This window comes from Eublepharis macularius, chromosome 8 (genome assembly GCF_028583425.1).
Source record: "Eublepharis macularius isolate TG4126 chromosome 8, MPM_Emac_v1.0, whole genome shotgun sequence".
Lineage (NCBI taxonomy): Eukaryota > Metazoa > Chordata > Lepidosauria > Squamata > Eublepharidae > Eublepharis > Eublepharis macularius.
Window position 1 is genome coordinate 76,062,173 of NC_072797.1, and position 144,179 is coordinate 76,206,351.

General features: G+C 45.1%; 1 protein-coding gene across 5 annotated transcripts; it reads left to right on the plus strand.

Annotated features, from left to right (window-relative positions):
- Window positions 1–5,669: 5,669 nt before the first annotated feature.
- Window positions 5,670–58,871, plus strand: LOC129334217 (zinc finger protein 474). 5 transcript variants are annotated; one of them, XM_054986144.1, is made up of 6 exons: window positions 5,670–5,755; window positions 29,248–29,292; window positions 30,209–31,117; window positions 43,405–43,585; window positions 44,201–44,243; window positions 56,547–56,628. In XM_054986144.1, the coding sequence occupies exons 3-5, from the start codon at window positions 30,458–30,460 to the stop codon at window positions 44,221–44,223; spliced, it is 864 nt and encodes a 287-aa protein (XP_054842119.1). In that variant the 5' UTR covers window positions 5,670–5,755; window positions 29,248–29,292; window positions 30,209–30,457; the 3' UTR covers window positions 44,224–44,243; window positions 56,547–56,628. The 5 variants fall into 5 exon arrangements, with proteins under 5 accessions (XP_054842119.1, XP_054842120.1, XP_054842116.1 ...); XM_054986145.1 differs by having other exon boundaries at window positions 44,208–44,243; XM_054986141.1 differs by lacking the exon at window positions 44,201–44,243 and having other exon boundaries at window positions 56,547–58,871.
- Window positions 58,872–144,179: the final 85,308 nt, after the last annotated feature.

The following is a 144,179-nucleotide window of genomic DNA, read 5'->3' on the forward strand; positions in this document are numbered from 1 at the left end:
TGGCTGGGTCTCTTTGGCCACTGGGCCAGAGCATAGCAGGCGCCCATCAATGGCTTCAACTATGGTGGGTGCCTCCTTGGACCGAAGAGGAATTTTGTGCTGGGCTGCAAAGTGAGCATCCATGAAACAGCAGGAGGCTCCTGAATCTATCATGGCGTACACAAACAGCCACCAGTCGTCAGGTAAGCAAAGCTTCACTGGTACCAGGGAAGGTTCAGGATGGTCGTCGGAGGCATTGGCCACCCCAACCAGTTGTTTTACAGGAGGCTGCTCCCACCCTGTAGCTGAGATTTTCTTCTTTGCAGGGCACCTGTTGGCATAGTGGCCCGCCTCACCGCAGTACCAACAGAGGTGGTGGGCTTGGCGTCGCTCCTTTTCCTCTGGAGGCAAGTGGGTATGAGGCCCACCTAACTGCGTAGGCTGATCTCTGTCTTCAGGTGAGGCTCTGGGCGGAGGCCGATGGCTCAATGCATGGGCTGTTTTCCTGCTTTCCAGTCGCCCCTCGATTCGTAGGCATAGGAGAATGAGCGCCTGCAGTTCCACTGGCCGTTCCGATCGGGCCACTTCATCGAGAACTTCATCAGACAGCCCTTCCAGGTACTGGTCCACTAGGGCTGCCTCGTTCCACTCCAGGTCCTGAGCCAGTAGCTGGAATTCTGTGGTATATTGAGCCACAGTCCCGTTCCCCTGGGTGAGGGCGCGGATTTTCTGGTTTGCTTTGATGGCTTTCAGAGGGTTTGCAAAGGCAGCGGTAATGTGAGCCATGAAGTTTGGAAAGTCCCCCAGCAGAGGGGATTTGGCCAATAACAAGGGTGTGGCCCATTTTGCTGCCTGCCCCTTTAACAGGCTGAGGATGAAGCAAACTTTGATTTTATCCGTGGCCCGGAGCTCAATGTATAGCTGGCACTGGGCAAGAAATGCTGGGAAATCTTCCACATTGCCCTCAAAACTGTCAGGAGGCTTCACTGGGCATTTTGCAGGCAGAGGTGCAGCAGGGGCAACAAGAAGAGTAGCAATCTGCTGCTGCAAAGTCACCAGTGCTTGGGTTAATTGCAGCACCTGGTCCTGCAGCATTGCCAGGCTTCCCGAGGTGGGCATTGCTGCGTCCATGCCGGGAAGTGAGGTGGAAGCAATCTGTCACGGGCTGGGCCAGCCCAAGCAGGGTGGTTCAAGTCCAAACCTTAATGCCAGAGTCTGAGGGGAGTTCCAAGAGCAAAAGCCAGGTCAAACCGGTAGGCAGAGCACGAGATAATGCCAGGAGTGAGTCCAAAGTCCAAGAGCAAGGTCAGGTACAATCCAAGGTCATTTACCGGTAGTGTCAGGTCCAAAAGCAGGCATGGGCAAGGCACACAGAGTGGTTGCAGGCAGTAGACACGTTGCTTCCATGCCCGGCAGGTCCTCCAGACTGGCTCTTATAGCCAGGCGTGGTTTTCAGCCAGCTGCTGGGGCTCCATCCTGATGCTACTCATCGTCACTCTCCAGCAGCTGGCGTTGGCTCAAGAGGCGAGCACTGCGCCGTCTCTCCTGCAGTTCCAGTCTCTGGCGCTGCCTGCGGCGTTCCTTGGGCATGGGTGAACCTGGGGGGGTGGAGGCTCTTGGCTGCGCTGCACCTGTAGAAGTCCCTGGCTGAGCTTCCCCTGTGGTGTTGGAGCTAGAGGGTGCTGGTGTCTCAGCTGCTGGCTGCAAGCTCTGATCAGCCAGCAGCTGTTGCTCCTGATTGCTGGCTTCTGCTGAATCAGGGCTAGGGCTGGCTACACAGGGCTCCTCTCCTCCAGAGGAGACCTCACTCTCAGACTGGGCCATGACAACTGCTCTGCCCTATCACCAGGAAAAGTTAAATAGCACAGAAGCCAGAGAGTTTAAGAACTGCCTTTCTAGTGTGTTTTATTTCACTGGATGTTAGCCTCCTGTCAGGTAAATAACAAATGCTGTTTACATTTGCTTCTTTTATTCTGTGGATATCCTCTTGCCCTCACCCCTGTTTAATCTGTTGTAACCTTGTTTGATCACATATACTATGGAAGAGTCCTAGGGTTGCCAGTCTTCAGGTGGTAGCTGGAGATCTCCCAGAAATACAGCTGATCTCCAGGCAACAGAGACCAGTTCCCCTGGAGAAAATGGCTGCTCTGAAGGGGGAAATCTATGGCATTATGCCCCACTGAGGCTTCCCCAAACCCCACCCTCTCCAGGCTTTATTCCCCCAAATCTCTAAGAATTTCCTATCCTGGACCTGGCAACCCTAAAGAGTCCATGGGTAAACAAAAACAGAATTTTATTTTCCTGTGGGGGAAAAGAAATGTTTTGACATTCATGAATAAACTGTAGACAATTGTAGCTGTAGGGGAGATTTAACTTGAAGAAACTGTCATTATAGGACAAGTTATTACAGAGATTGAGAAAGAACCAGGTAGAAACTACCAGTTTACCATATCAAGGGCAAAGCATACAACATTCTCACAGGTTTTCCACTCTATTTTTAGATTTCAGGAGCTTTTACCACACAGACCTCAATCTGCCTCTTAGCTTCCCTTTACTCAGGAACGCTAAGTTTGAGAATTTACAAACATACCACCACATTAGACCCAGTCTGATTCTTCCTGAAGTCAATGAGATGGGTTACTTCTAACCTGCCTATCAAAATGTCTAGCGCCTTTCTAGAGAGAATGACAGTTGAACACTCCTTTACCAATTCCCCCCTCCTCCCCCAGGGCCAGTAGGCCCTGCTTGGTTATTTCTGGCTTTTCCACTTCACCAACAGGGAGAAAAGTAGGGTTGCCAGCCTCCAAGTGGTAGCTGGACATCTCCCAGAATTACAACAGGCAACAGAGACCAGTTCCCCTGGAGAAAATGGCTGCTCTGAGGGATGAACTCTATGGCATCATACCCCACTGAGGTCCCTTCGCTTCCCAAACCCCACCCTCTCCAGACTCCACCCCCCAAATCTCCAGGAATTTACCAACCTGGACCTGGCAATGCTAGTGAAAAGGGAATTGGCTGAAGGGGGGGGGGAAGGTTATTCTTAGCCTTGCCCATCACAGAAGAGGAGGTAGCAGTTGGAAGAGAAGAAACAGCAGCAGCATGTCTCCTTAAAAGAAGTACCCACAGCCCTCCATCCTCTCATTTCTCCCAGTCTTCCTTCCTCCCTTTTGCCAGCCATGCCAAGCAGTAGCACCTCTCTGTCACCTCAAGAGGAGTTGCTCCTTATAGGGCTCCCAACTGTCCACTGGGGAAGGAGTTCTCCCAACAATGGGATCATCTTCCTGATGGAAAAATCATATCCCCAGAAGGAAAATGGTAGCCACATCGGGAAATTCACAACACATGTGCAACAGTTGGAGTGTAGATGTTCTTGAACAAGAGGAAGGATGGACAGCTAGTGTGTCAGCCTTAACAGCCTGTTGTGCATGCCTGCTCTGTCTACTTTAGGGAGGCAGTAGCAGCAAGACTAGCCACTACTCTCTTCAGCTGGCCTGCCAAGAGAGGATGGCTCATCCTGCACTGGCTGCATGTGGCTCCCACTGGAGACAGCTCAGCCTCGAGTTGACAGGTACAGATTGAGAAATTCCAGGAGATTTTGGGGGTGGAGCCTGGAGAAGGTGGGGTTTGAAGAGGGGAGGGGCCTTAGTGGAGTATGATGCCATAGAGTTCACCCTTCAGAGCAGCCATTTTCTTCAGGGGAACTGGTCTCTGTTGCCTGGAGATCAGTTGTAATTCCAGGAGAACTGGCAATGTCTCTGGCTCAGACCTTCAAGACTACAACCAAAACAAAAGGAAGGCAAGAACCATAGAGTTAGACAGATAGATAGGCTAGTATCAGTCTCCTTCCTGGCTACTCTACTATCATGCATTTTCTTTGATTGGTAGTACGTAGTCCAAGGGAACTTCCTTCCTTCCTTCCTCTATCTTCTTCTCCCTTTCCCCTGCATGCACCAAGAGAAGCAGCGTGGTATCTCCTCCTGGGACAAATGAAGCAGATTGCCTGTTATCAATCTGAAGCCATCCTAGTTAGCTAGTCACTTTTTCTCGTCACTATACTTAAGTTAATGTACTTCTCTAATTAAATAGGCCACTAGTGGTTCTTTAACTCGAAGGAGAGGCTCTCTGTTTGCAATTTATAAGATAGTGTGACAAATATTAGTTTAGACCACGCTGCTACACTGAAGCTCACTCTGTCAATAAAGAAAGGAAGGGCTGTCTGACTGGTCCAGTCATCCTTAACTAAACCTAACAATCTCCAGCTACCACCTGGATGCCCCAGATACCTTTCATGATGGAAACCTGAAGCAGCAGAACACAGCAGAGCAGTGTGGGTCCCTGTGCCTTCTATCACCTTCTCTGGGGCACTGAGCAGGGACAAGAAGGGCCTACACCTGTATGCTTCCTGAAATGCTACAATGGAAGAAAGTCAGAATGTAAAAGGAGGCAATGAATAAATTCTGCGGTACAGCTCCACACCCTTCCAAACACCACGAAGGGAAGCTTAATCCCCCTCTCTCTGCATGGTAAGGTCCTGATCGGAACTAGGAATATACGAGCATGTTGATCAGCTTATCCTTATTAACAGACACCCATATATTAATACAGTATAAGAACATGAGGAATGTATCTCTAGGTTAGATCAAAGTTCATATACACCACTGTTCTTTTTCATGTACTGGAATCTTACAAAGCTAGTCATGAAGATACAGGCCTTCTCCTGTTTTTTGTTTTCAGCATCTGTTATTCAGAGGTATACCACTTCTGTCAGCACAGTTTTTAATTTGCTGTTGTGAACACCAGCCACGCACAGATTTGTGATTTATCTAATTTCATTTTTTTTTAAATGTAAAATCATGGTCATTGCCACATTTTGTGACAGTGGATTTCACGAATTTAGTTAATAAGAGAAAGAAGTTAAATATACATTTATACACAGAGCAAGAATACAATGTATACTACATGGAAGTAAGTTCCAGTAGGAACTGCCTTTCCATTGAATATTCTCACTTTTCTCGTTGTATTCCACAGGGTTACAGTAGCAATATGGTAAGCTGAAATTTACACAACAATAACGGCAATGGCACTCATTTACCACTCTTCTAGACAGATTAGCTCCCCACTCAGAGAGCTAAACAAGTCAGTGTTATTATTATCCCCATGGTATAGCTGGGGCTGAGAGAAGGTCACCTACTGAGCTCATGGCAGTAGCGCGAGTCAAATCAACAAAGTTCTGATTTGCAATCCAACCGCTTAACCAGAGCTGCAATAGAAGCTACAAGCCTTTAACAAATGTGGGCAAGTAGAAATACAGGTAGTTCTGACCCTTTTTACTAAATCATTATGTATGTTGTATAAATTCTGTTTACAATTCCTACTTTCCCTCTGTATTCAACATAGTCCAATTTAATGACTGCAAGCAGTAGGAACAAGAGGCTGGAGTGATTCTGGTTATACCTCAATGATTGGTTTTGTAAAATTTCCATAATAATATCTAATAGTTAGTCCTACACATGACACTTCCTCTCACCCTGTTTCTAAACAATGTTCTTGGCCAATCAACTTCATGGGAGTTCTGTGAATTCACTTTTGTTGATATGTTGCTAAGCAACATGGCAGAGCTAAAAGAAAGGAGCAGCCATCTCCATAGCAACACAAGATGCCAACCGACAAGATTAACTAAGAAAAGCGATAGTAACACCTAATACTTTGCTTCTGCTAATTCCTCAGTATACACAGAGGAATCATTATGCAGAGGTTTAAGTACCGAGATTTCAAGGTAAGACCCAACAATAGAAAGTGAAGAATGAAGTGTTACTGTTATTAAGTGGCAAATTTAATAATAATTTTAAAAACTCTAGTTTGATAGGACTGAAATACTGATCCAAATTAATCATGTTAATAATAGAAAAAAATAGTACATTTGTAGTATATAACTTGTCTGTTTATCCCACACTGAAACGTCTCTCATACAATTTGCTGGATCTAATTTGTGAAGTAATGGAATAGAACTGTTTGTGAGAAATAATATCTAAGTTGCATTACCACATCAGAGAGAGAGAGAGATGAGGAAAACACTGACTGCTTGTATCTTATTGTCCTGATTCTACAGTGTTTGTGCAACATTATATAACATGCTCAGTAGCCAAGGTTACCAGCTTCTAGTGTTAGGTCAAAAACGGACCTCTTGATTTTTAAAAATTAATTTTGTTCCTATTATGTGATACAAAATATAGAACTGTTGCTTGAACATGAAGTAGCATGTAAAAGTGGCCTCTTAAATGATAGGAAAATTACAATAAAACCACAATATAATGGCCTGGAAATATATGAACACAGAAACAAGTATGATACTCTCATTGCCCATAATTGGCAGAAGAATTAAAAATGACACTTCCTAGAAAGTAAACTCTGGTTCTTTTGGCTACAGCTGTAATATACTGATGAGTAGAAGTTTAATATTGTTAGAAATACCAGTGTACTCAGACAGCACAAGCTAAATTTCACATATTATTCATTTCACTTTATGTTGGATTCAACATCTGAAATAATTACTGAGGAAGCTGCTCAAATGATTATTTACAATGTGCAGTCTGATCATTCTTTTTTACAGTAGGCACTACCCAGATTTTTTATATTTTTAATCAGAAGTGGTATGGTTGGGGGTTGTAACCTGATGAAATTTCTTTTGACAGTACAGATTCTGAGTATGTGCACAATCTTGCTTTGCATCTTCATGAAACTTTCAGTGGAAGGAAATGTTAATATTATTGCCCTGTATATTTTCTCCCTAAGATCACAGACTTTAATAAGGTCTGAAGATAGGGAACAAGAAATAGTAAGCAATTAAATGAAAACAATCCCTACCCAGATGAAAATGAGGTGAAATAAATGTATGGAATAAATATGTGGAAACAGCCAGCTGTGAAATTTTAAGGACTTAGAGGGATGACTCAGATTGGATCCAATAGGGCCAGGGCTGCAGCCAAAAAGTGTAGCAGATAGGGAATTTTCCTTGTTCTTGAAGCCCAGATTCTCTATCTATACCATTTCAGACTACTAGGTAGCTCCTTTAGGTGTTTATTTTGCCCTGCTTGTTGAAAAACATCCTCTGTTAAATCTGCTGCTCACAAGTTTTCTCCTCTGCCCACCCCAATTGTTTAATTATTATTACCCATCTTATTAACTAAAACAGTTTGTTCTACTTTGCCGGGGTTCTCACTCCCAAACCAGAGTGGTGGCAGCCAATATAAGGCCCTTGCACGCTCCAAGGCTGAAGAGGACAGAAGGGAAAGGGGTGTGTTTGTGGGGCTAGAGGGCTCCCGGAAGGGGACACCTTTATTGGGCAGGCGCACATAAGGCTCCATGCCCCATGATACTACCAGAGGGCAGGTTGCATGTTTGCTTGTTCTTCGTGTTGAGTCATTTCCCGTTGTTGACTTTGTGTGCCTAGCAACACTCAAACATGCAATAAATAACTGCAGAATGTGACAAGTCTCCACAAAGAAAGGACTTTGCCACATATGTCAGATGGCTTGCAAACTGACATCAAAATAGGTGGAAAATAGATTATGTTGATGGAGAACAATAACAGGGCTAAATAAAGATGGGTAGCCATGTTAGTCTGTCTGTAGCAGTAGAAAAGAGCAAGAGTCCAGTAGCACCTATAAGAGTAACAAAATTTGTGGTAGAGTATGAGCTTTCATGAGCCGCAGGCAGGGTCTAAATGAGTTGGTCTCAGAGATTATTTGAAGTGGCTCATACCTATTATAGTCTATACACAAACTACAACCAGCACTTCAAGCCTGCCTTGATACACAGTGGTTCTGATACTATTATGGAGATGCCTTACCAACAGATGTTCTATATGTATTAAGTGGTGCAGGATTATATGGCTCCTAAAGGGCAGTGTAAGGGGATCCTCCAATTTCCCAACAGAGGGTGATCCCCTATCCAAGATACTAGATCTCAATTAAACCAAGGCAGCAAATATTGGCAAAAGCAAGGAAAATATATTAGAAACTCAAATAAACTGATGCACTTCAGACAAGATCTGACAAAATGCGTATCTTACAAAGTGATCCCCCTTTCTTATACTTTCTTGCAAACAAAGTCGTCAGAAAATTGTTTACGAAAGCAGGCTAGTTTACAGAAGACAAAGAAGCTTAAGTCAGTAATTTCTAAAAAGCTGGCAGGTCATGTAAACTAAAGGGATGAAATTTAGCACCCATCTAGCACCTCTTGTTATCTTTAAGAGGGATACATCCATGATTTGACAAGGAAATGCTGGCACATCAACCAAGCATTTTGGTTCACACTCATGGAACTCATCTGTAAGACTGTAAAATGAATAAACATAATCTCCTGAGTCTACCTATTCTACAAAAGAACCATTTATAATCATCCAAATTTTGTCCCTTCTAACCCCCTGTTGACATACTCTGTATCCTACTTCTGGGGCATTTTCATTACATACCCAACATCAAATCCCAGTTCAATTTTTAACCCAGAGATAACTGTACCATCTGTTGGTTGCCAATGCCAAGTAACATTTGTTCCCTTTGGACCAGAAGAATATGAATTCAAGTGATGGTTTCAGTAATAAAGGGGTTAGGGAACATGGGCAAGAACAGTATCCATTGATGTGGGTATTGCATTGCATACCGAACAGGGGATAGGAGATTTTGTGATAATGCTGCTGCATGACTCAAAACCAAGTAAACATTAGAATGGACATTTTCCTGTTATTTCCCCCAAAATTAAAATTACATGTCCCCCATTAAATGACTGGGGAAACATCTTGGACAGCTACACCCCAGGACAAAAGGGGCAGTTTAAGCTGGCCGTTGTGGAAAGAGTCATACCAGCTGTGAGTATAAAAGTCAGCAATACCAGGTGCCACAAAAGCCAAATCTCTGTGTGCGTTGTATCTTAATAACCAAGAGAATGGGCTGATTTTTTTTAAAAAGTAGTATAAACCTCTGCTGAATCCAACAGGAACCTGGTGATCCAGTTAAAAACCCAAACATGTAGTTGGCTCTCATGGAAGGATGTGAGAATTATCATGATTGGGCAAACAGTTAAAGAGCTTCCCCTAATGTTTGATTCTATTGCCTGGAACAGCTGCCTCTCTCCACCATACCCGACCCCCTCATTGCCAGGCAACCCTGAGAAATAGGAGAAAAACACCTGGGAGCCTTAAAATGGCAGCCCTGGATCTTCTCAAATATTTTCTGGATTTTTCAGGAATTGATATATGGTATTCTGGAATCCCAAGTATGGTTTCAGCTGACTGGAATATACATGAAAAATAGAGATAAAATATATTTGGGGGACTGGAAATATCTGTGTTCACATCCCTAGTGAGAGCGTAAGTAGTACACTGGTTGCTATATCCTTATCCAATCTTGCTTCCTCTCTTATCCAATAACCTTCTAGCCCATTGAAGGTAACTTCCTTCTGTTCTTTGCAAATTGATCCTCCTAGAGACATGAACCTGGAGCTTTGCTATGCATTCTTATTTCTGCACTGCTATTCATACTTCTGCCACTTCACAAGTTATTCTTACTGTTTCTTTCTCTGGCTGGGAAACAAGCCTGCTGCCGAGGGCTCGAGTACATCTCAGGCACCTTGCAGTGGTGCACTTTGTTTGCTAGCTAGAGACCAGTAGCAGCAACCAGGCAGATGAACAAGTTAAGGGGGGGGGGTCAAGTCTGACATTTATAGTCCAGCATGTGATTTGTTGGTGCATTAGAGAAAGATATTAGCTATAAAGATATTAGAACAGGCCTTTCAGCTCATTCATAGTGCAATGAGCTTTCTTTTTGCATTGTGTACATAACCTTTGTATAGCCTTACAAAGCCCATTTGGGCATTATTAAAGGATGTTGGACTATTTTCAGTTTTCATATCCAAATAGGGCCTTACAGATCTCACCAGTGGAGATTATCAAAAGGTCATCACCATAATCCTGAGATTATCTGCAATTTGTGGTTTTTAGGAGGACCTGTTCTGTGAGATGCAGTAGCAGAAGCAATTACAAGAATACAACTAATTTGTTCTTTTGCATCCTGCTGTTTTTGTAACATCCAAATAAACTGAGCAATAGGGTCCTGTTTTATCATCCATTGCCTTCTGTTGGCCTAGGGTTGCCAGCTCCAAGTTGGGAAATTCCTGGAGATCTAAGGGGAGAAACCTGGAGAAAGTGGGGTTTGGAGAGGGAAAGGACCTTGGCATGGCATAATTCCATAGAGTCCACCCCCCAAAGTAGCCATTTTCTCCAGGTGAACTGATCTCTGTGGCCTGGAGACCAGTTGGAATTCCAGGAGATCTCCAGCCATTACCTGGAGGCTGGCAACCCTATGTTGGCCCCACTGTATCATTTATTAACTGTATTCATAAAACTACCAAGAAGATCATTCCCCCCCCCCCCAGTTAGGATGAAGAGGCAGTCACAAGTGTTGGGAATTAAAAGTCCGCTTTATTAAATTACCACAACATATTTGTCAACACAGCAAGGGTCTAACTATTGGTACAGGTCAGGCCCTGGGGTCACTCCTGAACCCCACCCCAACCTGTTTGGGTGATCCACCAACAGCCCCAGGGGAGAGCCATTCATGGTATGGCTGTGACCCAGCTGGCTTGGAGAAGTGGTTCACCCCCTTGAAGCTCCCCCTGGCCGTACAGCTGCAGGGGGGACTGACTTGTCCAGGGGTTCCCCACAAGAGCATCTGACTTCACAGCTGGGCTGTACAGCTGTCTGGAGTCTGAGGCTCAGCCCCCAGACTTACCAGGAAGAGGGGGTGGGAGACAGTTGGGGGATAACTACCCAGCCACCCCAACGGACACCCTGGGCCAGCACAGACCAACAATAGAAGGGGGGAAAGAGGCACCCCAGCCACAGGAGGGTGGAGCAGAGGATCAGAAGGAGCAGGTGGAAGCTAGCTAGCCCCACCCTCCAGTGGGAAGCTAAGAACCCTGACAGGGGAAGTAAGGACAGCCAGGAGGGGACCAGGGCAGAGGGAGAAGGCACAAGAGATAGGGACAGCCAGCCATCAGCCAGCCAGACAGCAACCTTACCGTCAAGGCAGCAAAAGCAGCACAAAGCCACGCCCCAACCTGCAAACAGGGATGAAGGGAATAATAGGGGCCGCTGAGGCTGCTGGAAGATCCAAACAGAGGAGGCTTAGCAGCCAGCCAAGAGAGCACAGCTGAAGCTGCCCAGGGGCCTGAAGCTCGGAGCATAGGAGGCTTGGCAGCCAGCCAAGAGAGCACGGCTGTAGCTGCCTAGGGGCCTGAAACTCGGATCAGAGAAGGCTTGGCAGCCAGCCAAGAGAGCACAGCTGTAGTTGCCCAGAGCAGCCAAACTAGCTACCCCAGGTGCAGCTGCTTGAGGCAGTCAAGGTCAATGCTAGAGGGCAAAAGAGGGCTGTGGCTGGCAGCTGGGGCCAGGAATGAGGGAAAGGATATAAGGAAAGTCTACCCACAGTGCGTGGTGGGCTGTTGTGTAGGAGTGTGGTGGAGTGGAGGAGGGAGAGAGAGATAGTGAGAGAGCAGTAGAGAGGAGGTGGAGGAAAGAAGGTGAAGAGGAGCAGGAGGAGTAAGACCAACAGCTGGATGGGGACAGCTGTCTGACACAAAGCTTTCTAGCGGCTTACTGGCTAGCAGGTTAGATGCAGCAGAGACCACACCAAGTAAGGTGAACTATATACAGATTTATTTACAGAGATATATATACACAGTCCAATAGCCTTTACAACTCAGAGTGGCAAAGTGCTTCGCCAGACTCTGATACCTATGCAGGCACACAATACACAGTACACATAGTACATTTATATAACTTACATCCAATCAGCATTTACCTTTGCACTCAGCACATCTGGCTGATGCAACCTTGCAACCTTGGATGATCATATGACTTAGCTGTCATTTAGATTAGAATGATCTGACAATGTCTGAATCTTGCCAGAGTTATTTTCACACTCTGACACACCTCCCAAGACTTCAGCATGTCAGACATAGTTCTCCCCTGAGTTTCACATATCTTTCAGTAGGTAAACACTTTGTGAAAACATCAGCTACATTTTGTTCTGAGTTACAGTGCTCAATGTTTACATTCCCTTTTTGCACTGCTTCCCGTACGTTCTGATACCTTATATTGATATGCTTGCTACGAGTACGTACACCTTGGTCTCCTGCTAATTGCTGTGCTGCCGTATTGTCACACATGATTGTTACAGGTTGTGTACATTTTACAGACATATCCTTTAATAACTGATGAAACCATTCAAGCTGTATAACAGTCACTTAAAGCGGAGTATTTGGCCTCGCACGAGCTTGTGGACACGTGTTTGTTTAATGGTTTTCCAGTGTATCAATGCTCCAAACACATATATTGCAAACCCTGAGGTTGACTTAGAATCAGCATGATCACCCCAGCTTGCATCACTGTATGCAAACAGTGCCTCATTTGTGTTTGCCCTCAGAACTAGTTTGTAATCCATGGTACCTTTTAAATACCTCAGTACTCTCTTGGCAGCTTCCCAATCCCTTTTGTATGGATTGGCATTTTTCTGACAAAGCCAGTTTACTGCAACATATCAGGACGAGTCCATTCTGCCACATACAACAATGATCCTACCAGTGATTGATACAATGCTTTATGCATAAACACTTCATTATCTGGTTCCTTGCAGAAACTGGTTGTCATTGGGGTTTCTACACAGTTTGCATCAGACATATTGTACTTTATTAACATCTGTTCTATTTTGTCTCTCTGACACAATTCATACCATCCATTCTCATTTCTGGACACTTGTACACCCAGATAGTGTTGAATAGGTCCTAAATGTTTCATCCTAAACAGACCTTGGATAGTATTCATGAACCAATCCAATTCAGACTTTGAATAGTAAAAGAAACAAGATGTCATCTACATAAATTAGCAGTTTGCACACTTTCCCTTGTAGATTAACCTCATACAGACATGGATCAGCTATGCTTTGCTTGAATCCATGCTGCTTCAATGCATTTGTTACACATACACTCCATGCATGAGCACTTTGTTTTAACCCATATAAGGCTTTCTTTAGTTTCAATACTTGTTGTGGCTTGCCACACAGAAACCCAGGTATTTGAATCATATATAATTCCTCACTTATGTCTGCATGTAGATATGCAGTTTGGAAATCAAAGTGATCAATTCTCATACCTTTTCTAGCTGCCACTGTCAGTGCTGCTTTAATGGTTTCTGTTCTCACAGTAGGTGCAAAACACTCATTGTAATCTTGCCCTTCAACTTGAGCATAACCTCTCGCCACCAACCTTGCCTTATATTGTTTGTTTCCATCAGGCTTATTTTTTACAGTAAATATCCATCTGCAACCAAGAGCCTTTTTGCCTTCTGGCAGCTCTGTAATAGTAAATACCTTGTTACTTATCAGAGACTCATATTCCGCCTCCATAGCTTCCAACCAGCTCTTTTTCTCTCCTGCATTTAGAGATAATACCTCTTCATAACTTTCTGGTATTCTGACCATATTTGCAGAAGGAGAATACCTCTGAGGCGGTACACCCTTATTAATTCTTGAAGATACCCTGGGTGCTGGTACTGGAGTTTGCCTAGGTGCTGGTATTGGACTTTGCCTACTATCAGAGGTAGCTTGTGCCGGAGCTTGCACTTCCTGTTTAACCTCCACACTTCTTTCTGCATCTGCAGACAGTGGCACCAATACTGATTGAGGCAAATCATTTGCATGTACCTTTTGCCATCTTAACCCCTCACAATCTGATCTGGCCCCTCCTTTTCTTCTTTTTACCAGAGGTATATTGACCCAAGCCTTAGTTCCAAATACTCTGAGATGGTTTAGACTTGGATCCCTACCATACAGCACCCTGTAAGGAACCTCATCGATTGCTTGAGTCCAGATCCTATTTATGATATAGCATGCTGCCCTTGCAGCTTCTGCCCAAAACGACATAGGTAACCCAGCATCTGTCAACATGGAATGCATCATTACCTGGAGCATCCCTGCTCTTCTCTCTGCTATTCCATTTTCAGTGGGTGTAGCAACATTAGCAATCCTATGCTTAATGCCATGTTTACTAAACCATTGTGCTAGCTGTTTAGACATGTATTCTCCACCCATATCAGTTTGAAATGCTTTCCCACCCTTTTAGCCCACATTTTAATCGTTTGGTACACTTCAGACTTTTGCTTTAAAGGGTAGCACCACATAAATCTACCTGCATCATCAACTAGCAGTAGGAGATACCTCCATTTTGAATGGCTATTTGGGAAAGGTCCAACTACGTCAGAGTGAATTAAACCCAGGGGTGTTTCAGTGACTCTTTGACTCCTTTTGGCGACAGGGACTGCTTTTGATTTGCATTGTTTACAAACATCACAATCTAAGTACACTTGACAATCAGACAGCTTCTCATTTTGTAACAACACAAGTGTTTTTTGTATTGTTCCAAAGCTGGCATGCCCCAAACGCCTATGCAATAAATGGATGCATTTCTCATGTAACCCCTTATTCACCACTGAATGTGCCCTTCCTGTGTTAGCTTTCAACACATATAAGCCATTTTTTAACTCCCCTTTTGCAAGTTGCCTACCATCCCTTAGGATATTACACCCTTTATTTTGGAATTGTACCTTAAAACCTGCTTCATCTAGCACACAAATACTCAGCAGATTATTGTCTAGTGTGGGAACACATAGCACATTATCAAATACATAGTTTAGTGCTGGGAACATCACACTCCCTTGGCAGGTCACTTCAGCACAACGCCCGTCTGCCATACTCACAGATTTTAAAGCTGAAGACCTTGGCTCCTGCAATAAACTTTTGTTATTGACAAATATCTGACTTGCGCCCGAATCCAGAACCCAGATAGACTGCACTGAAAGTTCAGGTTCAGGTCCAGTAGCAACTACCATTGTAGCTGTCTGCTTCTGTGTTGAGCTGAACGTCTTCTTTCCACGACACTTTCTCCTGGCTGGGCAGTATCTGGCAATATGTCCCAAGGATCCACAATTGAAGCAATGCCTCTGCACCTGCAATGCTGAAGAGCTCTGTGACGATGAATAACCTTCTCCAGCCGCAGCATTTCCACTGGCCTTGGCACTAATCCCAGGCTTGGCTCCATGCCTGGACCTGGCTCCGTTCCCGGACTTGGGTTCGCTCCTGGAGTTGGCTTCGCTCCTGGAGTTAACTCCTTCTGTTTCACGTTGCACAGCTCTAGCCTCATAATCAAAAAACCTCCCAGTAATATAATTTAGATCCAATCTTGTTGCTTCCACAGATTCCAGTGCAGCAATTAAAGGATCGAAAGAGCAAGTAAGAGAGCTCAGAATTAGGTAGACCTTGTCTTCCTCTGAGATATCCTTCCCACGCTGAGCCAATAACTGAAAATAGGTGGTCAGTGTGTTTAAATGTTCTCTTACTGACTGGTTTGGCTGCATTACGGCTCTATACAATTGTCTCATAAGCAAAATAAGTGACCCAACAGAGCTTGGCACAAACACGGCCTTCAGTGCATCCCACACTGCTTTCGCTGCCTGTGCCTCGAGCACATGAAGGAGCTGTGAATCTCCAACACTCAGAACTATCAGGGCCAATGCTTTTTGATCTTTCACCCTTTCCTCAGCTGTCGGAGCTTGAGGGGGTGTATCAACACAGTCCCACAGTGACTCACATATCAGCAGATGTCGCATCCTGCACGACCAAACAGGATAGTTGGTGTCAGACAACTTTTCCACCAGCAAAGACATTCCTGCTTGAGCTTGAGCCATGACTGCATTGTTATCCTCCACCGGCTGCACACTCGCCTCCTGCTCTGCCTCCCCCTCCGTATCCTCGAGGTAAGAGAGAGCTGGACTGCTGCCGGCACCGGACTGTATCTTCTCTGTATCTGTGTCACTCTCACCGGTCTCACTGGCTGAACTTCACAGCTGCTGGCTCCCAACTCCTCCAAACTCCACCGGAGCCTCCAGAGCTCAGCACACATGGCTGTAATCCACCAGTCTTCACGCCTGCAATTCCGCCAACTGCCAGTCTGGGCCCATAACCCTGACGCAAAGCTTTCTAGCGGCTTACTGGCTAGCAGGTTAGATGCAGCAGAGACCACACCAAGTAAGGTGAACTATATACAGATTTATTTACAGAGATATATATACACAGTCCAATAGCCTTTACAACTCAGAGTGGCAAAGTGCTTTGCCAGATTCTGATACCTATGCAGGCACACAATACACAGTACACATAGTACATTTATATAACTTACATCTAATCAGCATTTACCTTTGCACACAGCACATCTGGCTGATGCAACCTTGCAATCTTGGATGATCATATGACTTAGCTGTCATTTAGATTAGAATGATCTGACAATGTCTGAATCTTGCCAGAGTTATTTTCACACTCTGACACTGTCATGGAAGGCAGCCAGGACAATGTCAGGTTGAAGAGACCTGCGAGTGGACTGAGAGGGTGTGAGGGTGAGATATACCCCCCTCGTTCCACAGAGCGGGATCCCGCATATTCCCTGAAGGTCCTTTAAGGCAGAAGTCAGGCAGGCTGGCATCCCACTGGGTGGCACCTATGACAGAACCTGACACAGCAGCCAGCTGCTCCTACAACCCCAATTCCCTACCAATGGGGATATGCCAGGGGTGGTCACTGGCCTGCTCATTCTTCCCAACTCCTAACCTGCCACTGCCAAGGCCACGTCTCTGCTTAGGCCTTCGTGCCCCACAGGAGGCGTAAAGCCACCCAAACCCTTGCTGCACCTCCTCCAAATAGTTGTTCCACCACCCCCTCAGTAGAGGCAGCAAATGCGGCACATTTGCAGGTGGGAGCCCTTACTATCCCCATCCAAGCTCCAACATACCACAGACGGGGTGTCTTGAACCAAAGCACTCAGGGCCCAAGCTTCATGCCACACCCATGGGGAAGCCATGGGACCAAAATAACCAACTTCCTGTGCACCAGCAGGGAACACGTGCACCCATGCACCCAGGCATGGGCCCAAAACAAACAACTCCAAGCCCTCACCACCCGGTGGGGAAGCAGGATTCTAGTGGTACCCAGGCCAAGCTGGGCCCCCCAAAACAGCTCAAAATTCATGCGCCAGATGGTGAAACCCTGGAACATACGAAAACTCAGGTCCTGTCACAGCGAGGAAGCCCTGGGCCCTGGACCTGCAAATAACACACCAACATTCCACAACATATCAAGCAATGCATCTCAGCCCTCAGTCATGACTGAATCTGTAGAAAAAACACCCGTTAACATTTGTAACTGGCAACAACTATAAAGACCTGCTCAACTTACTGTGGCGAGTGCCACCATGCCTGCCTGCTGTTAAGAAGAACCAGCACCTTCTGGCCCATGTCTCTTGCCCTGGCTAGGTCACTTGCATGCCGTGAATGTATGGGGACCTGCACACACTGGGCATGCATGGCAGAACTTGCAGGGCTAACTGGTAGGCAAAATCCCAGCATAGCTTACAGGCTGCTGCAACCTGATCCTCAGGGGGGCGAGAGCCCATTGGCATGGTGGACCATTGCACCTGATGTCCACTGTCAGAGAGATCTCCAGCGTTGGACCTAACCGTTTGACCTCCAGCCAAAGCTGCTGGTGGACTTGATCCCAAGGCAAGGAAAGGTTAAGAGCGGCACACATATGGAACTCTTTGTCGTATTGCAGCCAAGCTGCACCGATGAAGTCCAAATACCCCCTGTAAATGATGTCCATATACTGGAATAGGGGAGCCGCACGCCATGACAGAGCCCGGGCTATAACCCCGGCATATATTAGAAAGCCTAGCACCCAATTCTCCCAGGCCCTATCCACCTTGTGCCATTTTAACTGCTCCTTGTCATGCTCTTCAAGATCCTCCTTGTCTTTCTTTTCCAATTCTCTAAAAAGGAATGTGAAAATGTCTACATACTCCCCTTTGAGAATCTTTTCCCTTGTCCCGGGCGTCAAATGGTCCCCGAGGGGCATGGCAGTATCTCCAAAAGGCAACACCCTAAAATGTACCAACCCATAGGAATAATAATAATAACATTCGATTTATATACCGCCCTTCAGGACAACTTAATGCCCACTCAGAGCGGTTTACAAAGTGTTATTAGGAAGACCATGGGGACCCATAATATGATCCCCAAGGAGCTACAACACCCATTCTCCCTTGTGATTGAGGCAGCATGGACAACCAGCCGGCTGCCCCAGGCAGCTGTCCAATAAAGGATGGCTGCCCCCACTGTGGCTATATGCCACTGGCACCCACAACCTGTGATGTGCTAGCCTGGGTGTATGGTGTGCCAAGTGTGCCAGGGGGCATGAAGGCAGCGGCCTGACCCCAGGGCCCCCAGGGCCATGCACACCCCTGCTGGAGCAATGACTTACCCTCCACTTCCGGTGGCTGCATGGCTATCTCCACCTGCCCAGCATCCTTTGACCAGCTGATGTCATCCACAGTTACAGCCACATCCTTGTGGGGCAGAGCCCCTACCTCAGATCCAACAGATACCATTGGGTCAGGTGCTGCTAAGGGGCCTCCCAGGCCAGATGAACCCTCCAGGGTGGAAATACGAGACAATATGTCATTCATTAAGGCAGTGGTAGAGGCTGCCCTTACTGGCCTCTTGTGTTTTGCCTCGGGGTTAACACTGGAAACACCCCGGGCCCGCTCTAAAGCTGAAATTTTTGAAAGCAGTTCCTGCCGGCTGGGAACCTGGTCCTCATGGTCAGAAGATGACAAAGCCTCAGGGGCCACCAGGGGGCAGGTTGCTTACCCTTAGAGGATCCAGTGCCTTTTTAGGAGGCATTCTAGCCCCTACCGCCCGAATCCTGTTGCCTGGAGAACTGCATCTTTTAACCACTAAACCAAACTGGCTGGTGTGATCAAAACTGCCCCAGGGAACTTCAATGCAAGCTCTGTAATGACACCAGCCTGAATAGGGCACAAACAACTCAAGATGGCTGCCAATCCCAGCCCCAAAATGGCCACTGAGGAAAACAAAATGGCCACCAACTACCTCCACCCCAGTATACAACACAACCCCAGTCCCACAATGTACCCCCAACTGGTGGCCCAATATAACACAATGCTAAGGGATGAGGGGGAAACAGGTGCCAAGCTGGGGACACCCCAAAACGACCTTGCCTAGTGCCTAAATATGCTTGGGCAAATTGCCATGCAGGGGCAAGGCCAATTGAGGCCAGCAGAGCTGCAATGGCCTGGGGAGGGGGAATCACCACACAATGACGCTGGGAGGCAGCTGCGCACACCCCACTTAAGGCCCCAATAGGACACCTAGGACACTACAGCCCTACTAAAAGGGCAGGCGGGGCAAGCCGTGCTGCACAATGAAGAGGGAAGGAGGCAGAGAGGCCAGGCTAAGGACAATAGCCTGGGGAAACAGCCACAAAACGCAGCTGCAGGGGCCCAGCAGGAGGGCTCCAAAGCCACCAACCCACCCAAACAAGCAGCGGAACATGGAAAGGCTGAATGCTTCCAACCCACAGCCCCCGAGCGTGGGGGGGCGCTGACAAGGGAGTAGAAATGCTCCCTGGAGAGCCGGTACCACCCGCCTGCCCTGGGGAGCCGGTGGCAACCAAGCACGCCGGCTTAGAGCGCTGCAGATGCGCGCACCCAGCCCTTTCGTCGCCACAAGCCTGGGATCCACAGCAACGTCCAACAGGCTCCGTCCAGGCCCGCTCCTCTTCTACGCCTCAGCCTCTGCTCACAAATGTGGGGGCCAGGGGGAAGCTCCTTGTGCCAGCGAAGAAACACAGCACGTCTTTACTCCAGCTGAGCACGAGGCACACTGAGGTGCCAAGGGGCGAAGCAGTAGGCAAAACCCCACGTAACTTCGCCCCTAGCATGCGTCCCCTGTGTAAAGGGAGATTGTCGTCGCTGCCTCCTCCTCTTCCAGAGGGGCAAAACACAGCCCCCAGCCATAGCAGCTCTTGCCACTGGCCAGGAGTGCCATATTTTCTGTAAACAAATGCTTGGTATTTCAGTCTTCTCTCAGTAATCTTTGGGGATTAAATAAGATCACAGACACTTTGGTAAGGCTTTAAGGCTCCTTTAAGGTATGCAGTACATCTTTTCTCTGAAAGAGATGAACGTAAAATATAAAATTACACTGGGCTAGTTGGGTAATATTTTCCAGTTGGAAGTTATTGCCAAAATTAAGGTTTTACAGCGTGGGATAGCTGGTCAGCTGGAGGTTTTAGAGTCATTTTGTTGAGTCTCTAGATAAGCACAAGAAACAAACAGTTTACAATAATGAAGTGAAGACAAGCAAAAACAGTGGTATTAATCCAGCAGTTTTTGTTCTGGCAAAATTTCTTTTAACTCCATAATAATTTTATCATCATACAATTTAAATCTAAAGGAATTGCTTTGTACATTAATATATAATTAGATTTCTAAAATAATAGTACTGAAAGCAAATATATTTTTTCAGAGCACTTCCCATGTAGCATTCTCAATAAAGAAAAATTTGAAAGAATTTCAGCTGTATAGTCTAATTCCCTAGTCAGCACAGAAATGTTCCTTGCAGCATCCAGGGTTACAAGATAGATTTTTTTTAGAATATTTGCATGTGGGAATCGCAAGAGATATGAGAAGAGAGATCAAACCCAGGATGAATCAAACAACCAAGGAAAAACAGTCTCCTACAGGAAAAGTGTTTTTGCCATATATCAAAGGAATTACTGATCAGATGGGAAAGCTTATGGAAAAGCATAACCTTCAAGCAGTATTCAGACCCACCCGAAAAATACAACAGATGCTACGATCAGCAAAAGACAGTAGAGACCCCCTCACCTCTGCAGGAGTATACCGTATACCCTGCAGCTGTGGACAAGTTTACATCGGGACCACAAAGCGTAGCATCCAGACAAGAATAAAAGAACATGAAAGACACTGCAGACTTGGACAACCTGAAAAATCAGCAGTGGCTGAACATAGCCTAACTCAAACAGGGCACAGAATCTTATTCCAGGACACCAAAATACTGGACAACACTTCCAACTACTTTGTCAGACTACACAGGGAAGCCATCGAAATTCACAAGCATAAGCAAAACTTCAACAGGAAAGACGAAACCTTAAGAATGAACAGAGCATGGTTTCCAGTTCTGAAAAACACCAGGCTAACAAAACACTCCACACCCGACAATAGCCCTGCAGAGAAGATTAGCACATCAAGTACCAATCCATATGCAAAAGAACCTCCTCAGGATACAGTGAAGCCTCCCGCCATTAGCATTCCACACCCTGGGAAACTCTTACAGGATGACTCAGCTCAACCCCACCCCTCCTGAGTAGATAAAAATGACCTGCCAACATCTTTTTCCACACTGTGACACTGAGAGATCTCTGTCTTTTGGTGCTACACCTCTGAAGATGCCAGCCACAGCTGCTGGCGAAATGTCAGGAACTACAATGCCAAGACCACGGCAATACAGCCCGGAAAACCCACAACAACCATAGAGAGATACAGTGTTTAAGAGAAGGAGCTGACAAATTGATGGAGGAAATAGAGGCCTCAAGGGTATGTACATTAGCTTCATTTACAAAGACAACCGTGACACAAAGAAAATTAAAACCTCCCTGAAGAGTGGTCATCTTATAGATCACAAAATCCATAAATTTTGGATTGGTGACATCTTTTTTTTTTTAAAGTAGCACTGGACTGATGCTTAAAGAATATACCTCTCTTAAAAATTTGTGATGATAAACATATTGTAGGATTAGAAAAAAGTAATGTGGTTTGGTTCACATCAGGTCTCTTCTTTATAGAGAAGAAAAAAACATAAATTTGGACTAGTCAGTCTCTGATTGTGATCTATTACATATAAAGCAGCACCATCTGGCATCATCTGAATTAGCTTCTGTATTCCTATAAATTGTACTATTTGAATCCAGATAGTCCATTACATCTAGACTTGCTTCCATTACAAGTGTGTGGTTTATGAATTAAGGCCATCAGTTAAGATAACTCGTGGATCAAGTATCGACTCAAGGGAGAGCAATGACTCCTTTTTGGCTTCCGCTCACTTTTATCCTGACCTTTCAAAAGGAAACTACACTTCTATAGAGAAATGTTAATTTAGTTTTTAAAGCCAAGTATAAATTTATGGATGTGAACTTGCAGGCCATTTCCAGCTTGGCAGATAAGAAATAGACCAAATGGTGTAATCTACTAAAAAAAAGTGTAAATCCAGCAGAGAATTTGGAAGGCCAATAATAGGCTACATTGTTAGCTGGTTCTTTCTAGTTTATTTTCTTGAATGATTAATTACTAGTAAAAATCTTGACTGAATTCAAAAGGCTTTGCCCTAGAGTCTGCTTTTCTGCTTGATATTTCTGTAAAGGGTAACAGCGTGAGCATTCTTGATATATATAATTGAACGGAAAACAGAGTTGTGGATTCATACGGACACTTCCTGATTATCCTTCCCATGACTCTGTAGAGACTTATCTCTGTTCTCTCACCATGATGTGACAATGTTACATGTTGTTACGATCTTTACTTTCCTTGGGGTAGATGTTTCTTTTAATCTTTCCCCTTACACCCTCTGGGTAGTTGGCTGCCACCAGGAATATATTATTCCAAGATATTTAAATTTTCCCTTTTGGTAACGTTCCTAAACGTCAGGCTCCTTCGTGGTTCTATGTGGCCCTGAGGATAGGAATGGGATATAACAATGACAGCTACTCTGGGATATAACAAAACAAAATAAATGTTTATTTTTCAAGAACCATATTGGTTTCATAAACGTAGTTCTTGGTTCTTAAAGTTACTTCCTATAAACTCATTCACACAGATCTCTTCTAAGGCTTCACACACAGTTAGCCTTTTTCTCTAACTCAATATTTGTCTCACAGAAATGCTTAAAACTCCTCAGGCAGCACACAGCTAGCCTGCTTTCCTCTGACTCCTATTCACAGAAATATTAAACCTGCTCAGGCAGCACACAGCTGGCCTCTCTTTCCCTGACTGAGTGTCCTTTCACAAACATGCTCAGTTCAGGTTCCACACAGGTTATATTTCTCTCATGAATATTTCAATATACTCAGGCAGCACACAGCTAGCCTGCTTTCTTCTGACTGAAACCTTTCTCTCTCTCTCCCAGTCTAAACTGCATTCACTCCGCCCACAATCTCAGTCAACCAATCATATCGCTCACTCATTCCTCTCTTTCACCCCCACTCTTCACCTAGCTCAAACCAAGCATTTAAAGACACATGCACCCATTTCTTGAAGTCATTACACATGTGTTCACAGTTTTCTGTGAATCACTAAAAAGTCTGTGGATGTATTGCCATTTGCATTATAAGAAAGACCAACACTGAACTATATCAGTCATTTTTTAAAAATTTCATCTTTATCATGAACGCCATAATTGGGAGATTTTTGTAAAGTAGTGGATAAGAGACTGAGTTACAAGTCAGAAAGGTCATGGTATGAATCTCATGCCTGCCATGAGTGCACTAGGTAGATCTTGGTAAGCCATCTTTCTCCATTCCCCCCTTCCTACCTGCAAATGGAGATAAAAATATTTATCTGCTTTACAAGGGACTACAACTAGATTATGTCTGTGAAACACTGTACATTTGAGAGTGCTATACAGTTTATTACTACTACAGATGTTGCATGTGGCAAAAAGAATGGTCCATCATTAATGCCTCAAGCATGTTATTTGTTTCTTAACAATTCTGCTAATGGCAATCATAACAGGATCTACTTACACCACATATTTTAGGCCTACAATCAGCAAGCAAGTCATGGAATCCTTGAGATTAGAGATGGGCACGGACCGGCATTTGCCTACGGACCGCCGGTTCAGGGTTCGTGGGCTTCCACGGACCACGGTCCATGAACTTTTAATGGACCAGGCCCGGTTCGAGAACCGGTTCGAGTCAGAAAAGGCCTTGGTTTTCCCACAGATTTTCACTTCAGGCAACTTTCCCCACCAAAGGTTCTCATGTAATGCTCCTCAATTATCACTTTTCCAAAGAGACAAACAACAACTTCCCCTCCCCTATTCTGACTGACCCTTACCCACCCTTGGGGGAAGGAGAGAGACTTGTGCTCCTGTCCAGGAGAGGTGGCTGCCCACAAAGCCCACCTACATGGGGCTGCATCAACAAGAGATGCCCTCCCCGGGGGCAGGGAGACCAACTCTCCATGATGGGAAATGAATGGATGTACTTGAGTGAAAGCCAACTCCGCAACAGGATCATGTAGCAATTCAAAGGCCCCTTGCTGGAATGGAAGGCACGGCAGGGATGGAAAGGATGTCTTGCACACCTTGAGGGAAGGAAAATTATGCTACCCTGTTCAGAGGGAGCCTCTTTGGGCAGTGGACGAGTTCCACCTTAGTGACGTGGTGTGTCAGCTTGCTGAACGTGATGCAGTCCATCAAGGAAGCTCATCATGTGCCTTAGACTGTTTTGTCAGCATACAAATCATATCAAGAAAAAGAGGAGGTACTTAGAAGGTGCCAGGGACAGGGCTTGTCATTGGGAGGAGGATAATATATGTTTGTAAAGCTCAGTCATCATGTGCCTTACACTGTTTCGTCAATATACAAATACAAATCCACTATTTAGGGAGTTAAAAAGGCTTAGAAAGAAGTGAAGCAGACAGAGCCCCCCAAAACCTGCTGCTAGTGGTTCTAGGGTGAGTGTTTCACAGAGGCCAGTAGCAGTTTTCCCCCTGCACCTCAAAAGCCAGGCTGGAAATATCCCCCCAAGTCACCCACTATTTAGGGAGTGAAAAAGGCTTAGAAAGAAGTGAAGCAGACAGAGCCCCCCAAAACCTGCTGCCAGTGGTTCTAGGGTGGGTGTTTCACAGAGGCCAGCAGCAGTTTTCCCCCTGCACCTCAAAAGCCAGGCTGGAAATATCCCCCCAAGTCACCCACTATTTAGGGAGTGAAAGGCTTTGAAAGGAGTGAAGCAGAGAGCCCCCCAAAGCGAGCAGCCGGTCACCAGAGAGTAGGTGTTTCACAGAGGCCAGTAGCAGTTTTCCCCCTGCACCTCAAAAGCCAGGCTGGTAATGTCCCCCCAAGTCCCCCACTAAAAAGGCTTTGAAAGGAGTGAAGCAGAGAGAGCCCCCCAAAACGTGCTGCCGGTCATCAGAGAGTGGGTGTTTCACAGAGCCTAATAGCAGTCTTCCTCCCCTTGCATCTCATCAGCAGCCAAAAAAAAACGTGGGGGAATGAAGGCAAGAACTCAAGCAGACAACACCCAAAGCTGCCTTGCACCCACTGTGAGTCTGTGAGTGGGGTGGCATCACAGCACAATAGAACCCACCAGCAACCCAGGAAAAAGGAAGAGATTGGGGGGGGGGATTAAGTCCGAGAAGAACCCAAGGACTCAAAACGCAGAAAGAAATCAGAGTAACCCAATAGTGCAGTAAAAGGTTTTTTTAAAAAGTGCTCTAGAATAGAAACGAGGAGAAAAAAATTAAACAGGAATGGTGAAAAGAGAAAGCTCTCTTGCACCAGAAGCCCCAAAGCCCCAAGGCACAAGCCGCGCTCTCACAAAAAAAAAAAACCTTCCCCACAGCAAGCAGTTGCTAAGCTAACTTGTGTCCCTGCGCCAGCAAAATGGAGCAGAGTTTCGCGTGCTGTGTCTTTTAAGCAGAATGGCTGGTGATCTCTGGCTGACAGAGCTGCCAATCAAGGTTTCCTGGGCTAAGACTGGTGTGGTCCAAACGGGGAAGGTGGCTCCACACCGCTGCCGAGGAAATTGTTTGAGCGGGAATCCTGGCATGACGGGCCAACGGACACACGGACAGAAAGCCCCAATGTTCGGCAGTTTTGTAAGAAAAACACGCGCCCACGGGCCACATGTTCGCGAAGGACGAACTGGGTAAGTTCGTGACGAAATTAGGTCCATTATGCGGACTGTGCCCATCTCTACTTGAGATGAATCTGCCAAACAGACAGATTATTACAGACCATAATATTCACAGATGTAACATAAATTGTTACAATTAAGGTAAACCTTTCATGTGGGTTAATAATAAAATCTTGGAAAATCATTTTTTAAAAAACAAATTAAAAAGAAAAGATGTTTTGATTTGATTGCAGTGGTTACTCTGGCTGCTAGCATAAAGCAACATCATTGTTGAATGCATTAAATGAAGCTAAACTAGCACTAAGCAAAACATCTTTTCTTAAAATGGAAGGCAAATGCTTCAAGTAGGGTTGCCAGGTCCCCTTACATTCTTGGCAGGAGGTGGGACCTGGCACTTACCTTTTTTCAGTGTTCCAAGATGATGCAATAACATCACTTCCAGGAAGTGACATCATCACGCATGAGCCGGGAGCTCTTCTGCACTTTGCAGTGGGCTGATTTGGGACCCAAACTGCCAATTCAGCCGCTTTTGGGTCCCAAGTCAGTCTGCTGCAAAGTGCAGAAGTACTCCTGAGCGGCACAACATCTCTCCCAGGAATGATATCATCATGCTGCCCCAAGAGTGAGCCCAGGAGGCCCATTCCCCTAACTTTTCCCTCTAGGTGAATGATGGTGGGGGATGGAGGGTGGGAGCAAGGGAATTCCTGCCCCCAGCCAGGGGACCTGGGATTCCCTAGCTTCAAGCTATATAGCTACTCTTATAGAATGTATTAGTAAAGTACTTTTAGTTATAGTCTTTGAATCTCTCTTCATTAATCTGTGTTATTTTCCACAGACAATTTAACAACTGGACCTTGTATGAAAAATTACAAATTGGAACAAAAAATCTCTGTGAAAAAGAAAAAAATTAGAAGTATGGGATTCTAACACTTAGATGTCTTGCAAAGCTTCAGAATATAAAATACTTTTAACAACACTTTGTATTTTAACTTCAGTTCATTTATTTGTGTCAGCCATGTTACCATGTTTTTTTAAAAGTAGAGTTGCTTAGAGAACGATACATAAAAATAATTGAAATACCAAAATATTTGAAATAATAGTAATTGAAATTCCAAAATAATTACATCATGTTGGTCTGCAGCACAGGAAATAGAAAGGTTTTTCATAAACTATTTCCTCGATCCTGCAATTTTCTAGGCCTCTGTAAAATTTATAAATAAATAATTCAATATATGAATAAATTCTTGGGTCAGTAGAAGGGGCAGTAAAGAGTATAATGCATCCAATCCTTGATTACATGCTTATTCTTTTTATTATTAGTCTTGTATTTCTTAATATGCCACAGGAAACAATTGGAAGCATAATTTAAGGAGAGACCATTTTGGCCCTCGTCATTGCAATGCATGCTTTGGAGCAAACAGAACAATCTCATTTTTGCCAAATTTCTGTCTCAGCTGTATATAATAACCACACAACACTCTTTTCACAAAGATACAACTGCATTTAACAAAACAACCTTTAATAATATAACAGAATATTAAGAAATAAGCTGAAACGTTGTTCCTAAAGGATAGTGCTAGAGATGGATATGAAGTGTACAAAAGAAATCACAAACATTTTTGTTTTAAAAAGTCTTCAACTTTACACAGTTGGCATGAGGACATCTTTACTTCCTTGTCACTCGGAAAGAGGCCACCATGTGATTCCACCTGTTAGCCCTGGCAGATTGAGTAACAATCTGCCATATTAGGCAAACAGAAGTCTGGTCATCGGCAGTCTGAATTGCTTAGACCAAACTCCATTGTCTCCTTATATCATCTAATTATTGATAAGCTAGTAGGTCCTTTTCACTATTTGAATTAGTGGCATAAACTACAGTAGACCATGGGCCATCAGCTCCCTCCTCTAGAGCTACTGTCTGGAGGAGAGGGTACTTGACTGGTTGCCTCAGAACCTAATTCAAGATTCCTGGAAAGTTGCTAAATCATGTCTTGAAAGCAGTGCTCTACTCCCCATTAGGGTTGCCAAGTACCCTTACCCTCCTGATGGGGGTGGGGGGGACTCGGTACACACTTTGGCATGCTTCACACTTTTAGAATCAGCCACTTGGGGCTTAAATCAGCCCCTGCGTAGTGTGGGAGAACTCCTGTATGAAGTGCAATGAGGTCACTTCAGGAAGTGACATGATTGTGCCCCACCAGGAGCGTGCCCACTGTGCTCCTGTCCGGGGTTGCCTGCTAATGATTGCAGAGTGGCTTGCAATCAATCAGCAGGCAATGGGGCAAACCACCAGGAGTTTGCTTGCCACTGGCAGTCACCTCGGAGGTCTACTCCCCATGCATGCCGTACAGCATGCAAAACCTGCTAAGTTCTGTAAACCTGACACTGACAATATCTCCAGATCATTTCATACCTCTTGGGACAGAGGAGAGTAGATGGTAATTGACCTGAGACATAATGTCCCCCCTCCCAACAACCCTTGATTGCCTTTGCAACCCGGATTTTTCTATCTATTCCTTGCTTGCTACTAGCAGGGGAGAAACATAATGACATAATACATTAATTGGCTGGTTAAACATGTTGTTGCAATTTCAAAGCAGGGAGATGGGAATGCAAAACAAAACAGTTCCACCAGTGATCTGTGGCTACCCTAAAATACTGCACTAAGAATCTCCATAGGGCTCTGACATTGTACTAACATTATTTGCATGGACTCTAGGTTGCTCATCTGTACAATGGAGTAGTGATTGGGAGGGCAGGCCCCTCTAGGATGCCCTTGAGTTTCTTCAGAGGATTTCCACAAACAAGGCAAAATGTCCATTTGAGAGTTCTATTTAGCTTGACTAAAATGAAATTCAGTATGGTAGATGGCTTTATGCTGACAAGAGAAGTCAAGTTAGTTACACTACATTTGTTTACAGTTAATATGAACTTGTTAGGTAATGCATCAGTTTCAAATAAAGTTGTGGTCCTTGCAGCATTTTGTGCCTATGTCCATGTTGCATGTTTTCATGCTCTATTGTTCATGAACATTCTGTTTTGCAAATTGTTTGTGGATTCAGACAGAGTTACCGGTGTTCTGGAAGTTCAAGGTTAAAGAAATGTTTATGAAAAACTAGTCATGGTTAAATAATTAACCACATGGGGGCTGCAGAAAAAAAAGGAGAGAATTTAACACTTGTTCATTTCTGGGGCTGTGCATTCTTATGAAGTGCAGAGTGGTTTATACAGACGTCACAGATTCATACCACCGTATAAGAAGCTAAGCATGTTTAAAAGGTCAACATTTTACACATCTCCTCTCAGAACCAAACCAAATGTGATGACAGGAATTCCATGAATAGACCTTCCAGAATGTGTTTTTTTCCCTTAACAGGTGTGCTAAAGCTTGATTCAGATCAGAACCACGGTGCAAGGAAAGGTAGCGTTTCTCTTTTCAATGTTGTCCTGACCTTAAATGACCACGTGAAGCTGCTATTTGCTCCACTGAGCAAATGTTTCGGTGAGAAAGGCAGACTATAAATCACATAAATAAAAAGAGATATAGATATAGATATAGATATAGATATAGATATAGATATAGATATAGATATAGATATAGATATAGATATAGATAAGGGAACTCATATTGGTCCTTGTGTGTTTTCACAATGGGGCAAACTGTAGCTCTGTAGGGATGTTTCAAGTTGGGAAGCGATGACGGGGGAAATGATGTGGGGGGATAAACTTAGCCCAAATACTCCAGTCCAAATCCAAACTATGCCCATTCACACCTATTATTTATTTATTTTATTGATTTTGGGAGCGCCATCATGGAACTTGCAGCATCACTTATGCTTTTGCCCGGAGTGATAATGACTTTATCTTCATTCTCTTTTTTGTTAATATAATCTATTTCTCTTGAATTACATAGTATCAATTTATTGTGGCAGAACACAGTCTAGATTGTCAAGATTTATTTTCCCTTACACAAGCAGTTGTTACATACAGGGTATGTTCTTTATATATATATATATGTGTGTGTGTGTGTGTGTGTGTGTGTGTGTGTGTGTGTTCTGAACACTGAGTTTTAAAATGATTAAAGGGGTGGCAATGAACTATGCACATTGAAGTCAATTGGTTTAGAACATTGTAACTCCATTTAGGTTTATACTGTAAGAGATGGGAAAAGGTAACCTTTGAACTAATGTTTCATATGCAAAAATGATTAACACAAAAATTTTACATTGGTTCCACATCATTTTACCCTATATTTTCTTTTAAGAATGCTTTGAAAATACTTAGAAATGTATCACCTATTTAGTAATTCTCTCATGTGTATATATCATTTTTTTCAGGATTAAAAAAATACCAAAAAAATAGTAAAACTGAAAACTACGAAAAAAATTACCAGAACTTCACAATTATATCTTTGCAAATGTGCTTAAATCTTGCACAGCTACCTTCTGTTATAACTTCTGAAAGTTTTATACAAGATAATCCAGTCATTTCAATAGCAACAAAGTCAGCAATAAAGCCACTACAGAGAAAAAACAAGCCGTGCTTCATTAAATCAGAGAATCTTTTCATGGAACATCCTATTCTTCATGGAAACAGCTCTAATGAAAAAAATGTTGCGTAAACATCATAAAACTCTGCCAAATGTTGGGAAAGCCCCTGCTAATATGTCCACCTCATGTTTAAAACAGGCCACAACATCCATTGTGTCAGATCCTCTCATACTTTCACAAGAAAGAGCAGGTTTACATTCTACTATTAAAATAAGCCCTGCAAAAAAGAGGCCAGAGACGGTTCTAATATCAAAACGGTCAAGCACTGGAGCTATGTCTCAGGACCAATGGGATCGGCCAGTTATTCCACCAAGAAGACCTGGCTTCAGGGTGTGCTATATCTGTGGCAAGGAGTTTGGGTCACAGTCTCTTCCTATCCATGAGCCAAAATGCTTGGAGAAGTGGCACATTGAAAATGACAAGTTACCAAAGCATCTCAGACGACAAGAGCCCATTAAACCTCAGGCTCTTTCAGGAGGTTCTTACAATATCAAGGCTGGAAACAGATTACCTTTTCAAGGTAATCAAGATCAACTCCTGCCCTGTGAAAACTGTGGTTGCACTTTTCTTCCAGATCCTCTACTTGTTCACCAACAGAGCTGTAAAGCAAAGTCCAGCCCAGGGACTTCAAGCTTCAGTCCCACTAAATCTTCTAGATCTTCAGGCTCTGGGGCTACATCAGTGTTTCCAGACAAGGTAAATGAGAATGTTGAAGTGGCACAATTGTTTCCATGAGCAAACTCTAGGATACCATTCTGCTCCCATTGAAATTAATGGTAAAATGTTCACTGATGATTTCAATCAATCTAGCTTCTCATTCCGGAGATTACAAAATGTGTGATTTCCAGGCTAATCCTCATGTTCTTGTGAATAAATTTAATTAGAGATGTATAGGCAAATTATGCACTATCTAGCTTGTATAAAGCAAATATTTGACATTTATTTTGCAGTGGTTGTAGCAACTGAACTAACATGAACTACAATATTATTTTGAAACATATTAGAGATTTTGAACTTTAAATAGCTATGTTAACTATGTGTCAGTTTAAGGCCAGCAATACAAAATTCAAGCTAAATGTAAGTAAACCAATGGCACAGATTTTCCTCTCTCATGGAAGAAGCTAAATTAATGGGAAATACTAGGGCTTCCCAAATATGTGATTTCTGCTTGTGATGGGACTCACACAAATCCTTTCCGTGTGACTGTGATGACTGTGTACCCTACCTTAGTTTAATAGATAGGTAGTGGAGCTGAACAGATGCTCATGGTTCTTTTTCTCCTGCAGGATCTGCAAAGAATCCCTCACCTCAACTTTCCCTCTAATTGGCATTCAAGGAAACTCTGTTGAGCAAAATCTCTCTTGAGTACCCTGTAGGGGGGAAAGAGCTGTGAGCATCTGCTCAACTCAATGAGCTCATCTACCTAAATCAAGAATTGTTTTATAGGTTGAATTTAGGCTCTGTTCACATATACAAAATTGAAAAGCATTAGATACTTTCGTAGAGTCTATCCGGCAAGATGAACCTTATATTTGCAAGATTTATGTACAGGATTCTGTTCCTTGCATCCTGAACAGTGAATTCAGGGGACTGTGTCTCAGATATTCTGTTATGCTTGTATTTCTTGGTTCCATAGGGAAACAATGCGGAGAGGGCTGGACAGTGGTAATTTTTTACCAAACAAACAGTTTGTGACTAGGTCATGAAATCTACTTTTGACAAAAGTATGAGTTCCCTTTACAAGGCCGGTTTATGACCTGATGAGGCCCTAAACTGCCAGTTTAAGAGAGCCTATACAATATATATATATTATTTATGTCATTTATGGTCCTCCTTTCTCACTGAGACTCAAGTTGGATTACACAGTGTGAGAGCAGTACAGTCAGTAGTACAGTCTTGTACAGTAGTACAGTCAAGGACAATTTCATAAACAATGCCGTAGGGTAAATAAACACAAGTTTACAAAGACATAACTTTAGCAACATTCCAACATAGAGTGGAAGAAATGCTGAAACAGAACATAAGCAATTTTAGTCTGACATAGAAGAACATATTTAAAGCAACAGATAGTACGTAAGGCAACATAGTGGTGAAGTCTATGGTCTCTAAATCATTAGTGGAGCATCTGAGACCCTTCCCTACAATACAAAAGACTTTTTGAATAATTTGGTTTTGCATCATTTGCGGAAAGCCAGGAGAGTGGGGGCTCTCCTGACCTCCTCATGCAGGATGTTCCACAGGGTACGGGCCACCATAGAGAAAGCCCATGTACGGACTGCTGTTGATTTTGTCCATGTGCAGGGTGGCACCTGCAGGAGATCCTGTTCAAATAAGCAAAGCTGCCGTGAAGCAATATAGGGAGGGAGGCGGTCCTGTAGGTATGCCAAAATAAGGCCATGAAGAACTTTGTATGTGATAACCAATACCTTGAACTGAGCACGGTAACTGATAGGTAGCCAGTGGTGTGACTGCAGAATGAGATGATGTTCATGCTCCTACTCGCTCCTGATAACAGTTGTGCCACAGTATTTTGCACCAATTGGAGTCTTCTAGTTAACTTAGATGGGAGATCTATGTATAGTTCATTACAGAAGTCAAGTCTTGATGTTACCATAGCATGGATCCAGGTGACCAGGTCAGCCACGTTGAGGTAAGAAGCCAGGTAGTAGCACTGGATCCAATATAGTAACATTGCATCCAGTATAACCCCTAGGGTCTAAACAGAGTCTGCAAGGGTCAAATGAACTCCATCAAAATAATACTTTATTATTATCCTCACAGAAAGGACACTGAAAATATCAGTATGAAAGATTCATAACTGCATGTGAACAAATACACATAGAAAATGTATAATCTAATCTCTTATATTGTGAGCCCCTAAACTAGTTAATCCCTAAATCCATCTCTATGTTCTCCCAACAGAATATTATGTGGAAAAAGATGTATAAGAGAAATATGGAAGCCCCATGTAAATAGAAATATGTGTTTTTGAATAATGTCCTGTAATTTTAGATCTTACAAAGACTGATAGGAAGAGTTTATCATTTGCAAATAAAGCCATTTTTTCTGTTTTTATTTTTTGCCAACAAAAATGCATATTTGGTAGCTCTTCTTTGTGGCCCTTTTCAGTGCAAAGACTTAGGGTCCACTTGTGGAGGAATCCTCAAAGTATTCAATAAAGACCTTTTCATTGTATTGTCGAAGGCTTTCACGGCCGGAGAACGATGGTTGTTGTGGGTTTTCCGGGCTGTATTGCTGTGGTCTTGGCATTGTAGTTCCTGACGTTTCGCCAGCAGCTGTGGCTGGCATCTTCAGAGGTGTAGCACCAAAAGACAGAGATCTCTCAGTGTCACAGTGTGGAAAAGATGTAGGTCATTTGTATCTACTCAGGAGGGGTGGGGTTGAGCTGAGTCATCCTGTAAGAGTTTCCCAGGGTGTGGAATGCTAATGGAGGGAGGCTTCACTGTATCCTGAGGAGGTTCTTTTGCTTATGGATTGGTACTTGATGTGCTAATCTTCTCTGCAGGGCTATTGTCGGGGATAGAATGTTTTGTTAGCCTGGTGTTTTTCAGAACTGGAAACCATGCGCTGTTCATTCCACACCCTGGGAAACTCTTACAGGATGACTCAGCTCAACCCCACCCCTCCTGAATAGATACAAATGACCTACATCTTTTCCACACTGTTCCACTGAGAGATCTCTGTCTTTTGGTGCTACACCTCTGAAGATGCCAGCCACAGCTGCTGGCGAAATGTCAGGAACTACAATGCCAAGACCACGGCAATACAGCCCGGAAAACCCACAACAACCACCTCTTTCATTCCTTGCATTCTCTTGGTGCTACTGCCGTATGTATACTTTGTTGGCAGAGTTCAGGAAATAATCCAGTCCTCAGTTTGGAATTTGATTTCAATGAATTTATTGCAACAATTTTTGCAAAAGACAATAACTGACTGCCGGCCATTAATGCAACTTCAGAGCACAAGCCCTAACACATACTGATAGACAGCAGAGAAAGAAAAACAAGAGGTACCTTGAACTGCAAGAGAAAACATTTAGTGAACCCTAAACACTAGAGAATGCTCCACAGCACCCCTAAGGTACAAGTGGACTAAACTATTTTTCAGCAGTATTTACAGTAACTAGATTCTTAGTAGATTGTCACCTCTCCAACACCCTTCTGGATTATAGTAATCAGAATTTATCTGCCATAGGCATTTCCTTCTAAGCTTTTCTCTATTGCTTTTCTCTGAATCTCTTTAGTTGGTTAACAAACTTCTTTAAAGGCAAGCATGCAAAATACAAAATTTTAGTTGGTTCATTTTGTAGTTATATCTGCCAACCATTTGTCTATCTAGGACATTTTAATTCCTTTCTTCCTATAAGCAGCTCAGGGCAACATAAATGGCTCTTGTTTCTCCATTTTATCCTCACAACAACCCTATGAGGCAGATTAGGTTGACAGTGACTTGGCCCTAGAGTGGAGATTTAACCTCTGGTCTCCCAGATCTTAGTCTGACATTGTAAGCACTAAACAACACTAGCAGAGTGCCTCACTCTGCAGATCTAGGGTTGCCACAGGTCCCTCTCCCCTCCTGTCAGGAGGGTAGACTTCCCTGTACTTACCTCGTGTCGGGCATGAGGTTTCCCCAGGGCAGACACAGTGATGTCACTTCCAGAAGTGATGTCACCACACTGGCTGTGCAAATGCTCCCACACTCCGCATGGGGCCTATTTGGCCTCTTTGGGGACCAAATTGCCCCCAAACAAAGCATGGGAATGCTCCTGCAGCCAGCGCAATGTCGTCACTTCCAAAAGTGAAGTTGCTGCGCCCCCAGGGAGCACATACATGGTAAATGTTCCCTGGGTACTTGCCGGTGGCGGGCAACCTCTGTGGGGCTTGCTACCTCCTGCTGATTGCTGGGTGATCACTAAGTGATCACCAGGCAAGGAGGAGAATCCCCGGGAGTTTGCCTGCCATTGGCGGGCACCTAGAACCTTATGCAGATCAGATAGCTTTCTTTGCTCTTCTACACATAGTAAAAAAAAGTCTGTGATGGCATGGAGAAAATTACCAAATACGAATTGCACATGAATCAGAGGTCAACCCAGGAGATGGGAGGCAGGGTGACTGCTACTTACCTCCTGCATCCACCCATCATGCCAGAAAATGACGCCATTTCTGGTGTGATATAGAAACAACAGGTTGCACTGGAGGCTGATTCTCCACGTTTTTTAAAAAAGAGGATTGCCCCTTGGCATGATCCATCACTTCCACATCGTGCTTGAAATGATACCATTTTCTAGTGTGATTGGTCAGTATGCACACACTTTGCACCCATGCCTCTGGCCTTTCCAGGTGCCTTTCCCCCCTCCTGGCTAGGTGAGCATTGGTGGGGAAAAGAGGCTAACGGAGGCTGGGGACTAATATAAATTGGTTAAAGATGGCATTGCTCTGACATGTGTCCAGAAACCATCTTTCTGGAACATGTTTCAAAATTGGGTTGAGTCGGGATGGGGTTTGTTGTGACCTGAAGAAGTGTCAGGCTAATCAGAAGATTGTTTCCATGTGCAACAGTGCAATAAAAAGCAGCTGATACTGATCTTAACACATATAAAATGGTTGTGTGAACTGACCCTGATATACTACTAGTCCAAAGGTGGTGTGGTATATTACCAATTTAAACCTGCCTTAATCCTATTCAACTTTCATGGCTAGATTATAGTGACTATCAGCCTCTACCAAAATTAAAATTCCTAGAATCCTTTGAAGGCAACTCTTAGGATAAATCTATTTCAAGTAGGTTTATACATTCTGTTGGTGGGATAAATAGCAGGAGAAAGGGCAAAATACCTGTAAACAAACTGGGAAGTGCTGCTGTCCAGATCAGTGTTTCCTAAAGATGCTGCTCAACATCTCCCATCCATAAAGATATGGAGGGTGATGACTGGGGACTCATAGAAGCAGGAACAGTATGATAGAAACTGCAGCTAGTTTTCTACTAAAATTGGGGCTAAACATATAGAGGACAGATGGCAATAATATAGAGAGGGAAAGAAATCTGAACCCTATTTCCCAAGTAAATCTTGACCAGATTACCAGAAAACAGTACTTAAACTAGTGGTGGACTTCTACTCTCTGAAGATCAGAGCAGTGATGATAGACCATAATGTTATAACAGCCCATAAATGTTTAATATGTTTTACACGAAGACCTTTGGTCTCAAGAATCCTCAGTAAAGGTAGCTGTTTTCCCTATATGACTATGAAGCTGTATGGTCTTGGGCCATTCTCTGTGTCTTAATCTAACCTACCTCACCAGGGCTGTATTATTCATAAGGCTGACTAGGCTGAAGTCTAGGGGCCTTGCAAGGACTAGGGGCCTATCAATTTTTTTTGCTGAGGCACACCCCCACATAAATTACAATTAATTGATTCTATTATATAACCTCTATTAATAAGATAATTAACTGCTTCCTTATTGAAGTGAAATAAATTGTCTCTTATATTAAAACAATTGTCCATAAACAATATATTTTTAATAAATAATAAAAAAATTATTCACTTCAAAATATTACAGTATTGAACAATCATACCCCCAAAATGTGCTTTCCTGAATTCTACTTGTGCAATAAAAATATTTTAAAAATTGTGAATAGAATTCTTCAGGAGACTCTCAAAATGGATATAGGGCTATGTACTGTGGTCTAGTACCTGCTGTACTAGCATCAGCTGTAGTGGGGTGAAAGACTGAAGTGCCAGAAAGGGCCTGAAATACCTGAAAGCCTATGGGCCTGGCCATGGGTTAATACAGCCCAGTATCTCACAGAGTTGTTGTGAGGATAAAATGAAAGAGGATGGCAGGATAAACATGTACATTTAAATATATACAGATTTGTTTAGAAAGTTCCTCTTTGCTATACAGAGCTCCAACATATGACAAATGTCCTACTTTACTGTAGGTTGTTTCTTTGAATGCTACATACAGTTTTCTTCTTGCAACCGCACTTAAAATTTTCTGGGCTATAGAACAAATCAGCTACTCTTGAGTTTGTTAGACTAAAGTTGTTGTATTATTATCCATTTGGTAATGGAATATACGGGATCATTTGGATTAACCAAGTTTGTTTGTATCTAAAGTAAACAGTCTAAACCCTCTGGCAATGCAAGTCAGTTTTGATATCCCTCTTCTTGGATCCTGCTCTGACCTGCATGTTATAAACAATATGTAGAGTAGTATTCTCAAAATCAAATGGCATCGTGTGAACGAAGAGGGCTGTACTTCTAGAGGAAATCCTGATTCAGCTTTTTATATAGTTACTGCTATCACATGCTTTAAATATCCATTTTAATACTCTTCTTTTCAACATGTGATGAAAAGTCAGTTCTGAAATTGTCAGTTATATACTGACCATCCAGTGCTGCCATCTGCTGTTTTTTGTATATTTGCTTACAAAATAAAATACATGTTATCTTCTTGTCTTTATCACTCTACATACAGGCACAGAAAAAGGTCCATAACTTGCTGTACTGTATCATTAGAAGTTGATTCAGTGATTATGGCAATTTGAAAATTATTAGAATGGATTTGTTATTAGAAGAGATAGAGTCTTTACCATATGAAGTGAAGTATTAGCTAATTGTTAGCCCAAATGCAAGTGGACTTAGAGTTAATAGATATTGTTAGAATTACTAAAGTAGATATTTTATCCGACTGTTAGTTAGTTTAAATTTAAATATATGTGGAGCTAATATAAAGTAATAGATAATAGATTTTAAGTTTATAACAATATTTTTGAAGTTAATAGATAGGGCTTAGTTGAATAAAAGAGTAAGTAAACATGAGATAAGGAGTTACAGAAAAAGGGGACAGATTGGGAATAGATTAGGCTATAGGGCTGGAAAGCTGTTGGAAGTCTTGGAAAAGGGGGGGAAAGGGTGGGGGAAAGGATAATGAGATGCTATTTGAAAGTTGTATATTAATATTCTCACCTAATAATTTTTTTTTAAAAAAAAGAAGAAGTTGATCCAGTGGATTCCATGTCCTTCCTTACCATTAAAAGAGAATAATTCTTTGATGCATATGTGCATCCTACCCTGAAATTTATATTTAAATTCCACTATAAAATTCTAGCACTGTATTTCACCTGTACCTCAGAATCATAACTTTTGTAATGTTTCCATTGTATGTGTCCTTAACAAAAATCAAATTTCAAGTGAAAGCTTGGTCTAATCAAAGTTGTGTGTAAATTGAATGAGATTTAAATAAAAATGAGGGGATCAAAAACACATGTAAAGTCAGGGGGTGAGATTCTGATGTCAAGGTAAAAAATTGTCTAACTATCCACTAGTGTAGCACATTTTCTACTGGAACAGGGAGGAAAAGCGAGATTTTGGGAGATCTAGAGGAAGCAGTTAATTGAAGTGGATTGGATCCAGCCAGCTTTACCACAGGTGAAAAAGAGAGGAGCGGGTTCCCTTGGGCACCTAAAAGGCTATGCTGGAGTTCATGGGACTTGCATGTACAAAAACCCTGTGGGACAGGAGCTGTAATAAGAAGAGGAATTGGGTGAGAGTAATACATTTTTTTTTTAAAAAAACTGGATGGTTCCAACCCACTCTGATAAAGAGTATTCTATGTCTGAGACACATGAGGAGTATATTTGCTAAAAGTACAGGATACAAGTATTTAAAATAAAATAATAAAATAATAGCACATTTAAGTTTCATTGCTTCATCAGAGCATTTGATACGGGCAGCATTTCTTAAGAGTTAAAACCAGAACAGTGGCTGAATCTAGTAACTGTACATTCCAACTTAGAAAATCTCTTGAGAAAGCATCTGCTGATTTTATTAAAACAATTTTATTTAATCATCTTCCATAATGATGAATTTGCAACAGGATTTAAAGAGGCTGGAGAATAAGATTAAAATGTATTTGTGATATTAATTTTGTTAAAGGTTAATCAGTGTTAGATAACACAAAAAATCCCAAGGAATGGCACTGGGGAAGGCTTAAGAATAACTTTTCTGAAAGATATGGTATAGAAAGAATGATGTATACAAAATTAATGTTTAGCTTAGATTTTTTGTGGTGTGCTATATCTGTGCTTGTTACCGCAAATTATATCTGCCCCCTGCCCAATATACAAGAGTGTCTATGTGCACAGGAGGAGGAAATAGCATTTAAAAAAACAAAGGCATTGGCACTGTGACTGTACAAATCCACTCTTCTTTTGAATTATTAAAAAGAAGCAGCGGGCGCGGAACTTATCTGCGCTGGCATTTGCGGGGGCTGCAGGGCGGGGAGATAAGGGCAGGACAGTCTCTCTAGGCTGGCCCAGCCCAGTCGCGCGGCCTCGAGGCAGGCTGGGCTTTGTAGTTTTAAGATGCCCAGCCAGCCAATCGGGGCAGCCGGCTGGAGGACCAATCAGGGAAGGGTGGTTTCCACCCGACCTGAGGAGGGAAGTTTTCCCTCAGGTCCTCAACAAAAGTATAAATGCTGGGCCGGCCGATCCTGTAATATCAGGCTGAGGTCCACATTATGTGTTGGCATTCTCCCAACCTGACTTTGGCATACAGTTGCCAACTCAGGACTGGAAAATTCCTGATAATGTGGGAGTCGAGCCCATGGAGAGTGGGTTTTGGAGAGAGAAAGGGCCTCAATGGGTTATAATGCAGTAAAGTCCACTGTCCAAAGCAGCCGTTTTCTCTAGAGAAACTGATCTCTGTTGTCTAGAGATCAGTTTCATTTCTGGGAGGTCTCCAGGCCCCATCTGGCTGTTGGCAACCCTATACCAACAGTCAAACCAGGAGTCAGAGGCTTCCAGCTGCCCACACAATATTTTCCTGACCTAAAGGGGTCCCAGGGGTCCCTATTTGCCCCGTTAAGGAACTACACATGAAGTGATTGCTTTTAGAAGGTTTTATTAATTTTAAAGTTTTTTTAGTAGGGCATTTTATGTGGTTTTGAAGTGTTTGATTACCTGATCATTTTGATTATGTATTATACTGACATTCGAGAGTGTTTTGATATTGTGAAGGCCAATGGCCATATACAATAAAACGAATCTGAATCTGACATGTAGTAAGGCCTGATAAATCAGTTGATTGACCTGGTACAAGGTATTCTCTTTTATTCTGGTGGAAGGAAGTATCATTGGAAAAACAATTATAATGGTGCTGATTGCTCCAGGGCCGTTTCCAGACGGCTTACCTGCACCCGGAACGTCGCGCCATGTTGTGGGGAAAACGCGAAATATCGTGTTTTCTCGCGTGAGTTTTGCGCAACGTCGCACGACGTCGTGCAAAACTCGTGCGAGAAAACGCAATATTTCGCGTTTTCCCCGCAACGTGGCGTGACGTTCCGGGTGCAGGTAAGCCGTCTGGAAACGGCCCAGCTGGGCTCTAAAAGTGATAGCAACACTCGTTTTTGTCAATTTTTATTTGTCAAAATGTCAGTATCTAAGCACCAAACACATTAAAACCAGAGCATAGGTCATATGTAAGCACAAGCTTTCTAAGGAAATTCAGAAACTTCTGTAACTTGCCTCTTGGATGCCTCAACAGGGTATTAATTGCTATATGTTTGCCAACTGTCCTGGAGAAAAAATGTCCTTTCTCTTTAAGAATGACTTAATGGGATGTTATTTAGCAGGTGATGTTATTTACCTCCATGCCAAAAAAGCATCAACTGTCCATTTCCATTCATTAAGCCTATTAAAGGGACAGGGCATTTTTCTCCAGGATTGTCAGCAACACTTTGGTCCCTTTCGCACTTACAGTTTAAAGGTAGGTAAAGGTAGTCCCCGTGCAAGCACCGAGTCATTACTGTCCCATGGGGGGACATCGCGTCACGTTTTCTTGGCAGAATGGCAAACCACCCCATTAAAACTGGGTACTCATTTTACCAAAGGAAGGATGGAAGGCTGAGTCAACCTTGAGCCGGCTACCTGAACCCGGCTTTCGCCAGGATCGAACTTAGGTTGTGAGCAGAGCTTGGGCTGCAGTACTGCCACTTACCACTCTGCACCACCGGGTAGAGTGGTAAGCGGCAGTTTAAACTGCCATTTATGAGCATTTGCCTTGATCACAATGGCTTCAGCCATGGCACTCCCATGTTCCACACTGTCCAAGGCAGTTTCAATTTGGCATCTTGTTTTTCATTTTAGACAGGCTTTGACGTCTCGGTGTAGTTTTGGACTTTCGGGGCTTTGCAATTCATGTCACCCTTTTTAAAAAAACTTTGTGCATGTGCAGTAACATTGCAATGTTGGAACCCATCCCCTCCCTGTATTTGCTGATTGGGCTGTCCTGTGCCCACTGGAGAGGCAATTGGTGACAGAGTTCTGGGGGAAAACATGTACTTTTCGCGCTTGTTCCACTCTTATTTATTTAATTTTTAAAGGCAAGCCAGGAAAAGGTGAAAATGCTGCTGCTTCATTCCTTCCCGGCCGCTTTGTTTTGCAAATGGCTGTGCAAAAGCTTGTTTTGTTTTTACTTTTTGGCATTAGCAGAAGACACTGGGAGGGAGGGAAAAGCAGCCATTTAACACTTTCCTGGCTTTTAAAGCCAGGAGTAAAAGTGCAGTAACATTACAACACAGCAACACTATAACTCATTCCTGGCTTTGAAAAAGAGTGTGTGTGCATACCCTTGAGGGAGGAAGGGAAAAGCAGCCATTTAACCCTTCTCTGGCTTTTAAAGCTAGCAGGGAATACGCAGCAAAATTCACAATTGTTCCTGGCTTTGAAAAAAAAATAAGTGAGTGCTTACATACCTGGGAGGAAGGAAGCAAATGGAGAAGCAGCCTTATGACCCGTACCTCTCTTTACTGATAAAAATGGTGGAAGAGGAGTTCAGAGAGCTGAGGAGGGTAGGAGTGGTTAATTCCACACAGACTAATCAGCTCCCAGGGAAAAGAAGAGGTGGGAGAAGAGAACCAGAAGGGGAGTATAGAGTTCCCACTGACATTAATTGGGCCAGATGTGACTTGGCAATGGCTTCAAAATAAAATATATCCACAGGGGGAAAAGTCAGGAATATCATGGGGGAAAAACAGTTCTTCTCTGCAAGTGTGCAACTCCTGCAAACATGGGAAGCAGAAGAGATACTGAAACGCTTTAAAGTGACAGTGTGAAAAGCACCTTTCTGTCCACCAAATTTCCTTTTACCACACATCACAACCCTTTCACCTGAAGAACAGCTGCCCAGTCCTGCTTCAACACCAGACGTCTGAGGAAGATTTGTTACTCACTTACTCTAGATGAATGAGAGAGCATAACAATGAATTTTGTAGGGACATTCACATTAATTTTATATTTCCCTAGGAAAACTAGTTTCTCAGATAGCCAAAGCTGTTCTGGGAGGGGCAAACAATTGTTGCCTTTTTAGTTTTAAATCCTAAATCTGCTCACTTTGAAATTATTGATAAGACTTCCTTTGGTAGCAATAATTGCTACCATATTTATCCAGAAGAATGAAATAAACAGTGTATGAAAATCCTGCATAGTATTGAATCACATGGGCAAATAATAAACTATCGGGTTGATTAAGCAGTCAGCAGATTAAAATCTTTGCCTCCCCTTTATATCTTGGAGATGAATTCACCAGATTTCTTTTAAAATTGGAATATTTGCCTATTTTAAAAGGGAAAGGGCTTTACAGAAAGAACACATGCTTCCACATCCCAGATTAAGTCTCTGGAATATCAAATTACAGGATTTTGGTAACAACAAGATTCGGAAAGATCTACCAGAAAGCTCCTAGATTTGCTGCCTGTAAAAGTGGCTAAATTAACCATATTCTGATCTACTAAAAGGCCTCTCCGTGACTCTATATAAACCAATAATACAATGTACAAAACATTAATCCAAACTAGATTACCTATTGTTACAATAGGATTCCTTTCAATAACATTGCCCTGCAATTTAAACTTTTTTTCTGCAATCAATTGTCCTTTCATTGTACTTGTTGTCCACAGGTTGCAGTGATAAAGCGGCCTCCAACTGTTATTTGTTACATTTGTGGGCGTGAGTATGGAACTAAGTCTATAAGCATCCATGAACCACAGTGTCTGAAAAAATGGCACATTGAGAATGACCAACTGCCAAAACATTTACGAAGACCTGAACCCAAGAAGCCAGAAATGAGATCCATAGGAGGTAAATTACATGCAATCCAAAATGTTCAATGTAGGAAGTGAAGGAGTAGTGGGTGGGACATCTTAACATCTATTGAATATTTATTTTTTGGTTTTTGACTGTGTTGAAATTTTGCTTGTTTTATATTGCAAAATCAGTATGGTTTTGTATTTCTCAAGTCAACTGTGTATTGGTCACATTAATAAACTCCTTAGCATAAAATAAATGAACAAGTTGACCCAATGAATTTGGTGGCATTTATTATTTAGACATTTATACCCTATTTTCTTCCCAGTGGAGACCCAAAGTGGCCAACAACATCATTCTCCATTCCTCATTCTATCCTTCAGTAAAGCAGGTTAATCTGAGAGAGAATGGCTGCCCCAAAATCACAGATTGAGCTTTGTGCCTTATGGACTGCCAGCACAAAAGCTGCACTAATAAGAAGAGTATGACTCTTGACACATTCTTAATCTATGGAGGGGGGTTACACTGGATCAAGGTCTATTACTGAATTTAAGGGAAAATCTTTGTAGCACAGAGTTGTAGTAATTACCTTTCATCCTGAAATTCTGGTCTTTGTGCCACTTTGGAAGTTCAGAACTGAACTGATTCCCATCTTCTTTCCTGGCTGAGCAATTAGAAGAAGGAGCAAGTAGATGATCAACCCTTTGTGCAGGTGAGTGGATCTCAGAACAAGCATGTATGATTGGAGACTACTTGTGCAACACTTTGGGTCTGTTTGTTCCAATTAGAGATGGGCATGAACCGCATTACGAACTTCAAAAACCCACAAAATTGGTGGTCGCGCGATTGCGACCCGGCAGTTTGTGATTGTCCATGGCCAACGAACCAGTGTTTGGAAGAAGCCTGGTTTTGTGCATTTGGCCATGGTTCGGGAAGCCAGACAGCCAGGCGCCATCAATCAGTTTCCCTGGAAATGGAGCCAGGGAAATGCCTGAACTCTGTCTGTGCTCCTTCTGTCACCCTGGAAACCCGAATGGAAGCCCAGCTTACCTTGATCAGCAGGTCTTCCTTCCAACCATTGAGCTGCAAAGTGGTTTCAAGTTGGGAGAAGACACCTGGGGGAGGGAGGGGGTGTTCTGTAACCACAGGCACTCCAATCTCATCCCCGCAAACCCTGATAGGCAGCTCCGTCAGCCAAACACAGACCTTCTGCGTTGCTCTATGGGACCTCAGCTTACAAAAAGCACTGGGCTCCCAGGCTGGGTTTCACTTTGAGCAAGCAGTGGAGTGGGATAGAGCTGCTGCTAGCTACTTGCTAGCCTTTGGGGAGAGAGACAGAGTATAATCGAGCTTGGATTTTGGGGATAGGGATCTACCTCCTCTGGTTCCGGGGCTGCTGCCAGGCCATGGGGCCAAGCTTACTGGGCACCATGGCTGAGGGCTCACCAAATTATTATTATTATTATCACAATCATTATTATTAGTGCCTGATCTGGTCAGGCTTCTGGGAGTGGTGGGCTAAGGCTCTAGTCCCTCCCTCCCTCTGGTGCCAGGGCTGCTGCCAGGCCCTGGGGCCAAACTCAGTGGGCACCTCAGCTGAGGGCTCACCAAATTATTATTATTATTATCACAATCATTATCATTTTCATTATTATTCTTACAATCACTATTATTATTATTAGTCTCTGTGCCTGTTCTGTCCAGGCATCTTGGTGTGCTGGGCTACAGTTGTAGCCCCAGTCTCTGTTTCCACTGCTGCTGCCAGGCCCTGGGGCCAGGCTCAGTGGGCACCTCAGCTGAGGGCTCACACAGTATTATTAGTGCCTTATCTGGTGGTCAGGCATCTTGGTGTGCTGGACTAGGGCTCTAGCCTCAGCCTCTGGTTCCAGGGCTGCTGCCAGGCCCTGGGACCAAGCTCAGTGGGCACCGCAGCAGAGGACACACAGAGTCATCTCCTTTCCTGTCCTCCTTAATTCTAGTTTGGTGGCACAAAGAGTCTTCCTGTTGTGTTGGCTGCCAAGGGTGGTTGTGGGGTGAAGTACGATGGCAGTCCTCCTGGTTTGCTTCTGGAAAGCAGTATTGGGGGTGGCTCAGGGGCAGCAGAGAGTCCTCCCGCTCCCGCCAATTCACCTGTGGGGGCTGTGGAGGAGGCCCAAGAGGTCTTTCTGCAGGGGGGAGAGAATCTCTCTCAACATTTTGCGGAGGCAGTGGGTGATGGATCCCTGGAAGAATGGTATGTGTGTTATGAAATATCCCTCCCGTCCCCATCCCAAATGCTCGGTGGTGTCCCGGCCTGCAGTCCACCCCTCACCCCGTCATCCATGGCCAGCTCCGCAGCACAGCCTGTAACCATTTATCCTCCTTCCCCTGGGACAGTTAGCGGTCGACGTTTCAATGCCTCCATATGGAGGCACTTTCAGGCACTTCCTGATGACCCCCGTGTGGTGTGGTGCCATTCCTATGATGTCCTGGTAAGCAGGGGCAAAAACCCGAAGCACCTGTCTTCGATAGCCCTGACTTGGCACCTGAAGAAGCACCACCCGAGCCTGTCTCCCTCCTCACCCAGTGAAACATCTGTTGGGAGGAGAAAGGGGGCTACCAGCTCTTTTGAGCGGGGGGTCAGTGCCCTGAGAATGACGCTGGTGGGAGCAGAGCGCTCCAGCAGGCTGCACTTGTGGAGGTTGTCCCCTCGGGGTCTGGGACAGCGCTGCTTAGAACCTCGAGGCTGATGGCTCAGGAGGTGGGCCTTCGCTTCTTGGCAGAGACGATTGCCCTACATGACTTGCCTCTATCTAGTGTGGAGTGCGTGTGCTTCTGCAGGCTACTTATACATTTCGCCCCTTGGTTCTCCATGCCGTCGCCACGCACCCTTGCCCATCGAGTCCTGTGGGTATTTTGAATGAGGGCTAGCATGTTTGGGTCAGGTTTAGCCAGGTCCAGTCCCACTGCTAACAGGCTTCTGAGACCTTGATAGGCCTTCCTGGCACAGCCAGATCATCATGACACCTCCTTCCTGCGAAGGCAGGAAAGTGGGTGATGCTGGAGGCAGCCTCCTTTGGGTACTTGCGCAGCAGCTCAGGAACCATTTCACATATAGTTAAGCCTCATGGTGCCCCTATCCATCGCAAATGCTGAGCCCTCTGAGCAGGGGGGAATGGGTCCCTCGACTCATGTCCTTCCCGCAAAGGCAGGAAGGTGGCCGATGTCAGCTGCTTCTGCTGCTGTCCTGTTTCTGTCTCCCCCTCTCAGGAACCACTCTGACCTGTCCAAGCAATGTCTCTTGTCCTGCCCATCCCCTACTTTCCGCAAAGGCAGGACGGCAGGTCATGTCAGCCCCCGCTTCATGAGGGACTATCCTGTTATGGCTCCCTCCTTGGTTATACAGCTCAGTTGCAATCGCACAGCTGATTGTACCATATAGGGATACAGTCGGTTGCACAGCGTGGTGGCTCTCCTGTCAACAGGACTGACTGGACCCCTTTCAGCTGGGTGGGAATGTGTCCCGCAACTCCCATTCTTTTCAGCAAGGCAGGAAGGTGGGTACTGTTGGCTGCTGCCGCACTGTTCCTCAGTGGGACCCTCGGGTGAGGACCCGTGGTTCCTGGGGAATCTTGCCGCTCCCCCTCCACATGTCGGACAGAACAAGACAGAGAGACAGATAGAAAGATGTGTTGAAAAACAAAAACAAAACCATTGGAAATAGATGGACACACAAACATACCTATAGATGAAGATAGAGAAAGGAACGTAGAAAACGATATAGTTACAGAAAGAGGGGGGGGGGGAAGACAGCTAGAGATGGAAAGAAATAGTAAAGGACAGATACATACATAGAAAGAGAGAGATTCAGATAAATAGTGGTGGAATCACATAGGAAGAAACAGAGAGAGAGAGACAGTTGCAAATAGATAGTGAGAGGGAGATACAGAGAAACAGATAGAAAGGGGCACACAGATGTCAACCGTTCTAGAACTAGAAACAGAATGCGGATACAACACAGAGATATAGAATCGAACAGAACACGTTCTCCATGGAGAAAAGGATTGAAAATAAAAAACAGAGAAAGAAACAAATGTTACAGAATGTATAAGTAGAATGAAAAAAACACTAGAATGTATGTACATATATTAGAGAATGTATGTTAATGGTTAGAGAATGGTATAAGGTTGGAGAACTGTATGTAGAAACAGAGATTGAAATAGAAAGAGAGGAGATATCACCCACCCTCCAGCCCTCGCCGGGAATAAACGCGCGCTTCTGTGAGGCCGGGCAGTTGCAGGGGGATCTTCCCACTTACCATCCACATGACACGTTCTCTCCCTCCCATCCTTTCTGGCAAGGCAGGAAGGTGGGTACTGTCGGCTGCTGCCGCACTGTTCCTCAGAGGGACCCTTGGGTGAGGACCTGCAGTGGCTGGGAGATCAGGCCCCCATCCAAATGACATGTCCTCTCCCTCCCATGCCAGGAATACCAGTGTGCTCCTCTTTGGCCTGGCAGGTGGGCACATAGGGGTGCCACCAGCAAGCGGCCAGACCCCCACCCCCTAAAGGGGAGGTGGCTCATTGCTGCCTCCCCATGTCCACCAGACCCGGTGGCCGCCAGCAGTACCCACCATTCCTGCCCTTGCTGGGAATACCAGCGTGCTCCTCTTTGGCCTGGTGGGCGGGCACATGGGGGTGCTGCCAGTGAGCAGCCAGACCCCTACTCCCTGAGAGGAGGCGGCTCACCACCCCCCATGCCCACCGGGCACAGCGGCCGCCAGCAATACCCACCATTCCTACACTTGCTGGGAATACCAGCGTGCTCCACTTTGGTCTGGTGGGTGGGCACATGGGGGTGCTGCCGGCGAGTGTCCAGCCCCCCTGCCCCCTGAGGGGAGGTGGCTCATTGCCGCCTCCCCATGCCCGCCAGGCCCGGCGGCCACCGGCATCAACCACGTTCCTACCCTCAATGGGAATACCAGTGTGCTCCACTTTGGCCTGGTGGGTGGGCACATGGGGGGTGCTGCCAGCAAGCAGCCAGACCCCCCACCCCCTGAGGGGAGGCGGCTCGCCACCCCCCCATACCCGCCAGGCCCAGCGGCCGCTAGCAGTACCCACTATTCCTACACTTGTTGGGAATACCAGCACACTCCTCTTTGGCCTGGCTGGTGAGCACATGGGGGGTGCTGCTGGCAAGCAGCCAGACCCCCTGCCCCCTGAGGGGAGGTTGCTTGCCGCCACCTCCCCATGCTCGCCAGGCCCAGTGGCCGCCGGCAGTACCCACCGTTCCTACACTTGCTGTGAATACCAGCACACTCCTCTTTGGCCTGGTGGGCAGGCACATGGAGGTGCCGCCGGCGAGCAGCCAGACCCCCCACCCCCTGAGGGGAGGTGGCTCATCGCCACCTCCCCATGCCCACCAGGCCTGTCGGCCACTGTTGGCACCCACCTTCTCTACACTGGGCCAACATCAACCGGTGGCTCTAATTGTATCGAGTGGGAGTTTCCTGAGGGCCTTGGATTGGAGAGGGTATAACTCCAAGATCCCTTTTGCAATCTTGTCCAAACTTGGGTGATGGCTGTAAAACACTCCCCGGGAATATGGGCTCTCTAAGTGCAATGGGGGCCGTTCTGAGCCCCGCGAACCACGAACCGGATTGGCAACGGAAAATGTTCATTGCAGTTCGCGACCTCAGGATTGTCGTCGGCACCGAACCACAAACCGCGGAGTCGTTAAATTTTTTTGGTTCGTGCCCATGTCTAGTTCCAATGCCACAGAATTGAGAATTTGACCTGCAAGTGTGAAATATGCTAATTCGGAAACCACTACTTTTATAGATGCAGAGAAGTTAGCCGTGTTAGTCTGTGGTAGCAAAATCAAAAAGAGTCCAGTAGCACCTTTAAGACTAACCAATTTTATTTTAGCATAAGCTTTCGAGAATCAAGTTCTCTTCATCAGATGCCTGATACACTACTTTTATATAATGCTCTGAAACTGTTATGTATATGTACTTATAAAGCAACTATTTCTGGTTAAGTAACATTCCTATTTCATCTAGAATAAAGGGATCCCTTGTTTACTTTGAAGCCCCCCCCCATGCGCTGACTGTTCTGTGGAGCTCCAAATTGGTTACAATTGGTTACATGGAAGCAGAGACCAGGGAGGAGGGAGGGGGAGGGGGAGGGGTGTTCTGTAGCCATGGGCACTCCAATCTCATCCCTGAAAACCCTGTTAGGCAGTTCTGACTGCCAACCACAGACCTCCTGCTTTTCTCTATGGGACCTCTGGTTATAAAAGGAAGCGTGCTCCATGCTCTGGCTTTTAGTTTCAGCAAGCAGTGGAGTGGGAGAGAGCTGTTGCTAGCATTTTGGGAGAGAGACAGGGAGAGTACATTGGAGCTGGGATTTTTTGTGTGTGTGGTGGGCTAGGGATCTATCTCCTCTGGTTCCAGGGCTGCCGCCAGGCCCTGGTGCCAAGCTTAGTGGGCACCTCGGCTGAGGGCTCGCAGTTTTCTCTCCTTCTCATTCCTCCTTAATTCTTGTTTGCTGGCACAATGAGGCTTCAGGCGGCGGGGCAAGGGTGGTCGTGGGGGGAAGGGCAAAGATTATCCTGGTTGCCACGCAGGAAGCAGTACTGGACGGGGCTCGGGGGCAGAAGAACCTCCTGTTCCCCAAGATTCAGCTGTGGGGGCTGTGGAGTAGGCCAAACAGCTCTTTCTGCCAGGGGAAGAGGATCTTCTTAAACTTTTTGAGGAGGAGGGCCAGTGGTCCGTGGAGGAATGGTTGGGGTTCAATGAAACATCCATCCCATCCCCATCCCAAAATCTCAGTGCTGTCCCTGCCTGTAGTCCACCCTCTTCTAGTGCCAGCTCTGCAGTGCGGCCTGTAACGCTTCGTCCTCCTTCCCCTGGAACATTTAATGGGCCACATTTCAAGCTCTTTGTATGGAGGCACTTTCGGGCCACTTCTGATGGAGTGGACAGCCGGGGAGGGGCGGGATTTTGTCCGTGGCTTCATGGTGACAGACGCGGGAAGCAACATGTTGGCAGCCATGAAAGAAGCATCCCTCCCGGGCCAAGCTGCACCTGGTGATGAGGGATGTTCTCGGCCTAGGGAGCAAGCCAATGGACAGCTGGGACGAGAGAACGTTGTGGACGCGCAACCTGCTGGACAGCTGCTGGCGCATCGCTTCCCACTTCTCCCGCAGCATCAACACTTCCTGCGAGCTGCTCCAGAGGCAGGGGGATGGGGGACCCTGAGCACCAACTCTATCAAGACCTGCCCACCCACTGGAACTCCACCTATGACATGATAAGTCATCTAGTGGAGCAGAAGGGCCCATTGCAGGACATCCTGTCATCGCCAGACGTTCTGAGGAAGGGAGAGGAACTCAGCCTCAGCGCCATGGAATGGAGAGTCCTTGAAAAGATGTCTCGGTTGTTGAAACCCTTTAAGAAGGCCACCGAGCTCTTGTGCTCATACAAGGACAACCTGTGTCAGGTCATCTCCCTGATCCATGGGTTCGACCAGTTCCTAGCCAAGGAGATAGAGCACGAGCGAGAGCTGCTCCCCAGGGTCAGAGACTTTATAAGAAGGATGCAGGCATGCATGGCTGAGTGCATGCATCCTCTGTGCCACGAGGTGCTGTACCAAATGGCCTCCCTCTGTGACTCACATATCAAGGGCAACATCGCCATGCCGGGGGAGGGGGGTGCAAGATGCAGTGCTGGAAAAAGGAGCTCCACAGAGGTCCCTCTTTCAACCTCTTCGTCTCCGGAATCTCTCAGATGCCTCCCAGCCTCTCCTGTCCTGCCCATCCCATCCTTTGCATGAAGGCAGGAAGGTGGGTCAAGTCAGCTGCCGCTGTCCCGTGACTCAGTGGGTTTCTTGGCTCATAGCTTGCAAATGAAGGGGTCTTCTCGGTCCTGCTCTGCAATGTGGCCGCTAACCCTTTGTCCTCCTCTCCGTGACAAGTTTCCGGTCCTTCTTTCAACCTCTCCCTCTCTGGATGGTGCCAAAACAACCCTTCCCCATGACTTGCCCTGCCCATCGCGTCCTCTCCCTGACAAGTTCCCAGGTCCCTCTTTCAACTTCTCCCTCTCTGGAACTGCTCAGATACCTCTCAACCTCTCCTGTCCTGCTCATCCCGCCCTTTCCATGAAGGCAGGAAGGTGGGCCATGTCAGCTGCTGCCACTGTCCCATGAGTCAGTGGGTTTCTCAGCTCATGGCCCGCAAATGAAGGGGTCTTCCCAGTTCTGCTCCGCAATGTGGCCGGTAACCCTTTGTCCTCCTCTCCCTGACAAGTTGCTGGTCCCTCTTTCAACCTCTCCCTCTCTGGATGGTGCCAAAATGACCCTTCCCCACAACTTGTCCTGCCCATCATGTCCTTTCCCTGACAAGTTCCCAGTCCCTCTTTCAACCTTGCCCTCTCTGGATGGAACCACTACGACCCTTCCCGACAACTTCTCCTGCCTATCCTGCCCTTTCTGGAAAGGCAGGAAGGTGGGTCATATCTGCAGCCACCGCTGTTTGGCATGAGGGGCAGCTCAAAAGCTGTTGCTGATACGGTTGTGCCGCATGGTGCCCCCTATCCATGGCACCTGCTGTCCCCTCAGAGCAGGGGGGAATGGGTCCCTCCCATCCTTTCCGTGAAGGCAGGAAGGTGTGTGCTGTCTGCTGCTGCTGCTTTTGGGCACAAGGGGCAGCTCAGGAGCAGTTGCACATATGGTTGCACTGCATGGTGCCCCCTATCCATGGGCACCTGCTGTCCCCTCTGAGCAGGTGGAAATGGGTCCTGCAACTCCCGTCCTTTCGGTGAAGGCAGGAAGGTGGGTCATGTCTGCAGCCACTGCTTTTGGGCACAAGGGACACCTCAGCTGCTGTCGTGTATATGATTGTACAGCATGGTGCTCCCTATCCATGGGCACCTGCTGTCCTCTCTGAGCAGGGGGGAATGGGTCCTGGCTGCAACTCCCATCCTTTCCGCGAAGGCAGGAAGGTGGGTGATGCTGGCAGCAGCCTACACTACTTATTAGTAGTGCCTGTACTGCCTTCTCAGGTGTGGTGTCTCTGAGTGGTGTGGATTCTGCAGAAATGCTCTAGCCCCCCTCAGTTCTCGGGGCTGCTGGTCTCTCTTTCAACCTCTTTCAACCTGTCCGGAACCACTCTGACCCTTCCCAATGACCTCTCCTGTCCTGTCCATTCCATCCTTTCCACGGATGGTCCCTCTTTCAACCTCTCTCTCTCTCTAGATGGAACCACTATGACCCTTCCCAACCTCTCCTGTCCTGCCCATCCCACCCTTTCCGTGAAGGCAGGAAAGTGGGTCATGTCTGCAGCCACCGCTTTTGGGCATGAGGGAAAGTTCAAAAGCTGTTGCAGATACAGCTGTGCCGCATAGTGCCCCCTATCCAGGGCACCTGCTGTCCCCTCTGAGCAGGGAGGGATGGGTCCCGGCCGTGACACCCATCCTTTCCACGAAGGTAGGAAGGTGGGTGATGCTGGCGGCAGCCTACGCTCCTTATTAATAGTGCCTGTACTGCCTGCACAGGTAAGGTGTCTCTGAGTAGTGTGGATTCTGTGGAACTGTCATTTTCTGTATGGTGCTGAATAGACTGCCATGTCTGTGACAGCAGGCTGGTGGGTGATGTGGGGGGCAGCCCACAGCTCCCCATGTGGGCACCTACCTATCTGCCCACAATCCCCTTTCCTAGGGGAACCATTGCCTCTCTCACGATGGGGGGGAAGGCATCCTCCACCGCCTTGATGGCCAGCATGTGAGCCTCCACTTCTACATGTTAGGGGTTGGCCCCACCTCCCACCCTTGGTTTTTTCCTTCCAACTTTCTAATGATGGGATAACCCAGATATTTATGCAATCCACCTGTCTCCCCAATATCCCTGTACATGGTATCTTTATCTCCTGTCAATCTAATACAGGTATTCAATGTATCCATGCATCCCTCTATCCTATACACCTATCCCATACAGTTATGCACCTGTCTATCGAGAAACCTATCTATCCCATGTACCTAACTGTCCAATGCTCCATGTCCAGCTGGTGTGTTTGGGTGGCAACAGCCTCTGCACCATGCGAGGTATGGACAACAACATTGGCCCCGATGCCATGATGTCCCCATCTGGTGGACATATGTTGGTGTCTCTGACCCACCAGGGTGTGTGTTTGTATGTGCAAGGCCTCTGCGTATGCCATCATGTCTTGCTGGAAGGTTTCCTTTGCAGGCTGTTTCTGGGTCATTTGGTTACATGGCGGCTGCCGACATGACCCACCTTCTGGCTGCGCAGAAAGTAGCCTCTGGGAGACCTGGCAGGCAGGCACATGGGGTGCTGCTGGTGAGCAGCCACCCCCCCCACCCCCTAGAGGGGAGGTGGCCCGCCACTGCCTCCCCAAGCCTGCCAGGCCCGGCGGCTGCCAACCTAACCCAAATTCCAGCCATGGCGAAAGTAGCCTCTCTGAGGCCTGGCAGGCAGGCACATGGGGGGTGCCGCCGGTGAGTGGCCAAACCCCCACCCCCTAGAGGGGAGGTGGCCCACCTCCACCTCCTCGAGCCCAGCAGGCCTGGTGACCACCAACGTGACACACATTAATGCCTTGGTGGAAAGTAGCCTCTGGGAGGCCTGGTGGGCAGGCACATGGGGGGTGCCACCGGCGAGTGGCCAACCCCCCCGCCCTCTAGAGGAGAGGCGGCCCACCTTCAAGTCCACTACTTGTATACAGGGCCAAAGTCAACAGGTGGCTCCAATTGAATTGAATTCCTGGGGGTGTTGGATTAGGGAATGTATAACTCCAAGATCCACATTGCCGTCTTGACCACCCTTGGGTGGTGGCTGGAGGAGAGCCTGCTGAACACTCCCTGTTAAAATGGGCTCTCTAAGTCTGAAGGGGGCCGTTCTGGCCCCCACGAACAACAAGCACCGATCATGTTGGTTAATGGGACATGTTCGTTACTGTTTGTCTGTTCATGTTCGTCGATGGCAATGAACAACGAACAGCGTGTTCAGTTTTTTTTCCTGTTCATGCCCATGTCTATCATCAATCACACAAAAACAGCCACTGTGCCTCTTCAGTGGAGCTGGGGATCTGTTTACCTATTCCATCACAGGGGAAAGGCTAATTAATCTTTCCCCTCTCAATCATTTCCCCCTAAAAGTCCTGCCTCAGCCACTTTTACACCAGACAGAGCTCTCTAAGGGAAGGGCTGTGGCTCAGTGGTAAAGAATCTACTTTGCAATCTGAAGGTTCCGGTTCAGTCCCTAATGTCTCCAGTTAAGCTGAAAGCCCTCTTTCTAAAACCCTGGAGAAGACAAAACTGACCTTGATAAACCATTGGTCTGACTCAGTATAAAGCAGCTTCATGGGTTCATGTGTCAGAGTGTTTATTTCACAAACCAGGAACCAGAATTTTGCATCCCATATAAAAGAAAAACATTTGGGAAGTTTCAAGGGGAAATGGTTAGCAAGACTATTTCCTTCCTCTTCTCTGCTGCATAGCACTCCTTCCTCAAGGCAGCATGACACAGAGAGGAGATATAAGCCTCTCACACACTTGTGCGCTGCCTGCCCCAGAATCTTCCAAGATGCTCAAAATACACATTCGTTTCCTGCAAACGAAAAGGATACATGCTTCAGCCAAAAAAGAAACACCAGTTGGTTTCTCATCAAGTGAAAATAAGTATTAGGAACAGGCACATTAAAAGATCTAAAACTTAATGCTCAGAAATGAAGCATTAGATATGAATCATATTACATCTATATGGAGCCTTATTGAAAGATCTATGTCTTTGTCAAATATATAAACAACAATGGACTTTTTAAGGTTTTAGACATATGGGCCCTGTGTCTGAGCATAACATCTACGTAATGCATTAAAGTTACTGCCTAAAACACTGTACCTTTTTGGCAAAGGCAAGCCACTTGCTGTTTCAAATAAAGCTAAATAGTTTTCTGGCCATGTACTACCAAGGAGGATTAGGAGGTGTAGATGCCCTTGGTACAAGCTTATATGGCTATTAAACAATCTCAGCTAAATGTGGAAATAGGTTTTGATACACATTTAAAGACACACAGAAAGCAACTGCGCCATTTCAAATACATTCCATCTGCCTCAGTTTCTAGGCTTGATTGCAGATAAAGCTACAGCTGACACCAGCACACAGTGGGATGAAATGGACTTCGGCTGAGTTTTGCCCATTTTGCTGGTCTTCAAGTTAACTTTTGCTCTAAGCCGCATCAAAAGCTGTGACTTAGAGCAGGTTAACTTCGAGAGCCAGTTTGGTGTAGTGGCTGAGAGTGGCGGGACTCTAGTCTGGAGAACTTACCTGGGTTTGATCCCCCACTCCTCCCCTTGAAGCCAGCTGGGTGACCTTGGGTCAGTCACGGCTCTCTCAGAGCTCTCTCAGCTCCTCTCACCTCAGAGGGTGATTATTGTTGTGGGGATAATAATGACATACTTTGTAAACCATTACGAGTGGGCATTAAGTTGTCCTGAAGGGCGGTATATAAATTGAATGTTGTTGTTATAAAAGCAACATAAAATGGAATAAAAAATAAAATGAACCTGAATTGGATTCTTTATCTTAAGAACAGCAGGGAAGCTGAGGGGGAGGAGAACAGAGAGACAGAGAACATTGTGTGCTTTTCCTTCCATCACTTTGGTCAGATAACACTGGCTCATTACGCTGGATTTGTAAGACTGCCAAGCGGTGAAATTGGCTGATATTGAAGTATAGGCAAACATGTTAACAATTAGTTAAGAATGCGTAACATAGCACATGGTAAAATATTTTAACATTATATACAAGATGGTTCAGTTTGTAGTTAACTTTGTTTGACCCCCGGAGACAATGAACAGTGTTGGGGGGGACTTACCCACCCCTATCCCCCACCAGCTGTGTGATTTACTTAAAACTAAAAGGCTCAGTCAACAGGTATTTCCTGAAAATATTTTCCATGTAAAGTTGAATGTGGTTCTCTAGAATGAAAACTGATATTTTCTCCCTTTTTAATTTTCCAGCCAAAGGTTACTATGATCTTGATGCTTTAAACGAGTCTGCTTGGAACAGCGCCCAGAGCCAGTTAGTTCCATGTGATATTTGTGGTCGTACCTTCCTGCCAGACAGACTGATCGTCCACCAACGGTCATGTAAACTGAAGATCCCAAAATAAAATGCTTCTGCTTGCTAGCTAAATTTTTAAAGAAAAAGATTGCCATTGCAACGTATAGGACAGAGGTTCCAACACTGAACAATCATAAAAGTATAGAGAATCAAGTTCTGAACATGCCCAGTTCATAATCATTGTGTGAATTTATTACCTAGGTGAAATATAGACATTTTTCTTCCACTGGTGTTTTGCAGCAGTGGCACTGATTGTGTGTTTCGTTATGAAATGAGTCTAAACCTCACCACCAGGGCAGTTTGCTGCCTAGAGCATGACTAGTGAACACCACTGTTTTAGTATGCCACCCTCCATTACAAAGTGCTTATTCTTTTCTAGACATCTGTATTAATAAATCATGTGTAAAACTCAGGACGGTCATCTTTTTTTCCCCTCCACATATTTTTTACTTTTGAAGTTTCTATTAAAAGGTCTCTTCTGAAAAGGCAGGGGAGGGAAGAGACAATAAAAGCTTCAGTGACCTTCTTCAAAATTTGACATTTTTGTGTGTTTGAAAGACAAAGATCTTACGTGTCTTAGGTGTTTTTGAATATACAATATTTAGGTTTCACAAATATCCTGGTTTAATTGTCAACCTTGTATACAGGTTCTGAAAGTTATAGTTTATGGTAGACTTCCCCCCAAACCCTACTCAAGGAGTCCCCCAAGTGGCACCAACGGGTGCTATGGCATTCAGCAATACGTTTCCTGATGCCCACCAAGTGTTTTTAGAAAGTGTGTGGGACCAGGTGGGGCTCTGAACAGCAGTTCATCTGATTGGCCATTGGTGATCTAATTGACTGTGCAGATTTTTTTTTAATCATAGCTTTGATATCAGCTGCCATCATAGCACAAGAATCTTCACTGTGTGAAGATAAGCTTTGAGTAAGCAAGAAAATATTTTTTAAAATATGTTCATTTTTAAAAGGTGGCCTATTATGCACAGCTTTAGCCTGAAATGTTGAAGAGTCACTAGAAAAATTATTCATAACCTCACTTCCAAATGTGCCCACAGACTCAAAACGATTGGAGACCCTTGCCCTACTCTCTGATCTGAACTGTTTTTACAATTATCTACTCCAGTAACCAACTTCAGTTTAAGGATAAGATATGGGAGTTGTGGCCACTGTGTCTTTCTCCAAAATATCTATTGACGGGGTTAACCAAAACACTTTTTTGCTGCCCGGGAGTCATTCCTCCTGTGAGAGGTCAAAATCCTGCTTTTTTCTGCAGACTACCAATTCCCTTTATATCCTCATTGGACTGTTCAGTGAGTCAATAACAGCCAGTCAGGGCCCTTAGAGTCTTGAGAGCAGGTGGAAGGGGGGAGTTGGAATAAAAAAGCCTTTAACAGCCATTTTTCCTTCAGGCATGGTTTAGCCACTAGTGAGCCAGGCTAGGGAATCCTTAGTCTCAGGAGACAGTGTGAGTCTGACTTCAGTGGAAATAAAATGGTACAGCATAGTGCCCAGAAGAGGTTCACACCAAATGATTAGTTCTCATTCCATAGTATTTCCGGGTTGAAGGAAACTAACAGATTGTGGTCTTATTTCAAAGTACTCTGTTAGCGCTTATTTGGGATTCAGCAGGGGTCATTTCATAGAAAAAGAGCAGGAGGAACTCATTAGCATAACTCATTAGCATATGCCACACCCCTTGCCATCACCAGAAGTGTGTCATTAGCATAACTGATTTGCATATGCCACCCTGACGTCACCTATCCTGGCTGTTTTCGACCCAATCCTGGCCATTCAGGAGGGCCGAAATTGGGCCCAAAATGGCCGAAAAGGGGCCCAAAATGGTCAGGATCGGGCCACCCGTCAGAGGCCCGATCTGGGCCATTTCGGCCCCAATTCAGGCTGAAACGGACCCAAAATGGCTGAGAGTCAGGTGGGCGGGACCACCTGTCATGTGACCTATTTGGGGAACTGCCGGAACTGCGTTCTTGTGTGTTCTGAGCCCTGGGATTCAGTATCCCTGGGTGCAATCATTCGTAATTTTCTCATACTGCAGATTAGCAGTTATTTTCTCACTGTCCTTGGAATCCATTGTTTTGTCTGTACCTATTGCTATGTTCTGTGTCCAGCAGATGCTAAGTTATATTTGTACATAGTTTTAAGCCTTGGTGCACTATCTAAGGCTTTTAACAATTTTCAGTAAATGAATAAAAGAGTGTTTTTAACTTCAAGTGTCATGTGTGATTATAAGGCAGACAAGGTATTTTCCAGATTAATAAATAGAAATAGGAGAAACGGATGAGGCATATTACACATGCATTCCTCAAACTGGGGAGGGGAAACATTAAGCAAACCCTCACAGGTTACCTCATGGGTGTCAGCTTACCTACACACTCACACCAAAAATAACTTTCTGAAACCCTGAGTAAAAGTTCACCAGAGAAGGCTCAGAGTGATAGCTGTGAATAAAATGCATAATATGTTACCTGAGATTTTATTAGCTTTTATATTGTCTGAGAATACCGTGAGTCTGTGTGCACACACGCACGCACACGCACACAGCTCATCCTGGAGCTAGGTAGATGCAACATAAATGGGAGGATGCCCCACCTTCTGTGCACCCCCAGTAGCTCCAAGGTAGGCTGCAGAGAATCCCATAGCCTACTGGAGCCACTCAGGTTCCAACAGAAAGTCTCTGCAGCCTGTCAGAACCTGCTGGTTGTGGCACATGTTAAAAAGGATTTTGTGCCTCTTTCTGTGCTGCTCCAAGGAGAGTTTAAACCAGCCTTCCTTGGATCTGGTCTAAGAAATGATGACAGGCTCTCAAGACATGCCTGTTATCTTCTTCCAGATAGTAGCACCCCTCCTGATCTGATGCTGCTTGGAACACTTGAATGCTGCCTATAGCTCCTTCCTATCTCTTAAATTTTCATGCCTCATTTTGTGCCTTCTTAAAGCCTACAGTTTGTTCCATGATTTTCTATACATCATGACCTATTTCATCACTTCCCTGATTCCCACAATCCACTGTAAATAATCCTATTCTGTTCTTGAGTTTCTGTCTATTATGTCCTCCCCAGCATAGGTGTAAACTACGGGGGGGGGGGCTGAGGGGCTCGAGCCCCCCTGGATTTGGCCAGGGGGGGCTGAGCCCCCCCCCCCGGGCAGCCAGTGAACTACATGGAGGCTAAGGGGCTCAAGACTCCTCAGATCTCACATAAGGGTCTCAGTTACAATAGCTGATGAAGCACAGGATTGCCCCCCCCCCTTCCTGTTATATCATTTTATAATTTCTATGATTCTTTGGGGCTTTGTTCCTGTTTTTTGCTTGTTTATTAAGAATTTATCATTTTTAAAGGTATTGCGGTTTGTATAAACAATTTACAAATAAATGTTACAGAAGAATTAAGAGACTCTGATAGAAGATATTTGATTTTGAAAATCAGGCTCCTGGAAGGCAAGATTTATACACTAGCAACAATATATGCACCAAACAATGCAAGAGACAGTTTTTATGAAAATGTTTTCCAATCCATTTTCAATTTTCAAGAAGATAATGATCTTCGGGGACATGAATGAGGTAATGGATCTAAGAAAAAGATAGGTGGTGGTGGTGGGGAAACAAAGAAGGCAAACTTCCCCAAAATGTGCTCTCTCCCCTCCTATCAAGAAACTATTTTTGAAGTAATATCTTAAATAGTATATGATGGCTTCAGTGAGTTAAATGTCTAAATGTTTTTTGATCCTACAAAGGGAACACAAAGCTTACAAACTATCAACCAAGCTTGTGTCTCTTACATTGTGGGCGACTGAAGCAGTTTACATAAATAAAAGAAAGGACCAGAAAGCATGGCCGATTCCAGACGGCCCTCCGCATCGCGAAACGTCGCGCGTCGTCGCGCAGAAAACGCAATATTTCGCGTTTTCTGCGCGACGATGCGCGACGACGCACGACGTTACGCAATGCGGAGGGCCGTCTGGAATCAGCCCATGTGAGATTTTGACAGCCATAAATCCAGAGAGCATTTACCTCAGAAGTCTCTCCCCTTCCATCTTCTCCAAAATGTGTTTAATTATACGGAAATGTTACAATTGGAAGATGCTTGTAGGATCAAACATCTGAATATTGGAGACTATACTTTCTTTTTTGACAGACACCAAACACATTCAAGGATTGATATGTGCTGGATATAAAAAACATGAGTTATTTATATTGTTTGTTATATTATGTTTACTCTTTTTCTTTTGACATCATTATAATTGTGCTATTGTTTTTATTTTCTTTTTTCTGTTCTGCTTATATTTGTAAAAATAAATTTTATATAAAAAAGAATTTATACACTGCCTTAAAATACCTTTGACTGTGACACACTAATTAGCTTAGTCCTTAACGCTGGCTGGCTCCATCCATTTTCAATGTAGCAACAGTCAGATTGCAAGACCTCTGTTGGATATAAGTGCAATATAAGTGCATAGCTACAATTTACATTCAGGGAATGTTAGAAGATTCCACTTCTAATGCTGTCCCATTCCTCAGGTTTCAGAGGGGAAGAAACCAGAGAGTTAGAAAGATAGACAGGTCAGAGCATCTGTTTACTGTTTATTCCTTTACTGCCCTTTGATGTGTAGATTACTACTCAGGAGCAGAGATGGGCACAAACCTAAATACAACCCAAAAAACCCACGAATCAGGCTGGTTCGGGGTTCATGAACCAGGGTTCGTGGAAGCTCCTTTCCATGGAACTTCCACGAACTGTATGCTGGTTCGATGGGTCGTATTTACAGGGGCAGTTTAAATGGCCATTTCCCCAGTTAAATGGCCATTTAAACTGCCCCTTTAACTGCCCCCCCACGCCGCCTGCCAGCTGATAGTTTAAAGGGACCTTCCTGGCAGGGCCCTTTAAACTGCCCAAACACCAGTGGCCTTCCTGCCCTTCAAGAGGCTGAAAACGGCCTCCCTTCCCCTCAAATGGCTGCTGTGGCATTTGAGTGCCATTTGAGGCACAGGAAGGCCGATTTCAGCCTCCTCTGTCACCCTGCAGGCCCCCAGAGAGGTGGAAGAGGCTGAAAATGGCCTTCCTGCCCCTCCTGGGAGGAGAGGAAGGGTGCTGCACTGCAGGGTAAGGTAAGTGTGAGGCTGGGCTGGGGCTGGGGGGGGTAGGTGGGCTGGGGTTGGGCAGTTTAAAGGGCAGGTCCCTTTAAACTATCAGCTGGCAGACTGCAGAGGGGGGATCCCCCCTGCCAGCTGATAGTTTAAAGGGACCTGCTGCTTGCAAGGAAGGAAAGGGCCCTTTAAACTGTTAAACGCCCCTTTCCCTGCCGCTGTTAAGGCCAGAAAAGGGCATTTAAACCCCACGAACCATGAACTGGTTTGTAACTGGTCCAGTTCCATGGTTCATGGTTCTTGAAACCCACAAATCACGAACCTGCTGGTTCATTGTTGTTTTTTTGTTCCATGTCCATGTCTACTCATGTGGACTTCCTCCTCAGAACAGATCTGTAGGTAAGAAGCTCTCTTCACTTTCCTATCAAAGTGTGGAGTTTCTATAATAAAGAACTTCTTTTTAAAAACTAAAACTTTTCTAAAACTGCTTCCCTTTTAAAACTTATACACTCATGAGGATCTTTTGAGTGACCCAGAATATGTTGAGGTGTTGAGAAGAGAAACGAAGTTTTTTATTCAGCCTAACGTGGATAAAGAGGTGCCAACACACATGGTCTGGGACACATATAAAGTTGTAATTAGAGATGTTTTGATGGACTTAAATGGCAGAGAGAGGAGGAAAAAAGCGAAATTAAAAGAGATACAGGAAAAAATTATTCAAGTTGAACAGCAAATGAAAAAGAGACCAGGTAAAAAGAAATTGCTGTATGAAATAAAGTTACTGCAAGATCAGATTAGAGCCATGGAAAATAAAGAATTGGAGTGGGAGTTGAAGAAAATGAAGCAAAGATCATTTGAAGGAGCTAATAAACCAGGGAGATATTTGGCGTGGCAATTAAAGAAAAAGAGAGAGAAAAGAGTAATAAGTAAGATTACAGAAGAGGGAAAGCAATTATATGATCAAGGATTGATTGACAGAGCATTCTACAAATATTATGCCAAGTTATATCAGAAAAAAATAGTGGATCATGAAAAGATAAGAGACTACTTTGACAGGATTGACTTACCAAAGGTACTGGAGAAGTTGAAAGAGAAGCTTAGTGCTGAGATATCAATAATGGAAGTGTTACAAGCAATACAAGCTACTACAGTTGGTAAAGCTCCGGGACCAGATGGAATTACTGCAAAATTTTACAAAGTGATGGCAGAGGACTTGAAACAACTGATGCAAAAAATGATGAATGGAATATTGGAAGGGGTCGAGATGCCAGATACATGGAATGAGGCTAATATTACATTGATACCGAAGGAGACATTAGACTTAAGTCATGTTAAGAATTATAGACCAATATCTCTAACTAATAATGACTATAAAATATTTGCAAAGATACTAACGGAAAGACTTAAGACTTGGCTAGTGGAATTTATTGATGAAGATCAAGCCGGCTTTTTACCGGAAAGACAAAAGATAACTTACGAGTCTTGATGAATGCTATTGAGTACTATGATAAAAATCCAGGGAAGCAGGTTGGTTTTTTCTTTGTGGATGCGGAGAAAGCGTTCGATAATTTGAACTGGGATTTTATGTTTGCAACAATGGAGAAGATGCAGTTGGGAGAGAAATTTATACAAGCAATAAAGGCAATATATAAAAACCAATCTGCAAATATAATTGTTAACTTGGATGTAACCAAAAAGTTGGAAATAAGAAAAGGAACAAGACAAGGGTGTCCACTCTCCCCACTTCTGTTTGTAATGGTACTGGAAATTTTACTTAGGCAAATAAGAGAAGACAATTCAATAAGAGGATTGAGGACTAAAGGATTTGAATACAAAGTAAGAGCTTTTGCTGATGACATAATGGTGATAGTGGAATATCCAATAGAGTGCATGCCAAAATTGATGAAGAAAATGAAGGATTTTGGAGACATAGCGGGTTTTGTAATTAATAAGGTGAAGTCCAAAATATTGTGCAAAAATATGACTAAACAACAACAAAAGGAGTTGATGGACAAGGTGGAATGTGAAGTAGTGAACAAGGTTAAGTACTTGGGAGTGGAAGTGACAGTGAAGAATATTGACTTATATAAGAATAACTATGACAAGTTATGGCAACAAATAGATAAAGATATGATTAGATGGAATAAAATGAACTTGTCATGGTTAGGTCGTATTGCAGTAATTAAGATGAAAGTTCTTCCAAGAATGATGTTTCTACTACAGACAATACCTATTGTTAAAGATAGTAAACAATTTGAGAAGTGGCAGAGAACGATGTTAAACTTTGTTTGGGCTGGAAAGAAACCCAGAGTTAAAATGAAAGTACTCTACAATGCGAAAGATAGAGGAGGACTACAATTACCAAATTTTAAATTATACCATGAAGTGATATGTCTGGACTGGATAAAGGAATGGATGACATTGAAGAATTTGAAGTTGTTAGCACTGGAAGGATATAATAAACTCTTTGGATGGCATGCATATCTATGGTATGACAAAGTAAAAGCAGATTCTATGTTTTTACATCATTATGTAAGAAGAAGCTTGTTTGCTGTATGGACTAAATATAAGAAATATATAGAAGATGTCCGGGGTCTGAGCCTCAGCCCCCAGACTTGACAAGAGGAAATAGCAGGTCAGCCGGGCCGACGGGCAAACAGAGGGGGCAGCCAGCAGCCAGCAGGTCAACTGGTCAGCCAGCAGACAGTAGGTCAACCGGTCTGACTGGCAAGCAGAGGGCGCAGCCGGGGGACAGCAGGTCAACCCCTCCCATGGGCAAATGGAGCCAGAACCTGCCTGTGCCAGGGGCAAGGGGCAAAGGCCCAGGGCCTCAGGAGGCAGGGGGAGACAGAAGGAGGCCAGCGAGTCCCACTCCCCTGGGGAAGGAAAGGGGACTAAGCAAGGCAGAAGGGGGCAAGGGCAGAGGGATTGGGGGCCCAGCAGTCACCCACCCAAAAACCTTACCTGAGGAGGAGAAGCAGCAGCAGCCCCAACAACCCAAAGCCACGCCCCAGCTAGAAAATAGTAGCCTGGCCCAGGAGTTGCCAAAAGCCAAGCCACTCCAGGTGGGGCTATTGGAGGCACTCTGCAGGGAGCCCTGGGCAACCAGCCAAGGAGCCGCAGCTGGACCCACCTTCAGCCATCAGCTCAGCCAGGCAGGCCGGGCTGCTAGCCAGGGGACTGCAGCTGGACAGGCCTGCAGCAATCAGCCAAGGCAGGGAGGCTGGGCAGCCAGGGAACAAGGCACAGCTGGTGCTGGTCAGTGGGGCCAGATCAGCTACCCCAGCTGCAACTGCTTGGTGCAGCCCAAGACCAGGCTGGAAGAGGGGTGGGACAGTAGAAGGAAGCCCTATAAAAGCTGGCTGGGAAGAGCCCTGGGGTGGTGGGTGTGAGTAGGGAGTGATGATGTGGAGCAAGAGCGGTGCGATGCAAGCGTGGAGGTTTGGAGGAGAGCTCTGGGAGGAGGAAGTGAAAGAGGACGCAGAGGGTAAGCAGGTCAGGTTGAGCAGGCCAGCGAGTGGACTGAGAGGGAGTCTGGGTGAGGTATACCGCCCCTCCTTCCACAGAGCAGGGTCCTGCAGAATCCCTGGCCCCCCTATGACGTCAGGAGCAGACCGCCCAGTGCCACGCCCAGTGGCAGCGGTGGCAAGCCCTGACAAGTTGGTGGCCCGTACGGGGAGAGACGTTCCAACGCAGGCGCCAGTCAAGGGGCGGCCTCCCAAGGCCGCCACCCCAGCGGAGCTTGGACTGTGGCTGGAGGAACGCCAGGATAGGATGTGGGGAAAGCTGGAGGCAGCCTACCCAGCCGCTCCAGTGGAACTAGCACAGACAGCGGAGCTGCGGTTGCAAGCCGGCGCGCTCACGGAGGCCTTGCCAAGGGTTTGTGCCCTCGTTTGGGAAAATAACCCACCGCCTGGCAAGCAGGTGCAGAGTCTATGCGCCACCGTGAAGATAGGCCGGCTGATCCTACAAGCCCTGTTAGACACTGGGAGTGCAGTCTCAGCAATTCGGCCCCAGCTCCTCCCAGCTGCTACCCCAGTGCACCGCTGGATCCCGGTGACGGATGTGATGGGCCGCACCCAGCCGTACCCTACGGCCCTAATCACGATAGAGTACCTAGGGGTCCGCCACCAAATGGAAGTTGCCCAGTTAGCTCACCTACCCGTGCCAATGCTGCTGGGAAGAGATGCCCCGGGGTTCTTCAGGCTCCTCCAGCAGGCAGCGAAGAAATTGGGAGGAGACACCCCAGGGATCGCCGGGTCTCGGCTGAAGGCAGCAGGGGAATTGACAGACCCCCAAGTTGCCACCGCTCTGCAAGTGGAGGAGGCCGACGACCCGGGAGAGGGTCCCTCTACCAGACCAGGGGCAGAACCACGGACTGGAGACCCAGCTGGGCCCCCGGCCGATCGCCCATTCTGTGACGCCCAAGGGACAGATGAGTCCTTGCAGCGCTTACGAGAGACGGCAGCTCGTGAGGAGGAGCTAGTGCGGGATGAGCGGAGGTCCCAACGGCTCCCGCGCATCGAGAAGCAAGGAGGGGTTTGGGTTCGCATAGCTCGCGCCCCAAGTGGCCAGGGGGAGGTCCGCCAGCTATTGGTGCCGACTGCCTACCGGGCCGAAGTCCTCCGCACGGCCCATGAGCATGCGTGGGCCGGGCATCTGGGGCACCACAAGACCCTGAAGAAGATCCTTGAGCAGTTCTACTGGCCCTCCGTGAATGCCGACGTGAAGGCCCACTGCCGCTCGTGTCCCACCTGCCAGCGGGTGGCAGCCCGCCGCCCACCGAAGGCCCCCCTCTCCCCACTACCCGTCATGGGGACGCCCTTCCAACGCATCGCGATGGACTTCATCGGACCGCTGCCACGCACACCCCGGGGCCACCGCTTTGCCCTGGTGATTGTGGACTACGCCACACGGTTCCCTGAGGTCATCCCGCTGAGGACCATGCAGACCCCGGGGGTGGTCCGGGCACTGTCCAAGTTCTTCGCGATGGTGGGGCTGCCGGATGAAATCTTGACAGATCGAGGAGGCCCGTTCCGTGCCACCGCCATGCGCCAACTCTGCCAGAGTTTGGGGATCCGGCAGGTGTTCACCTCGGCTTACCACCCTCAGACAGACGGTTTGGCAGAGCGGCTGAACCAGACCATCAAAGAGGCCCTGAAGAAGATGACACGGGAGAAGCCTCATCAGTGGGACCTGTACATCGACCCACTCATGTTTGCCCTCAGGGAGACCCCGCAGGCCTCCACTGGCTTCAGCCCGTTCGAGCTGCTGTATGGGCGCAAGCCAAGAGGGATGCTCTCCCGGCTGACAGAACGCTGGGCGCCCCAGGCCAGCAGCCCTGCGCCCACCGCACGGGAGTACATAAGCCAACTCCGTAACCGGGTGCAACAGTCCCAAGCCGAGGCGAACCGCAGACTGACTCGCACCCAGGCGAAGCAGAAAGCCACCTACGACCGGGGTGCACGGATGAGGGCCTTCCAGGCGGGAGAGAAGGTCCTGGTGCACCACTCGGTATTCCCCAGAGAGGAAGGGGACCCATGGAGGGGCCCCTACCCGATTCGGAGGGTGCTGGGCCCCACTACTTACGAAGTCCAGTGTGGGGTTGGCCGGCGTCGGCGGAGGACCCTGCACGTGAATCTCCTGAAGCGATGGCATGAGCGCCCAGAAGAGGAGTGTGACGTGGCTGAGGACCCGTTGGAGCTTCCTGACAGTGAGCTGCCATGGACCTCCGAAGCCCCGGAGTTCGAGGAGCCCAAGGTAGACCCCCAGCTTGATCCAGCTCAACGGGCCCAGCTACGAGACCTCTGTGCACGGGTTACCGGGGTCTTCTCCCGCAGGCCGGGCAGCACCAGCCTGATTCAACATGCCATCCCAACCAGCCCGGGGCAGACAGCCCGGGCTACCTGGCGCCCCATCCCCAGGAAGCGGTGGGAGGCAGTGGAGAAGGAGACAAACGAGATGCTCCGGCTGGGTGTAATCGAACCCTCACGAAGTGCCTGGAGGAGCCCGATAGTCCTGGTGCCCAAGCCAGATGGGACCACCCGGTTTTGCATTGACTATCGTGAACTGAATAAGGTGGCCCAGTTCGACGCCTACCCCATGCCCCGAGCAGACGTGCTGGTGGACCACCTGGGGTCCGCCCGCTACCTGTCGGCCCTGGACTTAACAAAGGGCTACTGGCAGGTGCCCGTACGGCCGGAGGACCGGGAGAAGACGGCCTTTGCCACCCCCCAAGGCCTCTTCCAATTCAAGAAGATGCCGTTTGGCCTGCATGGGGCAGCAGCCACCTTTCAGCGGCTGGTGGACCAGGTGCTGGGAGAGTGCCGGGCGTACGCCATGGCGTACATTGATGATATTATTATCTTCAGCCCCGACTGGCCCACCCACCTCCACCACCTGGAAGCCGTCTTAAGGGCCCTCCAACGAGCTGGACTAAGGGCGAACCCAAAAAAGAGCCACCTGGGGTTCCAGGAACTCCAATACCTGGGCTTTGTGGTCGGGGGAGGACGAGTCAGGCCACCACCGGACAAGGTGGCCTCAATAGCCGATGCCCCACAGCCCAAGACCAAGAAGCAGGTTCGGCGATTCCTAGGACTGCTGGGGTATTACGGGCGGTTCATCCCCCACTTTGCCTCCCGAGCGGCGCCCCTGACGGACAGCTTAAGGAAGGGGCTGCCCAACCAAGTCCGGTGGACCCCAGATCTAGAAGCAGCTTTTAAGGACCTGCGGTTAGCCCTCTCCAATGCCACGGCCCTATGGAACCCGGACTTTGACCAGCCCTTCACACTGGCCACAGACGCCTCGGACACCGGCCTCGGGGCTGTGCTGACCCAGGAGCGGGATGGCGTGGATGTCCCAATTCTGTTCCTAAGCCGGAAGCTCCAGCCCGCCGAGAAGCGCTATGCCACAGTGGAGCGGGAGGCCCTAGCGGTCAAGTGGGCGGTGGGGGCCCTGCAGTACTACCTGGCCAACAACCCCTTTGTACTGCTGACAGACCATGCACCCCTGCAGTGGCTCCATCGCATGAAGGCGCACAACCCCAGGGTGCTGCGGTGGTACCTCTCCCTCCTACCCTTCCAATTCACCATCAAATACCGCCAGGGGGCACGGCATGTGGACGCGGACTTCATGTCCCGCATGTTCGAGGCTGAACCGGACCCCCACAACTCAAAGCCAAGTGGGGGGGTGTGTCCGGGGTCTGAGCCTCAGCCCCCAGACTTGACAAGAGGAAATAGCAGGTCAGCCGGGCCGACGGGCAAACAGAGGGGGCAGCCAGCAGCCAGCAGGTCAACTGGTCAGCCAGCAGACAGTAGGTCAACCGGTCTGACTGGCAAGCAGAGGGCGCAGCCGGGGGACAGCAGGTCAACCCCTCCCATGGGCAAATGGAGCCAGAACCTGCCTGTGCCAGGGGCAAGGGGCAAAGGCCCAGGGCCTCAGGAGGCAGGGGGAGACAGAAGGAGGCCAGCGAGTCCCACTCCCCTGGGGAAGGAAAGGGGACTAAGCAAGGCAGAAGGGGGCAAGGGCAGAGGGATTGGGGGCCCAGCAGTCACCCACCCAAAAACCTTACCTGAGGAGGAGAAGCAGCAGCAGCCCCAACAACCCAAAGCCACGCCCCAGCTAGAAAATAGTAGCCTGGCCCAGGAGTTGCCAAAAGCCAAGCCACTCCAGGTGGGGCTATTGGAGGCACTCTGCAGGGAGCCCTGGGCAACCAGCCAAGGAGCCGCAGCTGGACCCACCTTCAGCCATCAGCTCAGCCAGGCAGGCCGGGCTGCTAGCCAGGGGACTGCAGCTGGACAGGCCTGCAGCAATCAGCCAAGGCAGGGAGGCTGGGCAGCCAGGGAACAAGGCACAGCTGGTGCTGGTCAGTGGGGCCAGATCAGCTACCCCAGCTGCAACTGCTTGGTGCAGCCCAAGACCAGGCTGGAAGAGGGGTGGGACAGTAGAAGGAAGCCCTATAAAAGCTGGCTGGGAAGAGCCCTGGGGTGGTGGGTGTGAGTAGGGAGTGATGATGTGGAGCAAGAGCGGTGCGATGCAAGCGTGGAGGTTTGGAGGAGAGCTCTGGGAGGAGGAAGTGAAAGAGGACGCAGAGGGTAAGCAGGTCAGGTTGAGCAGGCCAGCGAGTGGACTGAGAGGGAGTCTGGGTGAGGTATACCGCCCCTCCTTCCACAGAGCAGGGTCCTGCAGAATCCCTGGCCCCCCTATGACGTCAGGAGCAGACCGCCCAGTGCCACGCCCAGTGGCAGCGGTGGCAAGCCCTGACAGAAGAGACTGTACCAATGTGGATTATCCCTGTGGAAGTAGTAAATCCAAGAACAGAATATGCAGGGGAAGACTGGTTGACATATAAAGAAATTCTTGAGATACAACAGAATAACTATATGCTTAAAGGTAATGAAGAATTGCCATTCCAATATGGATGGTTTCAATATATGCAGATAAAAGACCTATATGAGAAAGACAAAAGGAAAAATGGTTTTAGACTACAAAACACTGAGATTGAGAATTGTTTGCTTCAGGGGGGGAAGAAAATAATTTCTAAAATATATAAGATATTACTGAAATGGTTTACAGAGGAGGAAGTTGTTAAAGTTCAGATGGTCAAATGGGCAATAAACTGTAATAAGGAAATTTCAATGGAAGCTTGGGAAAAGGTATGGAAAAATGTAGTTAAGATTTCAGCATGTACCACTGTGCGTGAAAATGTATACAAAATGTTGTATAGATGGTATTTAACACCGAAGAAGTTGGCCAATGGTAATAGCCAGATGTCTGATAAATGTTGGAAATGTAAACAGCATAAAGGTTCATTCTATCATATGTGGTGGACTTGTGATAAGGCTAAGCAGTTCTGGGGGGATATAGTTAAAGTTATGTCAGATATTTTACAAAGGAATATAAATAAAACCCCAGAATTGCTGTTATTATGTATGAACCTAGAAGATTTTGATAAAATGGACAGAGTTATGGTGTTTTATATGATTACGGTGGCAAGAATGTGTTACGCACAGATGTGGAAGACTCAGGAGATACCATCTATGGAAGACTGGATTCTGAAAGTCTTGAATATGGCAGAAATGGACAAATTAACAAGGAAATGGAAAGAACAAGAAGAATTGGACTATACATTAAGTTGGGAAAAATTTAAGAAATATGTGGAGAAAAGTGGGACATGAAGGAGAAACTGTGGTCTTTGGAGAAGTAGGGGAGATAGAAACTTACTTAAGGTTAAAAAGGGGTATATTTTACTGTATTTTATTGGATTAGTATAGTATATTTACAGGGGAGTATAATTATGAGTAATAAGGTTATAGGGAGTATAAGTGAAATATAGATAATATAGTTAATTGGTATGTAAGGAATAGTATGTTACATATATATATATATATGTAGTTTTTTTTTAGTTAGTATGTGTACCTATTATTACTTATATAATTTTTATATTTTTAACTAAGATAAGCAATATAGTTAGTGTAGATTGTTAAGATAATTAAAGAGATCTGATAAGTATAATATAGATATATATTACATTATTACATTATTATTATAAACCTTAAGAATTTATATGATATACTTTTTAGATTAAGTTGGGTATGGAAAACTGCTGGGAGTCACTAGAAAAAGGGGGGGAAGGATGGGGAAAATGCAATGGGGTGAATAATGATGATTTTTATATGTATGTTTGTAAACCCATCCAATAAAAATTCTTTAAAAAAAAAACTTATACACTCACACCAGCCAGCATGCTCCAGCCACCCATCATCATGTTTTCTCTGCAGTCAATGCTACTCTGTTAAGGACCAGTTTCTATTCCTTTTAACAGGGGAAAAAAGTGAGCTTCTATTTTACTTTCCGGTAACTTGATCATTACATTGTATTTTGGAAATGGAACACTGGGAAAGGGTAGGCCTTATGTTTCCTTGTTGAAATAGCTTTGTTTGCTTGTTTGTGGCTTTTTTTTTTGCTAGCTCTGAAGCAAGGAGAAGCCCTATCTGCATGAATAAGATTGGGAGGGGGGGTGCAGATCAGAGGCCTTTTAAAAATTTCCTTTTGCCCTGTGTCCAGGCTGTGATTCAGTTAATAATGTCTTTTAAGGTGGAGTTTAAGCAGTGTGCTAAGAAAGCAAGGTATATAAAATCCTAGGTAGTATAACTGCAAGTTTTCTTTGGGGTCATGACTAGCACTGTTCTGAATTGCCTCAAAATGTGCTTGTACTCACTTATAGCATATGAGTTTGAAGTGAGAAGATGGGAGATTGCTACTACTTTGCACTCTGTACACTGCTCAGAAATCTAGTGCACGGCAACTGTTTTGTATTCTGCCCTGGTTCAGACTTCGACCATACATTTACCAAACCAAGGCATCTGCAATGCCATAATTTAGTAAATTTCAGTACTAAGTCACCCTTATGAATAAGGCAGAATCAAGACTCCTGTAAATGAACGTCCAGGAAAACTTTAAAAATGTTCCCTTACAGGCTTTTCTGTGTTGCCTTTCTTAGTGTCAAATTTATGACCGTTAGTTTGTCCTAAACACATGGTATGTATAATTATAGATCATGAAGTGACTATCCTAAAAGTGAATTTCAAAAACAGGACACAGCAAGAGATCACTGAGATAGCACTATAACCACTGACCAACTCCCATATTTTCCTAGGTTTGGCCCCCCATTGTTAGGGGGGTCCCCATGGGTTCCTGGGTCCCCCTAAATTTTTGTGGAGCCCCTCCCTAAATCTCCCATGGCCCCGCCTCCATAGATGGTGGCAATGGAAGCCCCTCCCTGTGATGTCATTGGCTCCTCCCTGTGATGTCACTGGCATAGCAATACCTCTGGCCCGGCCCCAGCCTCCCCCCTCCGGGAAACTGGAAAGTCTACGCCCCTGCTCCCCAGTTACCCAGTGTGATAGACAGAGGTTTGTCCTGCCCCTGGAAAGTAAAACACCCACTTATTTGTTTCATCCCTGAGCCTATGGGAGTGGTACTCCAGCATCCAATCACCTTCCAGAGGTGGGATGCACTGCTGGAGGGAAACACAGCAGCAGCAAAGTCCAAGTCTGAATCAGAAAGAGTACAGATAGTTTCCTGTGTAGCTCTGTCTGGTATTGTGGCAGTGTAGTTTCACTCTATGTTTAAGAGAGAAGAGAGTTGTGAGGCCTGTCTCTGATGATGAGCAACCCTCATACCCTTTAGCCTGTCTCTTGGGAAAGGGCAGGCTGGTGTGGGAAGAATCCTGTGTGTGTAAAAGGTTCTAATCTGGTGGCTAGTCTGGTGAAATCCTGTTTGCACTTGAAAGCCTTAAAGGGAATTGAAATCACAGTCTGAAGCCATAACTTGCTCAGCTTTGATCATCAGACTTTTTTTTTTTTAAAAAAAACACCCTCTGATAATCTTAGTATTCAGATCTCTTTGTAGTTCTGTTCTAGTGCCAGTCTGGCTCAGAACTGAAGAATAATATACAGGGGGAGAAGCGATATGGTAGGGGAAAGATATGTGCCCCCCTCCCTGTTCTTAGGTGTGCTGCTGCTACTGCTCCAGCTGGGACGTTAATAATGTCAGACACTCTGGAAACTACCATTCCCGGGGTGAACCAAGACATGGTGCCTGCGATGTGTCAGAAGGAACACACACAGTGGTGGAGGAGAGAGATTGTCAGCCTACATCCACCCTTCTGATCTCACACTGGCTCCAGTCTTATCACCAGCACTAGCAGAAGCCCCAGTCCAGGCTTCATAGTAAGTGGTAGCAGGCGGAGAAAGTGGAAAATAACAAATGAATTATAAATTTAAAAATGTATGTGGAGTAACAAAAAAAATGAAAGGAGGAATGGTTTTGCAACAAAAAAGATGTGTACAGCCCTACTTATCTGCTATTTGAATGAATTAGGTTTCTCAAGGGAAAATGGGAGGTGCTTAGGGCAGAGAACAGAGAGGACAAGACTTTCACCAGTTGCCTTGCTTCTTGGTTACTTACACTAGGCCTGAAAGACGATAGGCTACTTGACAGTACGCATCTGCTTTCTTTGCACATGCAAATGTAGCTCTCAGGGAATGCAGGGAAGTGTATGTGCCAAAGAGCACATTACTAGACTGCCAATTTGAAATGAGAACATATACTCTCTCAAATTCTGGAAAATGTTGCCACTAATTCATGCTGGACTGTACAACAGACATATCACAATATAAAGGAATTACGGGTTCTGGTAGTGCATTCCATATGTCTGGAAACCTGTTTCCTGTATGCTCTCTCTCTCTCTCTCTCTCTCTCACACACACACACACACACACACACGAAACCCCTTAGGTCTCATTCTGAAGAAAGTGCATTTCTAATATATAGTTGCAGAGAACAGACAAAGTAAGATCCATAGGTTGTAGAGGTATAGGAAAGAAACAGAAAAGGAAGACAAGTCTTATTTTGTTACGTTTTTAAAAAGCTTGAGCTGGATTCTTTAATATCAGAATGAGAGTTAATAATTAGGAACTCAATTCAATACATATATTCATTGGTTTCAAGAGGAGGTGAATTTCTGGATGAAACTTCCTCCTTTAACTTGAATGAAATTTTCAGGGATTATACCTATCATCCAAGGGATCCTCACTCCTGCATTTCAGACAGATGGGGAAAAGGTTCCACAGTCCCTAGGCAATTAAATTTCCTGCTTGTTGAGTAGATACAAGGAGGCATGAATTGGAAAGCTAATGAAATTATCCCTCTTATCCCAGGATCAAGCAAGAAGAGGGAGATTTTTTGGTTTTGTCTTACAAAAATGGCACATGGGAACAGGAAACTAAACTTTGTTTCCTCTCAAGCCCAATACTTTTCTATGCTACTTTCAGCATTTTCTCCTAGCCCAGTTGGCTTTCCATATTGAAACTTAACTGATAAGAGAGATGCTTCAAAAAACAGAATACAGGTATGCACTCCAGTTCTGCTCAAAATTATGTGCAAATAGGTGGATTCATGCATATCTGATTCCTTCTAAGGTTGCAATAAAGGCATCAAAAAGATCTCAGATCCTGAATAAGAGTTTCTTTCTCACATAGAATGATGAACTGATAGTTCATCAATGCTAAACTTTTTTGTGTCTGTTGCGTATGGGATGGGTTTTTTCTTTACTATTCCACTCCCAGCCCCAACCCCTGTTTGCAGAACAGACAGGCCGCCTATCACCAGGGGAGCGAGAGCTGGGTCTCTCCCTATATTTATCTCCAGCTATGCAAAAATTCCTGCCTGTCTTCTATCTCATGCAAGTGAAACTTCTGCTTCTGTGCCCTGTACCTAGCAAGCACATCTCCAGACAGCAATACAGCTCAAGCAAATGCAGAACCTGTACTTAGAAAGCCAATTAGAAGGATCAATGAAAACTGAAATGATAGGAGGATCCTGTTTGGTGAGAACATAGGTTAACTATCTTGGTTGGACGATGTCTTTCACAGGAATATATTTGCTGACATCCCTGCCAGGTATTTGCCCTCTTGTTGCCCCTCTTGCCTCCCTTTGCACAGTAAACTGACATCAGGCAAGCAGATGCCAAAATAACATGGATGGGAGCTTCCAGCTGCTCCTGGATGTTGAGAATGATTCTGTTCTGACTGAATCTTTCACCATATTTACAAATGGATATATTTTAAATTGAATCTTGATTAATTAATTTCCAGTTGGGCAGCCACAATAAGCTGTGTAAGCTAAGTCTCAGCGACTAGAGATGACTGGATCCAGAGGAGTTAGCCATGTTAGTCTGTAGCAGTAAAATTGAAAAGACTCCAGTATCACCTTTAAAACTAGCCAACTTTACTGTAGCATAAGCTTTCAAGAATCACAGTTCTCTGGATGCATAAATTGCTGTACATGGCGGAAATGGATAAAATGACAAGGAAGCTGAGAGATCAGAATCCAGCGGAATTTTTTACGGACTGGGGAAGATTGGAAACGTATTTAGAAAAGAAGTGGGACGTAAAGGGGGAATTATGGCAATTTGAAAATTTTTAGAATGGATTTGTTATGAGAAGAGATAGAGTCTTTACCATATGAAGTGAAGTATTAGCTAATTGTTAGCCCAAATGTGAGTGGACTTAGAGTTAATAGATATTGTTAGAATTACTAAAGCAGATATTTTATCCGACAGTTAGTTTAAATTTAAATATATGTGGAGTTAATATAAAGTAATAGATAATAGATTTTAAGTTTATAACAATATTTTTGAAGTTAATAGATAGGGCTTAGTTGAATAAAAAAGTAAACATGAGATAAGGAGTTACAGAAAAAGGGGATAGATTGGGAATAGATTAGGCTATAGGGTTGGAAAGCTGTGGGAAGTCTTGGAAAAGGGGGGGAGGGAAAGGGTGGGGGAAAGGATAATGAGATGCTATTTGAAAGTTGTATATTAATATTCTCACCTAATAAAAATTGTCTAAATAAGAATCACAGTTCTCTTCGTCAGATGCATGGTGGATCCAAAGTGGTCTTATTCCCTGTTGCATGCAGGAGTTTTGAGAATTTCTTCTCCTTTTTGTTCTGTAATTCAGTAAGTAGTGTGCAACAGATAGTTTTTCTGGTTTTGGTAAACATCTGCCAGCTCCTGGTTTGTGTAGAGAGATTGTTTTTCATGGAAGAGTCTAGTTCAGAGATCTCTTGCTTGATCATTTGTTGCTTGCTATACATCAGTCCGATGAGGTGAATTAAGAGTTTCCTGGATGAGGTGTTGCATAGTTTCTCACTGTAGTCTGTGCAGTAAGTGGATTTAAGTGGATTCTTCACACACAGTCCCTTGGGTAGAATGTCCAGTTTTTTTCATTTAGAAAGGAAGATGATGTCTGTTTGTATTTGTGCCAGTTTCTTCATGTGGTTGATGGATTTCCTCTCCATTTGGCTGAATGCGATGCTTTCCATGGTCATAGATCCAGAGGAGTTAGCCGTGTTAGTCTGTAGTAGCAAAATCGAAGAATCCAGTAGCACCTTTAAGACTAACCAACTTTACTGTAGCATAAGCTTTTGAGAATCACAGTTCTCTTCATCAGATGCGTCTGATGAAGAGAACTGTGATTCTCAAAAGCTTATGCTACAGTAAAGTTGGTTAGTCTTAAAGGTGCTACTGGACTCTTTTCGAGAGATGACTGGATATTTTCTGTTCTATTGTAGTCTGCAATTATCCCTGTTCCTCATGTTGTTTTGCATGCCTAATTCCAATCTCCATGCCTTTCACTATTTTTGTTTTGGCTACTTACCAAACTCAGTCCTTAAAAGCATAATACATTGTTCAAATTAAACATGTAGACACAAACGTACTCAATATTCTTTAACATTTACTTTACCAAATCCTGACCTTTACAATGCTTCTCTAATTGTAAGAGCTATGCAAAAACAAACATTTGGCTAACAATGGTCCAGAAAACCTGACTTAGTCTGGAACATAGAAACTTGGCTTCCCAGGCTTGCCTGGGGGTTGGTTTCCACTCCAGGGTATGGGTAGGACACAATGGAGGAGGAGTAAGGAGAGTGCCCAGGCCACTCCAGCCACCTTTACTTATGATAACCAGGAGGATCCCGCTGGCATCAACCTCACCCACAAAATCAGAGAGAGAATACTGGATGGGTACTATGCGGATGTTTTTTTAATCCTCAGATCAGAAGTTGAGGGAGGCAGGTGTAGCCACTCATCTAAGCCCCAATAAAACAGGGACAAGAAAAGTGGCTATCGAATACAACAAGGTATATTGTAAGTGGGCCTTGCTTGGTGAAAAGGCCTGGTGAGAGCTGATTGTGGATTCCTGTAGTGGAGCCCCACATTCAGGAGATTTGGCTCAGGTAGCCAAGTAGGGTTCCCACTGGAAGGTTACCTGAGGGGTTTGCTGCAAGTATAATAAAGGAAAATGCCAGTGCACTTGCTACAAGTTTGAACACAATTGCTTCAGGTCTCATCCATGCCTGCACAATCATAATGGCCAGGTAGCCCCTTCAGGGCAGCCAACCTCTTTCCAGAGCTGCCAACAAAAAAGCTGTCACTTCTCCCACCACCAGAAAGTAGCATCCTAAAGTACAGGAGTCTGACACTGGGCTTAGCCCACACTGACATCAACAGGGAGACCCTACGCATCTATCTCATCTGCTAGCCCAGCAGCATGACTCCACCTGGTCTTCCACATCCTGTTTACAGGCTCCCTCATCCTCATGGACTCTGGTAATCTGAAGTCTGCCCAGGAAGTGCCTGACATGATTACCACCAAAGTGGCAAAGGAACAGGCTGCAGGCAAGTTAGTGGGCCTTTAACACCCCTCCTTTCCTGAATCTCAGGGTCACCTCACTGGCAGTAGTGCCCAAGCAGATCTCTGGTGTCTTCAGGATCATTAATCACCTGTCCTATCCCTAAGGGTTGTTGGTCAACAAGGCCATTCTGCCAGTGTTCTGCTCCATGAGGGTATGCCTCATTAGACCACACTGTCAGCATGTTTATGTCCTGTGGGCCTATGGCACTGGTCCACCCCCTTGACTTCTGCCTTCAAGGTTGATGGTCAGTGGTATGTAGATAAAGCCCTGTTCAAGGCCTGGTCCGTAGCTAGTGCCACATTTGAAACATTCATCACCTTCTTGGAGTGGGTGGACAAGGACCGGACCCACTTCCCCAACATCATACACTACCTGGACAACCTGTTTGCTGGACTGGATGTTAGCCCTGCATGTGCTGACCGCTGGGCTGCCTTTCAGTCATTGGCAGGAGAGTTGGACACTGTGCTGGCCCAGGACAAGACCAAGGGCCCCTGTGCCCCATTAGTTTACCTTGGCACTCTCTTGAATTCATACCTCCTGCCTCCAAAGAGACAAGCTGGCCACCTTGTGCTCTCTTATAGACCTGGCCATCACACATAACAAGTGCACCCTAAAGGAGCTGCAGTCACTTGTGGGCCCTTGAACTTCACATACAGGATGGTGTCCCTGGATGAGCTTTCTGCTCTGACCTTGCCAGGGCCACTGCAGGGGTTTCTTCCCCATGTCATCATATCAGAACAACCTGAGGAATGAAGGAAAACTTTAGGGTATGGCTTGCCTTCCTCGCTGACTTCAACAGGGTCTCAGTCTGGCAGATGCTCTTGGATATGGGTGATGCCTTCCAAGTCCAATCTGACACATTGGGCAGCATTGGGTTTGGCATGTTCCTTGGGGGTCACTGATATGCCCAGCATTAGACCTCCCACAGGGCTGGGTTGGATAACTCTAGGAACCTCACTTTGCTGGAATGCTTTCCAGTTTAAGTAGTGGTTATAATCTGGTGGGACCTTTTCAGGAACAGGAGGGTCCAGTTCTGGCATGACAATCAGGTAGTGTTAAGGGCCATCGACCATCAGTCATTAAACTTCAGCTTCATTGCCAAGATGCCAATCACTGGCTGCCGTGGTGAGCTGAAGTGCAGTTCTCAGGGAAGACCAGAGAGGTGAATTTCCCTCTTCAGTCTGCCTGGCTTCTTTAAGGCCAGATGTGCTGTGGAGAGCAGGGCCTCCCTGTATCTGTTCTGACTAAGGTTGTGACTTTGCCATTTTGATTTCTTGGTACAATGTTTTGTCACAACTTTATGGGGGTGGTTTGGGCATTGGGCCAGCAGGCAGGTCATTTGATGAATGGATCTGTGCCCTTTTCTGCACCAATGCATCAATGGCTGTAATCAATAAAGCTGTGAGTGTGTATTCCCCACACTGTGTGGGCTTTTTCCCCCTCCATCACCTCCTACCCCTACCCTTGCCTCCAGGTCCTCAATTTGAATCTATTGATTCTGAAAACAGAATCTTTGCAACAGCTCTGCCAATGCCATTAAGATCAAATTGAAGTGCCAGCATAAATATCTGCTATAAAGAAAGCACTAAAATGTCATTTATTTTTAGGATTTTAAAGGCTTTATTGCCTTTGGAACTGCTGGAATGCAGAGAAGAAAATGGTTAAACATATAAAGAAACTAGTTACAATTTAACAGTTTGGGAGGGGGAGCAGATAATCTTTATATTTTCAGAAAGTGTTTTATTAAGTGATCAGTGAAGTTATTTGGAAACATGTGATGAAATCCTATCTCTGTTGTTAAACAATACAGTGAAATGTTTGAACTGCTGGAAGAAACTTGATCTTGTTTGAGTTTTCACCTTAATGCCATAAAGCTGGATGTGCGTATTTTGTGATAAATTTGACTGTTCTGAAAGTATTGTCACCAGCATCTGTGCTCGCAGATGAATGTGCTGGAGGTCTCTGTACAAGCTGAAATTAAATGAGATTCAACTGCTTCTCATTGCCAAGCTATTATGTTTCACAATTGGCCTTGCAATGAAAACAAGAAATAGTCTCACTGGTGATTAAGTGAAAAAAGTACAAATCCCCAGACTCAGAAAGAAATTTATTCCAATTGCAGCTGATACCCATATTCTATGAAAAAAATACTTTTCAGATCAATCAATGACACTTCAATAGCCTCTTTAGTCCACAGAAAGAGGAAACATGTTCAGTTTATTAAGTCAACAGGTCAGTTCCTGTTCAGAAGTTGAGTTATATTGCATAAACCCAAACTAAGCTCTTTGATCATGGTGACTGCACAGATGAAAACTCAACTAGCAAAGCAGCTGTTCTGTTTCACTTCCTTATGACTGAAAACAGCTTTGGACATAAAAAAGGTGCATGGGGAACAGGAAGTGTAGCCATCTTGTGCTTCCTGTCTTCATTCTTCTGCATCACTTCCAAAACAGAATTTTCACATCTCCCCTGTGTAGGAGGGATCAGTTTGTATGCTGTGTTGAATCCTTATCGCATTAGTGTGATGAACTGTGCACCTGATCCCAAGCACTCTGGTAACAGAATGCCAAAGTTCAGGACAGGAATGTAAGCCTAATATAGAAGAAAAACATTTGTGACTTTTTCCATAGTAGTTTTCACAATGCAGCAATTTTTTATGCAGGCAGCTGAGAACACACTGACACAAAAGTTATTTTATCATAACCTGTTTACTTTTCAACAGCCTTGAGTTAATTTTGGACCAAACATTGCAAACTCTACTTATCTTGATATACATTTTACCTCTTTGCCATAAAAGCAAAAGAATACATAAAATAATTTTCTTTTCAGAGATGTTGGCTGTATTTTGGCCCATCATTCCTTCTATGTTCACCATAGTTTTCATGGTCCTTATTTGTGCAATGGATCTGAATCAATAGTTGAACATTGTTACTGAACCTTTCAAAAAAAAATCTGTAGTTGGCAGAACACATTGTATAAAAAATTCTAGTTCCCTAGGCTATGATTCTATGCAGTTACTGATAGCAATACATAAGGTGAGATCCAAAGGGTGATATAGCACCAAGCACCTATTTTTGTGTTTTGTCTTTGTCCCCCCACCCCCAGTCTAGAGGACTTGGAACTAATATCTGTCAACTTGGGACAAACAATAAATAGCTCCTGAGAAGATGCTTCTGAGTCCCCCTTGTCCATCTACTCTATCACGTGGATAATAGAAGTGGTACTGAATTTGCTGGTACTCATATGTGAGGATGTCTATTGCTTAACATCAGAAGCACAAATAAACTCTTCACATCCCAGATGGATATAGGATTGGGAAATTGCACACGTCTAACCAGTCATACAATCAGGGCTTTTTTTCAGGGGGAACGCGGGGGAACGGAGTTCCAGAACCTCTTGAAAATGGTCACATGGCTGGTGGCCCCACCCCCTGATCTCCAGATAGAGGGGAGTTTAGATTGCCCTCTGAACTCCCCTCTGTCTGGAGATCAGGGGGCAGGGCCATCAGCCATGTGACCCTTTTCTCCTAGGGCAACCCACTGAGTTCCACCACCTCTTTTCCCAGAAAAAAGCCCTGCATACAATGCAATCCTAAGCAGTTTACACCCTCTAAGGCATTGACTTTAAAAGTATAAAACACTGTAACTCTACTTAATCTGCAGTCCTGTGGCAAACTAATAACAGTACAGACTAAGAGCGGAACTACAAGTGACAAAAGGCACAGGTTGGACACTTGTCAGCTTCCCTCAAGTTTTGATGGGAAATGTAGGCATCCTAGTCTTGCAGCTTGGCTCTCTGACTGATGTCCAATGGACTTTTCAACTGTCACTTGTCCAACATTCTGCCAAGCTTCCTACATTTCCCATCAAAACTTGAGGGAAGCTGACAAGTGTCCAACCTGTTCCTTTTGTCACTTGTAGTTCTGCTCTAAGTTTTAAATTGGTAGCTATGTTGATCTACAGTAGGACTGCAGAATTTGAGTCCAGTGGCACCTTAGAGACCAAATCCTACTATTCTACTGCAGTCCAAAACGGCTATCCACCTAATACTTAGTCTGCACTGTTATTCAATTAAGGGAAGAAAGACAAAAAGACTAACTCAGGGATGCCCAGGGATCTCTGGATACCAGCCAAAAAATATTATAAAAACCACAAACTAGTTCATTGACATTTCCAATAGAAAGTATACTTTAGGGTGCTATAAGAAGAAAGCACATCCCAATTTCATTTTTTTAAAACAGAGTAATTTATTTTTAGATATGGCTGAAAGATATGATCAAGTGATATATATCCAAGTTTTTAACCTAAAATGTAATTCAGAGGTAATTACGCAGAATTCTTTCTTTTGCTGCTACCCAAAATGTATGTTCATTGATGACAATTGTAAAAGGGAATCATGATCCAGCTGAAAATAACAATTACTATGAAGCACAAATACTAAAGCAGTTGAAGTCAAAATGGTGTCATATATATATAACAGAATATATCATTCAGATACTTTGTTACTAATTCAAAAAAGCAGGACACATTTCAGAGAAGATCAAACCTGTTTTAAATTTGATTTCATCATCACTACATGCCCTGATTCCTTAACAGAGAGAAACTTGAACAACATATGGCAAAAACTTAGCAACTAGAAAATTACACCATATAATTGCTTTTATTCATTCAAGTGGAAAGTGACACAGTTATATATATGTAAACACCATGTGTCATGTAATATCCTTTGAAATTCTACCAGCTTGCAAGAATTTTGTCCTAAAGATTTAATTAATGAACTTGATAATTGACATATTAACAGATCATCTCTTACCTCAATATTTGTATCCTTTACTTAGAAACTGTCTATGTAGGATATAGTGGGTAAAGGAGACCCCATCCTCACAAGCACACAAGCCTCCTTCACAGGTTTGGGGCTCCTCAGGCAAGTAAATGCTGAAAGTCCACTGCCACAAGCCACCTGTCTACCCTCCACTATAGCAGACAGAGAGCCTTGACCCAAATCCTCACAGGGTCCTCTCTTGCCTTTTCCAGAGGACTCACCAAACAGGCAGCCAGTTCCATGTATGCACCTTCCCTCACCCAACTACAGCCTAGGGCTATTGGGGAAAAGGGAACTCAGAAGTTACTTTTGTTATATATACACTGACACCATTTAGACTAGGCCTCATTTAATGTGACCAGAGCATTTGTGTGCCTGTGTCAGATATTTACCCTCAGCAACAACTTCAAGCCAGGCAGGGTTCAACAAATACAAAACAATCTTTATTTACAAGAAGGAACATAGGAGTGAACAGATTTTAAACTAACAAACATACTGAGGTTGAACAGGAAAGGTTTCAAAGTAACAGAACATAGTAACAGCCAGCTATCTTTCTGCTGCCTCTCTTAGCAGCATCTTAAACCCTTCTCTCCCTCAGTCTCTCAAAAGTCTTTTTTTTTCTCCAATGGACACTCACTCTGATTGGCCCAGCATTCCACCCACTTCCATTGGCTGACTCTCAGGAAAGGTGCAGCTGGAGCCAGTCCTGTCTGTCGCAATGTCATTGTTTGAAATTTGTTGAAAACATTTACTTTTGAAATGTGCATAATACAGTACACAAATAGCCATGCAACACCTTTTTATTATAAAAATAACACAAAATATTGAGTGTAAGCTTGTGCTTAAAATGTTAGACTAGAACCTGGGAGACTCAGGTTCAGATCCCTGCAATGTAGTTCACTGGTCCTAGTCCAACTCTGAAGTTCACTGGGTGGCCTTGGGCCAGGTCATACTTTATTAGTGTAGCCTTCCTCACAGAGTTATTGTGGGGATAAAAGAAGCAAATGTAACACTGATTTTTTTAAAGAGATACAGAAGAGCGTCAGGAAAATTACAGATAGGTTAAGCTAATGTTTGTTCTGGGTAAATTAGACAAAGACAGAACGATAAAATTATAAAAACAGAATTATTAAGCATTGTGGAACAAATATACTGGGGAAGAATCAGAGTGGCTTTTAGAAAGAAAAGTCCTGTTCCATCAATCTTTTAGAGTTCTTCTAGTGTCAATAAGCATGTGGATATGGGTAAGACATTCCATACCTGACTCCCAAAAATCTTTCAATCTAATCCTTCGCCAAAGGCTTCTGAATAAATTTAGCAATCACTGAATTGTTAATTAATGTGGGGACTTTTCCTGGCATGGATTAGTAACCTGTTAAACAACAGAAAGTTTAAGTAAACTGACTGTTCTCACAATGGAGGGAAGTAAGCAGTGGGGTCCTCCAAAGTCTGTATCAGGTCCAATGCTATTATTTATTTTAGTTACTTGCATGCTTGTGTATGTGCCGTAAGATTGCAATCGACTTATGGTGACCCTAGCAAGGGGCTGTCAAGGCAAGTGAGAAGCAGAGGTGGTTTGCTATTGCCTTCCTCTGCACAGTCTTCCTTGGTGATTGCCCATCCCAGTACTGACCCTAATTAGCTTCTGAGATCTGATGATATCAGGCTATACCATGCTGCCTTCCCCATTTTATTTACTTAGAAAATGTGCATATCACCTCTTCAGAGACCTGCTTACAATATTTATTTTCTAGCTTGATACCTGTGCTTTGCTATGGTATTTATCAACTTTAAATCCAGTTATAATACTTATGAGTATGTAACATTTTTTGTTTTTTTGTTTTTTTAAAGTTGGTTTTGTAGTATAATAGCATAGTACCCGAGCTTCACAAAGGTGTTTGAATAAAGTGAAGCATGTTGATGCTGAAAACTGATGAAGTGAATTTTGAAATGTAACTTTTATTGAAGAGATTTTAAAAGGAAAAGATTGTAGTGAAATAAAGTGAAAAATACATACAACCTTTTTTTTCTACTGAAGGACCTCTTTGTAGACCACATTAGTGCTAGGATCACCAGGCGGCTGGGTGAGCTCACTCTGGAGCAGGCCACGCAGAACTGCCCATGTGAGAAACAGTCCTCCCTCAAGTCAATTCCTACCACCTTCATTGTCTGCCCCTGGGACTTGTTGGTCATCATAGCAAAGCAGACCTTGAGGGGGAACTGCAGTCTCTTCACCTCAAAGAGGTTATCTGATAGTATGAGTGGTATGCGTGGTATGAACACCAACTCCCCCCGAGCACTGCCGGTGAACAATGTGGCCTTGATGATTTTTCTGTGGAGTGCTTTCACTCACAGTCTGGTGCCATTGCAGAGTTGGGGTGGGCTGAAGTTTGGGAGCAGCATCACTAGAGCCCCAACTTTGAGGAGAAGCTTGTGGGCTGGGCAGCCAGGAGGGTTGAGTGTGTTAAGGAACTTCACGGGGTAGTGGACCATGTCATCCATTTGCACCACTGAGTCCACAGATCTATACTCCATTTCTGCTCTTTCAAGGGAGTTAGGTAGTGTTTCATTAATGATGGCAGCCTTGTTCTTGAGGTCAGAATGGCACGCTTGCACAACCAGTCCATGGACTTAGAATCATAGATTCATAGAATCATAGAATTGGAAGGGGCCATACAGACCATCTAGTCCAACCCCCTGCCCAGTGCAGGATCAGCCTAAAGCATCTCTGACAAGTATTCATCCAGCCTCTTCTTGAAAACTGCCAGTGAAGGGGAGCTCACCACCTCCCTAGGCAGCTGATTCCACTTTTGAACTACTCTGACCATGAAAATTTTTTTCCTAATATCCAGCCGGTACCTTTGTGCATGTAGTTTTAGCCCATTGCTTCACGTCCTACCCTCTGCTGCCATTCCCAAGGCCCTCAGCCTTTCCTCGTAGGGCTCAGTCTCCAGACCCCTGATCATTCTTGTCACTCTCCTCTGCACCCTCTCAATTTTGTCCACATCCTTTTTGAAGTGAGGCCTCCAGAACTGCACACAATACTCCAGGTGTCGCCTGACCAGGGCAGTATAGAGAGGGGCTATGACCTCCTGCAATTTCGATGCTATGGCCCCTTTGATACAACCCAGGATTGAATTAGCCTTTTTTGCCACTGCATCACACTGACTGCTCATATTCAGTTTACAGTCCACTCTTACCCCAAGATCCCTTTCACATATACTACTGCCCAGAAGTGTATCCCCCATCCAGTATTTGTGCTTCTCATTTTTGTGGCCCAGATGTAATACTGTGCACTTGTCTTTGTTGAATTGCATCCTATTCACAGCTGCCCACTTCTCCAGAGTATTCAGGTCTTGTTGAATTTTAATTCTATCTTCTCGGGTGTTTGCTACCCCTCCCAATTTGGTATCATCAGCAAATTTAATGAGCAGCCCTTCCACTCCTTCATCCAGATCATTGATAAAAATATTGAAGAGTACCGGGCCCAAAACCGAGCCCTGCGGCACCCCACTGGACACCTCCCTCCAATCTGATGAAACACCGTTGACCACCACTCTTTGAGTGCGGTCCTCCAACCAGTTCCCTATCCACCGAGCTGTCCTATAGTCTACTCCACAGTCTTCCAGTTTGCCCATCAGAATGTCATGGGGGACCTTATCAAAAGCTTTACTGAAATCCAGATAAATCATGTCAACAGAGTTCCCCCGATCCAGTAAGCTGGTCACTCGATCAAAGAAGGAAACCAGGTTGGTCTGGCAAGATCTGTTAGGAACAAAACCATGCTGACTTCCCCAGATCACTGAGTGGTCCTTCAGATTGATCCCTTCAGATTGATCCCTTTAAAATCTGTTCTAATATCTTCCCAGCAACAGAAGTCAGACTGACCAGCCTGTAGTTTCCCGGGTCATCCTTCCTCCCTTTCTTAAAGATTGGGATAACATTCGCTCTTCTCCAATCTTGTGGCACATCCCCAGTCCTCCAGGAGGCCTTGAAGATGATGGACAGGGCTTCTGCAAGTTCTCTGGAAAGTTCTTTCAGCACTCTTGGGTGCACCCCATCCAGCCCAGGGGATTTGTATTCATCCAGTGCAGCCAGATGCCTCTCCACTACCTCTCTGTCAATGTCAATTAGCCACTCAGGTGTCCTGCCACATTTTCTACTATCTCTAGATGTGCCTGAGTTCTTCAGGGAGAAAACAGAGGCAAAAAAGTCATTAAGCCTGTCTGCTTTTTCTCTGTCCTGCATCAGAGTTTCTCCATCTACTCCCAACAGTGGTCCAATTGCCTCTTTTACCTTGCGTTTGCTTCTCACATATCTGTAGACGTTTTTCTTATTGTAGCAAGCCCTCCTGGCCAGACCCAGCTCGTACTGAGCTTTGGCCTCTCTGATGGCTGATCTGCAGTACCTAGTAACCCTGATATACTCCTCTTTAGATGTCTGTCCTTCTCTCCATTTCCTGAACATTTCCTTTTTCTCCCTTAGCTTATTCTGGAGCTCTCTGTGCATCCACATCGGTTTCTTGGAGCCCTTACCATGTTTCCATCTTGCTGGGATAGTGAGGGCTTGAGCTTGCAAAAGCTCGTGTTTGAGAATGGCCCACCCTTCACTCGCTCCTTTCCCTTCCAGCACACTCCCCCATGGAATGACTCTCATCAAGCCTCTGAGTTCATTGAAGTTGGCCCTACGAAAATCTAACCTACGAGTCTGGCTACAAACTTCCTTGGCTCCCCACAGCAACTGGAATTCAAGAAGGACATGGTCACTCCCCCCTATGGTCCCCATCACCTTCATCTCATCTACCAATTCTTCCCTGTTGGTTAATATCAAGTCTAGTATGGCCGAACCCCTTGTAGCTTCCTCCACCTTTTGAAAAAGGAAGTTATCGGCCAGGCAGGTCAGGAAATTGCGTGATTCATGACGCTTTGCTGAGCCTGTCTCCCAGCACATATCGGGGAAGTTGAAGTCACCCATAATTACAAGGTTCTGATGTCTGGATACTCTGCCAATCTGTTCAAAGAGGGCAGCATCCATTTCTTCTTGCTGGTCAGGTTCATCATTGAAGTTGCCATGTCGATTGTCCCCTGCCCCTTGCGGCATCAGTTTAAAGCTCTCCTGATGAAGTTCTCCAGGTTCGTTCCAAACTTTTTCTTCCCTGCCCTTGAGAGGTGAAGCCCATCGTGTGCTAGAAGGCCTTCTCTAAGAAAACCTATCCCATGGTCCCAGAACCCAAAGCGCTCCTGCCGGCACCACCATATCAGCCAGAGATTCACCTCAAGTATGGTCCGCTCCGGCGTGCTCCTCTTCCTGTGACTGGAAGGATAGAAGAGAATACCACCTGAGCCCCCAGTGTCTTCAACTGCCTTCCAAGGGCTTCATAATCCTTTTTAATTCTTGCAACTGTATTCGAAGCCGTGTCGTTCATTCCCACATGAATCAGCACAAACGGGTACTTATCAGCAGGCTTGATGAGTTTTGGCAGCCGGTCAGTAATATCTCCATGATAGTGGCAATATCAGGGTATATCATGGCTGTTGGGTCTGCTAGGCTCATCACTACTGTGCCCAGGCCTGCAGGGATGGTCACCTTTCCCTTGGACTCAGGATACTCTCCATCCCCTATTTTTAATAGGAGTTCAGAGAATTCCCCAGTGGACACATCACCTCTCAAGTGGGCCCTCATGTTCTTTCTTAGTGAGAGTTTCCTGATAAGGAGCCACAGATATGATGCCTTGACACACACAGTAACCTCATCAGCTCGAGTTCCCCTTGGGACTACTGGCAGAGTCTGCCAGAAGTTTCCAGCCAGCAGCACGGTGACTCCCCCCATCACTCTCTCATTGCCCCCGACATCTTTGAGAGTTATGCTCAGTGCCTCAAAACACCCCTTGTGTGCCATGGTGTTCTCATTGCAAACAAGGAGCTTACATTTCCACAGCACTTGGGCCATGTTGCTTTGTTTCGAGATGCTGAACAGGGGTGTTTCTGCATGGATGAGTTTAAGAGGCAGCTTGAAGGTAGCAAAGGATCATATGCCATGCCTGAGTGAGCCTTGACCTTCCTGGAAGTGAGTGCCTCTCTACTCGTCTTCCAGGATTGCTTTGCTCATAGAGAGACTCTGCCACTCTGTGCACCTCGGGGTGATCTTGCTGGTACTTGGCCACTGCTGCTTGGTGTATCGCAGGAGTACGATGTGCGTATTTCTTTGCTACATCTCTACATTGCTTCCTCCTTTTAGTGTCGGTGTATCTTGCACGATGTCTGCCAGGAGGCTTCTTGGCGGCAGTATGAGGTGATGGCTGCAAGAGGTGTGAGGTGGAGTTGGTCTGAGGGAGAGGTGGTGTAGTGGGCACTTTGGCAGGTTCATGTGAGAGGTTCACATTGAAATGGCCCCTATAAAGGTCATGCACCATCTCCCCATGAACATTTAAAAACGTTTATATAAAAATCCGTATTCAGGAGTCTTGTAATGTCTTTTTTCAACTGTCTGCAGTTTCCTTTACCTGATTTTAAACTCAGAACATATAGTTCCTCAGCTGATCAATCACGGAAGTGGGGGTGCAAGCAGGTAGGAGCCTGCCAGCCACACAGGAAAGCCAGGCCCCACAAGGAGCAGCAACTGCATACTGTTTAAAATGTTGGGGTGATGACCAATCAGGCCGCATATGCAAATGACCTTGAAAGGCTGGTCCAATCAGGGATGAGTGGCCAAGTTGGCAGTGGGGGAGGGGGGGAACCTGCCAGCCACATACACAGGGAAGCTGTATCCCTATGGGAAAACACATTTTACCCCCTTAGGGGGTGAATTCCTTAAAATCCCTTCTTAGTTGGTGTTTACCTCATTAATGTTCTCTCCAAATTTCATATTTCTAGGTCCAGGGGTTTGGGCTGGGTGATGATGAGTCAGTTAGGACACTTGTCTTTATTTATTTTTTATTTGTTCATAAACAATCTGGAATTTGGGCCAAGCACTGAAGTGGCTGAGTTGCAAATGACACCAAATTATTCAAGATGGTTAAAACCAGAGCTGTTTAGTGGAGAGGTCCAAGGGAATCTCTTCAAAGTGAATGAGGGGCAAATGAGATTAAAGTAAGAATAAAGAGATGTCATTTTGACAAGAATCCTATGTTTACATAAACACTAATGTGGTCTAAAGTGACAATGGCCGACTAGGGGGGATTCCGCATGATCAATTTTGATCGGACTTTCTGAGCAGTCATGCCGCGGTGGAGTCCTACGAATCCACTTCTCCCTGATTCCACATTAGGCTTTTGTTTTGCACATTTCATCGGCTCAAAGTCCATCATGCGGAATTTTTGACAGGATAAAAATCCATTCCTCATTGCTTTTTCCGGGGGAAGTGTCGAATGATGCACATCTTCATTCCCCCCCCCCAAAAGTTGCTACACATAAACGTTGCATCAAACCAACACATTAGAAAAAAATTTCTCACAAAAAAACGTTGCTACTCATAAACATTGCATCAAATAAACATATTAGATAGGCCAGAGCACTTCCTGCCGATATTGTCGAAGAGTATTGGCTATTGACATTTGGAGGGGAAATTGTTACCAATGACCCCGCGTCTATCTTTCCCACTTTCTTCATGAGCAGTGTGGTTTAGTGATAGGTGTTGTGTTGAGGACGGTCTCTTTCTCCCTCCATGAAATGCCTAGACCACTAGTTGAACACTGAAGTCCCTCCATCACACTTTCACTCTACCTCAGAAGCTGTCAGCTGTCAGCGAGCAACAAGTAACAAATTTGGTGTGTTGTAAAATGGACCCGTTATTGGTCAGCTGTTGTCATGTGACACAGGATATGTTTCTGCATAGATTTGTAGAAACGTTGCAACGTTTTTTTATGTTTTTTTTTTAAAGGAGGGGAAGGGAAAGGGTAGTGGGTGTAGCTTAGAAAACATGATTGGCCAATCAAATTAAGTTGATTCAAAGGGCGAGAGAAAAGGGCAAGGGTGGAGAGAACATCGGATAAAGAATTCCGCATGATTAAAATCCCTAATCTGCTGCGCATAGACAAATAAGTCGGGGGAAAGCAGGATGGGAAAAAAATGGACAAAACGTGCAGTGACTTCGAATCTGCTGCTAGGATTGCCTTCCCACATGTGGAAACACAAGAAAAAATCGAGGTCATTTAGAAGCTGAAGCAGGGAAAACCTTTCCTGCGGAATCATCCTAGGAAAGAGATCTGTCACTGCAATAGATAAAAGATGGAGAATGCCTGCCTGCCCTCTCCTTGAAGATGAGCTGCAGAAGAGGAGGAAAATGCATGTGGGGGAGGTGACCTACACCTGCCTCATCCTTCATGTCGCTTCATTGCACTCTTTTTCCAAGCAGTTTTTCTCAGAGCTTGTATTACAGCCTGCCCAGGAATAAATATGCTTCATGCAGCACAGTAAGAGGGAGATGCAGATTTAATGGCCTTCACCTACACAGTATGATTTTGTTTAAAAATACACCATACCGCTCTACCTCATACGTGAATAGTCAGACTAGTATATATCAGACTTCTAAATACAATAAAGACATCTGATAAAGATCCTGAATAAGAGCTCTCTCTCAAAGAGAATGATTATCTTATTAATAGGTGGCAGGCCACAGAAAGTAAAATTTCTTATGTAAACAAGCCCTGTACATCAAAAAGCCCTACCAAAGCCAGTAAAGCAGTGCAGTGACTGGGAGAAAGTGAAAATGCTGTGTCCCCTCAAAAACACATAGAATAATCCTGTTTGGTGGGAAAATAAGCCATATTGTTACATTTGAATGATATTCTAGTTACATTATGATGTAAATGTCTGTAAAATTACTCTCTCCTCTCACTGGCACTCCCTGCTTCAAAGTGTCACAATAAACAGGTCAAAATATTTCTGATTGCTCCCAGACGTTGGAAATAATTGAATAAAGGATTTATTTTATTTTATTTTCACATCCTTGTACTAACATCATTTATTCATTCATTCATTCATTCATTCATTCATTCATTCATTCATTCATTCATTTATTTATAGTACAGATTTCTCACTGAGACTCAAGGCAGGTTACACAATGGAAGTCAATAGGGCATTCAATAAACAATAAAACAGGGTATAGACTGTAGAAATTAGGGGGAAAGCATAGATCCAAACACATAGCTGGAACAAAATATTTATGTATTATTTTCAATTTTTATTCCACCCTCCCTGCACAGATATAAGCATTTGGCATTTGCTTACGGATCTGGTCAGATTTGTGACTGCATAGCCTACATGTGATATTTTTATGTCATTACTTTTGAAAGTATGGAGTTATTTTCATCTTGATTATATTTCGTATTTGATATTTATAGCAACACTGAGGAAGACATTCTGTTGAAATACATCACAACCTGTAATGTAATTAAATTGTTTACTTGCATCTACTGGAAAACACCCTTTTCTGCATCTTGGATTTGAAGTGCTATGATCTTTTGTGTGATTTTAAAAATACAATTACAGTAATAAGTAAGATTGTCAATCTTCAAGTGGAGCCTGGAGATTTCCTGGAATTACAACTGACCTCCAGACTACAGAGATCAGTTCCCCTGGAGAAAATGGCGGCTTTTAGGGTTGCTAGGAAGCGCTAGTATCTGGCCAGACTCTGGTTTGTGAAGTCATTGGGGCACCGTTGGGTAACAGTGTCATGCTTCTCTAGGAATCTCCAGAAGCTCTATGATAAAACGACAACATTTCCAGATATTCCTAGAGATGTGTGATGTCACTTCAGAGTTTTCCCTGAAAGTGATATAATACTATTCCTTAATGGTAATTTCCTTCCACCGGCCACCAGAATTTGGAATCTGGGGAGAGGAGATGTCCTGCCTCCAAGGGGCAAATGGCAAGTCTAGCTGTTTTGGGGGGTAGACTGTATGGCATTATATGTCGCTGATGTCCCTCCCCAAACCCTGCCCTCCCCAGGCTTCATCTCCAAATCTCCAGGAATGTACCAACCTGGTGTTGGCATCCCTAAATAGCAGACGTACAATATCTCTGTCACACATTAATGCTTCCATTTTCTATCATACACCATATTGCTAGAAATGCTTTGGACAACTGTTCATATTCTAAGGCCAGTACGTTGATATCTCCCACCAGCTCTGTTTACCCCTTAAAGCTAGAAATCTACACATATAATATCTCTATAAATCTTATTTCAGAGTTATGTCTGACACTGTTCTGTGTCTGAAGAAGCAATCCTAAGCATACTCACTATGAAAAACATTGCAAGGCAGAAGAGAAACAACACAAATTTCATTCAGTCTTCCAACATTCTTTCTGGTCTTTCTAGGGGGCTCAGTGCTAATAATACTCTACACATGTGCAACCCAAATAAAATCTCTTCATTCATGTGTAGAAGCATGATTGATTAGTTGAGAAAATTTTTCAGCGTGAAATGCAAGTTGAGGTAAGAAATTCTCAGCTGTGTAAGCCGACATGTGTTTCATATATTTGCAAGAGATTAACTCTAGAAATTAACACCCAAAGCTGATGTTCCTATTTTTTACACAGTCCTGCCTGACTTGAAAATAGCTTATTGAATAGCTTGTTTGTACAAGGGGACATTCTGGACAGCGACAACCTCAATTCTGTATTTGGAAAGGAATAAAATAGGCCTCTAAACATTATGAATCAACAAGGCCCAGCAGGTGGCAATAGAGGCACTCCTGGTTTCAAAAATTAAAAAACTCTCATCAGTGCTATGACAGCCTCTCTCTCGCTCTGTCTCAGATCATTTATGGCTCTAGCTGATGTGAAAAACCTGCTCCATGTAGATGATTCTGATATCAATGAAATAATACATAGACTGGATGCAAAAGCCTAGAATTCTTTCCTTCTTTAATATACATGAAATTGAACAAATTGAAAAGGTTATTGCAATACAGCTAAGAAAGCAGAATTATTCAGCTCTAGGGAGAACTTTGTTCACTTCAAATGAATACATTTATTAATAGTTTCATATATTTAATTGAAGATCTGAAGATTTTTAAACATTAAATAAGTGAAATTTTGGAATAACATTTGTAGATCCAATGTGGAATCAAAGTACTTTCACTGCTCTAAAATGCTGTCAGGATTAGTTTCTGACTCTATTGGAATCAGAATTTTTTTTAAAAAAAATCACTGAAGTGTGAAATATTTATTCCACAGAACACCAAATAGCTTTAACTGGAAATAGTAAAACAGTAGGATTAACATGTGTTGAAAGAAATCTTAGCTGATGAACTGTGTGATTATTGGTGAGTCCAGCCATGAATATTTCTTTCTCCATGACTGAACATCAAGTAATGTGTGAAACAACATCGCTAATCAAATCTCACAAAGAGAGCTTTTGTATTGCCTTAGATACTCCTTCTGAACAGAGGCCGCTTACCCATTTAGCTGTGTCACTGAACGATGAGATGGCAGGTGAGGAATATAAATGTGTGAACTATCCATTAGTGATTGTTTCTGCACTTGCAGAAAAAACATTTTCCTCATGGTCAAATTGTGGGTTACTTCAAGAGTTTTTCTTCTGTTGTTTCTCATAGCATACGTTACTCTGGATGTTTTAACACTACCTTTGTCATATGTGCATTTCTTGTATGGTGCCTAGTAAATTAGTCCCTTCAACACTTCAATCATCCTCTTGTCAGTCATTTGGTTTAGCTATTAGGTAAAGAGCCCTTTCAATACTTGTCTCTTACTTCTGGAATACCCTCCTCTTGGCAGCATAGGCTGTTTCCACACATCCTTAAAGGGACAGCCCAGTCACTGAATGTTGCAGGCTTTCCCCCTTCACTCCACATGTCCCCATTTTAAAAAAGGTAGCAGGCTGTTTGGCTTCCATTTTTTTGGCGGCTTTTCTGAGAATGCACTTTCCCGTGGTGCCCAAGAAGGCACTGACCAAACAGAAACCAAACAGTCTGCGGACTTCCGGTTTGGGATTCATGGAGGTCTAACGCAGCTCCATTTGCGGAGCTGACCGGACTGCCGTTTTAACCGGCCGGAGGGGTGAAAATAACCCGCGGCCGACTGCTCTCAGGCGGGGAGCAGGCAAAGAACGCTCAAGACCCTAGGGTGAGCTAGATCTCGGATGAGGGGGGGCTCTACTCAAGGAGTCTCCCCCCCAATCCTTGAGGTCCCACCTTGCGACGGGTCGGCTATAATCTCTGCGGCAGTTCTGGGGCCAATTCGGCTGGCATAAGACCTACATACCCAAGCTTCGATCGGGGAGGGAAGTCGAGAGGAGAATTTAAGATCGAAACAGCGATTACAACCCGAGAAAGTTGAAGAGAAGGTAAAGATCGCTATCTCTTGAAACGGGACAGATTGATAAAAACAGAGAGGAAAGAAAGTAGATTTTTAAACTGCAACAGACTAGTGAAAAGGAGGTGAAGACTCGGCAGGAGTTGTATTTTAAAAGAGACTAAATTTAAAGAAGTTATTGCAAAAATCGGACTATTGTTTTGAATACCTGTGGTTTTGGAGCTGTGGGAAAAAGACACCATCGCGAGACCTGCTGTGGGAAGACGGGAGACAGGAAGTGCGTAACAACAATAGAGTGGCTGGAGGGAAGCGGCCCTTGCCGACGGACAGGAAGTAGGGAATCGCCATTTTTGAAAAGGGAAGGGTCGCGGCTTCAGCGGAAGAGGAAGTAGGCCATCTTGGATTACAATAACATAGAGAAACCATAGAGAAAAGACGCCCGACATTTTGGATACAAAAAATTAATTTTGGCAAAGATTGGGACATTTGAAAAAAAGGAAAACGTTTAAACATACGCCACGGAGCTAAGGAAGAGAGCAGATTCGTGGGAGCGAGCTAAAGCAAGCCCCACGATGTCGAAAAAAGAGTGGCAATCGGCAATAGAAAATTTGGACAAAAAGCTTATAGACATGATGAAAGAACTTAAGGACACGAAATTGGAGCTTATTAAAGAGGTCAAAGAAGTTACACAGACAGTAAAGTCGGAGCTGTCAGAAGTGAAAAAAGGCGTGGAAACGATTAGTAGTGAATTACAAGGAACGCAGCAGAGAGTTAAAACAGTAGAAGACGCGATGGAGAATTTAATAGAAACGCAACAAACAGAGATGAGACTGGTGAAGGGGAGGATGTCAGTTGCAGAAACTAAACACATGGAGAAGCAGCTTCGTTTTCGTGGTCTGCCAGAAGTGGAAGGGAAGTCAGCGCAAGAACAGATGACTGAGGTGTTGGCTGATTACCTGGGGAAGGAGGAGGAGGAAATTGTGGCTATCCTAGATGTGGCGTACCGTGTGAACTCGAGAATTGCAACCCAGAGGAAACTACCAAGGGATGTGATTGTGCAGTTTACAACTAGAAACATGAAAGAGAGGATTGTGACAAAACAATTTCAAGATCCATTGGAGATTGATGGCAAGACGATTATCATAATGAAGGAACTGCCCAGATCAGTGTTACTGGACAGGAAAAAATATAGAGTGCTAATTCAAACTTTGAAGGACATGAATATTAGATACAGATGGGAGTTACCGGAAGGAGTGTCCTTTGAGTTTGGAGGGGCAAAAAAACGCATCAGATCTGAGCGGGAGATGGAGAGATTTATCAAGGACAATGAAAAAGACTTACCAACAAAACCATGAATATGGAGTGTAATGTATTATCTTGGAATGTAAATGGACTAAACTCACCGAATAAGAGGAAAAATATTTTTCATTGGCTACTAAAACAAAAATGTGATATTGTTTGTTTGCAGGAGACCCATATTAGAAAACAGGATGTAAAATATTTAAAATCTGGAAAATTGGGCAAAGAATTTGTAGCGGCCTCTAACAAGAAAAAAAGAGGAGTGGTGTTGTACATAAAAGAGGAGCTGCAGCCAAAATTTGTTATGAGAGATGTGGAAGCTAGATTTGTAGCGGTGGAATGTAATTGGAATGTAAAGAGAGTGTTGGTAGTCGGACTTTATGCACCTAACGGTGCAAAGGAAAGCTTCTTTGAGGATTTAAGGAAGCATTTAGACGATCTTGTATATGACCAGATAATTCTTGCTGGAGATTTTAATGGAGTGACAGATTTGGAACTAGATAAAAAGACTACAACAGCACAAAAGAAAAGAGGACTATTGCCAAAGCTTTTTTTTGAGTTGATTCAACAAGAGACTCTCGAAGATGTATGGAGGAGAGAATATCCTAAAACCAAACAGTTTACTTTTTATTCTGCAAGGCATCTTACATTATCAAGAATTGATATGATCTGGGCCTCAAAGGACTTAGCGTTATGGACTAAGGAGGTAGAAATAATGCCGATGGTAGGCTCAGATCACAATCCAATTATGTGGAAATTTGGAAAAAGGAGAAAAAGGAAAGCCTGGAGAATAAATGAGGACTTGCTACAGGAAAGTGAAAATATGGAAATATTGAGAAGAGAGACAAAGTTTTTTATACAATATAACGTGAATAAAGAAGTACCAACCAGTAAAGTTTGGGACGCGTACAAGGCGGTTGTAAGGGGCATACTAATGGACTTAAATGGCAGAGCAAGGAAAAAGAAAGAGGAGAAAAGACAAGAGATTGAGGAGAAAATAAAGGCCAAAGAAATACAGTTAAAAAAGAGACCAGGGAAAAAGAAAATACATCAGGAAATTAAAATTCTTCAAGAACAGTTAACAGCAATGAGTAATAAAGAATTGGAGTGGAACCTTAAAAGACTGAATCAAAAAGCTTTTGAGGGTGCTAATAAACCTGGGAAATATTTGGCATGGCAATTGAAGAAGAAAAGGGAAAAGAAAATAATAAATAAAATCTGTGAAGAAAATAAAACGTACCTGGAGCAGACTACCATTAGTAGAGCCTTTTATAAATTTTATGCTAAGCTGTATAATAAAAAAGAAGTAACCAAAGAATCAATAGCATCATATTTGGAGAAAACCAAACTTCCAGAGATCTCGGAAGCTTGGAGAAATAAGTTGAATAGTGAAGTAACTGATGAGGAAATAAGTAAGGCAATACAATCTGCAAATCTAGGAAAGGCGCCAGGGCCAGATGGACTTACGGCTAAATTTTATAAGACAATGGCCAACGAACTGGCACCATTCCTAAAAGAGGTGATGAACGGAGTTTTTAGGGATCAAAGAATTCCAGACACTTGGAGCGAAGCGAATATATCATTGATCCCAAAAGAGGGCCAAGATTTGACTAACGTGAAAAATTACAGATCTATATCACTACTTAACAATGATTATAAAATTTTTACGAAGATATTGGCGGAGAGACTGAAGGGGTGGCTCTCGGAAGTCATAGAGGAGGAACAAGCAGGCTTTTTGCCAGACAGACAAATAAGAGACAATTTAAGGACAGTGATCAATGCTATTGAATATTATGATAAGCGTTGTGACAAAGAGGTTGGTTTCTTCTTTGTAGACGCTGAAAAAGCGTTTGACAATTTAAACTGGGATTTTTTGTTTGCCACTATGGAAAAGCTACAATTGGGAGAAAGATTCATCAGAGCAATTAAAGAAATTTATAGAGACCAGACTGCAGCAATTGTAGTGAATGATGAACTGACCAAGAAATTGACGATTAGTAAAGGAACAAGACAAGGTTGCCCGTTATCTCCATTGTTGTTCATTTTAGTATTGGAGATTCTGATGATACAAATACGACAAGACGAGGAAATACGAGGAATAAAAATAAAGGACTATTCATACAAGGTTAGAGCATTTGCAGATGACATAATGTTAATTGTAGAAGATCCATTGGAGAACATGCCAAAAGTGATAGACAAGATCAAGGAGTTTGGTGACTTGGCAGGTTTCTTCATTAACAAAAAGAAGTCAAAGATATTATGTAAAAACATGACTAAGCAGAAACAACAATTGTTAATGGAAACAACGGACTGTGAAGTAACTAGTAAGGTGAAATATTTGGGAGTTGAGCTGACTGCAAAAAATATAGATTTGTTCAAGAATAATTATGAAAAATTATGGACTCAGATAGAGAGAGACTTGATCAAATGGAATAGACTGAATTTGTCATGGTTGGGCAGGATTGCAGCAGTTAAGATGAATGTGTTACCAAGAGTAATGTTTTTGCTACAGACAATACCAATCATCAGAGACTCTAAACAATTTGAAAAATGGCAGAGGAAAATATCAGATTTTGTTTGGGCAGGCAAGAAGCCTCGAGTGAAAGTAAAAGTTCTACAAGATGCAAAGGAAAGAGGCGGAATGCAACTGCCCAACCTGAGACTTTACCATGATGCAATCTGCCTAGTTTGGTTAAAAGAGTGGATGACATTAAAGAATAAGAAACTATTAGCCCTAGAGGGATATAAAAAATTTTTTGGATGGCACGCATACCTATGGCATGACAAAGTAAAGGTCAACTCGATGTTCCTGCATCATTTTGTAAGGAGAAGTTTATATACAATCTGGAAGAAGTACAGAATTTACCTACAAGAAGGAACCCCTTTGTGGGTGGTTCCATACGAGGTGATAGATCCGAGAGCTGTTGATAATGAACAACAATGTTTAACGTACAAAGAAATAACTAAAACTGAAGTGTCTAAACTTAGAATAAAGACGCAAGAGGAACTATCACCGAACTACGATTGGTTCCAGTATAGACAGATCAGAGATTTGTATAACTCGGACTCTGTAAAGGGAGGTATACGAACAGAGAATTCGGAACTAGAGCAGACCCTTTTTAAAGAGGACAAGAAAAGAATATCCAAGGTATACCAAGTACTGTTGAAATGGTATACCGAGGATGAGACAGTTAAAACACAAATGGTGAAATGGGCTATAAATTTTAATAAAGAAATAACAATGGAGGCATGGGAATACTTGTGGAAAACTACAATGAAGACAACGACATGTATTAATATTAAAGAGAACATTTTCAAAATGATCTATCGTTGGTACATGACACCAAAGAAGATTGCGCTAGGAAACTTGAACACTTCTAATAAATGCTGGAAATGTAGAAAGCATGAGGGCTCCCTCTATCATATGTGGTGGTCGTGTGAGGTAGCTAGGCAGTTCTGGGGGGAAATAATAAGAGAAATGAGTGAAATTTTACAGTTTCAAATAAATAAGAACCCAGAACTCCTGCTGCTAAACTTGGGAATGGAGGGAATCCCAGCCCACCATAGGACGTTGATATTTTATATGACTGCAGCAGCTAGACTTTTGTATGCGCAGAAATGGAAAGTACAAGAAGTGCCAACTATTGAAGATTGGATCTACAAATTGCTGTATATGGCTGAAATGGACAAGATGACAAGAAAACTGAGAGATCTGGACTCAGGCTGTTTGGCTTCCATTTTTTTGGCGGCTTTTCTGAGAATGCACTTTCCCGTGGTGCCCAAGAAGGCACTGACCAAACAGAAACCAAACAGTCTGCTATCGTTTTGAAATCAGAGACATGTGGAGTAAAAGGGGGAAACCAGCAGTGTTCAGTGAGTGGGCCATTCCTTTAAGGATGTTGAAAATGGCCTTCGTTAGTGCCTAGTTTGTCTGTCTTTAATGCAAGTTGACCGTCGTTTTTTGACCAGGCTTTTTGCCCTCCCCCCAATTTTTGCCCTTGACCACTTTAATTACTTACTCTGCTAAACTGCTTTTATTGGATTTATTTCTACATTGGCTTCTGTTTATAGTTTTTAGGCTACATTTTTATACTGCTACCACAGTTCATGAATTTTATTATGATATAAATGCTGTTTTAATGTTGGCTTCACCTGGAGGATCCTTCTTAAGTGTACTCATTGGGCAAAAGAATTGTTGTACCCCTTTAAAACTTACAAATGTGTGTTTTGCTAGGATAGATTTTCATGACAGTCTTTTCATAATTTTTTCAAGGCCACCGTCTCAGTATATCAAACCATAATTATGTTACAAAATACTATGAACCATACTGATAGGTCAGCAGAAGGACAGGATGTTGGCTGACCAGGGCAAGAAGTACTACAAAATACATATAATATCCTCTTTGTCCTTACCTAGTTGCGCCATTTAGTAAACTTGACAGTACCAGTGGCTTGTACTAGATGATATCACACTGTTTTTCTTTATCATTTTGAAAACTGATAGCTTAGAGCTTATGTCAAAACCTCGGGAGTCAGGTAAACATGTCAGAAAGTTGACAATTCATTGTTATCATCTAAAGGTTTGGGAAGATTTCAACTATTATATAAATTAATGTTTTTTCCTATAGAAATCCTGCTTAATTTATAGACATCCTTGTTTGTTTCCCCCCTAAGAATTCAGACACTGGGGAAAGCCAAGAATCAAAGAAGCCAAATAAACTTGTATCAAGCTTTTCCTTCCTCTAGAGAATGCATAGCCCTAGCATCTCCATTATAATAATACAGATGTGTCAGGAAAGGCAATTCTGTTCATATATGCACACAAAGAACTAAAAGGGAAAATATTAGTCCATTGGATTTAATGTGCTTCCTAAACTTCTGAGTATTAAGGTAACTGGAGAGTCCCTTAGGATGAAATTAAGAACCAAGAGTACTGTGAGACTACAGAGCCTCCAAGATATTCTTAAAGGATCTGACAGACACTAATAATAAAAACACTTGCCCTTCTAAAGTAACTTCTACTCCAGCCCCCTGAAGCCCTTTACATCCTACCATTCATTAAGATTTTCAGTCCCCTAGGAGCCAAATCCCATTAATTCCAGTTTAAACTATAGGTAATAGTTGCCCAGAGAAACTGAGACTTGCCTTAGGTCACAACTCTTCAGCATCTGGGCCTGAAGGATGAAGAAAACTTCCTACTTCCATCCCCCCAGCACTTGGCCTCAACAGCTGAAGCCTAATCCTCTGCAGTAAAATCCTACAAAGCTTGTTAAAAATTTGTTTGGATGAGAATCGGTACTGAAAATACTATCGCATTTGAACCGAGAAGCTGAATTTCTGCCATTTTGATATATAATTTCATGATCCCACAGTGAAATGCACATCAATTAAGCCTGAGATATGAAGTGTGATGCTAGAAGGAAAAAAAAAACCAGAGATCCACATTAGGGCAACCCAAGTTCCTTTGTGCATAAATTATAAGTTGATCGCTTAGGACTAGACATGGGCGCAAACGAAAAAAATTTAACGAACCAGTGGTTCGTGGTTTGGTGCCAATGACGACCCTGAGATTTCCCGTTACCGAACCAGTTTGCGGTTCAGGGTTCGTTGGGCGCAGAACGGCCCCTGGGGCACTTACAGAGCCCATATTCCCAGGGAGTCTTTTGCAGGCTCTCCCCTACAGCCATCACCCAAGTTTGGACAACATAGCAAAAGGGATCTTGGAGTTATACCCTCTCCAATCCAAGGCCCCCAGGAAACTCCCACTCGACATAATTACAGCCACCGGTTGACATTGGCCCAGTGTACAGAAGGTGGGTGGCAGGCACGGGGAGGCAACGACAAGCCACCTCCCCTTTAGGGGGTAGGGGGTCTGGCCGCTCACCCATGGCACCCCCCTTGTGCCCGCCCGACAGGCCAAAGAGGAGCGCACTGGTATTCCTGGCATGGGTGGGAGAGGACATGTCATTTGGATGGGGGCCTGATCCCCCAGCAAGCGAGGGTCCTCACTCGAGGGTCCCACTGAGGAACAGTGTGGCAGCAATCGACAGCACACACCTTCCTGCCTTGCCAGAAAGGACGGGAGGGAGAGGAGATGTCATTTGGAGGGGAAGTGGGAAGATCCACCAACAGCTGCGAGGTCTCCTCCGAAGCTCCCACTGAGCTACTCTATGGTGGCAGCTGACAGTACCCACCTTCCTGCCTTGCCAGAAAGGATGGGAGGGAGAGGATCTGTCATGTGGGGGTAAGTGGGAAGATCCCCCTGCAACTGCCAGTCCAAAGTGAAGCGCGCTGGTATTCCCGGCACAGGCCGGAAGAATGGTGATGACGGCGGCCACCGGGCCACGTAGCCACAGGGAGACAGCAACGAGCCACCTCCCTTTAGGGGGTGGGGGGTCTGGCTGCTCGCCGGCGGCACCCCCCATGGAAGGACGGGAGGGAGAAGAGATGTCGTTTGGAGGGGTCAGAGTGTTCCAGAGAGGGACAGGTCGAAAGAGGGTCTGTGAAGTCAGAAGATCCTAACAGCCACGAGGCTTCCTCCGAGGATCCCACTGAGGAACTCTGCGGCAGCAGCCAGCATCAACCACCTTCTTGCCTTTGCGGAAAGGATGGAATAGGACAGGACCAGAGAGGTCATTGAGAGGGGACTCAGTGTTCCGCAGAGGGCGAGGTGAGAAGAAGGACCGTGTACTTGTGTGGGAGAGGAGGGCCGAGCCCGAGGCTTCCTGGTCGCATTGCAGAGCAGGACCGGGACGGAGGGATCCCACATCCACCCTGAAGGAGTGCGCAGACTGTTGTGGCGGAGGCTTGTCCGCTCCCCCTGTGTCACAGTGGAGGCTGTCGCCAGCATCACTCACCTTCCTGCCTTCGCGGAATGGACGTGAATATTTGTGGCAGCATTACCCATTCACCCTTGCCCAGAGGGGACCAACGCTGCTGTTGGCAGGGGCCACCGTGATGTGCAATTTTATGCACAACAGCAGTTGATCTGTCCCTCATGGCCCAAAGCTGAAGCATCATACAGCACCCACAGTCCAGCCTTCACGGAAAGGGTGTGAGGGCGAGGAACCCATTCCCTCCTGCTCAGAGGGGGCAGCAGGTGCACATGGAAAGGGGGGGTACCATGCGGTGCCATGCTAACACCAGCAACAGCAGCAGAGCTGCTCCTCATGGCAGAAAGCTGCATCAGCTCACAGCACCACACCTTTCTGCCTTCATGGAAAGGACATGACTGGTTGTAGCGGCATTACCCATTCACCCCTGCCCAGAGGGGACAGCTGCTGCTGTTGGCAGGGGCCACCATGACGTGCAATCTTATGTGCAGCAGTAGTTGATCTGTCCCTCATGGCCCAAAGCCGAAGCATCATACAGCACCCACCGTCCGGCCTTCACAGAAAGGGTGTGAGGGCGAGGGACCCATTCCCCCCTGCTCAGAGGGGGCAGTAGGTGACCACGGAAAGGCGGGGTTACCGTGCGGCGCCACACTAACACCAGCAACAGTTCCTGAGCTGCCCCTCGTGCCCAAAAGCAGCAGCAGCAGACCTCAACCACCTTCCTGCCTTCGCAGAAGAGACACGTGACTGGTCGTGGGTCCCATTCCCCCCATGCACAGACAGGACAGCAGGTACACATGGATAGAGGTGCACCGTGCAGCTCAAACATGTCAAGCTCAGCAAAACCTTCTGAGCTGCCCCTTGGGATCCAAAGCGGTGGCAGCAGACAGCACCTAACTTCCTGCCTTCATGGAAAGAGTGGGAGGGACCCTTTCCCCCCTGCTCAGTGGGAACACCAGGTGCCATGGAAGGGGGGGTACTGTATGGTGCTACTCTCACATTGGCAACAGCAGCAGAGCTGTTCCTCGTGCCCCAAAGTGGCATCAGCTGGCAGCACCACACCTTCCTGCCTTCACGGAAAGGATGGGATGGGACAGACAGGAGAGGTTGGGAGGCATCTGAGCAGATCCAGAGAGGGAAAGGTATGAAGAGGGAACGGGAACTTGTCTGGGAGAGGAGGGCAAAGGTTCACCAGCCAGGGAAGCAGCCCCAAGAACTGAGGGAGGTTTGAGCCCGCTGTGGATGAGCTGGGCCGGCTACAACCCCAGGGTGGCTCAGAGCCCATGTAGGTCCAGGTCCATGGGAGGGTGCCCCAGTAGGTTGAGGTTCACCTTGATGAACATCAACATGTCCATCAGGTCCGGGTGCAGACGTGCATGACGGGGACGGAGGAGGTCTCCCAGGTGGGAGAACACCCGCTCGCTCTGCACGCTGGTGGGAGGGCAGGACAGGATGTTTGTTGCCACGATGGACAGGTCCAGCCATCGGTCTGATTTCCTCGCCCAATACTGCAACGGGTTGGCATGGGGGGGGGGCTCGGTGGACTCAGAAAGGTACTCATGAACCATGGCCCCCGCCGAGTCCTCCACTGAGAGGGACATGCCCGCCGTGCAGCGGCCAATCATGCAGCCCACCAATGAGGCCCAGAGATTGAATGTGTCCATTGGGGTGGCTCTTCCCTGGCGTGGCTCTCTTCCCACCTCCTCCCCCTCCCCCTCCCCCTCCCCCTCCACCGCCTGCCCCTTGCTGCTGCCTGGTTCCTTCTCTCCTGCCCTCTGTCTCTGGAAATGGAGCACCGCTCTGCAGAGTTCCTTTTTCCAGTGCTGCATCTGACCTGCCTGCGTGGCGATGCTGCCCTTGATGCAGAGGTCACAGAGGGAGGCCAGTTGGTATGGTGCCTCGCAGCGTAGAGGATGCAGGCGTTCAGTGATACAGGCCTGGATCCTCCAGACAAATTCCCGGACCCTGGGGAGCAGCTCTTGCCCTTGCTGGAGCTCCTGGGCCAGAAACTGGTCTAGGCCATGGATCAGAGGGAGGACCTGACCCAGGCTGGCCTGGTAGGAGCACAAGAGCTCAGTGGCATCCTTGAAGGGTTTCAGGATCCGGGACATCTGGGCGAGGACTCTCCAGTCCATGGAGCTGAGGCTCAACTCCTCTCCCCTCCTCAGCACATCCGAAGAGGACAGGATATCTTGCAATGCGCCCTTCTGCTTCACCAGACGACATATCATGTTGTAGGTGGAGTTCCAGTGGGTGGGCAGGTCCTGGAAGAGTTGGTGCTCAGGGTCCCCTGCCTCCCCCTGCCTCTGGATCAGCTCGCAGGAAGAGTTTATGCTGCGGAAGAAGTGGGAAGCGATGCGACGGCAGCTGTCCAGCAGATCATGCGTCTGCAAGGTTCCCTTGTCCCAGCTGTCCCTCGGCTTGCTCCCAAGCCCGAGCAAGTCCCACATCACGAGGTGCAGCTTGTGCACCATACACACCAGGCCCGGGAGGGATGCCTCTTTCAGGGCTGCCAACATGTTGGCTCCCGCGTCCGTCACCATGAACCCATGGACAAACCCTTCCACCCCAGATGTCCACTCCCTCGGAGCTGCCTTTACGGTGGTGGTGATGTTCTTCCCGGTGTGGACCTTGTCCATCCCCCGGGCCTGAAGAAGAACCGCCCTGTAGCCCAGGGTCAAGCTGGGCACCTTTTTATGGCTGCCAGATCTTGGCCTGGGGAGGCGGAGGTCCTCTGGTTGCCACCAGTGGGCAGTGATGGCAAGGTACCCGTGATGGCAGCCGCTCCACAGGTCGGTCATGAAGTGCACTGTTCTGCCTTAGGCAGCCAACAGGTCTCTGTGCACCATGTCTCGCACTGCCTCGTACAGGGCAGGCATGACTTGACGCCCAACGGTGCGCCGTGATGGCATGGAGAACCATGGGGCAAAGTGCTGGAGCAGCAGTTGGAAGCCCACACCCTCCATGACCGATAGGGAGAAGTCTTGCAGGGCAATCGTCTGTGCCACCACATGAATGCCTACCTCCTCAGCCCTTGTCCCCACCCATTTCAGCGGAGCCACCCCCGACCCCAATGGAAAAACTTCACCCAGGGCGGCCTGCCTGACCCTTCCGCTCCCACCAGCCGCACCCTGGAGGCAAGGCTTGTTGCTTGGGGTGCATTCCAGAGACCCTCCCATCGATCCCAGATCAGACGAGCTGGTGGCTCTCGGTCTCCCCCCGACGGATGTTATGCTGGTAGAGGACGGAGAACACAGGCTCGGGTGGTGCCTCTTCAAGTGCCGAGTCAGGGCCATCGATGACAGGTGCTTCAGTTCATTGCCCCTGTGCACCAGGCCCTCACACACACAGCACCGCACCATGCCGGGGTCAGTAGGAAGGGACCGAATGTGCCTCCAAACATTGAGGTTGAACCGTGGCCCACTAACTGTTCCAGAGGTGGGAGGATGAAGGGTTGCTGCTGGATATGCCACAGAGCTGGCAATGGAAAATGGAGTGATGGCTGGACTGCAAGCAGGGACAGCACCACTGGTAGTTTGGGATGGGGATGGGCTGGATGTTTCCTCGAACCCCAACCATTCTTTCAAGGATCCCTCGGCCTCCTTCTCCCCCAAATTTTTCAGGAGTTCCTCTTCTGCCACTGGCAAGACCTCTTTGGCCTCCTCCACAGCCACAACTGGTGATTTTGGGGAAGCGGGAGTCTCTGCTGCTCCAGAGTCCTGCACAGCACTGCTTCCCATGCTGCAACTGGGACAATCTCTGCACTTCCCCCCACAACCACTCTTGTCAGCCACCCGAAGCCTCATCGTGCCAGCAAACAATTGAGAAGAAGAATGGAGATGACACTGTGAACCCTCAGCCGAGGTGCCCACCAAGCTTGGCCACAGGGCCTGGCAGAAGCCCTGGCACCAGAGGGAGGGAGGGACTAGAGCCCTAGCCCACCACTCCCACAGACCTGAACAGATCAGGCACTAATGTGAGCCCTCATCCAAGGTACCCACCGAGCTTGGCCCCAGGGCCTGGCAGCAGCCCTGGCACCAGAGGGAAGGAGGGACTAGAGCCCTAGCTCACTACTCCCACGGACCTGAACAGATCAGGCACTGATTAATAATAATCAATGTGAGCCCTCAGACGAGGTACCCACCGAGCTTGGCCCCAGGGCCTGGCAGCAGCCCTGGCACCAGAGGGAGGGAGGGAGGGACTAGAGCCCTAGCCCACCACTCCCACAGACCTGAACAGATCAGGCACTTATGTGAGCTCTCAGCCAAGGTGCCCACCGAGCTTGGCCCCAGGGCCTGGTAGCAGCCCTGGCACCAGAGGGAAGGAGGGACTAGAACCCTAGCCCACCACTCTCACAGACCTGAACAGATCAGGCACTGATCAAAAATCAATGTGAGCCTCAGCCAAGGTGCCCACTGAGCTTGGCCCCAGAGCCAGGCAGCAGCCTTGGAACCAGAGGAGATAGATCCCTTTCCCCCAAATCCAAGCTGAATTAGTCTCTCTCTCCAAAGGCTAGCAAGTGGCAAGCAAGGGCTCTGTCCCACTCCACTGCTCGCTGAAAGTGAAACCCAGCCTGGGAACCCACGGATATTTATAAGCAAAGGTCCCATTGAGCAATGCAGGAGGTCTGTGTTTGGCCGTCAGAGCTGCCTATCAGGGTTTGCAGGGATGAGATTGGAGTGCCTGTGGCTACAGGATACTCCCTAACCCCTCCCTCCCCTGGGTGTCTTTTCCCAACTTGTAACCGCTTTGCAGCTCCGTGGTTGGCAGGAAGACCTGCCAATCAAGGTAATCTGGGCTTCTATTCAGGTTTCCAGGGTGACAGAAGGAACGCAGACAGAGTTCAGGCATTCCCCCGGCTCCGTTGCCAGGGGAATTGATTGCTGGCGCCTGAGTGTCTGCCTTCCCGAACTGCGGCCGAACGCACCGAACCAGGCTTTTAACGACCGCTGGTTCGTTGGCCGTGGCTGATCACGAACCGCTGGATCACAATCGCGCCATCACCATTTTCGTGGGTTTTTGGAGTTCATAATGCGGTTCGTGCCCATCTCTACTTAGGACCTATTCACACATTCAGTGCAGAACAGTTTTGATTCCCCACTCCTCCACTTGAAGCCAGCTGGGTGACATTGGGTGAGTCACAGGCACAGCTTCTAGCAGCTCTCTCAGCCCCATCCACCTCACAAGGTGTTTGTTGTGGGGATAATAATAGCATGCTTTGTAAACCACTCTGAGTGGGTGTTCAGTTGTCCTGAAGGGCAGTATATAAATTGCATGTTGTTGTTGTTGTTGTTGTTGTTGTTGTATGCAAAACATAGGCTTGCTGCCCAGAATCATGTCCTCATGTCAAGTTCTCCTCTCTTCTATGACATATAGAATCACCTACCCCATGGCACGATGTCAGTGTGTTATCCTGCACCAACTACAAACCAGAGTGGAATCTGCATGGCCTCTGCACAGACAAACATTCCATGAAGACATAAACACCTGGTTTATACTAAGGCAGTTTAATGGTCTCTGTAATCCAGGCCTGTCTTTTCTGTCTAGAAGCAGTTTTCCAAGGCTTTTGGTAGAGAGATTTTTTTACCCTTATAGCTAGGGCTGCCAGCTCCAAGTTGGGAAATTCCTGGAGATCGGGGGGGGGGGGTGAAACCTGGAGAAACCTGGAGAAAGTGGGGTTTGGGGAGGGAAAGGACCTTGGCATGGCATAATTCCATAGAGTTCACCCCCAAAAGTAGCCATTTTCTCCACGTGAACTGATCTCTGTGGCCTGAAGACCAGTTTTAATTCCGGGAGATCTCCAGCCACTACCTGGAGGCTGGCAACCCTACTTATAGCTGAGAACCTTTTCTAAAGTGGCAATGGCAGAGATTGAACCTGAACCCCTATATATACACAGAGCCTACACTGTACTTTTGAGCTATGGGTGCATCGTATACTCTTACTTAAGCATGCAAAATAAGCATTTGCGGTCTCTTGAACTTCCAGTCGAGAGATGTGAGTTCTGTGGTTTAAAATTTTACCCCTGTTTCTCCCCATCCCAATAAGAGCCAAACACAGTGGTTTCCTCAAAGTTATTACTTACTATAGTCTTTCAGCTGTTCTGCTAGAGGCAGAAAGCTTCTCATTTGTTTCAATAGTGGAATATGGCAGAAAAAAAGAAGAGGAATGAGAAGGAAGGAAGGAAGGAAGGAAGGAAGGAAGGAAGGAAGGAAGGAAGGAAGGAAGGAAGGAAGGAAGGAAGGAAAGAAAGAAAGAAAGAAAGAAAGAAAGAAAGAAAGAAAGAAAGAAAGAAAGAAAGAAAGAAAGAAAGAAAGAAAGAAAGAAAGAAAGAAAGAAAGAAAGCCCTTCGTGATATTAAAAGGAGCTATTGCGTTTTTATAACCTAAGCAACAGCTATTCTTATGTCCTCTTTGTTCACAATAGCCCTGATCAGGGCTTTTTTTCAGGGGGACGGTGGTGGAAAGGAGTTCCGGCACCTCTTGAAAATACTTGGAAATAGTGCTTGAAAATAATATTATTTCAAAGAATCCCGTGTACTTCTTCCTCATTTCCCTCTTGAGAGTTCTGCCACCTCTTTTCCCAGAAAAAAAAACCCTGGCCCTGATAGTGTCAGGGACATGGCCAGTTAGTGAGCTTCATGTCTGAGCACAGCAGTGAACATGCATAGAATAGTACTGCTTGTTATTTATGTATCTTTTTCACTTGTTGTGCTGTCTCTGACAGCCAAAACTTGCTTTTCATACAATTAGACTGCATGCTGTTGGACAGATGGGAGAGATGTTTATTCATCTAAAAATGAATAAAACAAAATGATTGACATAAGGAGTTTATGAGGCAATTATCCTCTCTTTTATACCATTTAACTCCTCTGGATTCAAACCAGAGTCTCTGTGACTGGAGCTTGGCTAAAGACAATGGCTTCAGTCATGGGATGTTGGTCAAGACAGCATCCAGGCTTTTCCTGTGCAGGTGCTACTGTGTTGATCATGTGCTTCTTCCGATTGACTCCATTATATGTGTGAGTTTCTCTTCCTCTATGTATTATCTTCCAGCGAGGACAGGAGAAGGAATTAAAGGTTACAATTAGGAATGGATCCAAGCCACAGACCTTGGAAGCAGAGCAAAATTTCCAGTGTCCAAGACTGAATTTGAGTTTGGGGACTTGGCATTCTTGTGTCTCATTAAAATGAAGCTAAACAAATTGTTCAAACTACAAAGTGTTAGTGTGTGTGTTTGAGGCCTTTGTCCTAGAAAATGATTGTGACAGCTGGAGTAGCTCAGCACTTCACAGGATTGAGCCCTTTATGCATATTCACAAATGTAAAGTAAATTGGAGATTTCCCTGTAAATGCATGCATATAGGCAATAAACTCCCATGCACAGCAGGAATAACATTTACAGTATCCTCCTGACCTCTACTTCACCTCATCGTTTTTCAGTACATAAACTACTGTGCATAGCAGATGTGACATACCATAGCTTGATGCAAGCCAGTACAACATCAGACACAGTTCATTTCAAGAAATACCTTTTAAAAATGGGTAGAATTGCTTGCCATGAAGGAAATCCAAAATTCTTATGTTTCCTGTGGACACCTGATGAGGCATCTATATAGTTTCAATTAAAGTTTGGCCATTGTTACATGTTTATAACTACTGTTTTTCTTATGCTGATGTGGTAAATGTATTGTAGCATTATAACCACTGCCAGTTTTTACAGATTTTTTTTACAGTTTTTACAGATAATAGAGAACAAGGAGATATGCTATGTACTTAAGCCCCTATATCTCCATTGGGGTGCTGGACCCACTAAGATGGTCTTGCTTAAAATATTCACAGGACCAACTGGATTTCAAAATTCTCTGAGGGACACAACTCTTGGCTTTGACAGCTGTTCTGCCAATATTCTGATGAAACTATAGAGTGAATGCTGACATTTGCAATCAGCATATTTGATCCTAAGCATCTTCTCCTGCCATGTGGATGACACTTTGATGCATTGCTGGGAGACTCTAATAATGGACAGAAAGATGGTATAGATGGATCAGGTATTTGTTGCAGTCAATATGTGACAAAGCTGAGGCGCAGGTCTTTTTAAAGGACCACAGTGGTGGCACTGGGGGAGCCTTTCCCTCTGCCACCACCACAGTGTTTGAAAAAGTGAAGTCACACTGTTCTGAATTACTGATGGCCTGACAAATCCACCCAGCAGCTGTCAGCTTCTCCTCACTGTAAGAAATCTCTCCTCTGCTTTGTAGACCAATTACTTATTTTGTTCAACTTGAGGTCCATTCATTTAGCCACAGTAAGACTTTTTTGACAGGAGTGTCAGCCTGGTCCTGAGATGTTGGATGACCTCACATCTGAGCTCATTTGGTGCTTTTGTATGTTTGTGGGAAGACCTTAAAATGCCTTTGATTGCAACTTTATATCTATTTTTTAACGTAGAAAGTGCCATGACTCCCAAGGGATCGCTAATGCTGGTAAGGGCACTTCATATGCAGTCTGCTTGACTGGCAAAGAAAGCAAGGAAAGTAGCAGGACTTTTTTTTCAGCTGGAACGTGGTGGAACGGAGTTCCAGAACCTCTTGAAAATGGTCACATGGCTGGTGGCCCCGCCCCCTGATCTCCAGACAGAGGGGAGTTTAGATTGCCCTCCGCGCCGCCGAGTGATGCAGAGGGCAATCTAAACTCCCCTCTGGAGATCAGGGGGCGGGGCCACCAGCCATATGACCATTTTCTCCAAGGGCAACCCACTGAGTTCCACCACCTCTTTTCCCAGAAGAAAAGCCCTAGAAAGTAGGATTATAATTCAGTGGTACAATACATATTTTGTTTGTAGAAGATCCAGGTTTCACATTCCCTGGCATATTCATTTTAAAGGATCTTGGGTAACAGGTACAGGAAAGACCTTTCTCTTCCTGAGAGCTCAGAATGGTACCACTAGTCACAGCAGAAAATACTGAGGTAGTTGGATCAGTGGTCTGACATGGAAGAAGACTACTTCATATGGCCAACAATCTGAATGTCATCCAAACTTACTTTCAGAAGTAAGCATACTGGGCCTAAATGCAATAACTGTGGTTGAGGTACCCAGGCTTCTTTCAGTGGGAGATTTTAGCATACATACCAGTATCAGTGCACCTCCAAAGTTATCATGGCTTTCTCACAAACACTTGACTGTCTGTATTTTGGGCTTACATTTTGCTTGCCTCCATTATTTATTAAACTAACACAAGAAAAAAATAATTTTTAACACAGAACTTTGTTCAAAAGTAAAAATGGAAACCAAGAATGAAAACAAATTAAAATGTCCCAAAAATACTGCATTGTGGTTTTGTGACTCACAAAAGTACATAAAACCCAGTTGCTCTGACTTCATACCATCTAAATATTTTTATTATTCCTAATTCACCAGTTTATAGAGAAATTGTGATGACTAACTCAGAAACAATAGATTGGGAAGAAAATATTACCCTCTTGGGGCTTATAGGACATTTGTATTGCTCTGTTCAACAACGTGAGGATCTTTGTCCTGGAGGAGGAAAGATAACATTTCTCACAAGACAGTAAATGCTTCATGAGACTCCAATATACATTAGGGGCGTGAAGTGAACAAACTTTATTTCAGTTTCAAATCCAGAGTTTCCGAACAAGCTCTGTTCCATTTTTGTTTTTTTTTCCAGGTGGAGCATCGCCGATTCAGATCTAATACATTTGTTTTCATTGTCATGAGTTTCAGCTCCATTCTTTGCAATGAGACCTTCGAGGCTCTTTGGGGCACCTGCTTTTGCAGTTAGCACCAAAATCATACAAAACACGGTCCTCCCTCTAAACTATCAACCCATCGAACCTCAACACAGAATGGTATGAGCCTAAAGAATGCTTGGGGGAGGTGTTCAGGTTAGGCGAGTGTTGGACGGCTTTGCAGACATACACTGTTCTTTTCAAGGTGGTGGTGGGGAAACAAGGCTCCGGGGCTGCTGTTTTCATGCTTAACCATAAGCTGCAAAAACCATTACTCCCCCCCTCCCTTTAAACCATCTTACAGTCACACTCTGGCAGGGCTAGTTCCAGACAAGTTTAGGGTACCCTCAGCATACCAGCAGGGCCCCTGCTCACACCTCTTTTTCTGCGTCCTGACCTGCATGTGCAGACTTCTCATGCTTATAAGCCTTCCCACTGCCCACACTCAGAACTGCCAACACTGCCTGTATGCCCTTTACCTGATGTCCCTGAGCATTTTGCGTGGCTGGTTGTGTTGCTGCTATGGCTGCCAGGAACACAGCTGCCATGCACCAACTGCTTACTCTTAACCAATGATGCTGGGAAGCATGTTTAGCTGAGAGCATGGGTAGTGGAGCAGGAGGAGGAAGGATGGATGGCAAGAGAGGTTCATGTTTGGGGGGTTGGTGGCATTGAGTCCCACCAGCAGCCCTGGGCCTCAGCAGCTGCTGTACCTCAGGGTATGCTATTACTGGCCCTGCAATGTGGTGCTCAGTTTACTAGGAGAGACTTGGCAAGGACCAAGAATATGATCGTTAACTCTGGAATGGGACATTCCTGGAGATCTGGGAATGGAGCCTGGGGAGGGTAAGATTTAGGAAAGGGAAAGACTTCCGCGGGATACAGTGCCATTGAGTCCACTCTCCGAAGTAGTTGTTTTCTCTTGGGGAAGTGATATCTGCAGTTTAGAGAACAGTTTTAATTCCCAGAGATCTTCAGGCTCCACCTGGAGGTTGGCAATCCTACCTAAGAGACCTAGTGAGGCAGAAGTTGCAAGGTGGGTGGTCTGGGATTATCCTCTCACCTTCAGTCTTGTCTATGTGTTTCTCTTCTCCCTCCTACCTCTGATATTGATTCATGCTTCTACCTTCCTGTCTTCTTCCTGCCCAGGTATTGCCCATTACCCCAGGGCTGAGCCCCTGCCGAGCCCTTAAATAGCACCTTCTTGGCAGGGAAGTCTCTCAAAGCATAATAATTAGGGGTCTCAGGAATGGAAAACCATGCAGAGGAAACCACAGCCATTTTACTCTGGCCATAAAAGGGGAGACAACACACCAGGCAGACCCGTGGAGCCGGCAGCATGACCTGAAGGCTGGTAACCTGATTCCTCTACAGTAGAAGACAATGCAGGATCCTCTAACAAAATTGCAAGAAGGTATCTGTCTTTGTTTTTGTTTGTTTTTTGCCTTCTAAGCATTCTAGAGCTTAGCCTTCTAGAGCTAAGCCTTTTGCCTTCTATTCTCTCCCCAAGATTTTGAGCAGGAAAGGTAAAGAAAATTGTTTTCAAGAAGTATTGCCAAGGAAATTGGAAAATGCCAAGTTTGTTTTACATTTAATTTTTTCTCCTCCAAATGTTCATTTGTACTTGCTCTGATCCAGTATCTTTGGTGCATAGAATGGGGGACTCCAGGGTGCACACAGAACTATCTTTTTCTACTATGATTTAGGGAATATTTCACAACCATTTCCAAAAGCATGTGAAGCACTGCCATTAATAGAGTAAAAGGTAAAGGTAGTCCCCTGTGCAAACACCAAGTCATTACTGACCCATGGGGGACGTCACATCACGACACTTTCTTGGCAGACTTGTTATAGGGTGGTTTGCCATTGCCTTCCCCAGTCATCTACACTTTACCTCCAGGAAACTGGGTACTCATTTTACCGACCTTGGAAGGATGGAAGGCTGAGTCAACCTTGAGCCTGCTACTTGAACCCGGCTTCTGCCAGGATCGAACTCAGGTCATGACTAGACATGGGCACAAACCAAAAAAATTTAACGACTCTTCAGTTCGTGGTTCGGTGCCAACGACGATCCTGAGGTCGCAAACCGCAACGAACATTTTCCGTTGCCAAACCGGTTCGCGGTTCACGATTCATGGGGCGTGGAACAGCTCCTGTGGCACTTAGAGAGCCCATATTCCTGGGGAGTGTTTTGCAAGCTCTCCTACAGCCATCAACCAAGTTTGGACAAGATTGCAAAAGGAATCTTGGAGTTATACCTTCTCCAATCCAAGGCCCCCATGAAACTCCCACTTGATACAATTAGAGCCACTGGTTGACGTTGGCCCAGTATACAGAAGGTGGGTGTTGATGGCGGCTGCCGGACCTAGCGGGCATGGAGAGGCAGCGACAAGCCACCTCCCCTCAAGGCCCCCATGAAACTCCCACTTGATACAATTAGAGCCACTGGTTGATGTTGGCCCAGTATACAGAAGGTGGGTAGTGCCGGTGGCCGCTGGGCATGGCGGGCACGGGGAGGGCGGTCTGGCCGCTCGCCGGTGGCACCCCCCATGTGCCCTCCCACCAGGCCAAGGAGGAGCGCACTGGTATTTCTGGCGCAGGCCAGAAGGTGGGTACTGGCGGTAGCCGTCGGGCCTGGTGGGCACAGGGAGGCAGCGACGAGCTGCCTCCCCTCAAAGGGTGGGGGGTCTGGCCGCTCACTGGCAGCACCCCCCATGTGCCCGCCCACCAGGCCAAGGAGGAGTGTGCTGGTATTCACAGCAATGTAGGAACGGTGGGTAGTGCTGGCGGCCGCTGGGCATGGCGGGCACGGGGAGGGCGGTCTGGCCGCTCACCAGCGGCAACCCCCATGTGCCCACCCACCAGGCCAAAGAGGAGTGCACTGGTATTCCCAGCAATGTAGAAACGCTGGGTACTGGCGGCAGCCGCCAGGTCTGGTAGGCACAGGGAGGGGTGTGTGGCCGCTCGCCGGCAGCACCCCCCCCCCATGTGCCCACCCGCCAGGCCAAAGAGGAACATGCTGGTATTCCCGGTATGGGTGGGAGAGGACATGACGTTCGGACGGGGACCTGATCCCTCAGCATCCGTGGGTCCTCACCTCAGAGTCCCATTAAGGAAAATTTCGACAGCAGCCGACAGTACCCACCTTCCTGCCTTACTGGAAAGGATGGGAGGGAGAGGACATGTCATCATGAGGAGGGGAAGGGGGAAGATCCCTCAGCAACTGCGGGTCCTCACCCAAGGGTCCCACTGAGGAACAGTGCGGCGGTGGCAGCCAACAGTACCCACCTTCCTGCCTTGCCGGAAAGGATGGGAGGGAGAGGACCTGTCATGTGGGGAGTAAGTGGGAAGATCCCCCCACAACCGCCAGGCCAAAGAGGAGCGCACTGGTATTCCCAGCATGGAGGGTGGGTGATATCCCCTCTCTTTCTATTTCAATCTCTATCTGTCTTTAAATACAGTTCTCCAACCGTATACCATTCTCTAACTGTTCTCTAATGTTTGTGCATACACTCTAGTGTCTTCTTCATTATACTGATACATTCTGTGCTGTTTGTCTCTTTCTCTGTTTTTTTATTTTCAATCCTTTTCTCCATGGATGTGGCGTGTTCTGTTCGATTCTATATCTCCTTGATGCATTCACATTCTATTTCTACTTCTAGAACGGTTGATATCTGTGTGCCCTGTTCTATCTGTTTTTTTGTTTCTCCCTCTCACTATTTGCAACTCTCTCTCTTTCTTCCTATGTGATTCCACCACTATTTATCTGAATCTATCTCTTTCTTCGTATATCTGCCCTTTATTATTTCTTTCCATCTCTAGCTGTCTTTTTTTCTCTTTCTATAACTATATTGTTTTCTACATTCCTTTCTCTATCATCATCCGTATGTAGGGTTGTGTGTCCATTTTTTTCCAATGGTTTTGTATTTGTTTTTCAATAAATCTTTCTATCTGTCTCTCTGTCTTGTTCTGTCTGACATGAGGAGGGGGAGGGGGAAGATCCCCCAGCAGCTGCAGGTCCTCACCCGAGGGTCCCACTGAGGAACAGTCCGGCAGCAGCCACCTCCTGAGCCATCAGCCTCGAGGTTCTAAGTGGCGCTGTCCCAGACCCCGAGGGGACAACCTCCATGAGCGCAGCCTGTCGGAGCGCTCTGCTCCTACGAGTGTCACCCTCAGTGCAAAGTGACCCTCCCACTGACTCCCACTCAGAAGAGCTGGTGGCTCCCTTTCTCCCCCCAATGGATGTTTCACTGGGTGAGGAGGGAGACAGGCTAAGGAGGTGCTTCTTCAGGTGCCGAGTCAGGGCCATCAAAGACAGGTGCTTCGGGGTTTTTCCCCTGCGCACCAGGTCATCACAGGCACAGCACCGCACCACACGGGGGTCATCAGGAAGGGGCAGGAAGTGCCTCCATACAGAGGCGTTGAAACATCGGTCGCTAACTGTCTCACGGGAAGGAGGACGAACAGTTACAGGCTGCACTGTGGGGCTGGACATGGACGACGGGGTGAGGGGTGGACTGCAGGCGGGAACACCACTGAGAGTTTGGGATGGGGACGGGAGGGATCTTTCATAACACACTTATCATACCATTCCAGGGATCCATCGCCCACCCCTCCTCAAAATGTTGAGAGAGATTCTCTCCCCCCCCTGCGCAAATACTTCTTTGGCCTCCTCCACAGCCCCCCCCCGCAGGTGAATTGGGGGGAGCGGGAGGACTCTCTGCAGCCCCCGAGCCACACCAAATACTGCTTTCCACAACTGAACCAGGAGGACTGCCATCACACTTCACCCCACAACCACCCTTGGCAGCCAACACAACAGGAAGACTCGTGCCACCAAACTAGAATTAAGGAGGACAGGAAAGGAGATGACTCTGTGTGCCCTCTGCTGCGGTGTCCACTGAGCTTGGCCCCAGGGCCTGGCAGCAGCCCTAGAACCAGAGGCTGAGGTTAGAGCCCTAGCTCAGCACACTAAGATGCCTGACCACCAGATCAGGCAATAAGCCCTCAGCTCAGGTGCCCACTGAACTTGGCCCCAGGGCCTGTCAGCAGCCCTGGCACCAGAGGGAGGGAGGGACTAGAGCCCTAGCCCACCACTCCCACAGACTTGACCAGATCAGGCACTAATAATACTGTGTGAGCCCTCAGCTGAGGTGCCCACTGAGCTTGGCCCCAGGGTCTGGCAGCAGCACTGGAACCAGAGGCTGGGGCTACAGCCATAGCCCAGCACAACAAGATGCCTGGACAGAACAGGCACAGAGACTAGGAATAATAATAGTAAGAATAAGAATAAAAATTAAAATGATAATGATTGTGATAATAATAAGAATCATTTGGTGAGCCCTCAGGCCAGGTGCCCACTGAGCTTGGCCCCAAGGCCTGTCAGCAGCCCTGGCACCAGAGGGAGGGAGGGACTAGAGCCCCAGCCCACCACTACCACAGACCTGAACAGATCAGGCACTAATGTGAGCCCTCAGCTGAGGTGCCCACTGAGCTTGGCCCCAGGGCCTGGCAGCAGCCCTGGCACCAGAGGGAGGGAGGGACTAGAGCCCTAGTCCACCACTCCCGCAGACCTGAACATATCAGGCACTAATGTGAGCCCTCTGCTGCAGTGCCCACTGAGCTTAGCCCCAGGGCCTGGCAGCAGCCCTGGCACCAGAGGCTGAGGCTAGAGTCCTAGCCCAGCAGCACACCCACAAGTCTGACCACCAGATCAGGCAGTGATAATACTCACTGGCAGCAGCCCTGGCACCAGAGGAGATAGATCCCTATCCCCAAATTCAAGCTGAATTATACTCTCAGTCTCTCTCCCCAAAGGCTAGCAAGTGGCAAGCAAGAGCTCTGTCCCACTCCACTGCTTGCTAAAAGTGGAACCTAGCCTGGGATCCCACGGCTATTTATAAGCACAGGTCCCATTGAGCAACACAGGAGGTCTGTGTTTGGCCATCAGAGCTGCCTATCAGGGTTTGCAGGGAGTGCCCATGGCTACAGAACACCCCATTCCCCCTCCCTCTCCTGGGTGTCTTCTCCCAACTTGTAACCGCTTTGCAGTTCTGTGGTTGGAAGGAAGACCTGCCGATTAAGGTAAGCTGGGCTTCCATTCGGGTTTCCAGGGTGACAGAAGGAGCGCAGACAGAGTTCCAGGGGAATTGATTGCTGGTGCCTGACTGTCTGGCTTCCCGAGCCACAGCCGAACGCACCGAACCAGCCTTCTTCTGAACGCTGGTTCATTGGCCAAGGACAATCACGAACCACCGGATCGCGATCGCGCAATCGCCAATTTCGTGGGTTTTTGAAGTTCGTAATGTGGTTCGTGCCCATCTCTAGTCATGACAGCAGAGCTTGGGCTGCTGTACTGCAGCTTACCATTCTGCACCATGAGACTCCTTAATAGAAGAGAACAGGAAATCATAGACATATCTGTGAGTGCCCCTCCAGGTCATGCAAACATCTTTGTGACACTTTGATATGGTCCCTCGAATACACCTCATCTCACTGTCTTTATGCAGTTTGATCAAGGTTCTTCTAGCTATATCTGAAGAAGTGAGTTGTGACTCATGAAGGCTCATAATCTTCCACAAATTTTGTTAGTCTTATAGGTGCTACTGGACTCTTGCTTTTTTATAGAGTTTGTATATGCATGTTTATCATTTGATGGCTGCAACATCCAGGGCTTTTTTTCAGGTGGAACCCGGTGGAACGGAGTTCCGGCACCTCTTGAAAATGGTCAGATGGCCAGTGGCCCTGCCCCCTGATCTCAGAACAGCGGGGAGTTTATATTGCCCTCCGTGCAGTGGCGCGGAGGGCAATCTAAACTCCCATCTGTCTGGAGATCAGGGGGCAGGGCCACTGGCCATGTGACCGTTTTCACCAAGGGTGATTTAAAACTTTAAACCTCCCCCCTTTGTTCCAGATGACCCAAAGCAACATCATTGTGCGGTCCTGAGTTCCACCACCTCTTTTCCCAGAAAAAAAGCCCTGGCAACATCAAATGGTGAATTGTACATTTGAAACAGCCATCATAGATTAAACAACAGACAGTGCTTTCATATAACTTTTCATCACCACAGAATACTCTTCAGTGGATGTAGAATACTTTTCACTTACAGAGGAAGCATAGGCAGATGTACACTCTTCTAAGCCCATTGACTTGAAAAAGTGTAACTATTTAGGATCCCACTGATAGGCATGGGCTGCTTTCACACTGTGGGGGGAAGTCTGTAGTGGTCATGTTGCTAGTATGACTCTTGGTCAATGTGCACTTGCAATGGAGATTGCAGATGCCATAGGGTAATTCCATTTCTCCACCTTTCCTTGCATACCAGATGCCATTAGACTGCTCCCTCCCTGTGTCAAGTTACTGTCATGATTTTTAGCCCACTTTTCCCCTTTTAAAAAAAAATTCTGGGATGAATGTGGCTGTTCAGAAATAGTGTAAACCTGAAATGCTTTTTAAAACCTCTATGTTTGAACAGCACAGCTAAAGAATAATGCAGTACCCAAATCCTTCTGCTACACTCTTCACACTTGCCTCTTTTAAAGGAAATAAATTCTGCATACATTTGGGCAACATCTCTGCTCTGGAAAAGATAACAGGGATGATCTCATATCCCCTTCCTGGTTAATTAATGAATTTGTTCTTTACTAGGTTGGGCAAAACAACAGGGCAAATCCTGCCATCTTCTTGAATTAATTCCTTGCTAAGTTACAGCCACATTTCAGCTCTGTGTAATCTCTTTCATCCCCTTCAATGATTCATCCCCTTTAATGATTCTCTTTGTATGTCAGGCTGGGTTGTTTGTTCAAGCACAATGGTAAGTGTGGGTGCTTTTTTTTTTTGGTTATGATAATGGCAGTAAGCCTCAAGTCCTAGACCCATCCAATCCTCCTATCTCCATAACACAAGTATTATGTTTTGCTCACAAACTTTGATGTACCATCCCTTCTCAAAATAGCGAAAAATATGTATGAGGATCATTGAAAGAAATACATGCATGTAACTTTGCATTTCATGGTTCAGCAACAGTGCTGTGATCTTCCTCAGTGACCACCCCCCCTCAGTTCACGTGACAATGGAGGAGGGAGGAATGAAGAGGTCATTCCTTTTTGCTGAAACTGAAGGTGTCCCTTTCCTTCAGAACACATAAAGAAGATTGCCCCAACAGCAATATGGCAGGACAGATCATTTTTTAAAATGTGTTTCTTTTACAGATAAAAATGGGCTGCTCATAGTTTGGGCATGAACGTCATGTGGAAACAAGAAAAAAATCCTGCACGAGTCATGTGGCCAAAATGGAGAAAATCCTCCTTGTGAAAGCAGCCATGTTCATGCATATGTAAGTCAACCCATGAGTTTTTTTGAGAGTTGATTTGCAGAATTAAAATTCAGAGGTTACTATGTTAGAGCAGAACAATATATTAAGAAGAACACACTCAAGTTTCCCCTTTCTCATGTGTAATGTCTAGTTTGACTTAGCTCATGTTCTCTGATATCACTATAATGTGTCGTTTCCAACCCCCATTCCACACCATTGGCTACTGTGGTATAAAAATGCAGATCTTAACAGCATCAGAACACAGGATAAATTATAGCACGGGAGGAAGATCTCAATACCAGGCTGCTGTTCTGGGTGGCATTCCTGAGTTCTCTTTAATATGTTGCTTTACAAGGCAGTTATCTTGAAAAGATGTCTGTCAATATCCACAAGAAACTGTAGGACAAGACAGCTCAGAGGGATCAAACTGATTTTCCCCAGGTTAGATCATGGTGTTGCTCTGTAGAACAGTTAATTCTATCAAATATTGTTCGCATGGTCACCTGACACCTGCTGTATGACGACCAAATGTCACAGTGCTGTCTGCTTTTAGTCAGCCCCAGATTACTTCTTTAAAATGTAAATCACAGCTAGAAACATGTTTGTTTAATTTAATTTATGCATGCCTCTTCTACATGCGCACCCTCTTTGATTTTTCCTCCTCTCTTTCCCCCTTTTGGCCAAACATTATTCTTTACTTCAGCTTGCCATTACCCCTTGCCCTCCATAACTCCCTAGGGAGGCCCTGCTCATACTCTGAGCACTATGGCATGTGGAACTACCACCCAGCAAGACAGAAAATAACAATAGAGAACAAAATACAATACTGAGCGGCAGCAATTTTCAGAGCATGTTGAATCAGAACCTTAACTATTTCACTGAGTCAGTTGTAAACTATGTCTCTACACCACATTCCTCATGCAGGCACCTCCCAAGGGAAGTTAGTGCCAGTGTTATATCAGTTACTTTTACGAGATAGGCTGTCTGTGTTATTCTTTCTGTAATCCTAAGCACAAAATGCTTGGCATTTATCAGCTACATCTAAGCTTCTGTGATCCTATGTTGCTCTCAATGGTACAGAAGCCTATTAAAAGAAGCCTATTAAACAAATCCAGCCAGCATCTTCCATACTACAAATTCAGAACTATGTTGCCATGGGAAGTTGGGAGTTGACTCAATACACTATCAACTTTTTGATACTTGTATCAGGTAAAGCCATACCTTAATTTTTTTTAAAACCTCCATGTTGAAACAGTGGCATTCACGCTAGTTCTTGTCTGGTTGAGAACATGCATGTATAAGCTCTGCCTATGTGGATTTGTGGGGCTAATTCTAGGGATGCCAGCTCCAGGTTGTAAAAATCCTGGAGATTTTGAGGGTGAAGCTTGGGGAGAGTAGGGTTTAGGAGGAGAGGGACATGACATCAGGGTATAATAACATAGAGTCCACCTTCCAAAGCAGCCCTTTTCTCCAGAGGAATTGATCTCTGTTGCCTGGAGAGCAGTTGTAATGAGAGGAAATCTCCAGCTACCACCTGGAGGATGGCAATGAGAGCATGCTTCACCCCCACCCCATTTCCACACCTTTTCCCCTTACCAGCCAGGTGAGAGGTGGCGGGGAAGCAAACACTGCATGTGGGGGAATCCCATACAACAAAGCCCATCTTCTCCAGTCCACAAGAGTGTACTTTTCCAATGCAGTCCTCTTGCAAAAAGAAACAAACCAGAACATCACAGAAACCAGGCGACCATCTTCAGCTTTAAAAATACAGTTCTGCATTAACAATATGATTGAAATAATAATACTAATCACACTAATTTTAATCTCCCATTAGTAATTTACTTTCCACATACATAATTTTCTTTTTTTTTTTTATAAATTTTTTTATTTTTCATAACTACAAAACACTACACAGCACTACACAAGACTATCACAAGGAAAGGGGAGAGGGAAGGGACAAAGGGGGGTGGAAAAAGAGAAAAAAGAAAAAAAGGGGGGGAATGAACTACAAACACTAAACACTACACTTCAATGTTTTCCCTTCATACTGTCATAATACAAAAATAGCTCCATAGGATAATGATGGAGTGGTTAATCATACAGAGAATAAACATTTCAAATTCTGATTAAACTTTCCTCCCCCTTCTAGGTCCCGGACGCAGTTCTCTCTGTGCAACCGCTGTTGCGGTGCTCTCCTCCTCCTCCCCCCCCTCCGGCTCCTCCTTTTCTTCGTTCTCGGTGCAGCAGAGTTCTGGGTTTTTATTCTCAAAATCCTTTAGTTGATCTTCTGATAATATCTTATAGGCCTGATCTTTATATCTGAACCATATTCCTTCCGGGAATAACCATTTGTACTTTATTCCATGGTCCCTCAGAAGAGCTGCAAACTTTTTATATTTAAAACGCCGTTTCCGGACTAGAAATGGAACGTCCTTCAAAATCTTGACTTTCAAACCCATAAAGTCCAAATCCGCATTGTATGAGTTATATAGGATGGTGTCCCGAATCTTTTTAGATGAAAAGTCAATAATGATCTCACGAGGCAACTGTCGCTTTGTTGCATATTTTGAAGAAGCCCGACGGACCTCCAAAATGGCGCTTTTAACCTCTTCTTTAGTCGTCCTCGCGGGTATCGCCAATAGTTCCGAGACCACCTCCCACAGATCCTCTTTTTCCTCCTCTTTCACGTTTTGGAGACGCAAAATTGTCTGCGTTCGTTCCATCTGTAGCCCGATCAGTTGGTTCTCAACCAGCTTCAGCTCCTTTTTTGTAGCCTTCACAAGTGACGCACTTTCCAGAGCAGACTTTTCTGCCCCCCCCCCGCTGCTGCCTTAATGGTTTTCACTTCGCTTTCAATTAAGCCCACCCTTTGATCAGTTTCGTTCAGCTTGTCAACAAAGGGTTTTATGGCTTCCACCACCGCCCTGCGCACCAACTCTTCGAGCGACTCCCCCTTCAAGGTAGCCGAGATTGACTTACCGAGAGCGGGACTTTGCTTCTTTGCTGCCATTTGGGGGGGGGGGGGCGCCAACAAAATTCTGGAACTCAACGAAGGGGAAGAACGAGTCTTCTTCAGATCAACCTCTCCTTCACAAACGCTTGTAGAACAGAAGGGATTCGCTTGTTTACGGGCTTCCGCCTGTTTCTTTTATTTGCCGTTTCTCGTTGCCCGGCGGCACTCGAGGCGCCGCGCACGTCTGCCGGCCTCCATAGGGACAAACGGGCAATTCCCCCCCCCGCATTGATTCCGGGGAGTTCTTCCCGCCGCGTCCCGGACCCTGGCTCCCTCCCTGGGAGTCCTGGGGGCTAATCCTTGCGGATCAGCCGCCCGGTCAGGGTGCCCGGTCGTTTCCTCCCGGACCAGCCGAGAGGAGCGTCTGGCATGGCTGAGAAAATGAAACCGAATCCCCACATACATAATTTTCAATTACCTTACACAAGGTGATAAGAGCTGTGAAAATCTTATCTAGCTCTGCAGCAAGACTGCCTCTGCTGCTAAGCTCCATACACTGACTCCACCCTGCTTGGATAAAACAAATAGTTTTTAGGGGTTATATGAGCATAAAATCTGTGCCCCAGAAGCCCCTACAATCTCTCAGAGGATGACAAACTGTTTGCTTGTACAATAAAAAGAGAGATGACTTCAGACCGAGGCACATTTCAGTTTTCAGGGGAGGATAAAGAAATTTCAGGAAGGCAACAAAAATTTCAACAATATTTAAAGGTCCATCCCTGGCAATATTAAATATGTCATTCTGTAATACTGGAAGTCCAAACACTATCAATGAAGTAATGAGCTGAGGATTTATTGGATCTAGCCAATAAGAAGAGAATTGCTTATAACAAATGGAACATCGTGGAGAATTTTACATCCAGTTTTTAGAGATGTTTGACAATCAATGTAACTTATTCAACGTTAGTATCAATTACCCATGCAGGTTTTTTATTTTATTTACTGAAGCAGAGAGAAAAGGAACTGAATGCAGAGATAGATAGATATAATTCCTTGAGGACTATGAACAATATGATCTATATTTTCTATATAGATCATATATATAGATATAGATCATATATGATCTATATTTTCTATCTATATTTTTTCTATATATTTTCTATACCTATATATCTATGACCTATATTTTCCAAGGCAGCACATCTGAAAATTCAATATACATTTAAAACCAAAAATGCAAAACATTAGTATATTTTAAGAATATTCATTTTGATTGAATTATGTCTTTTTGGTTTGAGTGTCTGTTGACTCCTGCCTTATGCTCTTAGCTTATGGGTATTTACAGCAGTTTTGTTAATCACTAGCTCTGGCCTCAGAGGGTTCATAGTCTAAGCATTAAGCATGGAAACAAAAGCTGTCAAATTAAAAATAATTAGAAAATAAAAATAATAAATCCTTTCAATTCAGAGACATTTTCTTGATGTTATTTCTTCTTTTACCTCAAAATAAAGCTCTTTCACAACACACAGTCTTGAAGTTATATTCACTGTCCTCTCCCAATCCTTAGATTCAGTTTAAGGCTTAACTTCATGTCACGTTTTCCAGGTCTTCTACAGGCCCATGTGTATTGCAAGGGTTTTTTTCTGGGAATTTAATCACAAGCACTCAGAGGCCTTATTCAGATTGGGACAATGATGCATGGGAGAGGGGCCTTAAGCCTTCTTTCTCCTAAGTCATTTTTGCAACCTGAAATGGTCCTGAGGGAACACTATTTGCCTGGTCTGGAACTCCCCATACACTGATGGGGTACACCTGAGTTCCCCAAAGGGGCAAATAGCTCCCCCCAAGACTTCAGGTTGGGAATATGTCATAGGGAGACCCCTCTTCTATGTGCCATATTCCCATTCCATTTTAGGCCTGAAATACTCCAACTCAGAAGAATTTGCAATACCTGGTCAGTTGTGCAGACCAGGAGAGGACTAACATGCTGTTAGGCCCCAAGTTTTAAAGAAAGATCATATTTAAAGAAATTAACAAAACAAGCAGAACTTCCCTGTTTAATCAAAAGCTGAGCAAGGAAAAGGACCAGTCTCATCTGATGTAGTCATGGCTAGGGTTGCCAGGTCCCTCAAGTCTCCTGGTGGGAGACTGGGCTGCCGGCTCTTACCTTGTGGCTGCCTGTGAGGGTCCGTTGAGTGAGCGTGAAGTGTGCGCGTGCTCCCGGCGTGCAGGCCGACATCACTTCCGGGAGTGACATCATCATGCAGGGTCAAAGGGCACCCTGCATGACAACATCACGCAGGCCAGGAAGGGGCAGAGAGAGCAGGCAGCTCACTCTCTCACCACCGCCACTATGGTTGCCACACCCCTTGTCCCTGCCGGCGCGGGCTGCACAGGAGCACCAGTGGCAGTGGCGAGAGAGTGGGCCATGGACACTGCAGCTCGCTCTCTCGCTGCTGCTGCGCCCCTTGTCCCTGCTGGCGTGGGCTGCACAGGGGTGGTGGCAGTCGTGGTGAGAGAGCGGGTTGCGGTGGCCGCAGCGGTGGCAGTGAGACAGCAGGCTGTGGCAACCGCAGCCATGAGAGCGGCCTGCTCTTGCCACCGCCACCTGCTCTCTCTCTCTGCCACTGCCACCACCACCTGCTCTCATGGCACGGGAGTATGCCCCCCACTCAGGGGGGAGCCATGCCACCCAGGGAGGGGGCACCCCAGGGAGCGTGCCCTCCTGCCACCCAGGTGAGTGGGCACAGGGGAGAAGGGTGGGATTGGGGGATACCCCACCCTGGGTGGGGGGATGATAACCCTAGTCATGGCAGGTGGATATCAGAGTGGTGATAACTTTCTTCACTTTTTTCTCTTTTTTTTTAATGATTTTTATTTTACAATTAATTTTGCAACCCCATTGACAACCCTGGTCACTCAGTCTTGTTAAATTACAAGACTTTACCTTTGGCATTGGATGGGAGACCTCCAACGAAGACCAGGGTTGCAGAGGTAGGCAATGGCAAACCGCCTCTGTTAGTCTCTTGCCATGAAAACCCCATCAGGGGTTGCCATAAGTCAGCTATAGCTTGAGGGCTCTCTCCACCACCACTTTTGGCATACATCCCAAACATGTAAGACTATTTCCTGTTAAGAATAGTCACTGTGTAGAATTACTTCAGTTAGTCGGCCAGTATTTCCCCAGGAACACCTGAGGTATTATCATTTGTTTGGAACATAGGGTGGGGGAATGCTGCCCCTATCCTCCCTTCCTCATTGTACCTGTGTAGAGTTCATTTTGTCCTTTTGAAAATAAGTTAAAAGTTGTAGGGCAGAATGGAGAGCTAGTGCTGCCAGCGTCCAGGTAGTGGCTGGAGGTCTCCTGTAATTACAACTGGTCTCCAGGCCACAGAGATCAGTTCACCTGGAGAAAATGGCTACTTTTGGGAGTGGACTCGGTGGAATTATGCCATGCCAAGGTCCTTTCCCTCCCCAAACCCCACTTTCTCCAGGTTTTTCCAGGTTTTACCCCCCAGATCTCCAGGAATTTCCCAGCTCAGAGCTGGCAACCCTATGGAGAGCAGAGAGCAGAATCAGCATTGTCTGAACCCAAGCTGAACCAACATTGCTGTTCTTCCCAAAGCTATGGGCAGAGAAGGAAAAGGAAAATATCTTGAGGATCAAGTCAAAAATATCATGAATGCAATCAAAATACTTACAATAGCAATTTATCAGATCAGTTTTGTGTGTGCGCATTCCACACTATTCAGACAAACTAGGTTGTACTAGGTTAAAAGTATAGCAAAGCAGCTGAAGTTTGCTTCTAATTTCATCCAGACTCCCAACATTACTTTAATGTTTTTCCTTTCCAAAATAACACAAAAACAACTTTATTGACTTTGTACCACTTCCAGATTCAAGTATATGAGGTATGCCTCTTGAAAGTACAACCTTTCTTTAGATGTTGCATATTGCTTGTAGGGCCAGATCTGACATGCTTATGATCTGCCATTTCAACTGGCTCAGAAGAATTTCCCTACGACATTAGAGCTCCTTCAATCAAGTGTTAGTAAACAGGATACTCTGTTCCTGTGAAGTGTTACTGATATTTTCCCCCCACAAAATGCTTTTGAAAATGTCACAAGAACTAGCCTGGAGTGATGGTACAAAACTTATGTTTTTCATTTAAAAGCAGGAGGGGCCAACCCACATTAAGAACTATGGCACATATTTTACATTTCTCTTGTTGTTGCCAATGGTAATTCACTGTATGTGATAGGATACAATATGCCTTTAAGTTCTTAAGTTCTTACTGGAATGTGTGGTTTATTAGGAATTAACCCATAATTATAACAGTGCTACTGGGCACGGTTCTGGAAATTTACTTGGTAAGGTCTGGAAATGCTGACTGATTCATTCCTTCTAAAGAGCAGAAACTGGGTTAGATAAAAGCTGAGGAAAGACAGTTCTTTCTTTAAAAGGCTATGTTCTTGTTTTTAGGTCAACCTGCAATCGTCAGATTTTTTTCCTTTCTTTTTATCTTTCAGAATCTCAGCAGTGTATATGGAAATTAAAATTTATAGGACTTGGATCCATATTCTTCAATCTGAGTACATTTCTTTCTCCAGCTCAAGTTTCCCAGTTCTGAAAATTTATACAGGTGAAAAGTTAGTGCCAAAGTGATATGTTACAGTAGTCATAGAAAGTCAATCAGTTGTTTGACCATATGCCTAGGTTTTCCAGGCCATTATAATGTGGTGGTGGAGAAAAAAACAACATTGCCATTGTCATCTTTTCTAGGTGAATCCCAGAAGTGACACTGAGCCTCTCTAGGAATCTAGAAATTCCTAGGAAGGGTAACATCACTTCTGGGTTTTCTCTGGAAGTGACATTGCACCATCAGTATGACAATTTTTTTGTATATTTTTCAGTGATGCTGTTTTTTCCTCCTGCTATCACATTGCAACAGCTTAACAACCCTAATGGCTACTCGGGGTATGTGTGATGAAAATCATGAACTGTAAAAATCACAAAAATAACGGTTTCCCAGTCTTTCTTATGAGTCTCTGGAATGGATAATGCTAGTCCTGGCTACTTGGCAGTCACAAAAGCCCTCCCTCAAAAAATCTCTCTCTCTCTCTCTCTCTCTCTCTCTCTCTAAGTTCCAGCATTTACCAGCAATACAGCAGGAGCTCACATTTCACTTTGAATATACTGATTTCCTGGAGAATTTATCCCTTCTAATCAGAGCGTTGCAAGGGAGGAGCAAATCCAAGCTGCAGAGAGTTGCCATTCTCCTCCTCTCCCCTTTCCCTCCTCACTCCTCCTTGTGGGCTGGAGAGAAACTTTTTTCTTCTGAAAGTAGAAGAGCCTTGGCTTACTCAAGGGCCTGTTAATTCAAACACTTTGGCCAATTGCCTTGAAACTTGGGGGTTCTTTGATGGACAGTCAGAAGACACTCCCCTGCAATTTTGGTGACACTTGGTTGGGGAAAAAAATGACTCCACCTCCCAAACTCCCTCATAGGGAATAATGAAAGTGAATTGGTTGGGGCATGGTGGGGGCTACAATAGAAGCCTTTCTCACTTTCTAAAAGGAAACAAACAACAAACCATAACAGCGAAGGAAGGCAAATGCAGAGTTTTTAGTGGAAAAGTAAAAAGAAAATTATTATCAGTCACTATAAAATTATGGAAAGAAAATGAATTTTGACCTGACATTGCAAAGCCCCAACAAAAAATGTCCCATTGAAAAGAACAGCCATGAAAATCATGAGAATGAAGAAAAACTAATGAATTTTGAATCTGACCCAGCAACTCCGTACCAGAAAAGTACCTATCACGATAAACATTTCACTCAACAGCCACAAATCTTAAAACATTGTGAAAATTTTCAAAATGCACACCTCTAATACTCATGTTACACTACCCCTAAACACAAACTCAGAAGCAGGGAATCTTGTATAGCCATTTTATAAGGAACTTGTACAAGTATCAACTCTCCTTGTGATACTACCCAACCAGATATTTCTTACTTGGGTTTCTATTTGTGTTTGGAGAAAACATAGAACAAGAAGTGCCCCTCAAACTGGCACAGTGTCTACCACATCTATATCCTACTTCTCTACATCTGCTTGTGAAGAATTTGTAGAGGAGGTCAAAGGGAAGATGCAGGAATTCTCCCAGTAGGACACATATGGGCTTCAGGAGGGAGACTCGTCAACATTGGTTCACAGCCAGTCCACACAGCTGACAGGAAACACTTCCTGCTTTGAACATGAGGGTACTGCAGGAGAAAAAGCAGTCTGCTCTTTCCAGAAATGTCTAGTACTTTTGGATATATAATAATGTTCAAAAGTAGGACTACAACAAGTTGTCACATGAATATTCTCAGGGATTTGTTTTTAGTTCAAGGGAATTGACAAAAATAGAAAATGGGGGAAAAACATATTTTGAAAGATCAACTCAAGGCCTGTATATGATTATATTCTCTCAAAATAGAATTTAAGAGGGATTAAATCCATAGGCAGGCTTTTTGTTGGTTCTTTGCACATGGATTAATTTTACTTATTGAGAATAAATTTGGCATTATTTCTGCAATGGTTACAGGATTGTTAAGATTTATAACTCAGTTTACACTGCAAAGTGATTAAACCTGTATGTATTACAACCAACAGAAAATAGATATTTTAAAGTTAAAAAAACTAACATAAACCAATAGAAATTAGATAAAGTATTGTGCTATGTGTAGTGATACATTTAGTCTTTAACATGATGAAAATAGGACATAATAGAAAAGATGTGCTTATTAATTGGGAGACTCGTTCATCGTACTGATGCTTCAGGCATGGACAGCCTATTTTGATACAGTGAAAATAGGGGGGGGGGATTAAAACTCACTTTGTGTGAAATTTAAGGTATTTAACATCTATTTCTATTATGTACCATGCTATTAACTTGTGCCTAGTGAAGAGACTGTTTAGAAGGTGGGATCTAACAATTATATGCTGCTGAGATACCTCCCCTCTACAAATCCTGCTCTCCCAAGGTTCCATCTACAAATCTTCTGGAATTTCCCAACCTAGAATTGCAGCCTTAGCTCAATGCCTCCCATAGCCTAGCTTCTGTCAGGAGAGTGCAATTATTTTGATCTTGGAAGGATCAGGGATCAAATTCTACATTTAAACAGGACAAGAACCTTTCCTAGAGAAAGATAGGGACTCTCAGAGCTAAACTACATGAGACAACTTATGCAAGTTTAAATGCACGTTTTGAATTCTGTGTGCTCCAACATCCCCTGTGGCCCCTGAGCCTTGGTGACTAGCTTGCCAGGTAGATAATGCAATATTAGGTTTGGCAAATCAAACTATTTTATTTTTAAAAACTGCTTTAAAATCCAAAAGTAGCATGAAATTTAAGGAGCCTGTCACTTAACCCACTGAACATACCTGAAAAGTGGGCAGATTTGAATAAGATGTGATTTAACATTAATAAGAGCCAGGTTCTCCACCTGGGTAACAAAATTGCAAAGCATGCATACTGGATAAGGGATACATCTCTAGGTAGCAGTGTGTGTGAACAAGATCTTGGAGTATGGGAGGATAGGAAGCTAAATATGAGCAGTCAGTAGCAAAAAAGGCTAATGCAATGTTAGGGTGTATTAGCAAAGGCATAACATCCAAATCACAGGATGTCAATATCCCACTATATACCGCATTGGTCAGGTCCCACCTGGAGTATTGTGTACAGTTCAAGAGGCCTCACTTCAAAAAGGATGTGGACAAATTTGAACAGATGCAGAGGAGAGCAACCAGGATGATCAAGGTCCTGGAGACCAAGCCCTATGAGGAAAGACCGAGGGACTTGAGAATGTTCTGTTTGGAGAAGAAGCTGAGAGAAGACATGATTGCTCTCTTCTCTCTTTCAAGAGTGAATATATTTCTTTTACTTTGCAGGAACTTACCTTAAGGGTTTTTTAAAAAGAGAAATCTAATGCCTGCCCTAGTTTCCTCAAGTGCAAATCCCATATGATCATAAACTTTTCATGGACTGTGCTTCAAGAATTATAACAGAAGGGGGGAAACCCTCTGAACTATAAAGGTGTCTTTTATGCTTAAAGAGTGAGGTTTATCCAGCTTGACCCTATTATAGATTCTGTTAGTACAGCTTATATTATTACCATGGTAGTTCAACCTAATGCTGTTGCAGTTAAAAGTATGCTATCATTGGCTTTTTAAAAATGAATGTACTAATTTAAGCTCAAAGAGGACATGTATTTTTTCTTTGAACAATCCCCTCTGGCTAAAGAAGTCACACAGTTATAAATGCTACTGCGCAACTAAGCTGCAATTTGCACTCTGAAAATAGACAATAAGATCAAAAGTATCTACTTGAAAAAAATTAGAATGTCACTGAATCTATTTCCTGCTGTAGGAATGTGAGTGTCATGAGCAGAATAAGATCATTTTGATCATCCATGTCTACATCTGCAGTGCCACATCACTCTCTGCCTGGAAGCAAAACAAGGCAAATTACTGTTAGCGAATGAGAATATGGTCCTCCAAAAGACATTCTTATTTTAAGTTATTTTCTTCAAGGAGGATGAGAGTTAGATTTACTAGTATAAAAAGTAATGCAGACCAAATATTAAAATTTTAATCTATTTTAGCCATGAACAAGACTACACTGACCCATCTGGATATGTCAGTTTAACCTGGGTTACAAATTGAGTGTTTTTCTGATCGGAACATCATTGAAATCAAATCAATAGATTTGTATCTAATAGGCAATTTCATACAACAGCCATTTTGGCCACAATTTCACCACGTAATTGGGCAGAATTATGAGGACAATGCCCTTCTGTTAGTTTTAAAGGCCAAATAGATCAGCCACAGGAAAATTGTCTCTTACAGTGCAAAGCTTCATGGTGACTCCACAAAGGGGAAGGTTGCCTAATAACACTTGCAATTTCAGACCAATGGTTTCTCAGAAGAATGTGCAATCTAGATCTTTAAAAGAGCATTTTCACACAGCATGCTCTTAGGCACCCTTGGTATATATTTGGCCTTGTACTGAAGGACTGGCACTGTTAAAAACATAAAGTAAATAACAATCAAAATCAGCATGTTAATTGAGGGCCATGCTTAGATGTTAAGCTTTACAAGACCCCATGGAAATAAGCTGGCAATGCATAAAAACAGAACGACATATCTCATTTTCAGCTATAGCAGAAAAGAATCCGCACAGCTCAAGCCTGTCAAAAATGTTTAAATATTCACCTCTGAGCACTTACAAAGAGGAAAATTGGAGAGCTGGTGCCAGCATCCAACAGACCTGAACTCAGGAAGCCACAGAAGTGGCCCAGTGCCACTTTTGCTTCTCATTCCTCTTGGTTTTTGCTAAAGGCAGTCCAGTTAGCCTATCAGCTAGGTGTGTGCATGTTGTAAAATGTACCCAAATCCACTTGCCCAAATAAGGAAAGGTGTGGAACACCATATAAAACATTCGCTTTTCGGGTTTTGAGGAAGGGGATTAATCACTGTTCTCAGGATTAGCTAACAAAATACTTGTAATTGGTTCATTTTTCAAAAGTTCAGCATGGAAATTTACAGTAAAAACTTAGTTATAGAAAAGGATACATACAAGAGGTACATAGAGAAAGGAACATTGGCACAGAATATACAAAAAGGGAAGAAGGCAGGATTTTGATGAGATTCCTTAAGTCTTTGGTTAGTTATGTAATTGGATGGTTAGCTAGCTATAGTCTGCCACATTCCAACAGTTCAGAATCGATATCAATTATATATAAAAAGGGAGGGTGGTAAAGAAAACTAGGAGCACGGGGGCTCACAGAGAGTTGAGGGACAAGTGAAGGAGCTGGCATGATATGGAGACGGTACAGTATGTCAGGGTAAAAAAGGGCCAGGGAAGCTAAACAGTAGAATTATTACTGGTAACCGTAATTTAATATATCTATTATGTTTTTCAGCATCCCCACTGTAGGTATATCTCACATATCTGAAGCAAAATCAAAAAGAGTCCAGTAGCACCTTTAAGACTAACCAATTTTATTGTAGCATAAGCTTTTGAGAAGGACTGTGTCACCAATTGGTTTCACTCACTTACCTGCTCTAAGGGTAGAAGATGTTACAACAAGATTGCAAGATGTTACATGACATACAGAGATTATGTACCATGATGTCTGTCTCTTGCCTCTTTATATATTTTTTTCTCAATGAATGCACAGTACAATGATATCAAGGTACACTGAGTTTTACTAGTTGGGAAAAAGATACGGAGCAGCAGAAGCTCCATATCACTGCTGAAGTCTAGCTGTTGTATCATAATCTTTTTCTCTGAAGAAAACAGCAGCTCATGCAAAAGGGGAATTATGAAAATAGCAACAAAAGTTGCAGCTGTAGAAAATGGTATTTTATTTCAATTACTTTTATACCTTCTCTCAGTAATTAGCTCTCAAGGAGATGAGCAAGGCAATAACTCCCCCCCCCCCGGGATAAAATAACCATTAAACGCAAAACAGCACCAAACGTAATTATTTAAAAATCCAGTTAGCAAAAGAAAATTAGGGTTAATTAAAATATATAGAAGTAGATAAAAATAATTACAAAAACTACATGGTTTGAAGCAGGCTTGTCATTTAAAACTTGAGCTGTTAATAGAAAATGACCATTTTATAGCAAAAGCATGTACACGTCTTAGAACAGCTAAAACTCTGCTGACAACTTTTCATCTACACAAGAATACCCTTGCAGGGATACATGTGAAAAAAAAAGTTTTGAAATGTTAAATTTTGGACAATTTTTCTGCAAATACCAGAAATGGGTTGGAATGTAGTTTAGTACCTACTCATCTTTTGTTCAAAAGTCATACAGATGTTACAAGTCAAAAATAATATTTGAACAAATATTACTCTATCTATAGGTACTCATCAGTAGAAGAAAAAGGTATTAGTGGCTTTGGCCCAGGTTCAAGCTGCTCTTAACTACATACCCACTGTTTCAGACCACAGGTGAGGAACCGCATGTTAGAAAGGGCCACACAGAGGTCAAATTAGGGGGATAAAATTTCAGTGGGTCTGTTCACCCTTGGAGCTGGGAAGTCATATGATTTGTTTTATATGATGTTTGGGTTGGGTCTAAGGGAGTCCAGAGGGATCTTTGCTAGGGCTCCAGATGGTTTTTGGCAGGTCTGAGACCGCCCATTTTAAAAATTCTCTCTATATACAAAATAATTGAGTCTACAAAGCAATCCAAACCAGAGTTACACTGACTCCATGGACTTAGAGTGATGTAATGTTGTTTAGAATTGCACTGTAAGTCTAGTATACATGAATGTGCATGGAGTCTGGTGTTTGTTTTTTAATAAACAAGCACTCAAACATAAAATCTCCAGGGTAAACCTTGAAATGGTACAGCCCAGAAAAGGCTGCACTGTGAGTTCTCCCATTGCTCATTTCTGCCAGTGTTGTCAGACTTGTGAGGATACTTGTGAGGATACTTGTATGTATGCATGTATAAATAAAAGCAACTGGGAGCTTTCATACCAGTGCAAGGCTTCTTGCATTGCCATATGAGAATTAAGGCTTGCTTGTGAAGCATTAGTTTTGGTTCCAAGTGTTTTTTTGGAGGGCAGGAAGGTAGCAATTCCTAGCATGGCTTTCATGTCTCAAGCAAGCAAGAAAGCCAATGTTTATTATTTATGCATTTGCCCTGCTTATATGTAATTTAGGAATGCCCCCCAGCCATTGTATTATACGAATTTGGATTTCAAGAATAGGATCTTTACTAGAGATGGGCACAAACAGAAAAAAAACCTAACATTTACAAACATGACCTGTTCATGAACATGTTTGTGGTTGGATGTTCGTGGGGGCCAGCAGGCTCTCCTTCAGCCACCATCCAAGTTTGGTCAAGATCCCTACTGCACTACTCCCAGAAACCTGACCTGAGCAGGCAGCAGGAAAAGTACCAATAATAAATAATAGCTTGGCCCCAGAGCCTGGCAGCAGCCCTGAAACTTGAAGGGGTAGATCCCTACCGCACCACTCCCAGAAACCCTACCTGAGCAGGCAACAGGAGAGGTACCATTAGTAAATAATAGCTTGGCCCCAGAGCCTGGCGGCAGCCCTGGAACCTGAAGGAGTAGATCCCTATCCCACCACACACAAAGAAAATTCAAGCTCCAATGCACTCTCCCTGTCTCTCAATCAAAATGCCAACAGCAGCTGTCTCTCCCTCTCCACTGTCTGAAAAGACTGAAAGCCAGAGCTGGGAGCCCTCCTCCCCCACCCCCCGGTCTTTGCTCTCTTGTAACAAATTTGGAGCTGCACGCTTGGAAGGAAGACCTGCCTATCAAGCTAAATTGAGCTTAGATTGGGGTTTCCAGGGCAACAGCAGGAGTTCAGACAGAGTTCAGACAATCCCTGCCTACATTGCCAAGGGAATTGATTGCAGGTGCCAGACTGTCTGGCTTGACAAACAGCAACGAACGAGGCTTGCAACGACCACCTGTTCATTTAGAATGGGGCCTCACGAACAGTTTGTTCTCGAACAGCAGATTGGGCTGTTTGTGGCTTTTTTTTGTTCGTATTGCTGTTCGTGCCCACCTTTAGTCTTTACTGGTATCCTAGAGTATTTCAGTCCCTTGATGTTGTTTGAAGATTCGGAATCATTTTTAGGGGGGAGGGGGGCTCCATTATTTCCCAATGGTGGACACTTTCTGGGTGGCTGGAATGGCTTTTTTTTAAAAAAAAAGCAAATGGCAAAAAATTGTAGGGAACCTAGTTTTGTTTGTATTCAAAGGACCCCCCCCCCCCCCAAGTTTCAAGCAAATTGGATTAGAGATCCATTTCTACAGGCCCCTGAACTAGGTGCCCCGAGCCATTCTACTTGTCTCCATTGTTTCCTGTGGTGGAAAAAAACCCTTGTTTTCTCAAGGAGAAAGAAGGCAATAGCTAAACACACAAGAACAAGCAGCCACTGGCTAAAAGGATTCCAATGCAAACAAAACCAACAGGCTCAAGAGAACCAGCATCAAACCAGAGTATCCCAGCAGAACCATGGGCTAATGTGGCCTGGCCAACACAACCGATATCAAACCAGATAATTCAAGTGAAACCAAGCTGGCAAGCCAGTACCAAGACAGTCAGCCACATCTGGCAAGACACAGACACACTGACATCACATATCACTTCCCAAGGAAGGCCTCAGGAAGTGAAAGGGAGGAGTTTGGGGGGCATCCAAGCAGGGCTGGATTGAGGGGGGGCAGGGGGTAGCCTGCCCCCAGCACCGCCAAAGAGGGGGTGCCGGGCGCAGCTGCCAGCTGCCCGGGAGGCTGAGCGCAGGGTTGGGAGACCCTCGCCAGCCCTGCCGATGGGGCAGCTGGCTGGCTTGCCATGCAGGACCTCCCAGCCCTGGCTCACCGGGCACTGGGGTGGCCAGCTTGCTGCGCATAGCTCCCACCCTGCATGATGACGTCACAAAAGTGACATCATCACGCAGTGCCCGGAGCACGCGTGCGCTCTGCGCACCCGGAGCGCCTGGGCAAGGTTTGCCCCAGGTGTCCGCATGCCTGGATCTGGCGCTGTATCCAAGTTCTCCTTTCTCTGCAATCTGCAGCTTGCACTGCCCCTGCCTCAAAAGACTGTTGAGACAGAACTGCAGCTGCCCTTCATCACTTGCTCTCCTGTTCCCTACTACTTTTGTAAAGAAACACAATGCTAGTAAAAGATGCGTGAGCTTCACTTTAGGTGCTTCTGCAGGTTCTGTTTGTTTTAAATAAGATATTCATTTACTTTCCTAACATCTCTTATTCCATTTATTTCGGGGGTGGGGGTTCTTTATGAGAGTGGCAACAACAACATTTTTGGCACAGTATTTGTATATTTTCAGCATAGAGTTATGCCAAGGGGTGCTGAACCCCACTGACATCCTCCTGTGCCAACTAGGGTTCAATTGAGAAGGTTTTGTTGTTGTTTTGGCTTAGAACGTAATTTGGAGTTTGGATTTTATGTAGTGCGAATTAAACTGGACAATTTCCCTGCTGTTTCTTTCTGCTTCTGAGTTTTATGTTTCCCCAGCTCCCTGACTGACTGAGGAAACAAGCACAAGCTCATGCTCACTTCACTCACTTTCCAACTCTAGGTCTGGGTAGCTGATGAACAGCAGGCCAACTTTTAGGAAGACCAATTACTCAACCCTCCAGAGGAGCAGACGTGAGTGATACAAACTGGCAATGTCATCTGTCTGGGAAAAGACACACTCACTCTGCGTAGTCGTCAGAGGGCATGAGAGGAGCCTCTGACCCACAAGACAGAGGTCCAGCCAGACTATCTCTTTCCTGGCCCAGTAGTTCAGCAGACTGGTGGCACTGCAATTCATAGGGTTCAAATCGGTCGTCCCTCACCATTGTGTCTGCTGAAGCCTGGCTTGTGCATCACACATTCCCACTGGTGCTAGCTGCTTCCCCAATGGCCTGCATTGCTATATGGCCATCCTCAGAGAGGCTGTGGAAGGACCGTGCCCAGAAGGAGAGGCAAAGGGGAGAGCTGCAGAGCTGTTTTCCCCTTCCTCCCCATCTCCTTGAGGCACTGTGCCATTCTGGGCTTGCTACCACGACACCTACTGAGACAGCTCATCTCTTCTGCAAATAAGCTAGCTGGCACACTTGGTGAGGCTGACTTTTATGTGTGGGTGACACATAGTTGCATCTGTTTGGTGAGAACCTGATACCTTCTTGCAGCCCCTACACCAATGTTTGCACCACTGGAATAATGTCTTCATGTCTTGTGCCTGGCTCCAGAAAGGCAGCCATCTTCCCTTGAATCATTTGGATCAAGGGAATGATGAGACCTCTTTTTGCTGAATGGTCTCTACCTCTGCACAATGTCAACCTTCAAGACACCTTGTCTGGGGCACTCTTCTGCTCCACCAGATGCTCAAGGATGGCACTGGTGGAATTCCAGCAAGTGCTGATGTTGCTGATCAGGTGGTACTCCTGCACACTTGTCAGCTTCTACTTCTGATGCAGCACATAGACAGGCTTCATATTGTACAAGAAGTGACTCATGATATTCTGGCAGTTCTGGCAAGGACTCTGGAAATTATGAGTCGCAGCATCCCCCCTAAGATTCTGTGCAGAAACCAAACCCAGTGCATCCCTTACCATTGCATAAAGTGGATGGGCCACACTGTAAATGAGCTTCAGGCCCACAGCCTCTGCCACTGTCCTAATATTTGCACCACAATCAATCACAATGTATCCTTTGGAAACATTCCTGCCTGCCCATCTGTGCCTTCACGTGATCTCTGGCAGCCCTGAAGAGATAGGGCACCATGATCCTGCTAGCAAGGATCATGTAACAGAGGTAAGCAGCAGAGAAGTTGGCTGCCTTGTGTGGAGAAAAGCCTGGCAGTAGCAGGCCCAGCAGCCCCTCTCACCCTGCTTAGAATGCGACACCCCACCCAGAACATCCTCAGGTTACCTCCAGTGCAGTCAGCGAGAGGTACATGTACTGCATCGGAGACCAGGTCCAGAATAGTAACATCTTGGAAAACATTTTCTAAAACAAGCCAGGATAAACAAAAGACAACAAAATAGAACAAACCTTTTAAACTCTTTCAAAAGCATTGCAAACCAAAACCAAGGGAAACTATTTTTAAAAAGAACCAGAAAGAAAACAATGGCTCACCCTCACTCGCCCCCACACTACAGTCCTCTAATGAAAATAAAAAAAGCAGAAAACTTGAAATAGTATTTTAAAACAAAGTCCTCTGTGGATAAACCAGTTCAGCAGCAGGCAGGCAGCAAAGTTAATCCAAGGCACAAATTGACCAGAACAGCAGCAGCACACTCCAAAACATCCAGCCCTAAAATGGAGTCAAGCTGTAGCCTGGCCTACTTTTTATCCTCTTCAAGCATGCTGAGAGAGCTGTGAGAGAAAGACTTGGAAGACAATTCTAGTGTTCCTTCTAACATGTGATCCCATTGAAAGGGGGAACTGCCTCCCTCTCCTCTCCCTCTCATTGCCCAGGAAACTTGTTAAATGGAAGAAAAACAGCCCTGGGAGCCTTAAAATGCTGGTCCAGGATATTCCCAAATATTTTTGGAAATATTCAGGACCCAAGAATCCCAAGTATCACTCCAGATACCTGAATATATCAAAAAAAGACACGAATAAAATATTTTTGATATATATTCAGACCAGAAAAATCCAAACACGTAATTTTGATATAAAAATAATGTGTGGGCCAAGAGAGCTCAACCCTCCTTCCTCTGCTAAAATCTATTTTGAATAGTAGCCTCTATGTACTTCACCGCACTGTTATATTGTTATATATAATGTCTCTCTGAGATTTTAAATTTAAAAGATGTGTGAAAGAAAGGTCATTATTATTTTTCACATTATTATTTTTGAAACTATTTGCGTTCTGTTCTACACAAGAAAAATAAAGTACATATAGGTGAAGGAAAAATATAAGGATATTTTTATACTGGTTATTTATAAAATATAAAGAGGTAGAAAAACAGCAAAGTTCTATGCTTTGTGATGGAAGATTTATTCAACATCTCATCGAATCCTAAAATAGTAGATGCCAATGTGTTTTGTTACGGAATTACAGCTGCACATTTGTCAACTGGAAGCATGCCACTTTGCTGGGGGGATGGGTTGAAATAAATTTTATTTTAGGGCTTCAAACCTCTTGCTTTTTTTGGAAACGGGGATGGGGGAATGTAGACATGCACTCTACATATTGCTTCACCCCCTCCTTTCCTCAGAGGTATATTATTTTTTCAGCATCCTTGTGGGTCTCATTTTTGCCTCTGTCCGAGTGTTTTAAAACTGCCATGGTTGAGCAGACTAAGAGGAGAGGCACGTCAAGGTCAGCTTCCTGGATCTCTTACCTTTCCCCATCTTAAGTCCTAATCCAGTCCAGCTCTTTTTGAGAATTCTGCCTCTGAATTCAGTCAGAGCAGGAGCTGATCCAAAAACTATTTTTGCTTAGTGGACACAGCTGCTTGCCTTCTCCTCTGCCTTCTAGTTGTTTCTCTCCCATCTGGTAGTGGTCTTCTTTTGTTCCTATTTCTTCTCTGTATGTCATTTGGTTGCTATTTGAAAACAAACATTCTATAATTAAGTAGTAGCCCCCTCCCCCAAATAATTGATTACTTTTCCCAGTCATGCAGAACGAGACTAAAGGGCATGGCAGCCCTCTGCAAACCTGTATTCCAAGGCTCCTGCTAGCAATCCTAAATCTATATTCTCTTTCACTCCATTCATACACACACACATAGTGCCAGGGATGGTTGAAAAGCACATAAAGCAACAGCTTTTCTGAAGCTAAGCAGTAGAACCATAATCACAGCATGGATGGGAGACCTCATAGGAGACTCTGCAGACAATCTTGAGATCCCTAGAAGAGAGGAGGGGTATGGCTGTAACAGGTAAATGATGCTGGAGATAGATTTGTTTCTTCTAGAGCCAGTTTGGTGTAGTGGTTAAGAGCGTTGGACTCTAATCTGGAGAACCAGGTTTGATTCCTCACTCCTCCATTTAAAGCCAGCTGGGTGACCTTGGGTCAGTCACAGCTTTTAGCTCTCTCAGCCCCACGCACCTCACAGGGTGTTTTGTTATGGGGATAATAATAACATACTTTGTAAACCACTCTGAGTGGACTGTTAAGTCATCCTGAAGGGCACTATATAAATCGAATGTTCTTGTTGTTGTTGTTATAAAGAGATGAAAGTGTTAAGATAGATCCCTTGTTATTTATTCTATATAGACCCATTAATCAAGAAAGTTTTTGAACCACTCCTCAAAATGTATGACACCAAACAGAAGCAATGGCTCCAATACTGTTTTAAACTTTCTTAAAAACTGTCTCTAGCCAAAGACTGGTTGCACTCTTGCACTTTCAACTGGTGGTGACGCTAACACTCTCTTTGTTTTGTTCCTTTCATAGAAGACAGTAAGAGGACCTAAAACTTCCTCGCAAATGGAACTGTGGTCAATTCTCCTCTGTGGTCAATGCTGTGATAAATAAAAGGAACCCTATTATAAACCTCTAAAGGTACCCAGTGCAAGAGGCTTACTTTTCCCAAAGCAGAGGTAAGTGTTCCATTGTTGCATTCCTAACAGGGATGGAATCCTACATAAAATTAATGCTGGAATATTGTATGGCTAAATAACAATTACAACATACAGCAAATATGGTCCCCCAAAGTGTGTGTATTGAAACGTCGTAACAAACAGCCAAGCATCCATAGTATACTTCACTTCTTCATAATATATAATACTGGACTGAAGAAGACTTGAGCAGTCTAGACAGAAGCTCAATGTGGCTAGGCACATATGACTTGACAGAAGCTCAAAATAACTGATGACCGAAGCAGGTTCAATGCAGCATAGTGTATCAGGAACCAAAGGATCAAGCTGAACCAAGCATCATATTAAAGGGAAAGAAAGTAACATCAAACTTAGTGCAAATACAACTGCTTATTATGGGGGGGGGCATCGCTGCCGAGGGTAATGGACGCGTCTCAGTAGAGCTCCGTATCACCTCACCTTTACCCCACCAAAATAAAACAAACAGCATAAATTTCTATAAAACTAGAATGAACAAGAGAGTCCCAGACAGAAAGAAATCACAACTGAAAGCTTCGAGGAACTTACAAGATTTCTTTTTGCTGAAAAAAATGCCTCAAAACAACTCAGAGAGCTAAACAAAATGGCTGAGGCCTATGAAACTGAAAAGGTTCCCTCAGCAGAGGACAGTAAGATCGTTTTAAACCCTCAACTTACACAACTGCAGCACAATATAATTCAGCAAATGAATATAATGTTACAACCCCTAACAAAACAACTTGCGGAGATCAAATTGGACTTAAACAAGACTAATACAAAAGCAGATAAAGCTTTAGAAACAAGCACTGAAACTCGACAAACAGTCTGTGAGTTACAAAAAATAATAGAGAACCAACAGGATAAACTGCTGGCTCTTGAAGTTAACGCGCGTCAGAGAAATTTGAAGATAAGGGGTCTGAATGAAGACCTAACCAGAAAAAAAGACTTACTTAACTGTTTAACATCTTGGTTTATCTTTGCACTGTGTGCTTGTTGGTAACTATAGCAGAGATGACAAAGCTCCTTATCTCAGGGGACCCGAATCAGGAAAGCCGAACCACTGTGCCTTTGCACACCCCTACTTAGGAATTGCAATTTCTACTAATAACAAAAAATTGATACAATCAAACCACTTTAAAATAATTACACAAATTAAAAATGACATGAATAAATGGAAAAAGATAAAAATCTCATGGTACAACAGACTTCATTTGATAAAAACATTTATTCTGCCTAGAATAAATTTTGTCATGAGAGCTATACCTATTAAAATTCGTGAAAACATAATTAAGCAATGGCAGTCCATACTAAATTCTTTTTTGTGGGATCACAAGAAACCCCGGATTTCCTTTAAAATTCTAAGATTAAAAAATCATCACGGAGGACTTAATTTCCCTGATCTATCATTATACAATAAAGTAATCAGACTTTCCAATCTCCTCTCGCTTTGGCACTCAAACGAAACAACAGAGTGCACTTCGACTTGCAATAGGTTACCACCCCAATGGAAAACACAAGAAATAATTTGGAACCCACCTACTAAACGACCTAAAGGAATAAAGAATAATACCTTCCTTGATGCGATCCTACATATTTGGGATAGCACCAGAACTAAATTAATACCAGACATGTCGAGGCACTCTCCTATTTCTGTACAAAACATATTAATAGACACTAAAACTCAAATAGCAAAAACACTGAAAACTACTGATATTATCACATTAACTGCACAATCCTATGGCTTGCCCCAATGCCGGAGTGGCTGCACAGGCGGAGCCGTATCCTGTGCCAGCAAAGT

Coding starts and splice junctions, on each gene's coding strand:
- LOC129334217 (XM_054986141.1), top strand. CDS start 30,458: ATGGAAACAGCTCTAATGAAAAAAATGTTGCGTAAACATCATAAAACT. Junction 31,118..43,404: donor CATCAGTGTTTCCAGACAAG/GTAAATGAGAAT, acceptor TGTTGTCCACAG/GTTGCAGTGATAAAGCGGCC. Junction 43,586..56,546: donor AGAAATGAGATCCATAGGAG/GTAAATTACATG, acceptor TTAATTTTCCAG/CCAAAGGTTACTATGATCTT.